The 144,179-nt window shown below is 42.9% G+C and overlaps 2 protein-coding genes across 2 annotated transcripts; both read left to right on the forward strand.

The window, feature by feature from the left end:
* Positions 1 to 10,632: 10,632 nt before the first annotated feature.
* Frmpd3 (FERM and PDZ domain containing 3) lies at positions 10,633 to 80,855 on the forward strand. The gene is made up of 14 exons (XM_046420837.2): positions 10,633 to 10,780; positions 14,551 to 14,653; positions 17,535 to 17,580; positions 31,424 to 31,528; positions 35,433 to 35,540; positions 38,334 to 38,465; positions 40,375 to 40,494; positions 46,507 to 46,643; positions 46,979 to 47,105; positions 49,873 to 49,962; positions 52,454 to 52,633; positions 63,988 to 64,132; positions 74,246 to 75,067; positions 76,897 to 80,855. Exons 1-14 carry the CDS (start codon positions 10,633 to 10,635, stop codon positions 79,968 to 79,970), a joined length of 5,337 nt encoding a protein of 1,778 aa, XP_046276793.2. The 3' UTR covers positions 79,971 to 80,855.
* Positions 80,856 to 98,560: 17,705 nt separating this feature from the next.
* Prps1 (phosphoribosyl pyrophosphate synthetase 1) lies at positions 98,561 to 120,082 on the forward strand. Its single transcript, XM_046420863.2, has 7 exons — positions 98,561 to 98,829; positions 109,885 to 110,068; positions 111,730 to 111,828; positions 112,889 to 113,013; positions 115,622 to 115,795; positions 117,788 to 117,947; positions 119,035 to 120,082. Exons 1-7 carry the CDS (start codon positions 98,708 to 98,710, stop codon positions 119,125 to 119,127), a joined length of 957 nt encoding a protein of 318 aa, XP_046276819.1. The 5' UTR covers positions 98,561 to 98,707; the 3' UTR covers positions 119,128 to 120,082.
* Positions 120,083 to 144,179: the final 24,097 nt, after the last annotated feature.

The following is a 144,179-nucleotide window of genomic DNA, read 5'->3' on the forward strand; positions in this document are numbered from 1 at the left end:
CTAAGTTTTATTACAAGAGGAATTTGCAGGGCCATAAAGACCTGTAAGGTAAAGAGGGAGGCAACCCTAGGAAAGTAACCAAATCATCTACCTAGAGACTTTCAGAAGTGAGAAGGACTATCCAATACCACTCTACCCATCCCACTGCCTCTTATTATTCTGAAAGGGTAGTTTTCTACCTTTAAAAAATTCTTTCCCTGTAACTGTTCAATTTTCCTACCCTCAGACCCTAAAAGGGATGAAGCTGACTATCTCCCATTTCTTCTTAGATTGTAGCCTTGGACTCTTCCTTTGACTCCATAATCTCTCTATTTTTGTCTTTAGCCAGAGATGTTGAGGGATTTCTCCTATGGGTCAGACTCCCCATCTGGAAACCTGACTTTCATGGGTTGAGCATAATATGTAGGCATTTGATACTGAGTTGCATGGAGTAACCAAAGGATTCTATTCTGGATGCCTCAAAATCATTCCTATCCACCTATATATTGGTCCACTTATAAAATGTGCCAGGTGTCATAGTAGGTAGGGGAGGTATAGTACTGAACAAAAGATACACGGATCCTATTCTTAATGAGATTTACAACCAAATAAACACTTAAATACATAGTTACAAATTATGATGAGTTTCATGAAGGAAATGAACAGGTTGTAATCATAGAAAATAACCAGGCAGATTTTCCAGGAAAGGCCTCTGTAAGGAGGTGACATTTAAGCAGAGAGATAAAGGATAAAAGATCAGTCACATGGAAAATAGACAAAAGGTTTCCAGGAAAAAAAAGGGGCAGGGGATACCAAATGGGCTGGCCTTGGGGTGACAAAAAGCTTGGTTGTATCAAGAAACTCAAAGGGGCCAGACTAAAGCCAGCTAGGATAAAAATACTATTGGGGGAGGGTGTGGCAAGGAGGGCAGGAGATCACACTGGGCCGGTGAAACATGGAAAAGGAGTTTGGTAATTATTCACTTGCAGTGGGGGATGGATGAGGGGTTTTAAGTAGAGGAGTGTCAGGCTTTGACCTTACTTTTGTAACAGCTGTAGAGACCAAATTGAGAAGGGACAGAAGTCAGGGAGACCAGTAAGTAGGCTGCCTCAGCAATCCACAGGAGGAATGATGGTGGCTTAAATTGGTGACAGCCATGGAGATGGAGAAAGCAAGTCAGATTTTGCTTGTGTTTGAAGCCACAGCTGTTACAGGGAGATTGGACACAGAGGATGCAGGAAAAGGGAGAGACAGGCCTCAGGAATGATGCTCTGGTTTCTGGCTTGTGTTATTAAAGAGATGATGGTACCACACACTGAGATGAGGAGTTCCAAGAAAGGCCTAGGCTTGAACCTGTAATCATCAAGAATTCAATTTTGGCCATGTTAAATTTGAGATTCCCGTGAGACATAAAGGTAGTGTTGTCAATGTCTATGAGTTTGGGAGCTCCAAAATTGGTGTGGTTAGAATGCAAATTTAGGAGTTGTCTACATGTAGATTGTATTTAATAATAATCTTTTTTTTCCTTTTGGCATTACTGGGATGGAATCCAGGGCCTTGAACATGCTAGGCAAGTGTCCTACCACTGAGCTATATCCACAGCCCTTGTAGATTGTATTTAAGTCCAGGGAACTGGATGAGATCACCTTGGGAAAGAAAGAATAGAGAAAGAAGACCCTGGACTGAGTTTTAAAAATTCCAATATCCAGTGCTTAAATTGGGAAAGAAAAACCCACAAAGATGAAGGAAAAGTGGCAAGAGAGGTAGGGGGACAGTCAGGAGATAGTCACAAAATCTAAGATAGGAGAATATGTCAGAAAAGAGAGAGTGGTCAGCCGAGTCTACAGTTGGTGAGGAGTAGGATGGGGACTGAGCGATGACCTTGGAGGCCAGGGGGGACCTTAACAAGAGAAAATGTAGCATTATAGATGTGTAAGCCAGATAATAGTAGATCAAGGAGAAAAAGGAGATGCAGTAGAGATATTATGTGTAGAACACTCTGCAGTGTGTAGATTTGGTGGTGGTAAGATGAAGGTGCTCTCATCTGATGACTTGTTTTTGGAGATCTCAGATGTGACTTTTTAGAATCTCACATGGAATGGTGAGGAAGATTGAGGAGAGAAGGGGAGCTATGAAATAGGCACTTTAGAGGGAGAGAAGATGGTTGCCAGAAAGTATTGAGAGTTCATGCCAGGTTTGAGATCATGAATTTAAAAATGAAAACCAGCTACCCAGGTGCGTGGTTTCTCTCCAGCTACCTTGAGCCCACTGTAAGGCAGGCACGGAGAATACAAATGATTGAGTTCATCAAGGAATGGGGTTTTGCAACAAAACTATAGCAGAGGGAGAGGAAATAAGGGAGCTGAAGATGTTTGCAATGAATGGTCTATTGCTAGTTAGACTGTAATCTCCAATATGGACATGAAGGGAAGTGGATAAAAGAGAAGCTTGAAAGAGAGTTAAGAAAGTGAATAACTAGTCAGGCATGGTGACACATGCCTGTAATCCTAACTCAGGAGGCTGAGGCAGAAGGATGGCAAGTTGAGGCCAGCTTTGGCAACTTTTGAAGGCCCTTAGCAACTTCGAGGGATCCTATCTCAAAATAAAAAGGGTTGGGGATGTGGCTCAGTGGTTAAGCCTCTCTGGGTTTAATCCCTGGTATGAAATAAAAAAGAGAGAGGAAAGAAAATGAATAACTAAGGGAAAGTGCTTATAGAAGGCCTCCCTGAAAAGGTGACATTTAAGCTGAGACACAAAGATTGAAGAGTTGGTCAGATAAAGAATGGGTGAAGAGATTTCTAGGGAAAGGGATATCAAGTGGGAAGTGAATTGGTGACCATAATGTATTCAGGTGATTTTACAGTGGAAACCCTTGTGGAGGGAAACTGGCAGAATAGATGGTTTAGAAGAGAGTGAGATGTTGGCAATGGAAATCTGGGAGGTGGCATATGGCCCAAAGTCTAGTTGGCTGATAATGGAGTGAGTTCAGTGGAAGAAGCAGTTGTTAGATCCTTCCTCGTCACCATGTGGATGTTGAACTCTCCAATAATGATATCAAGAGTTGGAGTGGGCACAACTATTCAGATGGCTATTGTGCAAACAAAACCAAACAAAAAAGAGAAAATGGCAAGTGTTGGCCAGAATGTGGAGAAATTGGAATCTTTGTGCATTGCTGGTGGGAATTTCAAAGGTACAGCTGCTGTGGAAATCAGTATGGCTATTCTTCGAAAAATTAAACACCTATAATTACCAGAAAATCTGGCAATTCCACTTATAGGTGCAATTTCACTTTCAAAAGAAGTGAAAGCAGCGACTCTAACAGTTATTTGTACAGCCATATTCATAGCAGCAATAACCAAAAGGTAGAAACAACTCGAGTATTCATAGACTGATGAATAAAATGTGGCACATACATAGGTTACTATGGAGTCTTAAAAAGAAGGAGGTTCTGACACATTCTACAACACAGACAAACCCTGAAGACATTATGCTAACTGAAATAAGCCAGACACAAAAGAACAAATAGTGTATAATTCCTCTTATATGTTGTTCCTACAGTAGTCACATTCACAGAGACAGAAAGTTGAGTGGTGGTTACTTGGAGCTGGGAGTAAGGGGAATGGAGGGTTAGTATTCAATGGGGACAAAGTTTCTGTTTGGGAAGAAGAAAATGTTCCAGAAGTAGATGGTTATGATGGTTGCCTAAGTGTGAATGTAATTAATGCCACTGAACTGTATGCTTAAAATGATTAAAATGATAAATTTTATGTTATGTGTATCTGACAAAGATTTTTTTTAAAGAGATAGACTGGGTATGGTGGTACATATCCATAATCCTAGCAGCTAGGGAGGTTGAGGCAGAAGGATCATGATTTCAAAGCCAGCCTCAGCAACATAGTGAGGTCCTAAGAAACTCAGAGAGATGAGACCCTGTGTCTCTAAATAAGATATAAAAAAGAGCTAGGAAAAAAATTTAAAAAAAATAAATAAAAAAGAGCTGGGGATATGGCTCAGTGGTTAAGCACCCCTGGGTTCAATCCCCAGTACCAAAATAAATAAATAGATAGATAGATAGATACAAATTTAAAAAGAGATAGAGTCAAGGGGAAGATCAGATGTCACTAGGAACTAAGTAACCATGGGGCCTATCTAGGTAGTCCACAGGTAGCAATGAGGAGGAAGAAAGAATGGTAGAGATAGGTAGCAGGCAGGTTCCTCAAAGGAAAAGGATTTTTTTGCAGAAAGAAGGAGGAATAATGGCCTAGAGGCAGCATTAGCAAGCACAAAAGACACCTACCTCCCCTCCAGATCCTGGAGGACTTGACATTTGAGAGAGAAAAATAAAAACAAAATTTAAAAAGCCACTGTACAGGCTAGGGTTGTAGCTCAGTGGCAGAGCTGCTTGCCTAGCATGTGTGAGGCACTGAGTCCTCAGCACCACATAAAAATAAATAAATAAAATAAAGGTATCATGTCCATCTACAATAGCAACAACAACAAAAAGCCAGTGTACACTTGTTAGGGCTGGTGGGGAAGTAGTATCCTTAAGAAATAACCAGGTCTCAATTGGGAAAGAAAGTGATAGGTGCTTTCAGTGAATAAATTAAGACTATGGAACAGTTTGCTGTTGACTGAGAGTTCCAGAGGACATGATGGAAGAGTTGGAAAGGGAAGAAAAGGGTGAGATTGGAGTATGAATAGACCACTACAGTAATCTCCTCTTATCCATGGTTTCAGTTTCTGCAATTTCAGTTACCTGCATTCAACCATGGTTGGAAAGTATTAAACGGAAAATTTTAGAAATAAACAATTCACATGTTTGAAATAACTTTATTACAGTATATTGTTATATTTGTTCTTTTGTTATTGTTGTCAATCTCTTCCTGTGCCTAATTTTTAAATTTATTGATAGGCATGCATGTATAGGGAAAAAACAGATATATAGACTTTGGTATATCTACAGTTTATAGAGTTTGGTTTCAGGCATTGACTGCAGGGTGTTAAGAATAGATATAAGGGGCTGGGGATGTGGCTCAAGCGGTAGCGTGCTCGCCTGGCATGCATGTGGCCCGGGTTCGATCCTCAGCACCACATACAAACAAAGATGTTGTGTCCACCGAAAACTAAAAAATAAATAAATAAATAAATGTTAAAATTCTCTCTCTCTCTCTCTCTCTCTCTCTCTCTCTCTCTCTCTCTCTCTCTCTCTCTCTCTCTCTTTAAAAAATAGATATAAGGATGAGAATCTGGACTCTGAGGAATGGCCAGGACAAGGAAAGTTCTTTTTGTTGGTGACTGAAGTTAACAGGAATGTGAAGCCTGATGGGATGACTCTCCCATACAAGAGAGTAGACTTGCAGGCACATAAGAAGTCATTTGATGGCTAGCAGCCCTGATATCTCACTTGCTGCTGTGCTGGCTTTGAGGGAGTCTGCTCTTACAGATAGCACTGGAGCAGCTCTTAGTCCACATGGGCAGCAGTAGTCTACTGAATACTTCCACTGAGCCAACCTCATTGCCTTCTGGGAAACTGCTTGGTTCACAGGTTCTCAGCAAAAATTGCATACAATAGTTGACTCTAGAGTTAGCCATTGTCGTTCACATTGTCGTTACACTCAGTTTATATAGGTGTCTATATTTTAGCAAGTTACCTAATCTCTCTTCTCAAATCCTCAGTTTCTTTATCTATACAATGGCCAAATATACCACTTCACTCACGGGGTTGCTCGGAAAATGATGTGAGATCATATGTGGACAGCACCAGAAGCATAGTAAGTCCTCAGTAAATGGTAGTCGATACTATTGTTTTCTGCACTGTCCTCTCTTTCGGCATCTTCCTCACCTTATTCCAGATGCCTCTAGTCCTCAGTGTATTCTTTAACCAAATTCTCCATCAGAGCTAAACAGTGCCCCATCTTCCAAATCTTTGATTTTCCCTAATGCACCCTTCCCTATGTTACTTCTTATGGTTCAGAACCCTCCATAGTCTCCCCTGGGGTGAATCTGATTCAGCCAGCTAGTCCTTTGTTTGCATGAACTTATGTGTCCTCAGAAGATAACAATTGTGCTTTAACTGAGGCCTTTGATGATATAATCCAATGGAATAAAAGCACATCAACTTCCCCTCTCACCTGGCTGTGGTTTAGCCATTGTCTGAGAATAGCATTCTAGATAGATCCTTGCTTCTCAGAGTCTGTGGACCAACAGCATGGCCACTACCCTGGAATTTGCCAGAATCTCAGCCCTTGTTCCAGACCTACTATTTGGGAATTATTTCAGCAACACCTCAGGTGATTCCTGTACCCATAAAAGTGTGAGTAGCACTTCTATAGTAAGGAACAGCTAAGTGAAGTAACAGGTGAAGATTCCTTTACAGGAAGAAAAGCTGTGTCCAAGCTTTTTACAAAAAGGGGACCTAGAGCAGTTACTTCAGAGCCCTGGGGATGGAGCTCTCATTGCTGCCACTTGGAGAACGTGGCATCTCATGAGGACCCAGCTGCTAATCTGCCATGCCGGATCTCTGGAGCTTCTAGGACAGTCAGGCTCCAGTTACTGGAATCAGAGGGCTAATTGGCCCCACGTGGCTCCAAATCCTGCCACTCGCAAGGGGAGCGACAAGACTCCCCAAGGAGCCAACCAAATGTAAAGAAAAGGGAGCCAAAAGCAAGGAGGGATGGAGAAATAAAAACAGACACCTTTAAATGTAACTCTTACAAATCTATCTCCCTGCCTAGAAGTGCAAGGAGGAAGAGCATTAGCTCAGAACCATTTTGTTGTCTTCTCTGTTCTTCTGTCCTTTTGTTGCATCCTACCTAGCAACAGTAGTTAGTATGAGCTCCAGCTACCAGTCCCTTTTTGGACAGTGATGGGGGCAAGGTTCAGTTTAGCCCACAGAGGAGTCAGGGCATCCAGATGGAGTCAGGTCGACTGAGAGTTGGGTCAGGGAAAGGGCTACCTGGGAAACAAGGGGATGGAGTGCATTGTGGGGCTGTCTCTTAGAAGTAAGGAGTTGATGGAGGAAGGGCCAGGACTGTATGAGACTGGTAAGGTTTATCTTCGGCTCCCTTTCTCTGCTCCTCTGACCACCCTGAATAATGCTACCAGTAATATTGACACCTCTACATTTGTGTGATATGTTTAACCTCCCTAAGTGCTTCTGTAGCCATGATCTCATTTCATTTTCCCAACAACACAGAGTGAATGGGATCAGAGACAGGTTAATTATGATGTAGGCTGAGCATCCAAGCCGGGCCAGAACATAGAGTGCTGCTGGCCATAGGATCAAAGCAGCCCTGCAGTGGAGACTCTAGATACTGAGAGGGTCTAGGACCGTAAGAAGATGCAGGTGGGGGTACTGGGCTTTTGAGCTGTGTCCAAGAGATTTGGTTCCAGCTAGACTGCTAATGTGCTCAGCCTTTCCTTCTTCATCTACCTTGGAGCCTGGGGTGGAGGAGGAGGAGTCACCTAGTCTATTTGGCAGGACAGTGAGAGGGGATAATGGATGTGAAAGTACCTTTTCTCAAATGAGGTAATGGGTGTAGAAATGCAAAGGACCACATGGATCTAAAGTGTTGTTATCATTAGGCAGAAGAGAAAGGCTAGACCCTTACCTGGGTCACTGAATGAAAAGGACGAGCCTGGCACAGGGTGATGGGAGACCTTTAGGGAATCTCAAGTAGGAAGGAGACAGAATTAAAGCATTGCACGCTTTGGTGCAAAAGAAGAGAAGAAAATAGCAGGTCCTAGAAATAAAGCAGGAGCAGGGAGCACAAGTTTGGCTGCTTCCCAATTTTGTCCAGGGTCGCCCTGTTTGAGGGGACTAGAAGCTAAACATCTTGCAAAGTCAAATTGCCTGTTTCCCCCAGGAGGGAAGTCATGTGACTCATGGACAGCTGAGCTCCTGTCATCCATCACTGCTTGCCTTCAGTGTCTCCCAAGTCTCTAGGCATTTAGCAAATTTCAGAGGGACTGAGCCACAGACACTGAAAGATGCAAACCCCAGGAGGGAAGGAACAGCCTCCATCTGAATTGTAAAATGGCCTTCTGGTCTGTGAATGGAGGCATTCCCCCACCCGTCTACCCACCCTAGATGCCCAAGAAGGCCCAGACAGTGTGAGGAAGGGGCTGCTTTCAGAATTGAGGGAGGATGCAGTTATGGATGAACCCAGGGGAACTCAACCACTGAACCACATCCCCAGCCCTAGTTTGTATTTCATTTAGAGACAGGGTCTCACTGACTTGTTAAGCACCTTGCTGTTTTGTTGCTGAGGCTGGCTCTGAACTCGTGATCCTGCTGCCTCAGCCTCCTGAGCTGGTAGGATTACAGGTGTGCACCACTGCGCCTTGCCTAGAAGCTCTTTGTAGATAGGGATCTGTGACTTCTCTTGTATCCCACAGACCTCAGGACTGAGTAGGCACTGAATAAATACTTGCTGATTGACTAACATGAGTTGAAAACTAATGCAAAATATTCATGTCACAAAAGGCTCATCAGTTGCTCTGGCTTTAGGAAGGCCCATTTTTATTAGTGCTGGTGCTACCTCAAGGCCCACTAGAGACTGAAGTGTTCCCAACTTCAGAAAAAGGGGCAAAGCTGAGGCTTTAGTGGCCAGTGAGTGGGGGTACTGAGTATAGGACAATGTACCCAGTGCTTCCACAGCATGTGGGCATCTCCCTTGCCAGTGTTCTGCTTCTACACCAGGGGCTCTGCAGCCTCACAGGCACTTGTCCACCAACCTGCCCCACCTGGTGCCCACATGAGAAATGAGCTAGTGTCATCTCAGGAAGAGGCCCTTTAGCACTGATGAGGTTGGCTGGCAGGAGTCAAAAGTCTCATTTGAGAAGCAGTCCCCAGGATGAGGCAAGATGGCAGCTGCTGGAAGATGTTCTTTGGCTCCCTTCAAAACTGAGCTCCTGACTGCCACCAGCAGCAAAAATGAGAGAGGTGCCAGTCTGAAGCCACCTTTGCAAAGTCCCTGTCCCAGGAGGGTGCCTATCAAGGACACTGGCCAGCCACATTCCAACTTCTGAGTGTTTTCAGTTATAAAGTGATAATTTATCTCATCAGGGTGGGACAGAGAGAGCCAGCTTCTGAATTCACTTTCTGGAGGCTTGACCTCATCCTAGCATCCCCCACTGTTCTCCTCTATGGGGTGAGAGACAGTCTCCAAGCCAGCTTGGGTACAGCCTGAGTGGATGTGGCCTGATGCAAGTCAGACACGGTCTGTTTTCCTTCCCAAGTTCTGGTATGATGGCAACAACTCCAGGCTTCTTTGCTGGCCTATGAATTTCTCTTTCATACAGTTACTCTAAGTCTTGTACACTTCCCCCACAAGTAAACCTAATGCTCCACTATAATTATTTAATTTGTGTCCTGATAAACAACCTAACTGCTTGAAACTGTTTGCCACTGATGAATTTAGTATTTTTAGCTAGTCAACAGTTACCTCACTCTCATAATGTCAAAACCTCCTACTTCTTTTACAAACCTTGTATTAGTTTGATTAATTAACTTCTGGCCCTCTGTATCTTATTCTGAAGGGCCCTGCCTGAGATCTTAAATTCAGAGAATATACATACTCATGCAGGGGAACCTAAGCCCATTTGGTAGGCCTAAAAGTCTAGGGGTGAAGTGGTGCCAAGTTGGGGAGCCAAGGCTCTGGGTCACTTGGCTCTGGACCCCTCTATTCCACCTCCACCTGCCCTACTCTTTTCCTGGGCCATCATTCCCCTTTTACAGTCCCTCCTTGCCCCTGGCGCCCCATGCTCTCACAGTGCCCCAGTGCCCTCACCCTCAGGGCTTTCCATATGAACACGACATTCAGGCCTATCTCACCCTGGCCCTTGATGTAGAAGCTTTATAAAGTTCTTGTGTAATTCCTAAGCTTCAGTAACTTTTAAGTTGTGGGCATCTGGAGAACAATCTGTAATCTCTCCCAGGTGTTAGGGGAGCACTTTCTCTTCTGCCAGTTTCTCTGGGTTTCAGGTCTGTGAGCAGCCCCAGAATACAGCTCCCCATATAGCCCACAGGAGCCATTTTCCAGCTGTCCCATTAGGTGAAGTAAGTTGGCATAAGGTACCATTACGTAAAGTAGTGGTCCTAAACATGAGCATACATGTTTATATATGCCACCCCGATAGTTCCTTTTTAGATACCACCTAAGAGATATTAAAGTTTCAAATGACACAAGGACTTCATGAAGATGCTTCACATTCTGGAATGACTTCACATTCTTTTCCCACTTATCTGTCTGTTTTCATTACCCATTCCCTCAAAGTTTTGATTTCCCTTAGGGAATTAATAGCCAATTAAAATGGGTGATGCCAGTGGACTTCAGAATGACCCATTTGCACTTAGGGTTCTTCTGGCATCCCAATGCCTTGAAGTTTAATCTCAGACTTCATGGCACCAGTTTCTTCTACTGGCTCCAGGCCTGAAGACAAGTGACTTCTCCTTCCTAGCTTCCTCTTTCTCCAATCTGAAATATGAGGCTGTCATCACTTCTGTTGATTCCAGAGGATGTAGGAAATTAAGCTGTGACCTCCCAGGTGCCATGGCCAGAACCCTAACCAGTGTCTCACCCAGCTGGTTCTGAGGTTTAGTTCCCTTTGCATCTTCTTTTGCTCCCATCTTCCCCTTCCCCCAGTCATGTGATGCAGGAAGAGAGCGCAAATGATATGGAATGTGAGCAACTGCCAGCAGGGACGCTGCGACAAGTGACCATTCACCGAGACCCTATATATGGCTTTGGCTTCGTGGCCGGCAGTGAGAGGCCTGTGGTGGTTCGATCTGTGAGGCCAGGTAGGTGTCCCTCGTAGTGTCCCTCTAGCCCTAGCTCCTATCCCCCCACACCTAACTGTCTGCCCAGAGAGCACAGTGCCCAAGTACACTGTGTTCCTAAAGAATTCATGAAGAGTAGGTAAAGACTTGCCTACCAATAACAGTGTTTAAGACTGATTAGCCCAAACCATTGAGGTAGCTTGGAGCCTTAGAGGCTGTAGTTGATTGTTTCATAGGACATGGGTCTTAATAAAGCTTCCCTTTGCATAGTACATTCAAAGAAGAGCCACAATGCCTTGGATGACAAAGTGCCATTTATTCAATTCAACAAGTATTTATAGATCACCTACTCTAAGCCCAGAAATGTGGTAAGGAAGTACAAGACACAGTTCCTGTCCACAAGAATCTAATCATCAGGCTGTGGAGACTGGTAAAAACTCATGAAATAAGCTAGGCACGATGGTACACATCTGTAATCCCAGTGACTGTGGAGGCTGAGGCAGGAGGATTGCAAGTTTGAGGCCGACATTAGCAACTTAGTGAGACCCTGTCTCAAAACAGAAAATAAAAAGGGCTGGGAAATTATCTTGGTGGTAAAGCACCCCTGGCTTCAATATCCACTATCACAAAGGAAAAAAGAAAAATACGTCAGCCACTAAAGACTGGAATTAGGATAGAGACCACAGATGGGATAGGAGGAGGGAGGAGAATGAAATCTCTGAATGCCACAGTAGCAATAACAATAGCTACCATTGATTAAGCATCCGCTACTATGCACTTTACATCATCTTGTTTATTCCTCACAGCCAAGCCTACAAGATAAGTGATACGTTTCCCATTGTACAAATGAGGAAACTGAGGCACAAAGGAGGAGGAATGATGTGTCCAGGGCCACTGAGCTAGGAACCAGCAGAGCCAGTGTTTGCTCCAGGGTCTGTGTGATACCATGAGGGGGATACAGGGAATTGATAGGGACCATGTGGAAAGGAACACGCAAAAGCTCCCCTAAACTGTGAATGATACAGGAAAAGGCTGAAGTACTGTTTTGTTACTGTTTTGTTCCAAATCTGCTATCATTGACAGAAGATAGACAGAAAGGAGCTTTATTCCTGACTTGCTGGGCCTGAGGCTTTAGATGTTTACAACAGTTTCTCACTCAGTCAAGAGAAGCAGCCAGAGTACAAACTGGTCTTGCAGAAATTTGATGAATTTTGCAATCCTCAAAGGAAAAGAAAAAGATTGTGTAAACCCTCTTCAACTAGATGCCACAGAGAAAAAAAAATCAATTCAGGAGCTTGGGGCTGACCTAAGGCTCCCAAGTCAGTCCTGCTGTTTGACAGGAGAGTTTTGAATCTGATCAGAAATCAAATTTGTCCTCAGAAAGAAGGACCAGGTAAAACTTGGTAATGGACCACCAGGCACCCCTGCTTTAGCTTCAAAGGACACAGAATCATAATTTGTAGGGCCAAAGAAAGCTCCTAGGCCTAGAGAGGGTTAACTGCAAAAGGTATAAGATAAAGACGCAAGAGAAGCCAGGCATGATGACACACACCTGTAATTCCAGCAGCTTGGGAGGCTGAGGCAAGAGAATTGTGAGTTCCAAGCCAGCCTCAGCAACAGTGAGGCACTAAGCAACTCAGTGAGACTCTGTCTCTAAATAAAATACAAAAGAGGGCTGGGGATGTGGCTCAGTGGTCGAGTGCCCCTGAGTTCAATCCCTGGTAAACCCCCCAATCCCCAAAAAAAGATGAAGGAGGAGTTGGAGGGGTGAAGAGAAGACCCCAGGAGAGAGCCACAAAAAGCCGTGCAGTAAATGGCACAGCCCTATTAGAGATTCAGGCTGAACCATGTTGCAGCATCTGCTCAGGCAGCTGCCAAGTGGTTCAGTGTTTGAGGACATAAGAAAAGACAAAGAAGGATTCTACACAGGAGCAATTGCAATTGAATAATCCAACAAACCATTCATGAAAGGATAGTAGATTGAATGTTACCAGTGCCATCACGGGCCCAGGCCTGCAGAGGAGGAAAAATTCCATGAGGACCTCTTCTGTAGTAAGGGAGTGATGGAGAGATGGAGGAAGGAGGGAGGGGAGGAAGGAGGGAGGGAAGGAAGGAATGCAATAAGTAGAGTGGCCTTCACCTAAAAGCCTCAAATTTTTGACAGAAATAGATAAAAAGAATGAAATGAGTTGAAGAAATTGTCCCTTGAAAGGATATGATAACTGCCATTCATCAAATTCTAACCAACATCAATTAACTGTTTGAAGGACTATACATTCATCATCTCATTTATCCTCCCAACATGCCTATGATGTGTAGGTACTGTTATTTTTCCATTTAGCAGAGAAGATAAGAGAAACTCAGAGACATTCACTGTCTCACCCAAGGTCATATAACTGGTGAATTAATTGCAGGTTCAGGATTCGAGGCCAGGTCTGTCTGGCAGCAAAGAATTTGCTCTTCACCACCATGCTCTCCACTCCTGTTCTGGCAGGAGACTGTATTGGCCTAGAAAGTTCAGGGCAATTGCTGTCAGAGTTGTGACTCCTGCTGGCCATGATGGCTCAGCCTTCCTCACCACATAAGGCCCAGGCTCCAGAACCATTGAGCTGTCCTCAAGTGACATATTTGCTGTGTATGTTCATGTTTTCAGAATTTGGGCAGCACCCTTTTTTGTAGAGAAATAGGGAAGTTAGGATCTGGTGTTTTAAAGTAGACACAAATAAGAGTTGAAGCTGGTTTAAACATTAAACATTTCTTTCTGGTTTGAGTCAGGGAAGATCTGACCTCTCATTCTCTGAGGCTGAAAAGCTTTTGTCCAAAAAGGTCTTTGCTGAACAGCAGAAGCAGCACAGCCTCATAGCACCCCTCTATCCCTACCCTTTCCCCTAACCAAGAAGTATATCTGTTGGGTGCAGTGACACATGCCTGCAATCCCAGTGACTTGGGAGGCTGAGGTAGGAGGATGACAAGTTTGAGGCTAGTCTTAGCAAATTAACAAGACCCTATCTCAAAAATAAAAAAGGGATGGGACTGCAGCTCGCTGGTAAAGCATGCCTGGGTTAAATCCCCAGTACCATACAAAAAGTATAGCTCTCAGCTAGATCTACTTTCTTAAGCTCAGCAGTAGAGATGGGAAAGGGAGAAACCAAATAAAGTTTCAGCTGTCCAAGAGTCTGTGCATCAGACTCATTTATTGAACAGTAGCATCTTTCAATGTTAGAAAAGATTAAGCCTTTTAAGTCTTTCAGTCAACCCCTGTCTCCAAGCAAGTGAATACCTAAACCATTCCAAACCAGAAAGTATGAATAATATTCACGGGCTGGGGTTGTGGCTCAGTGGTAGAGCATTTGCCTAGCATGTGTGAGGCACTGGCACCATATAAAAATAAAAGAAATAAAATAAAGGTATTGTGTTCATCTACAACTAAAAAATAATTTTTAAAAAGATTCAAAGAAGAAGTTTCTTCCCCCTCCTCCTGTCACCTGTAACATTGCCAGCAGTCTGAAAGTCTGTGTTCCTCTTTAGAACCAAGCCAGTAAAACACTAACCTTGTCTGAGTATGAGGTCTGGGCTTGGGACCTTTTGCTACCACACCATGCCCAATCAAAGGAAGCCCACTGGATTCTCTTTCATTTTTACTCTGTCCCCTCATTTTCCATATGCAGCTGCCAAGAGCATCATTTCCTGCAGGCCTTGCAAGTATCCCTCAGGCACTGTGGCTCTTGCCCAGACTTGTGCTTTCCCAGCAGTAGCTCGAAGCTCTCACGCCTCTCTCCTCTCCTCTGCAGGAGGCCCCTCTGAGGACAAGCTCCTGGCTGGTGACCAGATTGTGGCTATTAATGAGGAGGACGTGAGTGAAGCCCCCAGGGAGAGGTTCATAGAACTCATCAGGTAACAGGGGCCTCTGGGGCCTTGGCAGGAGCTGAGTAATATTCCCCACCCCTGCCCCACCAGAGGCCTAGGTCTACCACTATCCTCCCTGGCCCTGAAAGACGAGAGTTTCCAGGCAGAGCAGCCCCAAGCCAGGGCTCCTGTCTACCTAGAACTTCAGGGCACAGCCAGTCAGGGTTACCATAAGCCTCACACACTCTGGCTTAAACTTGCTGTGATGATATGAATAGGCACAAAGAAGAATCTCCTGCTACAGCCTCACCTCTACCCTCCCCAACTAATCTCCTCACCTGAGCCCCTTTATGCTGGGGTTACTGTGCAGTGGGACAGACAAAGTGAGTGTTGAGAGTAAGCAAGTCATTAAAGACATTATTCCCACCTCCTCACCCATCCCACAATCACACACACACACACACACACACACACACACACACACAGAGAGAGAGAGAGAGAGAGAGAAAATCAGACCCCTTCCCAATGGATTGAGAAATGGAATCTACTCTTGTAGATTCTGCATTCATTGTTTGTAACACCTTAATGTCCATCCTCCCCAGATAGGAGCAGGTAAGAGAGGACGGGAACATTCAGGGGACCTCCACCATCTGTAAATGGAGAGTAATAACATTGTCTTTGCCTGTCCCTCACCACTATACACATTCCACCCACATACTGTGCAAAATCCCCTTCCCCTCACTCACACCACATGTTCATACACTTCCATAGTTTGTTGATAAGGAATGGGAGGATAGAGATGAAGACTCTAAAGTCCATGTGTTAACCTTGGCTTTGGGGATGCTGGCTATCCTCAAATGGAACCATGTCCTCAATGTATTTTTCCCCCTCCCCAACTTGTATAGTCTGGCTCCAGCCCTGCCTCCATCTCCCTCAATCCTCCATCCCTGTTAATTCAGACTATTTTCATTCTACTCATTTTTCTGAGAATTTCCAAAGCCCACTTGGTCCCAGAGCCCCTCCCTAGCTTTCAAAAGCAGACTTAGCATTCTGCATGTGGTATAGCACCCTCTTCTCAGCTCTAAAGGGGTTTGGAATGATCCATCCTGAAGTTCAGAACAGGTCTTCCTCAGCATTCTCCCTCCAGTTCAACATGTGTCTGGGCCCTGATGACCTTCAGTTTGCTTCTTCTCCAAGTTCAGTTGTCCATGCATTCTCCCACTCTTCACCCTCCACCCTCCACCACCACATTGAAATGGGGTGAATTCTTTTCACCCCTTCAGGATATACTGGAATTCTTTAAGCCTGATCTCCTGGAAGTAGACATCTCTGTACCTAGAACAAAGTAGCCTAATTTTTTTGAGGGATTCCAGGGCTCTTTCAGGATCAAAACAGAACTTACTCTTTTGATAACTTCAGGGACTGGTGGATCATTCATTCATTCCATGAATAATTATTCTTGAGCATCTTTTATGTGCAAGGCACCAGTCTAGGCACTAAAGAAATAGCAGCAAGTAAGAGACAAAAATCCCTGGCTCATTGGAATTTATATTCTGGTGGAGACACACAGTTAACAGTGAACCTGATAAATAATTGTATACTGTATTAGAATTCAATAAATGTTATTGAAGAATAGAAAGTAGATTGGGCTAAAGAGGGTTGAGAGTGCTGGACACAAATTTACAGATTGGAACTTTAAGCAGCATGGCCAGTTTGGGCTTCATTGACAAGGTGTCATTTGAAGAAAGACTTGAAGGAGGTGAAGGTGTTGGAGAAAGCAAAGAGCCAGTAGAAAAAAATAAGGCAGGAATGTGATTGAGGAAGAGGAGAGAGGCCAATGTGACTGGCATCAGCTAAGAAAGGGGAAGAGTTGTGGAAGATAAGTCCAGATTATAGAAAGTCTTATAAGCCATTGTAAATGAATGGGAAACACAACTTGCGTTATGCCCCTTCCCTATTCAAGATAGAGGATTTTCCTTGGTTTTTTCCTTGTAACACAACTCTTCCTGGAAACTTCAAGACCTTGAGGCTGATTCATGCCTGGACTTTGCATGATGGAATATGAGAACTGTTCAGAGTCCTTAGGCAAGGGGCATAGGCATTTCTCAAATACCCAGCATCAAGGCTGTCTTAACTCTACTTCTTGAATGCCTTTATTCCCACAAACATTTGAACAAAGCCAACAAGGAAAGGAGGAAAGGAGAAGCTCCTTCAGGCAAACTATTTCCATTTCTTTTAGTTCTTTTACAGGATTATGGATTTCTGGGAGAGAATTTTCATACCTCACAGGCTCTTTGATCGCTGGTATAATTCTTGTCGGAGGAGTTTCAAATTTTTCATCCTTTGAATATTTGCTATCTGGAGAGAGTCTTGGCTTCCATCTGTTGCTCCCTGGCTCTCATTTTTTTGCTCCCTCAATTAAAACAAATCTGCTGAATATGAGTCATGATGACCAAATGACCTCCTTTGGGTTTTTCCTTTGAGTTTCTCCTCCTGCTTAAATACCAAATTGCCAATAATCATTGTACATGGTTCCCAGGACCCAGTGGCTGGATGCCCTGTGCATTCCATAATTCAGGCCTTTAGTTTTCCTTGTGAATATTCTACTCTAAGATAAAATTGCTCCTAAAGTTTGGGGATTTCTACAGAGAGAATGTGAGAAGAAATATAAAAAGAAGACCTGAAAAATGTCAAGCCCAGAGGTAATGGTAATACCATCATCAGAGGCCTGCATGAACCAATGTGGATGGTTTGTGTAAGCCTTCACAAATGATGAGAGGCAAGGCATCCATGCAGACGCTCAGATTACCCCCTGTCCTAATCCATATCCTTGAATGCAACCCAGGGGAAAATTCTGGTGTTGCTTTCTGTACTAGATGAATACCTAGTGCATGATACACTGTTCTCCTGTTCCCTCTTTTCTCTGTAGGAGCGCTAAGGAATTCATCGTTCTTACAGTTCTGCACACTCATCAGGTGAGTGAGCCTCTTTGCCATCTGTCCTTCTTCCTGACTGACAAGAGATGACCCCATATTAGAAAGCAACTGCATGGGAAGAGGGGGGATCAGAGATTAAGACCAACAAGGATGGTCCTAGGAGGCAAGGATGTAGAGTAAATTTAAAGAATATTTTATAGAGATCATGTCTACTCTAATATTGAAGGCTAAAGATTTTAAAGGGCTGTACAGGACTGTGTTCTCTCCCTTGCCCCTGCTTTACCCATTTAAACTGCCTACTTCCTCCATTCCAAATCTACTTCTACTTCTTTTTTGCTGTGTATCATACAAATGTATCTATCCAGTGTCCAACTCTCATAAAGTCCTGGCAGATGGTGGGTGGTAGTCTTATTCATGCATATGAGTATTTACTAAGCAACCTATGACATCTAAGATACAGCACCATATGTAAGGAGTTTCATATAAAATCCTGAGAGGTACAGTTAGACAAAGAGGTTCATCTTTGTCCTGGGACAGTCACTAACTGGCTGTGTGAGCTTGGGTGGGTCAGTTCCCTTTTCTAAACCCATTTTTTCATCTATAAATTAAGAAGTTCATAGAACAGTATTTTTAATAAGAATACTTATTAAAAGTAAAAATCACCAGGTACAGTGGTGCACTTCTGTAATCCCAGCACCTTGGGAGGCTTGAGACAGGAGGCTCGCAAGTTCAGAGCCAGACTCAGCAACTGCAAGGTGCTAAGCAACTCAGTGAGACCCTGTCTCTAAATAAAATATAAAATAGGGGGACTAGAGATGTCAAGTGCCCCTGGATTCAATCCCTGGTACCCCAATAAAAGTAAAAATCTTTTGAGCAGGGCACAGTGGTATGTGTCTGCAGTCCCAGCTACTTGGGAAGCTGAAACAGGAGGATTTCTTGAGCCCAGGAATTCAAGGGCAACCTGGGCAGCATGGTGAGACTCCATCTCAAAAATTAAAAAAAAAAAAAAGAAATGAAGACAGAGCTGAGGACACTTGTGTAATATGTGTGAGGCCCTGGTTTCAATCCCCATCACCACCAAAAAAAAATAATAATTAATTACATTAAATATTAAAAGTAAATATATTTTTATTTCAGGTCTCTCTCCTCAAGTTGAATTCAGAAACCCCAGTGTCCATTACTAGGATCCGTCCTTATTGCAATCACACTTGAATGCACAAATCAAGTAGATGTAAAACTTCTACAAGCAAAACACATAGCCTTTATTCCACTTCCAGCCCATCTTTCCCCAGCACTAATAGCCCAACCCCTGGAGGAGGCTACACCTGAAGTGGACCTTGAGGGAGGGAAAGGAATTCCCTGACATGGAGTGAGGGGACAGTTTTTCAGAGAGACAATATATCTGTGCAAAGCCAGCCATGTAGCACAGGTGTGAGGCCTGAGCTTAAGAGTCAGGGAGTCAAGGCTCAAATCAAGCCCAAAAGTAAATGACTCACCCTGAGGCTCCCAGCCCTCTTCTGAGTCTGTGTGAACTTCACACACACACACACACACACACACACACACATATACACTCATGTATGTGATCATATATACATATATATGCTTACATATACTCTTATATACATGCAATAGACTCACATACACACACGTGCTTACATATACTTTCACTTACACACTTATACATTCACATTGTTGGACACATGCCCCTCACATATATACACCCACACATACAATGCTCCCAGGCAGGCAGGCCTCACTCAATTACATTCTCTGACTCTGACCAGAAGACCCCACCCTTCCTGGGTGTTATGAATAGTTCCCTTCTCACTCCATTGCATATGTGCAGTTGCCAAATGGTCAATAGGGAATCAGTTCCCACTCCCCACAACCTCCTGTCTTGAAAATGGCCACCAAGAGCTGGGAGCAGTGGCGCACACCTGTAATCCTAGTGGCTTGGGAGGCTGAAGCAAGAGTATCTCAAGTTCAAAGCCAGGCTCAGCACTGAGCAAGGCCCTAAACAACTCAGTGAGACCCTGTCTCTAAATAAAATATTAAAAAGGGCTAGGGCTGTGGCTCTCAGTGCCAAGTGCCCCTGGGTTCAATCTCTGGTACACCCCCCTAAAGAAACAGAAAATACCCATCAATGGTCCCCCAAAACATGCTTTTTGTATGGTTAGAATATATTAGACTGATCAGAGACACATTATAGGGTACTCTGTAGGTTAGTCAGGTTTTCTCAAATGTCACCTCTTTGCAGAAGCCTTCTTTGACTACCTTTTTTCTTTGGTATCAGGGATTGAACCCAGAGGCATTTAACCATTGAGCAATGTCCCCAGCCCTTTTTGTATTGTATTTAGAGACAGGGTCTTGCTGAACTGCTTAGAGCTTCTCTAAGTTGCTGAGACTTACTTTGAGCTTGTGATCCTCCTGCCTCAGCCTCCCAAGCTACTGGGCAATTTGCCACAGTGCCCAGATTTGACTACTCTTTCTCTAAGAGAGTATCTACCATCATTATCTCCTGATACTGCTTAACTTTTAATCATTGGTAAAATATTATAGTTTTAATTTTTTATTTGAAATAATTGTAGATTCATAGAAAGTTGCAAATCTAGTACAGACATACAATGTATCCTTTAGCCTGTTGCTCCCAGTGGTTACATCTTCTATAACTATAGTGCAATATCAACATCAGGAAAATGACATTTTTTTCAATGTGCATATATAGTTCAATGTGAATTATACACATGCATACACAATGTGTTTCAGATGTGTAGGTTTATGAATCCACCAACACAATCAAGATATTGGGCCAGCAACAAATACATGAAAAAATACTCATCATTAGGAATTAGGGAAATGCAAATCAAAACTACACTGGAATTTCATCTCACACCAGCCAGAATGGCAGTCATCAAGAATACAAGAAATACTAAGTGTTAGAGGAAAAGGAACGATTTTACACTGTTGGCAGAACTGAAATTAGTACAAACACTATGGAAATAACTATGGTGGTTCCTCTAAAGACTAGGCATGAAAGCACCATATGACCCAGCTATACCACTCCTTGGAATTCATCCTAAAGAATTAAAGTCAGCATACTATAACGATACATGCATACCCATGTTTATAGCAGCACAGTTCACAGCCAAATTATGGAACCAGCCTAGATGTCCATCAACGGATGAATGAATAAAGAAAATGTGGTACTGGGCATTGTGGTGTACACCTGTAATCCTAGCAACTGGGGAAGCTGAGGCAGGAGGATTGCAAGTTTGAGGCCAGCCTCAGCCATTTAGTAAGACCCTGTCTAAAAAATCAAAAAGATAAAAAAGCTGGGGGTATAGCCCAGTGGTAGAGCACCCCTGTATTCAATCTCCAATACCAAAAAAAAAATGATACTGAAAAAGTTTGTCACCAAAAAGGTCCCTTATGTCATTCTTTTACTGCAATATCCATTTCCCCTACTCCCTCTGGAAATCCTTGTCAACCACTTCTGCAATGTTATCATTTCAAGACTATTGCACAAATGGAATAATGTAGTATAATATCCTGTTGATGTTTGGGGATTGGCTTTTTTCACTCAGCATAATGCCCTTAAGAGTCATCCAACTTGTCAATATTTTGTTCCTTTTATTGCAGTGTAGTATTCCATGGTGTGACTGTACCACAGTTTGCTTATCATCCACCCTTTGAAGGGCATCTAGACTATTTCTCTCTCTCTCTCTCTCTCTCTCTCTCTCTCTCTCTCTCTCTCTCTCTCCTATTATGAATGAAGCTTCTAGAAACATTTGTGTGGGGGATGTTTTGGGGGGAGTGGTGTACTAGGGATTGAACTCAGGGGCACTCAACCACTGGGCTGCACACCTAGCCCTATTTTGTATTTTTATTAGAGACAGGGTCTTGCTGAGGCTGGCTCTGAACTTGAGATCCTCCTGCCTTACCTCCTGAGCCGCTGGGATTACAGGTGTGCACCACCACGCCCAGCCCTGTGTATGGGATTTTTGTGAGCATAATTTTTCTTTTCTCAAGAGCACAATTTCTGGTTCATATAGTAAGTGTATGTTTAGTCTATCAAGGAACTTTAAGACTAATTTACATTCCCATGAAATGTTATATTTATATGTGTATTATCTATATCCGTCATTAGAATGTGAGCTCCACAAAGGACAGGGAATTTTTTTTTTAATTATTATTGCTGTATCTCCTAGCACCTGAAACAGCACCTGGAACAGAGTAGCACTAATAAATATAAGTTGAAGGAATGAAGGAAAACCAGCTTCCTAAAAAAAGCAACATAAACCCAAATGCCCAAACTTAGGTACAGAATAAAGAACCTAACACCCCCCATTTCCATCCAACTTTCCTATCCCAGTGCCTCCAACACTCCCTTGCACCTAGTTCTAATACTTCCACTTGTCCCATCTCATGGCCCCTTTGCCATGACCAGACTACTTTTCTTCTCTTCCTTGTACACTTTTTAGGTCTTCTGCCCTGCAGAGTTTTGTCCTTGCACTCTTCCACATTTCTTCTAATAACATCTGTTTCCTTTAAAATCTGGCTGGATACTCAAGTTTTCCAAATGGCTTTACCTGACTAACACCAATGAGAGTTTCTCATTCATTCATTCATTCATTCATTCATCATGAAATTGTTGAATACCTGCTATTCTGGATAGTCTTTTATTTCTTTTCGGGGTGGGGGGGCACCAGAGACTGACACCAAGGGTGCTAAACTCCCACCACTTTTTGTTTTGAGACAGAGTCTCACTAAGTTGCTTAGGGCTTCACCTTAGTTGCTGAGGCTGGCTTTGAACTTGTGATCCTCCTGCCTCAACCTCTGTTCTGGGCAATCTTATAGGCTGGGAATGTAGCAGTACTTGGGGCAGAGATGGTTGCTGCCCTATCAAAGTTTTCATTCTATTTCTTAGCCTTATGCTTAGCCCGGGAGTATAGAAGTGATCAAACACACACACACACACACACACACACACACGCATGCATACACATACAGGTGATAGTCAAACCTTTAACAACCTGAGCTGGATTATGGTGGCACACACTCATAATCCCATTAACTCAGGAGGTTGGGGCAGGAGGATTACAAGATTGAGGCCAGCCTGGACGACTTAGTGATAACCTATCTCAAAGAAAAATTTTTTGAAAAAGGACTGGGGGTGTCACTCACCACCTTCATTTGATCATCATTATCAACAGATTCTGTGTTTGCAAATTTGCCTACTTGCTAAAATTTATATGTAACCTGCAAAATCAATAATCACAGCACCTTCCTTGTCCTTTGCAGACATGCACAGAGCATGAAAAATTTGAGTTGCCCAGTGCACACAGTTCCCAGCTAAAGTCAAACAAGACAACACCCAGCCTTCTTGAGTCAGCTTTCATATGGAGATGCCCAGAGGATGGAAACTGTAGGGGGCAGTGCAGGGTAGTGAGAAGCTCCCATTCTGGGGCCAGTTGGACGGGGTTTGAATCCCCGCTCTGGTACCTGTGTGTGAGACAGCCACAGACAACTCACTTAATATTTGTGATCCTCATTTTCTCTTGTGAAACAAAGAAAAAAGAATCTACCAGGATAAGTTACCAGGCATGCCTGTAACACCAGCAATTCCAGAGGCTAAAATAGGAGGATTGCCAGTTTGAGGCTAGCCTGGACAATTTAGTGAAACCTTGTCTCAAAAAAAAAAAAAAAATAATAAAGACTAAGGTTGTGACTCAGTAGTAGAGCACTTGCTTAGCATGTGCAAGACCCTGAGTTCCATTCCCAGTACCACATACATACACACAGAATACCAGGGTGAGTTGTTTGGGGATGGGGTAAGATTATACCCTATATGAAATCTGGAACAACAGTTCAGTATTTACTAATTCAGTGTACACAGTCACTGTATGGAACTATTGTGACTAACAAGACTTGACTGAGAATCTTGAATCTTCTCTCTAAAGGTTAGTGAAATTTTCTTGACAGCCCCCAACATGTTCATATTCCTGCATCACAGAAAATAGTACTGTGTCCACCACAGGCATTTTGCTCCTCATGGGTTTAAGGAGACTATTGCCTCTTACTGAACTCTTGCCATAAATAAGCTTGATTACCATTTCTTCCAGAAAACAGCCTCCTGATGTATCTAGGATGTGACCTAGGAATCAATGTTTGTAATAAGATCCACAGATGATTCTGATGACCAGTAGAATTTAATAAACACTGGACTAGATAATCTCTAAGGCTTCTTCCTGCTCCTATATTCCATAACTGATAATGGTCTAATACCTACTGCTGCATACAGTTGTAATGGTTCTTGGTCCTGGCTATTCATTAGAACCACCTGAGCAGCTCTTAAAACTATGGATACTCAGGCTCTAACCCTTACTAATTGAATGAGAATCTGAAAATGGGGCTTTTTTTTTTTTTTTTTTTTTTTTTTTTTTTTTTTTTTTTTTTTTAAATCTTTCATTTGACATTTTCCTTTTAACAGAGTGATTTGTACCATGGAAGATCACTGTGGGGCTATTTTCAGTGTCCTTTCCCAGGACTCCTCAACTCATACTACATAGGCACTTACTAAGCCTCTGTGTATCTACAAGTGTTCCTTAATCTTTGAGTGACCAACTGTTTCCTGTGAGCGACTGAATATTTACAAGTCTTGGTACACTTAGGCCTTGGCCCATAGTAGGTCCTCAATAAATATTTTAAAATAGATAAACAAAATACTGGGTTGTCACCTAGAATGGCTCTGGTAAAGCAGGTCCAGACAGTCCCTTCAAAGGAAATCCTAGTTTTCTGATACTGAAAACTTAGCCTCTACCAAAAGAGCCTGAATCTCCAGTGCTTGGAGCCACTTGCCCAGGGGGAAATACAAAATAATGGAAACCACTACAGAAGAACTGGTTGTGCACAGAGCTTCTTGAGGTATAGTGTTTTTCACAGATGGTAGGTACTCAAACCATATTTGCTGAATTAATGAACTAATTTATTATTAATCTTAGCTATCAATTAATATATTTTATGTTGTGCTTACTGTGTGCTTAGTACTAGGGGGAGAAATGCTAATATAAAATATAATCTCTTCTTGTACAATCTGATGGGGGAGATAAGCTATATCAGTGTGGATTAATAGGGATACTGCAGGAAATCCAGGGAGGAGAATGGAGGGATTGGGGAAGGATTTAAGACCAAGGTAGAACCTGAACTAAGTTTTTAAAGAGAAATGGCATTTAGCTGGTCAAAAGGGACACTGGGAGCCAAGTGTGGTGATGCACATCTGTAATCCCAGAGACTTGGAGCCTCAGCAATTTAGTAAAATTTTGCCTCAAAAATAATAATAATAAAAAAATAAAAGTACTGGCCCAGCGTTCAATCCCCAGTACTGCAAAGGGTGGGGGTGGGAGGCTGTGAAAGATAAGGAGGGGAGGGGAACAGCATGAAGTGAATCCAGAAATGGGAATAAACCCACTGTGTGCACAAAACTGTAGGCAGAACCACCAAATGCAACAGAAGGTGATATTGGAGATAGGTGAAGGAGGAGGTTAGAGTGAAGTGTGGCTTATGGGAGGCCTTGGAAGTCGGGTTCATCTCCAGACAGTCCTGAGTAAAGGAAGAAAGGCTGCCTGGTACCCTCATCAATGGCCTGGTGAAACCATGACCGCCCTCCATTATCCTAGATGCCCACAATGGTTGCTATGGGAATTGATTGTAAGTAGGCTCAGGTGTCAAAGACAATGAGCCAGCAAAAAGGCAAAATCAAAAAACCATCAAAGCTTCAGGCAGGAACCTGAGTGCCAGCCATTTATAGTAATCAAAGTGGGGCTCTGGACCAACCTCTCCCAATCCCCCCTACCTTCCCTATCCTCTGGTAACCACCATTTAGCTCTCTACTCCTTGAGATTAACTTTTTTAAATTTCACAGTTAGATAAGAGGAATATATTCTGCTGTTCTGTTCCACAGTAGGATGACTGTAGTTAATAATAATGTATAGTTCAAAAGAGCTAGAAGAGATTATCTTAAATGCTCTCATCACAAAGAAACGATAAAAGTTTGAGGTGGATTTGCTGATTCCCCTGATTTAATCATTATACAATGTATATATTATGGTTAGGATGTGAGGTATCCCCCAAAAGCTCATGCATGAAACAATGCAAGAAGGCTCAGAGGAGAAAGATTGGGTTGTGTGAGTCTTAACCCAATCACTGAATTAATCCTCTGATGGGGATTAACTGAAGTGGTAGGGTGTGGCTGGAGGAGGTAGGAATTAGGGCATGGCTTTGGGGTATATATTTGTATCTTGCAAGTGGAGACTCTCTGCTTCTTGATCACCATGCTGTGAGCTGCTTCCCTCTGCCACACTCTCTCACCATGATGCTTAGCCTCACCTCGAGCCCCAAGGAATGGAGACTGCTGTCTATGGATTGAGACCTCTGAAACTGTGAGCCCCTAAATAAACCTGTGCTGGTTGGATCCTTCAGTCACAGCAGTAAATAGCTGACTAAAACAAAACATGTTAAAACATCAAATTGTACCCCATAAATATGTACAATTATTATGTATTAATAAAAATAAAACTTTAAGAAAGTGGGTTCCTATCTTGCACAAAAAGGTTTGACCATATACCTGACTTTGGCCAAGATATGAATGATCACAGCTCTGAAATCTGTACTAATAGAGCCACCAAATTAAAAAAAATGGTCAAAGAATCACCAGCTGCTAAATTCATCCCTGAGGGAGAGGCAGGCTCTCTCTCCAATTCCTTATTCCACCTAGCTGCTGGCTTCATATTTGCTTCAAGGGGCTTGCAGTGGCCCCAGAGGTACTTAGCAATTCTACTCCTGTGTTTCAAGCCAAAATTCATTTTAGCCAGAAAGGGTGCCTGTTGCAAAATGAGACTCCCAGCTGCTTGGAGGAAAATAGGGTCAGTGAAGAGCTCAGATGTCCCAGCTTTAAGGCACTCAATTAACCTGTGCTTAATGGGTTAGGACATCTTCACCAATATAGATTCCTGGGCCCCACTCTCCCAGGGATTCTGCCTTTTTAAGTCTGATTTGGGCCTAGGCTTCTGTATTTTAACAAACACTCCCCAGTGATTCGATTCTTTGGGCAAGTTTTAGAAGCAGTGGATTAGCACATTACTAATAAGTTAGTGCAGGGGTCAGCAAACTTTTCATAAAGGGACATATGGTAAATATTTTTGACTTTTCAGACCAGTGGAGGTAACCCCAAAGCAACCTCAGTCAATATATAAGTGAAGGTCACAGCCTGCCATGTTCCAACTACAGCTTTCTTTACAAAAACAGATAGTTGGGCAAGTTTTGGCCCATGCAGTCCAGCCATTTGCTGGGACCTGAAGTGTTTGTCACCCTTCCCTGTTATCTCATTTGCATTTTGACCTGGGCTTTCCCGATTCTCAATATTTTAATTCAAAGGAGTGATCCTAGTATTAAGAATTTCAGGCTGCACAGCTGAGCTCTGACGATGCTTCAGGACAGGGAGACCTTTGGGAGCTGCCTTATGTCCCCCAGTAAGACAGGCCCCACCTGTGTGTCTAAGCATAAGGCTAGACATGACTCCGTGACATCTAGCAGAGACCGGCTGGCAATGTGTGAGTCACCATTAGCAATCGAGGCTGAAGACTGAGAATATGATGGTGTCTTAGAGACCAACAAGACAAGGGTCAATGAGGAATGAGGCATAAACAAGCTAAAAATAGCTCTGAAACAGACACCAGAAATGATTATAATCCCTGAAAATATTGGCAATTCCACTTCCTCCTTTGTGGTTTTGCTCCTGTAAATATCTGAATCTATCGTTTTATAGTGATTGAAACAAAACATCTCCAGGACAGAATTTAATTTAGGGTTTGGGGGAGGAAGAACAAAAATGCTGTTCCCCTCCACTGTGGGGGAATACATAAAAGGATACCAGTTGGGGTTCTTCATCTGTTCGAAATCATTAAATCAGACCAAGGTGCAACCAGAATCAGTGGATGAAAGATAAGGAATAGACTTCCAGCTTCAGCCTGCTGTGGGGAGACAAACACTAATCCAAGATTCAAGAACTCTGGGTTCTAGTTTCAGCTTTGCTCTTCAATTATTCTGGTACTTTGGATGAACCATACCTTCTTCCTAGGCCTCTGTTTCACATATAAAAATGAAGGGTAGGGTGCTGGGGCTGTAGCTCAGTAGTACAGTGCTTTTCCTCTACCACTGAAGATGAGGCCCTGGGTTTGATCCTCAGCACCACATAAAAATAAATAAATAAAATAAAGCCATTGTGTCCATCTACAACTAAAAAAAAAAAAATTAGATGAAGAGTGTACTGTACGACCCATTCAGGTCTCTAGAGATGCCTTGCTCCACACTATGCCATGGAGCCATCTGATGGCAGATGATCACAGAGAAGCGAGAGGGTGGCTGTCAGGTACAACAAAGATTCCACCCACCAATTGTCTGTGGCACCTTGGTGGGAAGTCAGGTGACTGTGGAGATGATGGAGTCAAACAGCACTGGCTAAGCAGAACTATAGATATTTCTGTCTTGCCCCTTCCCTTTACTTCTGCATCAGCCTGCAGCCCCCACCCCGGATTTGAGCACCCAGCTGTGCAACACACAAAGGCATTTATTGACTCCATGAACAATCGATACTGTAATCACTCTCTACAACCATCTCCAGCCCTGGATTTCATTGCGCTATATCATCAGCTGCCAACAAATTGCCTCCATGGCTCAGGATAAGTCTAAGACTCCTTTAGCTCAGCAGTTCTCAGTCTTAGCTGCACCTTGACATCATCAGAAGCTTTAAAAAATAATACTGATGCTTTGGCCTCAACCCCAGCTGTTTGTTTGTTTGTTTTGGTACTGGCGATTGAACCCAACAGTGTTTAACCACTGAGTGAGATCCCTAGCCCCTTTTTATTTTTTATTTTGACACAGGGCCTCACTAAGTTGCTGAGCTGCCTTTGACCTTGCAATCCTCCTGCCTGAGCCTCTTGAGTCACTGGGATTACAGGCATACACAACCAAGCAGCTCCCAGCCCTTTTTATTTTGAGACAGGGTATCACTAAGTTGCTTAGGGCCTTGCTCAATTTCTGAGGCTGGCCTCAAACTTGCAAACCTCCTGCCTCAGCCTCAGGGGTTGCTGGGATTACAGGTATGCGTTACTGTGCCTGGCCAACACCAGGACTTCTGATATAATTGGTCTGGGGTGGGACCTGGACCCTGGAAATTTTAAAAGTTCTAAGCATTTCTACTGTGCAGCCAGGACCAAGACTCACTGCTCAAGTTCCTGCTGGACTCAGGTAGAACAAGTGGCTTTTTGTAATCTGCCCTCTGTATGGAATGAGATTGCTGGTTTCGACCAGAGCTGGGCCAGAGGCCCATGACCAGATAAGGACCTTTGTTTCTGGTGTGTCTTTATCTTATGGCCCTGCCCTCCTATGGCAGATTTGGCAAATGAATCCCAACCACAGTGTAAATGGCATATAATAGCTTAATATATTGTCTTTCCAGCTGTCAGAGACCCTTGCAAGGGCCATAACAAAGAAATTCCTAATTGTAGGACTCACAGTGTCTCCATGGCAAGGCCCTTGGGGGAAGGGGTTTGAAGTGGCTCCAAACCTGATTTGCCCCTAGTCTTCATCACAGTAAATGGAAACCCCATTCTTCTATCCACCCCATGTCCACCCCATCAACATATGATCTTGGCTTAGTGTTCAAACTATATCCTGAAATAGCCCACTTTTCATCATCTCCATTATTAACCATCCCAGCCAAGCCGCCATCATATTTTAATTGTATTACAAATACAGTTACAGTATTGCAGTTTGACATGCCTAACTGGTCTTCCTACACTGTCACTGCCCACCCTTCCAAATACACACACTGTTTTCCACATGGAAGCCAGAGACATCTTTTAAAATGCACATCAGACACTGTCTGCTCAAAACTGGCCATTGGAGTGAAATCTGAAGTTCTCACCCGGGCTTACAAGACCCTATATGACCCAGCTCCCAGCTGCTTGTCTGAGCATGATCTCACTTATATGTGAGATCTGAAAACATCTCACTCATAGAAGCAGAGCAGACAGTGCTTACCAGATGCTGGGGCAAAAGGAGGCAACAGAGATGCTGTTCAAATACGAAGTATCAGGAGCTCTCTTCACATTGAAGATCTATTTGAGATCTATTGCACAGCAGGGTGACTAGTTAATAATAATGTATTATAGGCTTCAAAATTGCTAAAGTAACACCCCTACCACTCCCATCCTCTCTTACACATTCTCTTGTGTAGTTCATTACCGTGCTTTAGTTTTCTTCATATAGTAGCACCCCCCATCTGCAGGGAATATGTTCCAAGACTCTCCTCAGTGGATACCCAGAACAGTGAATAGTACTGAACTATAAATATACTATTTTCCTATACATCTATGATAAGCTAAATTTATAAATTAGGCATTGTACAAGGTTAACAACAATAACTAATTATAGAACAAGTGTAACAATATATTTATAACATGTGAATTATTCCTGGAATTTTCCATTTAGTATTTTCAAATTGAGTTTGACCATGGGGAACTGAAGTGGCAGAAATTGAAACTATGGATAAGGGGAGACTACTATAGTCCTTATTTGCTACCTTCAAGACACTGTTCTTCATCTGTCTGGCCCTGATGGAATGGACACTCCATAAGGCCAGGAAGTTTTTGTTGTTGTTGTTCAGCAGTGTCTGGGATACATACATAGTAGGACCTTCCTAAATTTGTCAAATGAATAAATGTCCATAAAGACATGAGGATGCCCTTCCACATGTGTCTCCTGGCTGCTAGATTGTCTGGGATCTAAAAATCACCTTGGTATTCATGGTGCATTGGTTCCTAGACCCCCCCACACCTCCCCACATGGATACCCAATCCTTGTGTGCTCAATTCCCTTATATAAAATTGCACAGTATTTTTATATAATCTACCCACATCCTCCTGTATACTTTAAATCATCTTTAGATTACTTATAATACCAAACACAATGTAAGTGTTTTATAAGTAGTTGTTATACTGTATTATTTAGGGAGTAAAGACAAGAAAAAGATCTGTAAATGTTCAGTATAAATGCATTTTTTTCAAATATTTTTGATCTGTGGTTGGTTGAATCCAAGGATGCAGAACCTGTGGATATGGAGGTCTGGCTGTAATTTCAAGTGTTTCTTGATCATACTTCCTGCTGAATTTTTGGGAGAGTTTTCTAGAACTACAGAACTTAGCTGATTCTTTGAGCATTTCTTACAAAATTGGATAAACAAAATGGTAGAACCCAGAAGTAGAAATCCAGGAGACCTGGGTTAAATCTCTCATATCTCTATTCCTGAGTAGTGTGGAAACTAGATGAGTCATTTTGGAGTGCTGAATCTCCTTTCTCCCATATCTAAAAAATATTTGTTATGCGCCTCCTTCCTAGGGGCAGGGCATAGCTGTGAAATGAATATGATCATTTCTGTAACTCCTTTGGGAAGTTTGTATTCAGATGTAATAAAATCCACCATTTAGGCATATCCCATATTAAGGAAACCAAATATATAAAAATTCAATATATGTTATTACTAAAGAATTTTTGCAAACTCCCCTAGGCTTAGAGCATTAATAATGGGATTCAATTTACCCAAATTTGGATTCATGCTCAGCTTTTGCACCACGCACCAATCACATAGAGAGATGATCCTGAGCAGATTCCTTGCACCTAGTAGGTAATCAATACTTATTTATTGATTTCATGATCAGTAAGGCAAAGTGCAACTGTACTAAAACATCTTAACTATGATGTGACAAAGTCAAGTTTCTCTCAGGGATGGAGAACTTACCAGCTCTCTGTGTTATTTTTCCAGTCCCCTAAATCTGCCTTCATCAGTGCTGCGAAGAAGGCCAAGCTGAGGTCCAATCCTGTGAAGGTCCGATTTTCTGAGCAGGTGGCAGTTGGAGAAATAGACGCAGTAAGTATAGTCTCAACTCCCTATTCTCAGCCCTTGGCCAGAATCATCTTGGCTGTCAAAGTCTCGCTCTGGGGCTCCTCTCAGTGGATGGCATTCAGAAGGATCCTGGTGCTGTGAGTGAGTGGATAGTGAGTGGAAAGAAGTGTGTAGCATCCAGAGAGGCCCTAGGCATTGGAGAAGAATCATATTGATTCACTCAGGATGCTCTTGGTGCTCAGAGAAATTTCTGTCCCTAGTACAATAGCTTTCACTCAGAGCAAGTGCTCCATAAACATCTTTTGGCTACTTGATAGAAGCAGGAAGGAAGTAATGATTTTCTGAAGATCCAGAGAACAAGCAGCTGGTGAAATTGAGCTCTCTTCACATTGAAGTGCTCCTGCAACTCCACATCTTAACTGGAGAAGACTGTGGTGATGGGCAAATCTGCCAAGGGGAAATAATTCAGGCTCTTCTTAAATCACGAGGTTTTTATTAGGCACTTGCTGTGTTCCCAGCCCCACAAGGGATGCAAAGTAAATAACTGTTCCCTGCCACTGGATACCTCTCAGTAGTGTTGCGGGACAAGCAACTCAGTTGAGACAATAGAGAACCCATTGCTGGGCAGTAGCATATTGAAAAGAGTAATATTTGACAGCCCATGCCATGCAGCTGCCGATCTGGGGGGTACTGGCCAGCCCACAGTGTTTCTCACTGCATTGTGATGTTTACAGGCAGTCAGCTGTCTGCTTCAGATGAGAAGAGGTGAATGGAGAGCAAAAAGATGTGTGTCCAGCCATCATGGATCCCGGCCAAAGTCCCCTAGGAATCTGTGGAAGTTGGTGATATCCCAGTGGATAGGGATAACTGGAGCTAGCAGGCTCTTGTATGCTTTTGTAGGCAGTGACAGGCTGAGCTGTCAGGGGCCCTTAGCATTTATGTACTGAGGCACAGCTGCAATTGTTGAGAGAAGACAGCAAGCCCAGAACAAGCAGGAAAATAGGAGAATGCCAGGCGCTTCTATAAAGCCACTCAGAAGAAAGGATAGAGGACACAGTTGTCTTCCATCTCCATTTCCCTGATACTCATCTCCAAACCTAGCACGTGCCCTCCTCTATCCCTGTATGAAAAAGGCTGGAAAAAACAACAGACCCCACTGGCAAGCTATTTGAAAATTGGTAGATGAGATCCATCTCAATCTTGGAAGAAAAGATTGAAGAGTAACAGGAGTTGGTTCACAGAGAGAAGAGGGAGAAGGGGGAGCTCCTGCAGATAGGGTGAAGCAGATCCTGAGTTCCAAGTCACCAAGGGGACATGTGTGTCTTGAATCCTTGGATACCCCAAGGACATATGACTTGAATCTGGAAAGTATGGACTATCCCTTGTCAACATTACAGAGGAATCAACTGAGGCCAGGACACCTAGTACAGAACTCCCTCAAAGATCTCCCTTCTCCTCCTTTTCTCTTCCTTCTCTCTTTTCCCTTCCTCTTTCCCTTCTCCACTGTCTTTCCTCCACTATGACTCCCTTCTCCATACCTCCCAGGTAGGCCACAGGCAGAATCAAGACCTCACTCCAGCGCAACCTGAATGCACAGTAGTAGCTACAACCAATCCAGAGTTAATTCTCTTTCTCCTGGACAGGCCACCAAGTGTGGTTTGAGACTCCTATCTGGAGAGGGACACACATCAGTCTTCTAGTTCTCTCTATGTTCAGGAAATCATGTAAAGTCATAACAATGCCCACTGCACCACTGCCACTGGTGTGGACCATAGCAGCCTGTTGGGACCTGGGTGAGTCCAAGTCCAGGTGACTCCGGGCTGTCCTATCATCCCTTTCCCCTTGTGTTCCAAGGCTTTATTAAGCAGCCAGAGCAAAAATAAATCCTGTGGGCGTTTCTTGTCAACTCTATTTTTAAGCAAAATCAATTAAGTAATTATCTGAGTCCAACCCAGTGTGCTAAATAAAACCTGCCACCGCTGAGCGTCTTCAGCCTGGGGCTCCGGGGCCTCTGGGCTTGGCAGGAGAGAGTCATCTCAGGATCTGGGAGTCACACTTTTCCAACTTTATATCCCATCACTGCCCACCTTGGCTTGACCCCAGACACACTTGACTCTTTGACTCCCACCACTGCCAGCCAGTACTCCAAGTCCAGAGAACTTATTTATTTCTGTGGAAATGCTTTGTGACCAATCACTGTTCTCATCTGCTTTCTCTAATAATCCACATCTACCATCTCCTTGAGAATCAAAACCCAATGCAGCTTATCTAGGAAACCTTAACCATATTATGCTATTGGTTTGGTTTGGTTTCATAAGGTATATGAATGTTGGGTCACTATAACAATAGTGTAAGGCTGGACTCAAGTCTTCCATTTTTGCTGTCACCATCCTGGGGATTTAGCATAGGGATGATAGAGAGGAGAGGCTTAGTGAATGCCCTCTGAATCAAGAAGTCTGGCCATCTATTCAGCCTGTGAGTTTCTATAGAAAACTGATGATGCTGGCCCAGAGAAATGGTTGGATCCTCTTGATGAGTCTAATTATTCAAGTAAGCACCTACTGCTCATTCATTTAGCAGCCATTTGTTAAGAACCAAGTGTGTGTCAGGAACCCAGTTCAGTGTTGGAATTACAAAGATGAACAGACATGGTCATTGTACTCTGAGTTTACTGTTTGATTATGAAAGACAAATAGTCTTCAAAAATATGAGCACTTATTGGACTGGGGATGTGGCTCAGAGGTAAAGAATTTGCTTAGCATATGCAAGGCCATGGGTTCAATCCCTAGCACCACCACACACAAAAAATGAGCACTTATGGAATGATTGAATCAACTCCTAGCCTACTTCTAATTTCATATATATATATATATATTTGAATATACATACATATATTATGGTACATGTGGATTATTAGAGAAACCATGTGTGTGAGTGTGTGTGTGTGTGTGCAGACACTGAGAAAGGTGTGTATAGGTTGCTATAGGAACATATGGGGAGACAAGGTTCAAGTATATGATGATATTGGACCAAGTCTTTACAGAATACATATTTAAGGTGGGTTTTGAAGGATGAATAGGAGTTTGCCAAGAAGGAAAAGAGGAAAGCAGAATGAATAGCTTTTATTTAATGAATTTTTATTGAGAAATTAGCATGCACCACTCTATAAATAAAGAAAACACTGGACCAGGAAAACTGTCACTATTTAGTTATCAGGTGTTTGAAAAGGGGCCTTGCCAGTGGTTCTTATCAACATCAGTACTGCCCACCCTCCAAGAGCTTTGGAACCATATGGGGATGTTTTGTATCATCCCACTGACTTTTCATGCTATTGTCATTTCGTGTCTCAAGGTCAGAGTTGCTGAGTATCCTGTAGGAAGCAAGATAGTCCCTGAAGGACAAAGAATTATTAGAGATGAAGATATCAAGAATGGTAAGACATGACTCCAGAGAGGTAGGCAGGGGCCAGGTTAGAGAGGGATAAGGATGCCATACAAGGGCAGAAACAGTAGAGAAAAGGCACAGACTGAGAAGCGGTCTTGGCTTGTGAAGGACCTGGTGGAAATGGAGGTATAGGAGATAAGCTGAGGTGAGTGAGCTGGGCTCCAAAGGAAGCCTTCAGATTGTATACAGTGGTCTCAAATGGGCCAAGCACTGCCCAAAGCCGCCACACTTTGAATCACAGGAGAATGCAAGTGCACTGTGATGTCATATGAGAAATGGACTTTTGATATTTTCCAATGTCTTTAGGGAATTTGGCTCTGTCTCCACATAACATTATTGTTGATCTTTTTTCTCTGTCTCTGCCCTGCCGTCCCTTTGACTCTCTGTCTCCTTAACCTTCTGTCCCTTCCTTTCCATACCCTTCTCTGGCTTCCCCCTCATTGTAAATGAGCCTTCTCCTTGACTTTTCCTTGCCTGTTCATAGAAAATGATGAAGAAGGAAGCTCTCCTCCTCATCCCCAACGTCCTGAAGGTTTTCTTAGAGAACGGGCAGATCAAGTCATTCACATTTGATGGCCGGACCACTGTTAAGGTACCTTCAGAGTCTCCTCTCCTGGGTCAACATTGCCCTCTGCAGAGGACACACAGCTGTTTGTCTCGCATTCCTCTGAGACTGCACATGCTGCTACTGCTGGAGCAAGGTGGCCTTTGAGCTCCCGGTGCTTATGAACACAAAGCTGCAAAAATGCATAGTCTTCAGATATGGCTGATGGCAGAAATTTGCATGCTCAATTGTGGACTATAATTGTCAAAATGTGTGTGGGCACATGGGTACGCAACTGCTTGTCACCTGCTTTATGTTCATGTAACACAGGGTCATTCAGGACTCTTAGGAACTAAGGAATGTGAAGATCATTAAGCCATTTATAAAGCAAAAACAATTTATATTGATACAATAACACCTACACAAGTTTACACACAGAAATAAACAAATGAAGTCTCTTGGGAAATTAGCTGAGCCATGCTTTGCTTTTTAAATAACAACCACATCTTAAGCACCAAACCAAGATTTAAAAAGTCTGGCCACAACTGCTTTGGCTTTTTTTTTCCAGTTCTAGGGATCAAATCCAGGGCCTTGCATATGCTAGACAAGCACACTACCACTGAGCTACACCCTCAGTCCTGGCTGTTATTTACACAGGAAGAGCAATTAATAAAACTGTGATTGTTAACAGATCAGCCAGGTATCGGAAAGTCCTACTGATTCTCTTAGTGCCTAGGAGTATAAGCCATGATATGATTTGCCCCAAGGTTCACTCTACTATAGGACAGAAATATCTGTTCTGCTTCTTCCAGACTATTTCCAGAAAGAAAATATCATCCCCAGAATTAATATTTTAATGCAATCAATGCTGCCCAAACTGCTGGGTAGCTAATAGCACCTACCCAGAAAACCTGCTTTGACCCATAGGTAACCTATGGTTCCCACACTGGGGCCAAGACAACCCTATAAATATAAAAGCCCCTGGGCTAGTAAATGTTTGCAAAAAAGAGATAACAGATGCCTGGAATGGGCCTTGCCAGTAGTTTTCCAGCAGGGTAAGAACTATACATTCCTAGAAAGCTTTTGGAAATGTCCAAGGGAGTTTTGTATTATCCCAATGATTTGTCATGCCACTAGTGTTTAGTGTCTGAAGGTCAGAGACATTAAATGTTCTGCAGGGGGAGGGGATAGTCCATGAATGATCAAGAAGTGTGCTTCTCAAAGTTCCAGTAGCATCTTGGGTACAATTTATAGTACTTAATCCATGTTAATTGAATCAAAGCTTTCTTTGGAAGGCTTAGGCCTAGGCAGGTCCCCCAGAGAATTAGGATCAAAATGTACTCCTTAGGGAGTCATGGAATGGTCTCTTAGCTCTTGAAGGTCTCAGGATATGGGAGGGACCAGTGAAACAGAACTAATTAGGCCAACCCTGGGTATCTGAATGTCCACTCCTCCAGATGTGGATATCTTATTGTGTCAAAATATTCCCTGGTGTTTGTTCATAGGTTGCTATGCACATTGTAGCTTGTCTCCACAGTGGAGTGTTTACCCCCTCTCTTTTCCCTTGGAGGCTTCTCAGAGTATTCTTCCCCCAGCATGTCACTGCTACCATGGCTTCTCCATAGCCCCAGCCTTCCAGGACAGCAGTGTTCTCCTCACTTGCAGTCTCACTCTGACTTCAGTAAGGGTGCACTGGCTATTCATTGGAACTTTGACAGGCTGCCAAGCCACTTGTCCCAGAGAGGTACCTGGGTGAATTGACAGCCTGGCACAGGGACTATTACACTTGTAACACCAGTTGGCAATTGCTGGCTTGGCTGTCCACAATCCCAGTGCAGCTGAACTGCAAAGAAAACCTCATCTGTCCCTGCCAGAGCTCCAGCAACACTGGTGCCTCTGTGACTACTTGGATAATACAAAGAGATCCTCTCAAGTACCCACCAATTTCCAGCCTACTATTTAAATGGCTGAACGCCTTTCTGTGTTCATTGAAGGGCTTGTTTGGCAGTGCTGGCTGTCAGGTAGCTTTGCATTCCCAAGCCTGCTTCTTTCCAGCCTTTGGGGGCTGAGAGATGCTGAACACACACACTGGAACCCAGCGGATATGCTGAAGTCACAACAAATAGATGGCAGAAGTCTCCAAACTGACATTTGGACAGCCCCCACCAATATGTTTCCAGACGCCCTAGTATTAAAAGTAGGGCAGCAGAGCAGACGGAGCCCAGAAGTAGTCAGATTTATGACTGTAAACCAGACACATGACATAGTTCCTCTGCATGGACACGTTTTTCAAGTTGCTAAATTGATTGTCTCTAAAAGCCAGCAATGGTCAAAAATGAACATTTTGCCAGTAACTGAAGTCATTTGAATTAGATTATGAATCTGGAAATAGTATACTTTTTAATTATAGAAATGTAGCTTTTGCTAATTCCTAAAGGAAAGAGCTGACACACAAACTCGAGTGGGCATTCTGACTTATAAGAGATAAGGGGAGAACCAACACAGTGCCTGGCACTCAGGGAATAGTTTGTCAAATGTAAGGAGAAAGGGAGGAAGGAAGGGAGGGAGGGAGAGATGGACATGACCTTCTTTTGCCATATGCATCACCTGGGGAGTTTCTGGAATGCCTGCCTCCATCCCTTGTACCTGTGGTGTTCTCCAGGGCCCAGGCCACTGGGCAGCCTTCATGGAGCCCAGTACCTGGGCCACAATAAAGGCTAGTGTCTGTCTCAGCCTTCTACATGGGACTACTGTGCTTGGCTTTCAATCCCCTCCTCACATGATTGTGAGTCAATTAAAGCCAAAAAAGATCACCCTCTCAAGGCTCTTTTTCTTCCACAGGATGTGATGGTGACATTACAGGACCGCCTCTCTCTGAGGTACATTGAGCACTTTGCTCTTGTTCTTGAATATGCTGGGCCAGAACAGAATCACAAGTTCCTGCTTCTTCAAGACAAGCAGCCCCTGGCTTATGTAAGTAACTTCTTTATCTTGGCCCAGTAGCTTTGTATGTGGCCTGTACTAGAGAAGAGGACCCAAGGCACTCCCTCCCTAGAAGATTTGTAATGATATGCTCAGCCAGCTCCCAGAAGACAATTTCATACCTAAGTTTGTTACTACCCATCACAGAGGGCCTTTGGGCAATGCCCTTTGTGACCTAAGGAAAGCTCATTAGTCTTGGTCTCCAGGGAGAAGAGTGATTCTCTGCATGGCACCCAGAATGCTGAACTGACAAATAGTTTTTTGTCTCCCAGAAAGCCCACCTGTTAAATTTTTCTCCTTCCTGAAGAGAAATTGGCCTTTCAGATGAGGCTGTGATATAGAAAAGTCAGGAAATGGAATCAAGTGAGAGTTGGGAATTGGCTGAGTAGAGCCAAGAATGGACACCCTGACATCTATATTATCTTCCAAGATAGAGTAGGAAAAAGTGATCTTCCTGGCCCACACCATTTGGAAAAAAAGGCTGAAGAAATCTAGGACTCTGGGTGGGATTTTACCAATATGAAGCACCAAGAATTATCAGAGTAGCAAACAGATTTCCCAAGTAGGATAAGAAAGAATTGGAGAAGGACAATTGGGAAAAAATTCTACTCCATGGCTAAGAGCCTACATGGAAGCCAAACGGAAACCAAAATCACACACACACACACACACACACACACACACAAATGAGTTCTTGGAAAGAAAAATTCTTCAAGCTCAGCTGTCAGCCAGATACAAACAAGAGCCTCAGCAGTAGGAAAGACAAGGCCATGGGTAAGTGCTTGGAGGAGGTTTAAGAGCCCCTCCCCAAGCAGCCCTTTGAATACAACGAGACTTTAAAAGAAGTTTCAAACTTTTTATTATGAAAAATTTCAAACACAAAAGTAGAAGGAATATAGTATTGTGAACTCTATTAGCCATCCCCAGCTTCAACCATTAACAGTATATTTGGAGGTATAGTGTTTCATCTATACCTCCAAATAGGTATAGATGTATTCAATTTGATTTGGCCTCTAATTGGCAACTGTTACTGTGCTTGAAGCTGAGACCCTGTGCAAGAAAAGAGTCTGAGAAGTTCTCAAGAGCCCTCTCTTCCTACCTAGTGTTTAAGCACTTAGACCTGATTGTTGATAAAGTCCATGTCTTAAATAAATGATTTTACACGCGATCTTAGCCCAAAGGCTGAGAAGCAATAGATAAGTGATTTTAAAATAGCAGTCACTTTGGGTCAGAAGGGCAGAAAAGACCTTGCTCTACTTTCCTCTAAGGGTACAATAGTACTGCTTTATCCACAGGGGATATATTCCAAGACCCCCCCAAGTGGATGCCATAGATAGTACTGAACCATACATGTACTGTTTTTTTTCCTATACATAGAGACCTATGATAAAGTTTAATTTATAAACTAAGTACAGTAAGATATTAAAAACAATAATAAGCTGGGTACAGTGGCACATGCCTATAATCCCAGCAATTGGGGAGGCTGAAGCAGGAGAATCGCAAGTTCAAAACTAGCCTCAACAACTTAGGCCCTAAGCAACTTAGTGAGATCCTGACTCAAACAAGGAAAAGGGCTGGGGATTTGGCTCAATGGTTAAATTGCATAGGGCTCAATTCCTACTGCCCCAAATAAATAAATAAATAAATAATATACATGAATTGTTTATTTCTGGAAATTCCCATTTAATATTCTCAGACTACAGTTGACCATGTCTAACTGAATATGGGGAAAGCAAAACCTTGGACAAGGTTTACTGAATGTGAATCTGCCAGGTAGGAGACAGAGTGGGAACAACAGCCTAACTCTGCCCTAAGCCGCACTTGAAGGAGCCACCAAACTGACTGACCACTACTCGAGCATTGTAGATCCTTACTTTCACCTCTCACCCCTGGGATTTAGGTGGTACAGAGGACACACTATCATGGAATGAAATGCCTGTTCCGAATAAGCTTCTTTCCCAAAGACCCCGTGGAGCTGCTGCGTCGGGATCCTGCTGCTTTCGAGTACCTTTACATCCAGGTAGAATCTGGCTTGGGGATACAGACAAACAGCTAGTAGACAAACAAGCAGGCAGGCTGTTCTGCCATCACAGTGAAATCACTATGTAAGTTTTTTCAACCTCCATGTAGTTCTGAGGGCCCTTTTCTTTCCTGCTACCATTGTATTCCATTGCTAAGTTGACTGGCCTGGTGACCTGAGCTGCCTGTGACTCAATGTCCTGTCTTTTTGACCATGCAACTCATTGGTTTTCAGGAACAATCAACCCAAATAACTCTGGCTCCTTCACAGGATCCCAAGGTCTAACAAGCACATTGGGTTGCAGGGGTCCTCAGCCTCCAATACCATGCTCTGATAAGGAGATGATTCCCAACTCACTTCACCCGAAAACATTCAGTGCTTACTCTATTCCAGGCCCTACCCTAGGTATTGGCGATCAAAGATGACAAAAGAACTATCTTGGCTCCTTTAAGCTAGTCTGTGTGTAAATAAATATGACAGTGGTGGGGTTTACTGTCAATGAGGGCACCCAGGAAGCAGTTTGCCAACTGCACATGGGAGAGATAGTGAAGGCTTCACAAGGAAGTGACAAACACATGCTCCTTGCAATGAGATAAATGGAAGTTTGCTGTGTAGAGATACAGAGTAGAGGGAACATATTCTAAGCAAAGGACTTTGCTTTTACAAGAGCATGGGGGCACTAAATAGCATGGTACAATGAGAGAACTGAGTGATTTTATTATAGCTGCAATACAGGATGTAATGTACGGAGCAGTAGGAAATGAAGTGGGAGAGAGAGGAAGCAGACAGTGAAGGGCTTGGCAGGCCATGGCAAGCGTAGGCTTTATGATGGAGGCTTGGCAGTGATTCTCAAAGTGTGGTCCCAAAGGCAGCAGCGTCAGCATCAACTGGGACCTTGTTAGAGATGGAAATTCTTGGGGCCCAGACCAATCCTATTGAGCCAGAAACTTGGAGTTAGAAATAAGTGATCTGCTTTAACAAGCCCTCCATGGAATTCTGATATCCAAAGGAGTTTGGGAATTACTGCTTAAGGACAGTGGTTCTTAACCCTAACTGCACATTAGAATTATCTGGAAAGTTTTGGAAAAAAATGCTCTCTGCCCCACAGTGTCAAAGCAGGAAATATATAGGTGCTCTCAAAGTTAATATTCTCCTTTCCTATCAGACAAGAGACCCACTCTCCCTGCTTTTTTTCTGCCTTTGGCTGATTGTTCATTTTCTTATTAAAATTCACACATTTCAAGACCATAAAAATGTCCTGTGCCACCCTCAAGACTGATTAAATCAAGACCTATGAGCTGACTCCCAGACATTGCTATTTTTAAAATTCTTCAGGTGATTCTAATATGCAATCTAGATAAAGAAATTCTGTGGAGGCACAGAAATGGTGAAAGGAGAATAGCTTGGTCAGATGAGCAATTTCAAAAAGATCACACAGTGCCAAGGAAATTCACCAGCTAGAGAACCATGGCAGTTATCCAGAGAAGAAATGATGAGGGCCAGAATCAGAACTATGATAGAGTAGGTGGGAATCAAGAGAGATTGAAGGGCTGCAGTTGTAGCTCAGTGGTAGAGTGCTTGCCTAGCACATGTGAGGCACTGGGTTCAATTCTCAGCACCATATAAATAAATAAATAAAGGTATTAAAAATATTAAAATGAGGATTCAATACACTTTGACTTGATGAGTGACTGGCAGAGGTGATATCATTCCTCAAATTAAGAAACAAAGGCAGTGAAATGAGTTTGGGGACAAGAGGAGATCTTTTGGGGACGTGTGGAGTTTTAGATGCCCACAGGATGTACACAGCACTTGATGAGAGGAAAAAATAAACCCAGACTTTATCTGTCTCTGATAGTGACAACTGGGAATATGCTATGAGACATCATCATTGTCCTTTCTGCCCTTTTTGACAACTTAAAATGTTAGGAACATTTCTCTGCCTTAAGTTCCTTTACCAACCCTCCAGGGGGAAATGAGTTGTGTGGTTGCTCTATGAATTTTAGAAGTTTAATTCTCATTTTGTTTTACCCTGAATTTCTTTGTTCAAGCCTCCTTTTTCCCATTTTTATTGGTGCACTATACTTGTAAATAGTGATGAGATTTATTGTTACATATTTGTACATGCATATGATATAACATCTTCATTTAAGCTTCTGGGGACCACCTTGGATCTAATATTTCCAAATTTGATGACAAGACCATATCTACCCAAATTCTCCCCTTTATGATGATATGGATATCAGATTTATTCCCTCTTTTTTCATATTTCAGTTTTACTGATGTATAATTGACACATAACAAACTGCACATTTGAAGTACACATTGTGTGGGTCATGGTGGTGCATGTCTATAATCTCAGTAGCTTGGGAGGCTGAGGCAGGAGGATTACAGTTTCAATCCTCCTGAGATGTGTGTGCGCATGTTTACACACACACATACAGCCTCAGTAACTTAGGAAGGCCCTAGGCAACTTAGCAAAACCATGTGTCAAAATAAAAAAAATGGACTGGGGATGTAGCTCAGTGATAAAGTGCCCCCAGTTTCAATACCTGGCACCAAAAAATAAATAAATAAATGAAACAATAAAGTACATACTGTGACAAATTTTGACACATATATGTATACACCCATATGTGTATATCAACACATTCAAAATATTGAACATATTTATTTTGGGGGAGCCTCTCGGGAAATACACGCCCTTAAGTCCTGAGCAAGAGATACTGAACAATTATTGTACCCGGCAATAACTTTGGCTCTCTCTCTTTCCACGGACCCCTAAGGTCAGAGAGCTGTCCTGGATTTTGAAAAGGTACTTCTGTGTGTTTGCAGGCTTTCTTTGCAGTTTTCTTAAGTTATTGGAATAGTGAGATTTCGTGAACCCAGCATTATGTCACCAGCTAGGATAGATGGCAATATCTATTATTCTTAAAAGTTTCCCCAGGTTCCTTTGTAATTCATTCCCTCTAATCACCAGGCAACCACTGACCTGCTTTCTATCACTGTAGATCAGTTTTCATTTACTAAAATTTATATATATATATATATATATATATATATATATATATATATATATATATATAGTATCATACAGTATGTATACTTATTTTAGACTAGCTTCTTTCGCTGAGCATGATTATTTTTTTAAATGTTGTCAATGGATTTTTTTGAGAGAGAGAGAATTTTTTAATATTTATTTTTTTAGTTCTCGGTGAACACAACATCTTTGTTTGTATGCGGTGCTGAGGATCGAACCCGGGCTGCACGCATTGCCAGGCAAGCGCGCTACCGCTTGAGCCACATCCCCAGCCCTATGGATTTTTTTAAATTTTATTTATTTTTATGTGGTGCTGACTATCGAACCCAGGGCCTCACACATGTCAGGCAAGTGCTCTACCACTGAGCCACTACTCCAGCCCCATGAGCATGATGATTTTGAGAGTTCCAGTTTCTCCACATCATTTTCAACACTTGAGATGTGTGTGCGCGTGTATACAGACACACACATGTAATTTTTTATTTTAGTCATTCTATTAGTGTAAAATAGCATCTCATTGTGGTTCCCATTTGCATTTCCCTAATGACTAATGAGGTTGAACCATGTTTCATGTGTTTATTTGCTATCTTGAATCTTCTTTGGTGAAATGTCTGTTCAAATCATTTGCCTCCTTTTCTATTGGACTATTTGTTTTCTTGTTATTGATATTTGAGTCCTTTATGTATTCTGGAAACAAGTTGTTTGTTGGATATGTTATTTGCAATTATTTTCTCCCAGTCTGTGACTTGTATTTTCAATCTCTCAGCAGTGTCTTTCCTAAGAACAAATGTTGAATTTTTATGAAGTCCAGTTTGTTAATTTGTTCTTTTATGTACAGTACTTTCAGTGTCACATAGAAGAAATCTTTGTCAACTCAAGATCACAAAGCTCTTCTATATTTTTTCCAGAAGTTTTATCATTTTAGGTTTTGTATTTAGATCTATGATATATTTTGAGTTGACTTTCATATAAGATGCAAGGTATCCATCAAAGTTTTTTTGTGTGTTTTGGCATATGGGTATACATATTCCAACTCCATTTGTTGAAAAGATTGTCCTTTCTCCACTGAATTTCCCTTGTCAAAAATCAGTTGTCCAGCTGAGCATAGTGATGCATAACTATACTCTCAGAGACTCAGGAAGCTGAGACAGGAAGTTGCAAGTTAGAGGCTAGCCTTAGCAACTTAGTGAAACCCTGTTTCAAACTAATAAAAAGACTGAGATGTAGCTCAGTAGTAGAGGGCCCCTGGGTTCAATCCCCAGTACTGCCAAAGAACAAAAGAAAACAAAACAGTCATTTAACCTGGCACACTGTAGTTGGGAAGCTGAGCCAGGATCCAAAGTTTGAGGCTAATATGGCAACCTAGTGATACCCTGTCCCAAAATAAAATTTAAGAACTGGAATATAGCTCAGTGGTAGAACTATTTGCCCCATATGCTTGGACCTCTGGGTTCAACCCCCAGTAATGCAAAAAAAAAATCAAAAACAATTCAGTTGTCTATATATTTGTGGAGGTATTCTTGAACTCTATTCTGTTCCATTGATCTACTTATATATCCTTATGCCAACATTATATTACTTTGTTTTTGTAGCTTTATAATAAGTATTGAAATGAAATAGTATTTGTCCTCCATTTTTTTTTCTAAATATTTTTTTAGTGTTGATGGACTTTTATTTTATTCATTTATTTATATGTAGTGCTGAGAATTGAACCCAGTGCCTCACACATGTGAAGCAAGCACTCTACCACGGAGCCACAACCCAAGCCCCAACTTTGTTCTTTTTCAAAGTCATTTTGGCTATTCTAGATCCTTTGTGTTTTCATGTGAATTTTAGAACCAACACATCAATTTCTGCTAAAAACTTGATGTGGTTTGGATTGAGATTGTGTTAAATCTATAGATCAATTTGAGTAGAATTGACATCTTAAAAAATATTAAATCTTCTAACCCATGAACACAGTATTTCTACATTGATTTATGTCTTTAATTTTTATCAGCAGTGTTTCATAGTTTTTTGTGTACAAGTCTTTCACATGTTTTGTTAGATTTATTCCTAATTGTTTTATATTTTTGATGCTATTATCAATGATTTGGATTTTTAATTTCAATTTCCAATTGTTTGTTGCTATCAGAAATACAATTAGCTGTCATATATTAACCTTATGTCTTACAACATTACTAAACTCACTTATCTGTTCTAGTAGTTTTTTATAGATTCCATTGGATTTTCTACATAGACGATCATTGATGAAGTATTCCTTTTCTACCTTCTCCCATGCTATAATTATACTACTGTGACTCCCTAGTCCCTTAACTGGGTCCACCTCAACCAAATGGACAACTGTTCTAACCAAGCTAGATTCATTGATAGCTGGGGTCCTGGTCCTTAGAGTTTGAGGGTTACCATAATGCTTGGCCAGCAGTTCCAGGAGACCAACATGAAAACAGCCTAGGAATGATTGGCCCATCAATGTTTTGTCCTTTACACCCCAAGGAACAGAATGTCTACCTCATCCCTGCAAACCATCTCTCACCCTGAGTTTCTGGGCCAGAACACTATACAGAGTCCTTCCCCACGTCTCTGTTTCTTTGTTCCCATCTGCTCTTGTGGAAGAGTTTTATATGATTAGGGGGTGAGTATTGCTACCCCAAATGTGGGAGGGTCTTTTTTAACAGGAGGAAAGAAAGGGAGTGGTATGCTGTGAACTACTTTATGCCCATTTGCACCCTACCATTGTGCACACCTGTCACTGAGAAAACTGTCCACTATCTGCTGAATAAAGCTAATAGTGTCTCTGTGACCTGAGACTTCTCTGTTGTCTCTTCCCCAAGGGCAGCATCTTCCTCTTTCCTTTGATCTACCATGTCTTACCGACACTGTGGTTCTTTTTTGAAATATAAAGGAGTAGATAGGGAGTGGGGAGGGAACATTGCCTTTAACTAACAGGTTTGGACTGCCTTCTCTCACAGAGTCGGAATGATGTTATCCGAGAACGCTTTGGAATGGACCCCAAACCAGAGATGCTTCTGGGCCTTGCTGCCCTCCACATCTATATCACTGTCTCAGCCACTCGGCCTAGTCAGAAGATCTCACTCAAGAATGTGGAGTGAGTTGGGCTGGGACCCTTCGGGTTGGGGGCAAATAGCTGTGTAGGAAGAAGGTAAAATGGTTGAGCTGTATTGCCCTTTATCAGGAATGCAAGAAGTGGAATGGGAGTGAGAATTGGAGTTCCTCACACCTTGCTCTAGCCCATGATGCCCTAGAGCTACCACTTCTATTAGGGAAGTGTGGCCAATGTTCTCTTGTTCCAGTCCCTCTTTTTCTTTCTCCCAGTCTCTGTTCCTCCATCTGTACTTTTCAGATTCAGTTTCTGACTTACCATCTTCTATTCTCTGTCACATTTTGTCTCTCACTAATCTTTTACTTTTCTTCTGCTCTTAGGAAGGAGTGGGGCCTGGAACCCTTTCTCCCCCCCTCCCTCCTACAAGGCATCAAAGAGAAGAACCTTCGGAAATCTCTCTCACAGCAACTGAAGGCTCACCAAATGCATCCTTCTAGTGGCACCAAGGTACCCAGAGGAGGCCATGGGGTACCATGTTCAGGCACTAGAGGTCTTGGGGCCGGGGGCAGGGGGCGTTTTCTCTGGTGATCTTCACCACATTTTTTGACTCAGGTGCACATCCAGCATGTCTGGGAATGGGGACAGTTATGGAAAGGATTTTCCCCAAGCCTGAGCCTGTCCCAGAAACAGCTCAGTGGCACTGACAGACCTCTGGGTCCTGAAAGCAAAGAGACCAATGCCAGAGATCATCCTCAGGTTCTTTTACCAATTAGCTAGTGTGGATTGAGCACCTGTCATGTGGACAGCACTAGACCCTGGGGAGGCACATATTTTCCATGAGAATGATCACTCTGTCCCAGACTAGCTTTCTAATTCATCAGTTCTGGTATATGGAATTCTGGAGGTAAAAGCCCCCCCCCTCTGGGGGGGGTATGGCAAAGCCTGACCTGGAGAATGGGTCACTGGGCAAGCATAGGAGGAGGGCTTAGGCCACTGCTACACTAAGACACAACCCTTTGCCTCTGAGAAACTCCCTCTCCCTGCCTCTCCTAGCCATGCAAGCCCTTCTTAGGCTTCTAAGGCTCTTTCTGCTTTAGCTTCCTGCCCAAGAGGCAGGAAGATGGTGAGAGGTACTAGCATCAGCATGCAGATGTAGACACAGGACACAGTCACCCCCATGTATTCCACCCATTCCAGATTTCTTGTATTATCAACTAGCTTCTCTTTTAAGATACAAATTTCCCTGGAGAGTTAAGCCATTCCCACCTTGCTGTGCATATTTAATCGGATTGTTTTTTTCTCAGCTGAGAGCACCAGTGCTCGCTGGCTCCTCAGCTACCTTTTTTTTTTTTTTTCTGGAGGCACTCCAATGCTCCTCCTGGAGATATAAAGATGAAGAAGGCCTGATTCTGGCCCTGGAAGCAAGCACAGTCTAGTGGGGAAACACAATCAGCAGACTCAACAGTGCTGTAGGCACTGTGCTCTAGCATGGAGGAGGGATCCCAAGCCTAGGTTGAGAATGGAGAATAAGGCCAGGAATTGGTACATTTGAAGCCAGAGCTGGGTCTTGGAGGACAGGCAGAGAGGAGTTTTTCTAGATGTGATGGTGGGGGTGGTCAGTAGGAAGAAGACCTTCCCAGGTAGGAGATCCATCTATACAAATGCCCAGGGATAGGAGATGCCACAGTCTGGCTGGGCACAAAATCACGAGCCACCACACAGCTTGTAGATTCAAACAGCAACTCTTTATTCCCGAACTCACACCAGCCGTCTACAATCACGTTCTCTCCCAAATCCGCGTTCTCTCCCAAATCCACCTCCACTGGGCTTCTATCTCCAAAATATACTGTCTGAATCCCGTGAGAACTCAAGGGGAACTCAGGCAGCAGGATACGCCCTATTCCCAGCAGGAATAATCTTAAACCTTAAACCTGGAACCTAAACTGGGAACGCCCTAAACAAGATTATCTTAAAACCGGGAACACCCTAATCTGCCTTGGTCCTTGAGCAAGGTCACTTACATTCAATGTCACTGCAACATGTCAGCAACATGGGGTACGCTGGCAAGGAAATTGTCATACCTACTTGGCTAATGGCTCCCAGCAAGGAGAGACCTTGGTGCAAGGAAAGAAATGCAAATAGCTGGACCCAAGCAAGTACACAGAATGCAAGGGATGTGGTAAGGGGGTGGGGAACAAGAGAGGAGGCTGGGTAGGGGAGAGGTGGGCAGGAGCCAGTTCCTGGAGGGCTTTGTGTGCTATGAAAAGGGGTTGTATTTCACCCTGTAGGCAGCAGGGAGCCATCTAAGGGTTTAATCAGAAAGCCAATATGATTAAATTACTATGTTTTAGGATGTCCCTTCTAACAGTGTGTGGAAGTGTTTGAGGGGAAAAATATTAGTACTAAAGGTAACCTGGCTGCCACCCTGACACAGATAGAAATGCCAGGCAGTGACTGTGGAGCAAAAGAAGAGGGATGGGTAGATTGGAGAGGGAGTTAGGGGAAAGAATCAAGATAATTTGATGACTAGTGGCCCTCAGATCAAAGGATGGAGGAGGAGTCCAGTGTCACTCTCAGGTTTGTGATTCAGTTGCCCCAGAGATGCTGATGGAGACCTGGAATGGATGGATATCACCCTTGGGAAGTAGGGGTGCTCAGTATTAAAGCATTAACTGAGACACCCCCACCTGGAGATAGCCAGTATCTAGGTGGTTCTGAGGATTTGAAGAATCTTAGGAGAGATACATAGATTGGGCAGGGTGTCAAAAGTTGGGGAAGAGTTGGGCACAGTGGTGCACACCTGTAATCCAGTGGCTTGGGAGGGTGAGGCAAGATCATGAGTTCAAAGCCAGCCTCAGCAACTTAGCAAGACCCTAAGCAACTCAGTGAGGACTTGTCTCTAAATAGAAATATAAAAAAGGATGTGGCTCAGTGGTTTAGTGCCCCTGGGTTTCAATTCCTGGTACAAAAACAAACAAAGAGTTGGGAAAGTGTTGGAATGAATCCAAGAAGAAAAATGTAGTCAGCTGGATGCTTTAGAAATGAGGATCAGGGCGTCAGAGGAGGGTTTAGAAAGTGAGATGGGATGCTAGATGTGAAAGCTCCCTGAACTGGAACCTTCCTGTTATTTTACTCAGGCCTCCTCACATTCCAAGTGTAGTAGCTTAATGCCTTCAGCCTGTCCTAGTATGTCAAGACTCCTGTTTGAGAAGATGATTTGTTTTTTTCTGTGCTCCTTGTGTTTCTCATATTTTGAGATGGGCTGTTTCCACAGGGCTCTGCAATTCAGGCAAAGCTCCAGTACCTTCGAATTCTGAATGAACTTCCCACCTTCACGGGCGTTTTGTTCAACACTGTGGGACTGGTCAGTGGGGTAAAGGGGGGAGGGGAAGGGGTGTTATCCTTTTGTTGACGTTTGTCCATGGTGGGAACAAGAGAGGAAAATACAGTCCGCCCTCCATATCCTTAGGTCCTGTATCTATTGATTCTACCAACTATGGATCACAGCTATTCAAAAAAAAAATTGTGTCTGTACTGAATGTGTACAGAATGTTTCTTGACACTATTCCCTAAACAACATAGCATAACCATTGTTTATGTTTATATTGGATTAGGTATTATAAGTAATCTAGAGAAGATTCAAAGTATACAGGAGGATAGGTGATAGGCAAATACTATGCCATTTTCTCTACTGGACTGGAGCATCCATGCATTTTGGTATCTGCAAGGTGTTGGGGAAAGTATAAACGGCAGCCATACCCCAGAGAAAAAACCCCAACATGGCGCCTAAGCACCTCTTCTTCCTACCTTCTTCTTTTCTGCAGTGGCGCGAAAAGTTCCCGCCCGTGTGAACTCTCCCGCCGGCGCCAATTTCAAATCTCGCTGGCGGGGAACCTTAGCCCCAATGAGAACTAATTCCTGGGCTCCGGAGCTGATATCTGAAAGAACTTGCCAATAAACGGGTTGCCTGCCATTTATCTAAACCCTACTATCTCCCCCTTAGTGCTATATAAGCACACTGCTTTTTGCAATAAAATTGGAATTCTCCCGGCGAAGTGTCTTTGCGTGGGGAATTCTTTCACAAGGGAGTACTGAAACAAATTCCCCATGCATACTGAGGGCTGACTATATTTGTTTTCAGCATCCCTTCATCGCCCCTTTGTGTTCCCCTTCCTCTATTTCAGGAGTTGGCACACTTTTTCTGTAAAAGACCAGATAGTAAATATTTTAGGCTTTTACAGGTAGACCAAATGGGTCTTTGTGGCAGCAACTTAGCCCTGCTGTCTTAGCATAAAAGCACTCACAGAAGCCTGGCGTGGTGGCCCATGCCTGTAATCCGAGCAGCTGGTGGGGGATAGGGAGCTGAGGCAGGAAGATCCTGATTTCAAAGCCAGCTTCATCAATGGTGAGGAGCTAAGCAACTCAGCGAGACCCTGTCTCTAAATAAAATACAAAATAGGGGTGGGGATGAGGCTCAGTGGTGGAGTGCTCCTGAGTTCAATTCCCGGATCCCAAAAGAAAAAAAAAAAAAAGCACCCATAGACAATGTATTAACAAATGGGGTTTGCTGCATGCCAATAATTATTTAGGGACACAGAAAGTTGAATTTCGTATAATTTTCCAGCGTCACAAAATATGGTACTTTTGATTTATTTACAACCATTTAAAAATGTAAAAAGCATTCTTAACTCTTTGGCCATACCAAAACAGGTGGTGGGAATGATTTGGCCCTTAGGCCATAGGTTGCCAGAACCATTGCCCTTACAGATACTCCCAATGGCCTCTACCCCAGGTTTCCTGAGTCCTTATTACTGCCCCCCCTCCCCCTGTCCCAGCACCTCCACTGCCACAGCAATATCCTAGGGCTGGCACAGCTTGCTCCACCCACAAGATGGGCCCCAGGCTAGTTGACCCCTGTAAAAGGAAATTCAAATCATCCTGCTGATTGGATCCAGGTGCTTGGCAAGCTCTGGAGGGAGCACACAGGAGGAAAGCAGCTTATCAAAGTGCCTATAACCAGACACAAGAGGTTCCTGGGGTGATGCTAATGGCAGGGAATGGGCCAGCCAAGGGCTCAGGCTTGATGGCTCCAAGGAGCTTGTCAGAACCATTAAAGAGAATCAAGTCCATCAGGCATAGAGGTAGCCATTTTACATACTGGAATTTGCAGAACACTGAAAGCCCACTGACCTGCCCCACCCCCTGCACACACCATCAAATCTCTCTGCCCTCCACCACTGCTGAAATTCCCATTGGCCATTCTTTTGAATAAAGATTGCTAGAATGCCTATTAAAAGGCACATATCCTCAGGGAAGGAGGCCTCCATTAAGCACTCAATCGACCCTTAACACCTTAGGCAGTTACTTGGTCAGTTCAGCTTTTGGCTTTGGATGAAAAGTTCAGGTTTGAGTAGCTGTTGGAGGGGGGAGGGTAAAGTCCAGGCACAATGCTGCCTGCTTAGGCAGAGCACTGGATGGGGACACTGAATGACCCATAGTAACCTTGGAAGGTTTAGCAGGGCTTAGTTAAGGGAAGGTTCTCCAAGGGCCCCAAAACAAACTTCACTTATTCTCACCATTTTGCTAGAGCCAGCTCTGCTGCTACCCACTTAGCCTGCTGTTGAGGCTAAGGTATTGATTTAGACAATGGTTTGGGTTCCTATGTTGGAATAGAGAGGTTCCAGACCATTTCCCCTCAAGGTTGTCCTCTGGCCCTGGAACTGAACCCCAGAAATTTCCAGCCCCACCAGCAGAACCAGCCCAATGCATATTTTGTGTTTTCTCCTTTTACTTCTTCTTCCTCACATCCTACCCCATTCTTTATGTTAATGCTGCCTGCCACACTTGGGCACCAGGACGAGAAGCAGTCAGCCACCACTCTCCTAGTGGGACCCCGTCACGGCATCAGCCATGTTATTGACCTCAAAACCAACCTCACCACTGTGCTGTCCGAGTTCAGCAAGATCAGTAAGATCCAGCTGTTCCGGGAGAACCAGGGCGTGGCCCGTGTGGAGACCAGCATCATGGATGCCAAGGTAAGCCCTACTTTGACAGATTACTTCTCTCCAGGAACAGGCTTTGGGACCAGAGGAAGAACTAAACTTCTGAAGAGAGTTTGAGCCTCTGAAGTTGTCACTAGAGGAGTTTCTGGAGAGGGGGACCTCAACTCAGGACAAGTGAGGTCCTTGGCATATGTGAATTTCAGCATGTGCCAGTCAGAGGCACAGACAGATTTATTTAGGAAAGCAAAGACACATTCAAGAGGAAATGTGGGCTATCTTAGGGGAAAGACATCTTTTTGGGTAAGTCAAAGAATACATGTTCAGCCGGGCATAGTGGCGCACACCTGTAATCCCAGAGCCTCGGGAGGCTGAGGCAGGAGGATCTGAGTTCAAAGCCAGCCTCAGCAAAAGAGAGGCACTAAGCAACTCAGTGAAACCCTGTCTCTAAATAAAATACACAAAATACAAAATAGAGCTGGGGATGTGGCTCAGTGGTTGAGTGCCCCTGAGTTCAATCCCAGTACCAAAAAAAATAATAATACATGTTCAAGGGAGAATGGGGCCCATCTCCAAACAGAGAGACAGCAACCCTTTGTTCTGGGTTGTCAATATTTTACAGAAGAACAGTAGCTAGGGGTGGACTAGAGGAGTAGTCAGGGGAAAATTACCAGTGGGCCAGTGTTACCGCTGTTGACAGGTGACGAGTCCTTGCTTCCCCAATGTTGAAGAATAACACCAAAGAAGCACGCCAAGGCAAGGTCAGAGTAGAAATTAGAAGTTTATTAAAGGACAGCAGAAAAGACTTCTCCCGGAGGAAGAAGGGGACCCAAGAGGTGGAATCCGTGGAAGTGCGGTTGTTTCCCCTTTTTTTAGTTTTGGTGATGGAATGTAGGTTGGAAGGCCCGAGGGGTGGGACACAGGTGGGCCAAAGAAGTAATATGGTCAGGAAGGACTTCTGAGTCAGCACCTTTTTGCTGGGGGCTGTTCATTAACATTTCTTTGAGGTGGACTTTGGCCTAGGGCCTTTTAGGGACTTCATTAACATTCCATGAGTTGTCCTGTGTTTTCCCTGAGTCATTCTCCGCATGGTCTCCATTTTAGATTTCACTCAATATTAGACCCGATTTACCTAACTACACTGACTACCTAACTTTAAATCTGGCTTCACCAGGGGTGCAGTTTAGGGGAAGAGCCTGAGGCAGGCATGAGGCCCTGGGGTCCATCCTCAGCATCACAAAAGATAAAGTAAAAAATAAAATAAAAGACGTATCTCAATCTTGCGCCAGTTTTCCCTGCACTTTCATACTGCCTGCTACGGGTTACATCTTGCAGGCAAAGATGTGGGCCCAGGGTGTGGGCCAAAAATGAGGGCTAAAGATTTGGGTTGGTTTGCTCTTGAGTTGCCTGTTTTGCATTTCAAAGGTTCATTCCATCATTCTTATTGTTCAAGGGCACTACCTTTAGAGACTCAGGATATTTTTCTCTCTCTTAATTACTATCTCAAAATTAAGTTCATTGATTCTAAAATGGTTCAGGCCCTGGGCCCCTTTGGGCTGCTCTATCTTTCCCTTCTCATCCCTCTGGGACATGCGCTTTAACCTTATAAGGTGAGCCAGCAGGAAGGAAGGACAGGGAATGTCAACTCAGCAGGATTCCATTCTTCACAGGACAAGGGACCTGGAGAACTTGGAGCTAACCCAGGCCATTATTTCCCATTCATTCTCATGGCATAGCACACATAGAAAATTATATTCACATGGAGCTTTGGGGTCAATGGAGCAGCCCCATAGACTAGCCATCCCAGGCCCCACCTGGCTGCCTCAAAGGCCTAAGGAGTGGATGTTTTGGCTCATTTCTACCACATACACTGGTTGGGGAACACCCACTTGTAGTACTGAGGGCTGAACCCCAAGGGCTTTCTACCACTGAGCCATATCCCAACCCCTTTTAATTTTTAAGACGAGGTCTTGCTCATTTGACGCTGCTGGCCTGGAGCTTGCAGTCTTCCTGCCTCACCCTCCCCAATTTGCTGGGATTACAGGCATGTGCCAGGGAGCACTCACTTTGAATCAGGGGGGAGGGGCCATATGAGCATGTGGACAGAACCAACAGGGCCTGGGGAGGGGGAAACAGGTAGAGCTTCATCCCCATTTCACTTCATTTCTCTTCCAGAACCTCAGAACTTTTCCCACAGAACAGCACCTTCAGGCAGGAAAGCAGCTGTCTCACCTGGGCAAAGCCTGGCAGCTTTGGTCAGCCGCCTCCTCCACAGCTCCTGTTTGAATACAGTGACCAGCGTGGGCTGGGGGCAGGCCTGCCTGCCAGCTGTCGGAAGCCAGTTTAGAGGAGGTGCAGCTTTCTTTTCTTAAAGGATTTCCCAGGAGGCCATGTTGTTAGCAGATTAAGAGGTGGAGTGTTTGCTGTTTCTAAAAGAGCAAATTATTTACTTTATTTTTGTATTTGTGAAACCCAGAAAGCTTGCTTTAGTATGCTAATTTCTCCACCTGTGATTCATAGGCTTCCCATTGGTTTAGGAACCCTCCTGGTGCTTAGGTTTAATTGGCTTGTAGCCACTTCCTCAACCAATGATCGCTGCCCTCCTCAGATGTTGTTAGGTAAAAAGCCAAGTGAACTGGTAGGGAAGGGGGAGGAAAGACGGGACCTGCAGGGGAGGTGTGGCTTCCTGAGAAAGCAAAAGGGTTTAAAACTGAGAATCAGCTTTCTAACTGAGTCTCCTTCTGTGTTCTATGGGTAGTTTTCCACATTTAGTTGCACAACAGAATTTTCTTGAGAGCTTTCACAAAATACAAATGTCTGGGTCTACTCCTAGAAGGGATGATTTCATTGGTTGGAGGTGCAGCCCCTAGGTTGTTTGTTTGTTTTGTTTTGTTTTTCAGTTTCCCAAGTGATTTTGTAGTACAACCAGTTTGAGAGCACACAGGTTTAAAACCTGTGTCACCAGAGGTCTGCAAGGAAACAGACCAATTCTACAAGTGAGACAGCCAACTGTTGCCAAAAGCTTGGTTCTTGTCCCCAATGTCAATCCAATAATGAGGACGTGGTTTTGAGAAAATGGAAAAAGAAGTTTTATTGCTTTGCTAGCAAAGGAGAAACACAGGGGACTCCTATCCCAAAGGCTGTGATTCTGACATTCAGTGGGAACTTGGGGCTTTTAAAGAAATGATTTAAAGGCTACATTTCATGTGTTCTCTGTTGGAGTTGTAGTTCATTTGTTAATTTGGGAGACAGTAATTTTTGAGATCTCTAGTACCATCCCCAAAGAGTGGATTACTTCGTTCCTACAGTGGGTGTGTACTCAGGGACAGATAACTCTGCTTAGGATGGGGAAGAAAGGTAATCCTGTTTCCCCTGAGGTTAGGGATGGGGAGATATTAGGGAGGAGCACAGAGAAATGTAGATTTCTGAATCAGACCAGTGTGGTTCAAGTTCCAGGCCTACCATTTCCTAGCTCTGTGATCTTGAGAAAGTGTCTTAACTTCTAAATTCTAATTCCCTCAACTGCAAAATGGAGCACCTATCTCAAAAAGTTGTTATCAAGATTGAGAGGGGGCTGCGGTTATGGCTTTGTGGCAGAGTGCTTGCCTAGCATATGAGAGGCACTGGGTTCAATCCTTAGCACCACATAAAAATAAATAAAATGAAGGTATAAAAAATACAATAACAATTTAAAAAAGATTAAGTGAGAACAGATGGACATGCTGGCACATGTTTGTAATCCCAGCGGCTCAGGAAGCTGAGGCAGGAGGATTGTGAGTTCAAAGCTAGCCTCAGCAACTTTAGGAGGCCCTAAGCAACTTAGTGAGACCCTGTCTGTAAATAAAATACAAAAATGGCTAGGGATGTGACTCAGTGAGTAAGTACACCTAGGTTCAATCCCCAGTACATACATACATATATATATATATATATATATATATATATATATATATATATATATATATATATGTATATATATAAAGTGAGAGGGCTGGGGATGTAGCTCTATGGTAGATCACATGTCTAGCATGTTTAAGGCCCTGTGTTCAATCCCCAGTACCACCAAAGGAAGAAAAAGACCATTAAGTGATAAAATACACATAAAATGGCTTAGTATACTGCCTGGCACATAGTAGGTGCCCAACAAATGAGACCTATTGTTTTTTTTCAAAAGAAAAACATCAATAATAGGAAATAAATATTATAGATCAGTGTGCAATGGAACATAGAACACAAAAACAGGAAGGAGTTAACCAGAACTGGATTCCCACAAGAGGATGTTTTAAGCTGGATCTTGAAGTGATAGGCATGAATTAGCAGAGAGAAGTGAGATGTGTTCAAAGGCAAGGAGCAAGCATGGAAATAAGCAAGCCATATGTGCAGGTCGATAAGCATAGTTGCTTGGCTGGAGAGGAAAATAACAAGAAAGGAGATCAAACAGATTGCGGGTAGGCAGAATAAGTTGGCCTCAAGGGTCAGTCCAAGGAATTTACATTGAATTAGGTAGGATAGTAGGAATAGTAGGTTGTTGAACAGAAGGGTGTTGGTATGCAAGCTGATTTGAACTAGAGTGCAAGATGGGTGGGAACAAGGCTAGTGTGAAGCCAGGGAGGTGAGGAAGGGATTGTGGTACCAGTCCATGGGCAAAGTAATAAGGGCCTGAGCTGGAAGAATAGCAGCGGTTAAAGATAAAAAGTAGGTGTGAAGCACGTAGACTCATTAAGATGCACGTGTAACCAGGTACAGTAGTGCACACTTGTAATGTCAGGCTGAGGCGGGAGGATGGCAAGTTCAAGGCCAGCCTTGGCAATGTAGTGAGATCCTGTTTCAAAAATAAAAAATAAAAGGGCTGGGGATGTGGCTTAGTGGTAAAACACCCTGGGTTCAGTCCCCAGTACCCCACCTGCAAATGTACCTTTGTGTCCTCCCGCATACACCTCTGAACCACATACAATGCACATGTTTTGATATATGTAACCCCATTGCTGGCAGCTGGAAGTTTGCTGGAGCCACAGCCAAATGGCCCCAGCAAACTTCCAGCTGCCAGCACCCCATTGCCTGCTACATGCAGCCCAAATGCACTGAAGAACAGTACTGCATGCACAGTACTCCCTCAAGAGTATTGTGGGTGTCATGAGTGGGTGTTGAGGAGATACTACATTATGGGATAAGCAGGAGATGATATTAGTGAATGGATGGGGCTAGAAGGTTGCACTTTGCAAGTGGGAAATAGCTAATGGTTAGGTAGATGATATGAATGCTTAAAGACACAACTGTCAGGTGGTAGATGGTTCAGGTATACTCCACTTTAAGCAACTGATAACATGCCTGTGGAAAATTAGCCACTTTATGTCAAAATTTCTCTACTTTGTAATGAGATTTACCCTATGTAGTAGTCAGAATAATGCCTCCCCTTAAAATGTCCATGCCCTAATCGTCAGAACCTATGATGTGGTATGCATATGGCAAGAGGAGGATTAAGGTTGCAGATGGAATTAAGATTGCTAATCTACTGACCGTAAACTAGGGAGGGTGGCCTAGATTATCCAGGAGGACCAATGTGATCACAAGATTTCTTGGATATGAAAAACAAAGACTGAAGTTCAGAGAGATTTTTGTGGATGTGTTGTTTCTTGGATTGAACCCAGGGCCTAGATACCTGTTAATGCTTTACCACTGAGCTACATCTCCAGCCCTAGAGAGATGTGGTATAAGGACTCAGCCCAACTTTTCCGGCCTTGACGATAGAGGAAGGGGCCCTGAGCCAAAGAGTGTGGGAGGCCTCCAGAAAGCCAGAAAAGGCAAGGCAACAGATTGTGCCCTACAGCTCCCAAAAGGGACACAGACAGGCCTACACTTGATTTTAGTTCAGACTTCTGACCTCCAGAACTGAAAGAGAGTAGATGTGTATTATTTAAGCCACTATTTTTTTCATATTTTTATTGGTACATTATAATTACATAGAATAGTGGGATTCATTGTTACATATTCAGATATATTTATGATATATCAATATAACTTGGTCAATATCATTCCCCAGTATTTCCAATTTTCCTCTGCTCCCTCCTCCAGGTCCCTTTCGTATAGTCTACTGGTCGCCCTTTGATGTTCATGAGATTTTCCCCACCCCCACCTTTCTTTTCCTTTTTCCTCTCTAGCTTCCACATATGAAAGAAAACATATGACTCTTGAATTTCGGAGTTTGACTTATTTTGCTAAGCATAATGTTAAACCACTGAATTCATAGCCATTTGTTATAGCAGCAACAGGAAATTAATAGACTCTGAGATTCCTTCAAATAGCAAGTATCAATATAATTTCATTGATAAACATGCTGTTCACACCCAACCTCTGTTACGTAAAATCAGACACACCTGTAATCAGAGATGTCTTCTGTATTCATCACTGGTTATAAATGTGTGCTCTGTGAGATGGGCAACACACTTTTTAACCCTTTTTCAGATAAATCAACAGGCAAAATAGACGGATGACATCATATTGTTAGCTTGAAAGCTGCCATGGTGGGAATATGCACACCAGAGAACATGACAAATACTACAAATCAAGATTTGGAAGAACTGATTACAAAACATTTGCCAGTGCACCACTGTGTAGGGAGCACTCTGTTTCAGAGATCTAAATTTTCTTAACAGAGGCATGTAAGTTAAAGACCAAATTTGGCCCATTTTCCCCTAGATATGCCATTCTGGTTTGGGAATATTCTGGAAGGGCCTGATGAAATTAAGATTATTCACTGATTGCTGTTTCAATTTCATTACTTGATATTGGTCTGCTTAAGTTTTCTGTATCTTCTTGGTTCAACTTGGGCAGGTCAAATTTTTTTTTTTAAAAAAAGATTATTATTGAAAACAGTTCTCAGCCCTGACTGCACGTAAGAATCACATATGAAGATTTTTTAAAACACTGGATGTTCCAGCTCTTCCTCTCAGACCATTTAAATAAGAATTTTTGGGGGTAGGACACAGGGATATATAGGTCTTTGTGGCTTCCCAGGTGATTCTAATGTACACTGGGCCCAAGAACTCTTGCCTTAAGTGATATTCTGCCTTGTCCCCAAATTGACTGACTGTACCCAATTAGCCTTTCCCAGCACTGTGGATCTGAAAGCAAGAACTGAAAGACACTAGTCCCCTGGGACTCAAGGACCTCCATCTTGTGCTTTTGCCTCTCCAGACCCCTGGATTTCCATCCTTTCTCTGTTGTCAGAGATGCTAGAGTGAACTGAGGCTTCTCCACGGCACCCCAGGAAGGAGATGTGGCTGGAGCATGTCAAATTAATCCTGCTGTACCTTTTCCTGGCTGACTCATGCCTCAGACTCCATTCTCCTTATCTTATTTTCCACTTGAAGATAGCCTGAGCATATTTAGCTACAGTTTTCACTCAGCTGATTTGCTTGTCGTGGAGTGAACATGAGGTAGTGTTCAGATATCTTTCTTTAATAGATAGCAGTCTGGGACTGACACACCACTGGGCCATTACCATACCCTATTACCACAGAAGCACATAAGGGGAAGAAAGAAACTGTCAAACAAATGTCCCAAGGGATCTCTTGTGGCCCTGTGTGTCTGCCATTGTCATGTTTGAACTGTATTGCTCTAGTACTTTCTGTAGGGACAAGCATTACATTAGATGTCCTGATCATTAAAATCTTACTTAAAGTAAAATGTTGTTTTTGAAGGTTTCTAAGAAACCTACCCAACCTTTTTGCTAGCCTGCCTTTGCTTTGATTTTTACCCCTGTTGGCAAAAAAAGCACATCTGTGTTTCTTTTACAAGCCACAATTGGCCTGTGCTGGGGCCCAGTTGGCCATCTGGGATATGTCAAGGAGAGGTTTCTGATGTGCTGTGCTGAGCCAGCTGGAGATGTGCTTGGCCTTCTCTGTGCACAGGATTTCACCTTCATGCTGTTATAGTGCCGACATCATGCTGTATTGGGGGTAAATGGAAACGAATTGAAGTCAGACAGTTAAGTCAATTGACCAGTGAGTCACCAGCCTCCAGTCAGTAATTCTGTTCATTAGACAAACAACCGGCCAGCCAGGTAACTAAGCAGGCAGAATGGGAGGCTGTTCAGCATTCTGCCTTCCTGCAGCCATCTTGGCACCTAATGCCAGAGTGAGTCAGACTGCCCAGCAGTCAGTCAGCCTGTCTGTCCATCAGTCAGCCAGCCACTCAGTCTGTACACTGGTCAAGTGTTTCCCTCATTCTATTTGTCAGTGCCATTTCCTCAAAGAAGCTTCCTCCAGCTTCCAAAATCAAATGTCACACACACACACACATCTTCACACCCACCCACTCACTGCTCTAGGACATTCTATGTACTGATAGCTCTCTGTACTTTTCCTTCGTAATGCTTATCACACCTTGCAGTCATATTCATTTGTGTGAGTATTTGATTTGTCTTATTTCCTGCCAGATTATAAGGTCCATGTGATAGAGACTGGGACAGCCTGTTCTGGAATGAATGGATATAGCCATCCATTGGTCATGTTCTCCAGGAGGCAACTGGCCCATTTGTAGCATCTGGTCAGGTGGACAAAACAGCACAGGAGCATTTCAGCCAGAGGGACAGCATGGGTTAATGTTTGGAGGTGTGAAAGAGCATGGTGAACTGTAAATGATGTGTCATTGCTGGAGCATAGGGTGAGGGACAGCGATGGGTTGAGAAAGGCACAGGCAGAAAGGTAAGGAAGATGTGGTTGGAGACATAGGTTGAGTCCAGGTTCCAAAGGGCTTTGTATGCCATTGTAAGGCAGTCAGATTTTACCCTGTAGGTGATGAACTATGGAATATTTTAAGTGACAATTAGAGTTGTACTTTAGAAATACCCCCTGGGCAGCATTATGAAGGTGAAGCGGAAGGAAGTGGGAAGAGACTGGAGGCAGAAGGGCCAATCAGGAGGCTATTATAAGGAGGTCCCTAGGTTTATGTGTCCTAACCTTCTCCTTATCATGAGCAAATGTCACAATCTATATAGCAATACATACCCACAGATGAGGCAGCTTTTCACCATAGCCTGAGAGGCTTGGTATCAGCACACTTGTCAACCATTTACATATCCTTTGAGAAGTTTGGGCCTGGGAGGAAAATGATTAGGGCCTTATGAAGTGGTGACAGCAGAGATGGCCGTGGTGTTTATGAATGCTTCTGAGGCAGAGCTAGTGAGTCTTGGTCCCTCAGAGTAACGGTAGTAGCAGCCATCCACACCCACACCTCTGTGTGTCCTGCTATTGGTGACAGGGTATAAAACAGGGATATCTAACTCACCCTGCCCAGTTCCATACCCAATGTCTTTTTTCTTATATGTAAGATTGACCATTCTGCTGTGACTGAAAAGTATCCATTAACTAAAGAAACAAACCTCCCCAAGCCCCCCCACACACACACACTTTTTGGTACTAGAGATTGAACCCGGGGCCCTTAACCACTGAGCCACATCCCCAGCCCTTTTTATATTTTATTTAGAGACAGGGTCTCACTAAGTTGCTTAGAGTCTTATTAAATTGCTAAGGCTGGCTTTGAACCTGTGATCCTCCTGCCTCAAGCCTTCCGAGTCACTGGAATTACAGGTGTGTACCATGACACCCAGCCTACTTCTTTTGTTAATGCCTGGTCTGGGAATTCCAAAATGCTGTGGCCACCCACATCCCCATGGCTCCCTCTTTAGACAGTCTTCGGTAGTCATTATATGAAGACCAGGGAGATTGCAACCCTCAATGACTTCAGTGTGATCCATAGGTAATCAAGTCATACTTTTAAAATTATAGTAGAGATATTAGAAAGTTTTCTTGAAAGGGTACTGTTTTTTTGTATATAATTGCTAGATATCTGTTAGCCAGCTTACCATCACTGTGACAAAATTACTGAGAAAGTCAATTTAAAAGAGGAAAGATTTATTTTGGCTCATGATTTCAGAGGTCCATGGTTTCCAGGCCTGTGGCGAGGCAGAACATCATGGCAGGGAGCACATGGTACAGAAAAGCTGTCACATTACAACAGCGAGGAAGCAAGGAGAGAGCTCACTTTTAAAACAAATCCACTCCTCCAAAATGCTTGAAGCTATGAATCCATAAATGAATTAATCCACTGATGAAGTCAGAGCCCTCATGATCCAATCACCTCTCCAAGGCCCTGCCTCTGAACACTGCTGCACTGAGGACCAAGCCTTCAACAACCGAATCTTTGGCAATCATTTTTCATCCAAACCATAGCTGCATACAGTGGTGCACATCTATAATTTCAGCTAGCCAGGCACCGTGGCACACACCTGTAATCCCAGTGGCTGGGGAGGCTGAGGCAAGAGGATTGCGAGTTTAAAGCCCATCTCAGCAATTTGGGGAGACACTTAGCAACTCAGCAAGACCCTGTCTCTAAATAAAATACAAAAAAGGGCTGGGGATCCATGGTCCAGTGGTTAAGTGCCCCTGGGTTCAATCCTGTGTGTGTGTGTGTGTGTGTGTGTGTGTGTATTTTTCCCCAGCTACTTGGAAGTCTGAGGCAAGAGGATCACAAGTGTGAGGCCAGCCTCAGCAACCTACTAAGACCCTATCTGGAAATGAAATAAAAAGGGTTGGGGATGTAGTTCAGTGGTAGGGCCCTCATGTACAAGGCCCTGGGTTCAATCCCCAGTACCAACATAAAAAGCAGCACCAATGCAAATTTCAAGGCCACTTTGGGAAAGAGAGGGCATTCAAGAAGATCCGAGCAGGACTGCAGGCCAGAAAGTATTTGCCCCTAAAAGGACAGTTAGGACTTGATTCCATAGAGTGTCCCCTATGTTCAGGAAACTGCTCTGGGTATTATAGGGGCCTATGTAGATGAGTATGAGATGATTCTCGCATGCAAGTTGCTTACAGTTAAAGATGTCCCAGGTTGGGCTGGGGATATAGCTCAGTTGGTAGAGTACTTGCCTTGCATGCACAAGGCCCTGGATTTTATCCCCAGCACCACACACACACAAAAATAAATAAATAAATAAAGATGTTCCAGGTCATTCCTCAGCCTAGCCTAGACCCCCAGCTCTCTCAATTGGCCTGCACATCTGCTGAGCTGTGAAAAGCACAAATACAACCAGCCACAATAGTTATGTGATGTTATATAATTCTGGTCTTTCTCAGTAAAGGTGCTTCATCAAATGTGTGAGTAAAGGTTGATTGGATTTTGATATGTGGGTAAGAAAATACTACACAGAAATTCTCAAATCAGAAGAAACTGTTTGTCAGGTTATTTGCCTCAATTTTTGGTTCAGAAAACATGGTTCTTATAACTATAGAAGCCATCTTGTTTCTTGTTGTTGTTACAATCCTCCTGGAAATGTACTTGCCTTCCACTTTCTCACAACTTTATGTTTCTTTGCATCTTTTCTGCAGCCTCTGGTGCTGTTGATGGAATGGCCTGAAGCCACCAACTTTGCCTGCCTGATTGCGGGGTACTGCCGCCTCTTGCTGGATTCCAGGAAGATGGTCTTCTCTAGGCCTGCCAGCCAGCCTCTTCCACCTCCAATGATCAAGGCAGGTAGGGCTCAGCCTCAGTTTTCCATGTGCCAGAGGCCCTTTGGACCCTAGAGATGTGGAGAGAGGAGCTCTGCTGCCATAGCACTTACTCCTTGCAAAAAAAAAAAAAAAAACCAGCACCAGGTTTCCCACTAGTGAGCACTGTAGCATGCATCTTAACTGGCACACCCTGACCCCATGGGAAAGGCAGCAGGACTTTGCATGTGCCTATTCTACAAAGGATGCCTGTGGCAACACATTCTGATTAAGTTGGTGAATAAGATAAAAATAGCACACACACAGGAGAGCCAATTAAAGAATTGCTTTGGCAAGGCATAGTGGTGCACACCTGTAATCCCAGCTACTCCTGAGACTGAGGTTGAAGGATTGCAAGTTCAAGACAAGAATGGAAAACACAGTGAGATCCTGTCTCAAAATAACAGTTGCAATGGGTCTAAGACAAAGCTTTAGAGGTATAGTAAGCCAGGGGGAGATTCCTGCATGTTCTGGCTTAGTTGAAGTGGGATTGATAATGAGGAGAGACCTCCTTTTTTGATCATCATAGTGGGGCTTGACAAACTTGTCTGAAATACAAGGCCATTGAAGGCTGGGGTGGGGTAGGTGGCAGGGAGTCTGGGCAGGCCAAGAAGAAGGTTTTGGGATAGGAAAGGATTATGATGAAGAACAAGTGCAGCCTCTGGACAGAAGACTTCCCAGTTAGGCAACTCAGTGTAGATACTTCTCAAAGCTCTCCAGGGGCCTTGGGAAAAATTAGCCTAGTCCAGACACTGCTGCCCAGAACTGAAGCTAGAGAAAAAGGTGACCCTAAGAGCAAGTATTCCACATATTAGACCTCAGGCTCATATACATGCAGGAAGTACTCCCCCACCCCAGCTCCCAAGTATCATGGGCAAAGCTGAAACTTAACACCTAGTAGTCACCCTTTCCACATGCTTAAAACTTTTGATCCACTTGCCTTTGCCTGTTGACTATTTCTTCTCTCTTCATGACTTTCTTGTGGGCTGGGGATGTGGCTCAGTGATAGAGCACTTCTATAGCATGCACTAGGCACCAGGTTCAATCCCTAGCACTGAAAACAAAATAATTAACTAATTAAAAAGAATACTTTCTTGGTTTTTAGAATTTTTCACTTCTGATCTAGACTGAGGTGTTTTTTAAAAAATATATTCTTGGGGCTGGGGATGTGGCTCAAGCGGTAATGCACTCACCTGGCAGGCGCAGGGCACTGGGTTCAATCCCCACCACCACATAAAAATAAAATAAAGATGTTGTGTCCACTGAAAAATAAATATTAAAAAATTCTCTCTCTCTCTCTTCTCTCCCTCTCTCTCTCTTTAAAAAATATATTCTTAGTTGTAGATGTACAAAATACCTGTATTTTATTTATTTTTGAGTATTGAACCCAGTACCTCATACATGCTAGGCAAGTACTCTTCCACTGAGCCACAACCCCAGCCCCCTGAGGTGTTTTTGAGAATAGAAACACAGTCCTGATGGATATCCTGCCTGTGTGTCATTTCCCTACATACATGTCTTCTTCCCTCTCTTTATCACAAACAAGTCCATCACAAATCTCATGACAAGCCCAAAATATTGTCCATAAGAATTAAAAGAAAATCTGCTAAACATATTTGGGAAATGATAGGTGGCCCCAAAGCACATGAAGGGGGCTTCACAGAGAGATGCAAAAGAGCTGAGTTGGAATATGAAGAAACCAGAGGAGGGTGGTGCTACACGTCTTCAGGTGAATAGCTCTGAAGAGGCAGGTGCATACTTGCAAACCTACAGATGGCCAAAAATTAGAAAAGCCAGCATTAGCATTATCAGTGTCACCTGTGTTCCTCTTCTGTTTAATCACATCCGAGTAAACTGTACCTCTTACTGAGCAGGATGGAGAGAGAAAAAGGGAAATGGGAAGGCAGAAGAAAGAACCTGAAACCCAGCCAAAGACCAGATGTGACAGAGTTGTTCAGGGGGATCCACTTTTAGCAGGTGCTAGTGATAGCTTGTAGTCCCAATCTGTCTGAGAAAAAGTTTGACATCCCATCAACACCCTAACCAATGCTGGCTCCAAGTGTTCCCCTTGCTCTGGGATAGTAGCACCAAGTGAAGGACATGGTATCACGAGTCCCTGCAGCCTTACTGAGCAAACACCTCCCATGTTGCTTCCCTGTCACTTTTCCAAAGGAAAATCTGCTTCATGGGATTCTCTTACAGCTAGGCATAGCTTTAGAGCCCTCTTCCCTGATTCCTGACAAACCCTTGTATCTGCAAACTGACAGAGGCTCAGGGTATTTATGAACATTCAGGAACCAAACAGACCACCGTGGTGTCTCTGTTGTTTATAGGGCTTTTTCTTCTTAGTGTAAAAATAGCTCAGGGACAGATGCAAATAGCCTCTGATCTTCCTTTCCCATCTCTTCTGGCTAAATAAACAAGAGCCACAACTTGAGCTTGGTAGCACCTCACCAGGGCCTTGGTTTCTTATCCTTCTGAACTGTTAGATACTGGTTTGATAGATACTGGTTTGATAGCAGGTACCCAGAACTCTTGCTACTAGGTGCTGTGGGGTGATCTTCCTGTCTCTTCATGAGTTCACAGAACAGTGGCTATCCCGGCAAAGCAGGAGGGATGGGGTGCACTTCTTATTTCATGGTCCCAGGGAAAAAAGGATGCTATTGAGAAGACCTCAGCCCAGGTTATATTGCAGAGATTATCAGTTCTGCTCTTGTAGAATTCTAGGACCAAGATCCAAAGCTGAGATCCATTTCCTCTCAACATTCATTCCAGAACAGATGCCCCAGTGCTGACTGTTGTTCTTTAGCAAAAGCCTTTAGGGTTTAGGCCTCCACCCAACCTCAGCTGGGCCTTTTCCTGAGGAGCCAAAGCCTTAGCCTACTCAGGACCTTGTCTCTCTCAAAAGGAGGAAGATGTATGGCTAGCTCTGTATTCTTATCCCACAGGAGTTTCTGGGTGCCAGCTTGTCTAACATGGTGTTTAGCCTACCTGACCTTTAAACTAAAAACTGGGAAAGAGAAGCCATCACCACTCCCATACCCAGGAAAAAGGGAGAATGGGACGTTGTAAGGAAGGAATTCCCTCTCAGTAATTTCACCAAAGTTGGTATTTTACTTGTTCATTATGCACACATTTCTCAAATATTCTTTGTACCAGGCATTGGGGGGGCACAGCTAGGAATAATAGACATGATCCTTGCCTTTACATAGCTTAGAGTCCAGTGGGGGTAAATATACACAGACAGATGATTAAGGGGAGAATGCTAATATAGTTAGTATCTTTATATTTATAGAGGGGAAATTCAATAGTCACAACAAAACAACACCTGTGTTTGAAGGCCCAGAAAGGCTGTAAACTTAGAGAATGGCTCACATGAATGCCAATTCTCCATCTAGTCTGAGGGGTCAGAAAATCCAGAGGCAGCCCTGGATTTTCTCTAGCCCTGAGCTCCCTATATCCTGAGGGAATCCCAGAAAATAAAGCCTTGGGGACCCCTGTTAGAACCTCAGTTGGAGGAATTCACTCTACATTTTCTATCATGGCTGGAAACAGTTTATTGTGGTAAATTGAATATTCTAGTTAATGGCTACTGAATATTCTACACATGACTTATCACTTTTCATGTAGATAAAACCCAGCAACATGCATGGAATATTAAAATTAGACTGAATATAATAGACATTTGTTTTGGTGGTACTGGGGATGGAACCCAGGGCCTCACCAATGCTAGACAAGTACTCTGCCACTGAATAGACCTTTTGATTTTGATTTTTTATATTTTTGGTGATTCAGAAAGAACATGAGTTTCTTGCAAGGCCCTAGGTCCTCATTATGACCAGTGATTATTGGACTGAAGAATACAGAATAACCGAGTACTAGAAAGCTGGATGAGTCAATGTTATTCAGACTGTATATATATGCGTGTGCATCTACATATACTGTTTAGTAACTCCTGTCAGTTTACTGTCCTGTTCTTTGTAAGCATTTTAAGTCAATCTTCTGAGTGGCTGAATATAGAAGAATAAACTAGGGCACCCCCCCCCCCCAGGGAAAGCTCATGAGCAATTTACAAAGATTTGAAATCTAGGAGGCATGGTGTCCCAGCCATCCGCCAAACACACCTGGTTTCACTGGCTTTTCTAACCTTCTGCATGGAGGAGCTTTGAGCTTCTCCAGGCATACTCTCTTCTCTGACCTAAAAGTCACAGTACTAAGTGGTAGGTGGGGCATGACCTGGCCTTGACAGTCTACTATTGGGAGATGCTTCCAGCTTATAGGGAGAATTCCAGCCTTGGGCTGGGAGCAGTGGCTCAGATCTGTAATCCCAGTGACTCAGGAGGCTAAGGCAGGAAGACCACAGATTTGATTCCAGCCTCAGAGTCTTAGTGAGACCCTAGGCAAATTAGCAAGACCCTGTTTCAAGATAAAATAAATAAATAAAATGGCTGGAGGTGTAGTTCATTGGTAAAGCAGGTCTGAATTCAATCAGCAGTACCAAAACAAACAAAAAAACTCCAACCTTTGCCTAAGAGGAGTTATCACCTGGTACATACCCAAAAACCTGCAGACAATACCTTGAGGTGGATAGACATCATTTATAGATAGTTCGTTCTTCTGGCTCAATGTTTCCCTTCTTCCATAAGCCTCAGAGGCCTGGTATGAGGGTCATTAAATACTATCTCCCCAAGAGATCCAGAGGTCCATAGATACAACCAGTAAGGCCAGATATGAACCCATTCAATCTAATTATTGAATTTCTATTTGGAAGGGCACCATGAGCTTTAGAAAACCAGAAGAACTTGGCATCTGAAGACAGAGACTTGGATTCCAGTCCCCGCTCTGCCATATCTTGGTTGTTTAAATGGAATCTTAGCATCCTCATCTGTAAAATGAGGATAATAATATTATCTACTTCACAGGGAATTTGACAGGATTACATGAGATAAACTGCACAAAGTGGTTTCACAGTGCAGTGCACTTTTTTTTTTCTTCTCATAAGGATTGAGGGTCTATCATGTGCCCAGCACTTTTTATTTTTAAATAGTTAAATTTTATTTAGATATAATTTCCAAATCATGCAATTTACCCATTTAAAGTACATAAACCAGTGTTTTTAAATATATTTAGTATAATCACTGGGTTGTATAACTATCTCCAAATTTTAATTTTAGAACATTTTCATCTCTCCTCTAAAAAAGCACGCCTGTAATCCCAGTGGCTTGGGAAGCTGAGGCAGGAAGATCACGAGTTCAAAACCAGCCTCAGCAAAAGTGAGGCACTCAGCCACTCAGAGAGACCCTGTCTCTAAATAAAATACAAAATAGGGCTGGGGATGTGGCTCAGTGGTCATGTGCCCTGAGTTCAATCCCCAGTAACAAAAATACACACACACACACACACACTAGTAGTAGTCACTCCTCTTTTCCCTCTAATTGCCACACAGCCCTAAGCAATCACTGATGTATTTTTTATCTCCATAGCTTAGCCTACTCTGAATGTTTCATATAAATGAAATCATGCAATATATGGTCTTTTGTGACATGCTTTTTTCAGTTAGCTTAATATTTTCAGAGGTCATCCAAGTTGTAGCATATATCAATACTTCATTCCTTTTATGACTGTGTAATATTTCATTGAATGGATATATTCTTTATCCATTCATCAGTTGATGGACACTTGGGTTGTTTCTTCTTTTTGGCTATTATAAATAATAATTTTATAAACATTCATGTCCAGCTTTTTATAAGCTGGTACCAAAAATATTTTTTAAATATTTTTTTTAGTTGAAGATGGACATAATACTTCATTTTATTTATTTATTTTTATATGGTGCTGAGAATCTAACCCAGTGCCTCAAACATGCTAGGCAAGTGCTCTACAAGTGAGCCACACCCCCAGCCCCAAGGACATGTATTTTCATTATCTACTTAGGAACAGAATAGCTGATCAACTGATAACCCTGTGTTTAACCTTTAGAGGAACAACCAGAGTGACCATACCGCTTTACATTCCACAAGCAATGGATTACAGTTACAATTTCACCATAGCCTAACACTTGTTATTGTCTGTCTTTTTTTTTTTTTATTTTTTATTGTTACTGTCCATCATATTGGGTGTGAAATGATGATATGCAAACTCTCAGTTCTTATTTGCGGTTCCCTAGTGGCTAATCATGTTGAACATCTTTCGTGCTTTTATTGTCTATTTATATATCTTCTTTGATGAAACATTTTTTCAAATAATTTGTCCCTTTTTTATGTAATACTGGGGATGAACCTTGAACCCAGGGGTACTCTACCATTGAGCTACATCCCCAGCCCTTTTTATTTTATTTTTGAGACAGGGTCTTTCTATATTGCCAAGGCTGGCCTTAAACTTGCAATTCTCCTGCCTCAGCCTGCAGAGTCACTGTGATTACAGGTGTGTGTCATTATGCCTGACTATGTCCATTTTTAAATTGGGCTATTTAACCATAAATATGAGGGTTTATTTCAGGACTCTCAATTCTATTGCATTGATCTGCCAGCATAGCAGATCAATGTATCAATAGTATAGCTATTTTGATTATTATTGCTTTGTTTTATATTTTGAAATCAAGAAGCATGAGTCTTCCTCCTTTGTTCTTTTTCAAGATAATTTTGGTTATTCTGGGTCCCTTGCAATTCTGTATGAGTTTTTGAATTAGCTTGTAAATTTCTACAAATTCAGCTTGGATTCTGATAAGGACTTCGTTGAATCTGTAGATTAATTTGGGAAAGTATTTCCATCTTAATATTAAGTCTGTCAATCCATGAACATAGAAAATCTTTTCCCTTTATTTACATCTTCATTACTGTCTTTGACAAATATTTTGTAGTTTTCAAGATACAAGTGTTCTTTTGTTAAATTCATATTTATTTTATTCTTTTGGTACTATCATAAATAGAATTGTTTTCTGATTTTATTTTTCAGATTGATGGTTGCAAAAAGATAAATTTGATTCATCTTCTCAAAGAAACAAGTTTTAGTTTTGTTAATTTTCTCTACTTTCCAATCCTCTATCCTCCAGTATTTCCTTATGCTTGCCTTATATTTAGATAGCTCTTTTTCTGGTTTTTTAAGGTGGAAGTTTAGGTTATTGATTTGAAATCTTTCTTCTTTTTACGTGTAGGCATTTATAGCTACATTTCCTCTTTAAGAACTGCTTTAGCTAGATCCCAAAAGTTTTGGCATATCGTATATTCATTTTCATTGATCTCAAAGTATTTTATAATTTTTCTGGTGATTTCTTCTTTGATCTATTGGTTATTTAAGAGTATTTTGTTAAATTTCCACTTATTTGTGAATTTCCCAAATTTCTATTATTGATTTTTAATTGAATTCTGTTCTGTGCAGGAAAAATGCTTTATATAATTTCATTTCTTTTAAATTTATTGAGACTTATTTTATGGCCAACACATAGTCTATCTGGGACAACATTCCAAGTGCAATTAAGAAGAATGTATATTCTGCTGGTGTTAGGGAGAGTGCTCTATAAGATGTGTTAGATCTAGTTGGTTTATAATATTGTTCAGGTCCTCTATTTCCTTGTTTATCTGCTTTTGTTTTAACTATTATAAAAAGTAGAATATTGAATTCTTCAACTACAACCAGGCATTGTGGTGCTTGCCTGTAATTCCAGCAGCTCAGGAGGCTGAAGCAGGAGGATCATAAGTTTGAGGCCAATCTCAGCAACTTAGCAAGACCCTCAGCAACTTAGTAAGACTCTGTCTCAAAATTTAAAATATAAAGGGCTGGGGATGTGGCTCAGCAGTTAAATGTCCCTGGGTTCAATCCATGGTACCAAAAAAAAAAAAAAGATAAATTCTCCAATTACAGTTGTATTGTGTATTTCTTCCTTAAATTCAGTTTTTCCTTCATGTGTTTTGGGGCTCTGTTGTTAATTCCAGTGCTGTGCATTTGTCAAAGCTATAAACTCTAACAAGAGTTAACACTGACATACTAACCCTGCCAAACTAAAGTTTGTTTGTTGTTCTTTTTTTTTTTTTTTTTTTTTTTTTTTTTTTTTTTTTAAAGAGAGAGTGGAGGGAGAGAGAGAGAGAATTTTTTTAATATTTATTTTTTAGCTTTTCGGCAGACACAACATCTTTGTTTGTATGTGGTGCTGAGGATCGAACCCGGGCCGCACGCATGCCAGGCGAGCGCGCTACCGCTTGAGCCACATCCTCAGCCCCTGTTTGTTGTTCTTGTTTTTGTACTGGGATTAAACACAGAAGCACATTACCACTGAATCCTAGCCCTTTATATTTTATTTAAATTGCCAAGGCTGGCCTCATACTTGCCATCCTCCTGCCACAGCCTCCAGAGTCTCTGGGATTATAGACATGAGCCACCACGCCCTATTCAACTGGAGATGGAAAGGCATTTTTTGTGATTTGTTTGTATTTATAGTACTGGGTATTGAACCCAGGGCCTTGTGTATGCTAGGCAAGTGCTCTATCAGTGAGCTACATCCCCAGCCGGAAAGCATTTTGAAGTCTTGTTTTATAGATTCTTGACCACAATGATAAACTGTAGAGTAATGGTTGAAAACATGGGTTTTGAAGCCCCTCATATCTGGGATCAAATTCAAATTGTCATTTATGACTCATGTGACTTTAGATAAGTCATGTGACCATCTGGGTCAGTTTCTTCCTCTCATTGGATTGTGAAGATTAAATGAGATCATGTTTAATAAATTGACCTGTTAATGCTTGCTGTTTACCTGCTGATAGCAGAAAGAGCTGTTGCTGTCTGAGTGCATCCTCACAGATAACATGCAGAAGGGCTCCCAAAACAGCATGAGAGAGAAGCCATTCAGAAATAAAGCATTTGCTACTGGGTACAGTGGCACATTCCTGTAATCCCAGCAACTTGGGAGGCTGAGGTAGGAGGATAATGAATTCAAGCCAGCTTCTGAAACAGTGAGGCACTAAGCAACTCAGTGAGACCCTATTTCTAAATAAAATACAAAACAGGGCTGGGGATGTGGCTCAGTGGTCGAGTGCCCCTGAGTTCAATCCCCAGTACCTACCCCGCCAAAAGAAATAAAGCATTTGCTGCAGATAGTTCTCAGATGTAAGCACCTACCATCAAGAGCTATTAATGCCAGTGGGGTGGTACATGCCTATAATCTTAGTTATTTGGAAGGCTAGGGCAAGAGGATTGCAAGTTCAAGGCCAGCCTCAGGTACTTAGGTCCTAAGCACCTGAGACCCTGTCTCAAAAAATAGAAGTAAAATTGAAAAGGCCTGGGTGTGTAGCTCAGTGGTAAAGCACCCCTAAGTTCAATGCCCAGTACCAAAAATAAAGAACAAACTATTGATAAGAGCATTTTACCACATGTATGTGTAGCAGGTGGGGCTGGCCCTGCATGAACACAGGAAAGTAATAAGCTTTGAAGAATTATGAGAATTCAACCCCACCCTTCTTCCACATAGCACATCCTGTCATATTTGCCATACCCTTTACACGTTCAGATACCCAGAATTCTACTAAGTAGATAGCTATTATTTTAGGGCCCCTCTGTCAACAGTCCACTTTGAACCACAAATTCTTGGGCATTACACTAGTTGGATTAACACTTTCTCAGTAAAGTATTAGTAGCTTGTCAGATGCATTTCCTTGGGCTAGGAGAGAACCAAGATAACAGGAGCAATAGAGCACTGGAGGTTGAGATAGCTCTGGAAAAGTGCAGGTCCTGAAGTGACAGTTCTCAAAAGAGTAAAGTAAACATCACCTCTTTAAATGTTTATAGCTGACTGCATACCAGAGGTAGCAGTCCAGCAGTGCTCAGCTGTCAGGTATTTCCCCACCCCCACCTCACCCCATGCTTTTTCCCATTTCAAAGGTGATGGGATTATTAGCAGTTCAGGCCTTGAGATTCACTCACTTCACTTTCAGGGTCAGCAGGGACATGGCCCATCAACTCCCCTCCCTGTGATCTCTAGCCAGATAATGCTTTCTCTTGGTATCTGCTTGCCATCTGTGCAACAGGGACATGATCCAGACATGTCAAGGGAGCTCAGCCACTGTCCTCAGCATTAGGGCTCATCTGTTGATTCTCTTTCTGGGTTTAGATTACATGCACAGTGCCCACCGCCCTGTCACTGGGGGCCACCTGGGGAAAAAGGAGAGTAGTTATGTGGGCAGCGTGGGCGCCAGCCCCAGGAAGTCGAGCCTCTGCACGCCCCCACCTACCGACTCTGAGCTTGTCAGCTTCTGCTACCTCCACATGCGGGAACAAAGGAAGGAGCAGGAAAGCCGGACAGATGTCAACGAGAACCTAATCTTCTTTGAGGAGACCAGGCCCCGGACCAAGTCTGACCCCACGTCCAAAAGCTCTGGCCAAGGTTACGACGTGGTCCCTGATGACTTTGATGCAGCCAGCCTAGACCACGAGCCTTGTGCCAGCAGGGCCCGGTCCTACACCTTGGACAATTCCCTAGGGGCTGAAGCCCTGAATTTCTACTGTGACTCATGCAAAGCCAAATTCCAGGAGCAGCAGGGCCCTCGCAAAGGCGGGAGGCCTGGCTCCTCTCGTGACAATATGGTAGACTTGATGTCCCTCCCACCACCTGGGAGTGAGGAGGAGGAGGAAGAGGAAGATGAAACAACTTCTCTGTTGCCTGCCATTGCCGCCCCACCCCCTGGTTTCCGAGACAACAGCTCTGATGAGGATGACCCCAAGCGCCGAGCCGTCCAAAGCCAGGAGCAAGGACGCCACCTTCGTGGGCTCTTGTATGATGAGATTCCAGTGACGCTGATTGACAGTGTGCAGACCCGGACAGTTCGAGATCATGCCCAGGAGCTAGATGATGCTCTAGTGTCCACCCTGCAGGCTCTGGAAGCTCTGGCTGCTTCAGAAGATGGACCGCACCCCCCACCCCCACAGACTGCAGGTAATGGCCTGTTCCTTCTCCCTTTTTCCTCCTCTTCCTTCTCCCAGCCAGGAAGAGCCAACAGATAATGTTGTTTCTTCTCAAATAGACATTAAAGTCACTGTGGTGTGTCAGAGCAGTAGCAGTAGATGCCACAGAGGTCATCCAGTTAGTGTTTGCAGAGCAACAATGCTGTGACCAGGATGGGCTGCTCAGCTCTAGCCAGAGGTCCGGCCCTTACCATTCCATCTCTAGTCCATCTCTCTGGACATGTCTTACAGATAGAACCCAGGGATTAGAGCCATGACAGCTACAGAGCCAGGCTAGGAGGAAGGATGAGAGAAAAAAATTGTGAGAGATACAGAAGCTAGGCAAATGATATCAGCATGTACATGACTGGAAGAAAAACAACAGGACTAAGTAACCACCTTGTGACCTGGGATTGGGGATGCCAACACTGCTAAGGGCTAAGGTCTTTATCCTACCTGAGAACATGCCTCTAAATCAGGGGCATCAGAGTCCTGGTTTCCTCATTCACAGTCAGTGTGACCCGATGCAAGGCACTTTTTGTTTCAGAGCCTCTCTGTTATCTCAAATTGGTTTGAGAACAGTAGTCACATCATGTTGGGTTATTGTGAGGATTAAATGCGATCATTTAGTCAAAGCACTTAAACACTATTTTGCATAACAGTAAGGACTCAGTAAGTGGGAGCTACTGCTATTAACTATTAGTGGATAGGAGAGTCATCAAACATGGCTGAAATAGTCACATGTATGTCCATTCTAGACAAACACATCAGACATGTACCCATAGTTACAAATACATACCTCCATATATATATATATATATATATATATATATATATATATATATATTTTTTTTTTTTTTTTTTTTTTAAAGAGGTAGCTGTGCACAGTAGTGCATACCTGAATCCCAGCAACTCAGGAAACAGACAGGAGAATCACAAATTCAAGGCTAGGCTCAGCAACTTAGTGAGGCCCTAAGCAACTTAGTGAGACCCTGTTTCAAGATAAAAATTTAAAGGGGCTGGGAATGTAACTCAGTTGTAAAGTACCCCTGGAATCAATCCCCAGTGCAAAAGAGAGAGGAGAGAGAGAGAGAGAGGTAAATGACATAGTAACAGAAAAGAAATAGGGAGCAATAAGGAACCTGAATAAACACTTGAGGCCAGGAAGACTGTGGACAGAGAGGGTGATAGGATGCTGCATCAGAGGAAGCCTGCCATTTCTGTACATGAGGGTCCCCTTGACGTGGGCAGCCCCTACATGTTTGTTACCACCTCCCCCCACCCTGGGGCCAGTATTTCTCTTTGCTTAGACTCTGGAGCTCCAAGAGCTAGCTACTCCCAGGCCTGAGGCCCATGTGACTGCCAGAGAGGGGACATGCTCAGCTAAATGGCCTCAGCTGCAAAGACTGTGGGCAGCCTGGCCAGATGAGGAGGGATAGAGAGGGTTCTCTCATTGCCAGCCCTCTTTAGGACAATTAACAGAAATTTCCTAGCTGTTGAATCTAAAAATAATGTTGATTAGCATGGTTGTTTTTTGCATGTGATTTGCATGTTAATTTGCCACCAAACTGCCCAGATCTTCTCTTCGCCTCTTTTGTTATTTTTTTGGATTCCATCCTTTCATACCCCTTCTTACAACTTGCTCCTCTCTGGCCCCTCCCCACCTCTCCTCCCATCCTTAGCCCTGAATTCCTCTCAGGCCTTAGTTTTCCCCAGTTTTAAACACTGTTGGCTAACCTTGGCCTCCACCAACTCTCTATATCTGATTGGAAAAGAACTTGATATCAGTAAGTATAACAAATCCCATCCCTGTTCATTCAGGTCTGATTGTGCTGGCCACAATCACTCCCGAATCATCGCTGGACTCGGGCCATGAAACTAACTCTTCAGAGCTCACAGACATGTCTGAGATGATGTCGGCCATGAAGCAGCACCAGAATACCACCTACTTCCTGGCCCAACACCTCAACAAGGACAGCCTCCTTGCCCGCAAGGACCTGCCCTTCCGGATCCAGAGTTGTGCAGCCCAGGCCGTTCTCACGGCCCCTTACTCTCTTGGGCGCCCGGATCCAAACCCATCCCTCCAGCCAGCTGTCACAGGCCAGAGTCCTGGCCCCCCAGGGGCTCGGAGAAAGCTGCCCCACTCAGAGACCCAAACACAGGGAGAGCGATCATACTCCCTGGCAGTGCACCCAGCGCTGTCTCCACAGCTTAGTGAGCAGAAGAATCTGAGCCTGCTGCCCCCAGTTCCTGAGGACAAAGGGCCTGGCCACACTAGGGCAGGCCTGGAGATGTCACTGAGAGCAGCCACACCATCCATTAGTGAAGAACAGGTCTCAGAGATGAGAGAGAATCTGCCCAAGGAGGTCAGGTTGAGCCCCAAGCTTATCCTGGACCCAAAAGGTAGTGTGACCCCAGCCATCATCTCGGCTGCCATACAACAGGTGGTTCACAGTAAGAGTCTAGCCACTCCTGGCGGGGCTTTGGTGAACCCCCCAAGCAGAGGGGAGAGACAGTTGGAGGCCAGTGGGGGAAGGCCAGAGGTCAGCATGGGCAGACCAGAAGTTAGCATGGTGAGCAGCAGCGCCAATAAGAATCTGAAGTTTAAAATGAGCCCCGGTGCTCCAGAGACCTCACGGAATTCCCAGCAGCAGCTGGGCACAGAGGTCTCTTCCAGCCCCAGAGCACCCCCAGGCAGCCGGGCTGACAGCCTACACCTCTCCCCACAAGAGGATAGGCTTCCTGTTCCAAGTTTCCCTCCCAAAAGCTATCATCTTTCACGAGCAAGTCGAGAGTCAGTGGGCAAGCAAGCTCCAGGGGAGGTGGCAGGCAAGGGTGGAGCAGAGGGTGCAAAGCCTCCACCACACAAGCAGGGCACTGTCTCCAGCCAGGGAGAGAAGGGGCAACTGGAGAGTACTTCCAAGAGCAGCAAACTTGAGGAGACAAGCCTGGCCCCCCGAGCTGGGTACCCGATGGCTCTGCAGAGCCCCAGCTGCCAGCCTCGAAGCCACAGCCCTAGCTGCCAGCCCCGTGGTCACAGCCCCAGCAGCCAGTCGCGAGGCCAGAGCCCCAGCTGCCAACCTCAAGGCCAGAGTCCACTAAGGCCACAGGCTAGCAGCCGGCAGGTGAGCACCATGCCCTCTAGGAAGCTTGAGATGACACTGGATGGAGCCCACTTATCCTCTGAAGGTCCCACAAAGCCCAAGTCATCCCGTGGTCCTTTCCGGCTACGCAATTTATTCTCTGCCACCTTCCCCACCCGCCAGAAGAAGGAGACTGACGAGCGACAGGCACAGCTGCAGAAGGTAAAGCAGTATGAGCTGGAGTTCCTCGAGGAACTTCTAAAGCCACCAAGCCAGGGGGAGCTACCAGGCACTGAGTACCTGCAACCTCCCGCACCTGGCCGCTGCAGCTGCCAGCTACGCAGCAGCCCCGTGCAGCAGGGGCCTGGCATGTCCCGCGAGCAAAGGCGTAGCTGTGATTGCAAGCGCATCTGCCGAGGGGGCCGACCACAGGCGGCCCAGACACCGGTGCCTGGCCTCCAGGGGAGGGAGAGGGACAGGGTCCCCCCTACTCAGAGACAGCCAGAGGCTGGCCCAGGCTTGAGCCTTGGTAGCCCCATCAATATCCGACGCATCCGTTCCACCAGCCTGGAATCTCGAGAGTGCCGATCGGACCCAGAAAGTGGTGTTTCGTGCCTGACCACGTGTGCCTCGGGGGGTGAGTGTCTGGGAGCTCCCAACTACAGGAAGCTGATGCGCCGTTACAGCATCAGTGAGCTGGACCAAGGTGACAGGGCTTCGCTGACCTCAGATGTCTACCCACACCCACCCCTGGGCATGCTGCCCAGGGAGGCCAAGGAGGTAGAGGCAGGCCTCCCCCTAGGCTTGGGTCCCAAAAGCAAGTCTGTGGAATCACCAACCCTGGGAGACCCCTCATACGTCCAGGTTACCCCTGAGACCAAAGGCCCCAGGCCAATGGCCGTGTTCTCACTGCCAGAGGAGGTATACCGGAAGCCTGCCGATCTAGATGAGGACAGTGAGACTAGCAAGTGCTGCTCCATTCGCTATTGCTTCTACTACCGCAAGTGTGATATGGCAGATGATGCCAGTGATGGCAAGGATGAGCTCTCCTACTCCATCCCCATGAAGATTCTGCCTGGCATGAAGTTGGATGAGCAGGTGGTGCCTGTAGTAAGCAGGACCCTGCAGGTGCTGGATGCTGCCACCTGCAGCAGCAGCCCCGAGGCCTCCCGCACCCAGGAGATTGACCTTCGGGTGTCCACCTTCGAGGGGAGCCTGGCCAAGATCAATGCCCTGCGTGCCCATGCCTATGGCCTCCCTGATGGCTTCCTGGCTGCCCGGCTAGATACCAATGAACTGCTGACAGTCTTGAGGCAGTGTGTGGCCAGCCCCGAGGCTCGTGCCCCTAAGCCCTATGTCTCTCAGATCTCTGAGTACAAGCTTGAGCTAGCTCTCAAGTTCAAGGAGCTCCGGGCCTCCTGCCGCCGGGTGGCCAATGTGGACAAGAGCCCGACTCACATGTTGGCAGCCATCACAGGCAGTTTCCAGGTGCTGAGCAGCCTCATTGAGACCTTCGTGCGGCTGGTATTCATTGTGCGCTCCGAGGCCCAGCGCCAAGAGCTTCTGGCCAAGGTGGAAGAGGTGGTGAGGAATTACACCTTCCTGCTGCGTGCAGCTGAGGAGTCCACAGCCCGGAACCTTAACCAGCAGCAGCAGCAGCAACAGCAGCAGCAGCAGCAGCAGCAGCAGCAGCAGCAGGCAGCTGCAGCAGCAGCAGCTACAGGGGCAGCCACAGGGCCCCCACCAGGCTCCCCAACTTCAGCGACTGTTATGAGCACATTCACCCGCTCCTTAAAAACCATTATTAAGTAGGGCATCTGCCCAGGCCTGCCCCCCTCCCCACCCACAGCCCCAGGTTTGAGCTTTGTGGTCCTTGCATCTTGTGGTGAGTGTGTGTGTGTGTGTATGTGTGTGCGTGTGTGTGTGTGCGCGCTGGGCCAATCAGGGTCCAAGAGCCCATCAGTCTCCAGGGAGTGAAAAATTCCCTTGACTGAGGCTCTCTCTTAAGGGCTGCAGGCCTAGCTGCCGCCCTGGGTGTCTTCACCCCTTCCCTGGCCTCTGGGTGTCACTGTGAGAGCAGAGGCCCCTCGCCACTACGCTCACCACAGAGCTGTATTTTATCTCTTCTCTGGGGCTGAGAGGTGACATCAGGCTCACTTCCTGCTCCGAGTTGGGCAGCAGGGGAGCCAAGGTCTCGAGCTCCTCCTGGCATCTGCTCCCTTCCCGGGAACAGTGGTAGTAGCAGTAGGCCACAGCGCCAAGTTGAGGAGAGAGGCGCTCTGTCTAGATATGCCCGCCCACCCTTGGGCTCCCGCTCACCAGGCAGGAGCCACCCCAAGGGCCTATGCCCAGGTGGGTTGTGTGCGGAAAACAGCTGTGCCTGGCTGTCAGCGGCCAGCCCAACAGGCTGGTAGCCTTGGGAGCCCTTGCCCCCAGGTCCAGCAGCTCCACACCAGCCATCTCCAAAGCACCCTGCCCCTTACTGATGGGCAGGGCAGCTCAGTCCACTAGGGAGCAAGCCTCTGGGATCACCCCACTCGTTGGGTAAGGTACCTGGTGAAAACGTCTGCCCTGGGGAGACCCAGCGCAGGCCTGGGAGTCCGCACGGTGCAGCCCAGCCCCACGAAGGGGCTGTTGCCAAAGGTGTGTGGCTCCTCTTTCGACATCTCTACCAGACAGACTGTCCTTAGGAGTTGACTTAGCTATGGTTGGGGTGGGGGGTGGGGGGAGGGGGGAAGGGGATGGGGTGGGGGGGCATCGATGACTATATCTTAAATTTCTGGAAGCTAGCGTGATATGTTAATCCTGAGTATATGCTTTTGGCTGTGTATTGACCCTGTGGATTTGTCTCTCTAAGAAAAGAAGCTGAGCGCCTTACCCGGTGCAGCCCTGCACCTCTCTCTCCCTTTCCAGAGCCATCTGGAAGGGAATTCACACTGTTTAGCATCCTCCTCAACACACATCTCCTATTGCCGCTGCCACCACCCGCCGCCGCTGCCGCCACCACCACCACCTCCGCCACTGCCATCGCTGCCACCACCAGTGCTTTCCCCGACCCCCACCCCCTGCAACCTTCCTAGGAGTGAAGACACGGAGTCCCTACCAATCCTCTCATTGTAGGGAACAAGGAAAGCCAATGTTTCTTCTGTATAGATTGATTCTCTTCCACCTCTCCATCCCTCCCTGTTCCTGCGCCCTCAGGCTCTGTGTCTGCCTCTCTTTCATCACTGTGCGAGAGGCCCATGTGAAATCTCTCGTTATTCTGTGAGTTTTATAAAGATGTACACTGTGCTGAACCCCTGCCCATCCTTGGTAACCCCTAGCGCAATAACCCCCCTGAGTGGTGAGTTCTCCCTCCCTGCAAGGAGGGGGGTGCTCCTTCTGAAGAAGCCAGCCCCCCTCCTTGCCCCTGCTCCCACAGGACCAAGTTGTTTAATGGGCCACAGATGCAGCCAGTGGGGAACCCTGTCCCCCACGACCACTGCCAGCCAGAGCGCTTGCGTGGTCTTCCTCTTCTCCCAACTTCTTGATCCTATACCTTCACCACTCAGGCCCTGCCTGTGTCATTCCACTGCCATCATTCACCTCTCCCTCAGCCTCATAGAGAGGGAACATTTTCTAATGTCTGTATATAGTATATATACTACATAAATATATAAATTATATATATATATATATACACTAATTTATGTCTTGTTTTTCAGACAAGAATGATTAAATCGATTCATCTTATTATCCCAATAAGTCTTTGCAGTGCCTCTGTGTGGGTGTCCTTGTGTCCTTGAATTATTGTTCAGTGGCAGCCCTGTGAATGCTCCACTGTGTCTTTACTCCCAGGTACTGGGGCCCCAGTGGGTAATGAGAGCTAAGGATCCTCCTCCTCCCATGTCCTTACCAACATGCAAGGGATCCTCTGTGATTCTTTTAGAAGCTAAAGCCGCTTGTCACAAGTATTGGATATTGTCTACCCTTTTCTGTCAACCAACCATCGTGGCTGTGAATTTGGAGCTGAAAAGTTAGGGGCAGACAAAAACATTGCTCCATGCCTAGTGTGCCAGATGATCTGGGAGTTAGGACACAGGTTTTTTGGCTAGCATTTGGGTTGGGATTGGGAAATTAAAGGGGCTGGCCCCCTGAAGTTGAAGCCAGCAAATCCCCTCCAATAGCCTCTGATTTAGATAGGATAGAAACATCAGGACCCTAAGCAGGGCCAACCTCTCTGGCTTTTCTGAATTACTTAATGATGAGAAATTATTTTGTTTATCCTGTTCTCTTCACTGTTTCTGGGAATCACAGGTCCCCACTAGTCTATAATGTGCCTTTGTGCAAATTAGAAAAAAAAAAAAAAGGTTCTGCCTGCTGCTTTCACCCATGATGAATTGGAAAAGAAAAGAAAATCTCTAACCATGGCACACACCTGTAATTCCAGGGACTCTGGAGACTGAGGCAGGAGGATGGCAAGTTTGAGGCCAGCCTCAGCAACTTAGCTAGGCCCGGTCTCAAAATAAAAAATAAAATAAAAAGGACTGGGGATGTAACGCTGTGATAGAATATCCCTGGTTTCAATCTCCAATGCCAAAAAAAGAAAAAAGGAAAGAATGTAAAAAGTAAAGAAAGAAAGGCCTTTAAGGTAATGATAGCCCTGAAGGCACACGGCTTGGTAGTTTCAGCTCTGTCTAGCCCCACTTGCCTCATTGGCTGGGTACACAAACCACAGAATCATGTACAGTGGCCATGATGAGTCATTTCCTCCCAAAGATTGACTTCTTTTTATGTCTGCAAAGGTACTGGTTAAGCCACGTAAGGTGGTGTATGCCTGTAGTTCCAGCGGCTGAGAAGGTTGAAGCAGGAGGATCATGAGTTCAAAGCCAGCCTCAGAAGCTTACCAAGCCACTGAGCAACTCCATGAGACCTTATCTTGAAATAAAATATATAACAAAAGGACTGAGGATGTGGCTCAGTGGTTAAGTGCCCCTGGGTTCAATCCTGGATACCAAAAAAAAAAAAAAAAAAGTCCTAGCTAAAGAGGTTTGGAAGCAAAGTATTGAGGAAAGAGGAGCCAGAGGCAGCCCCAGCAGCCTGGGCTACTCTGTGGGTTCCCCAATGCCAAAGGTGATGTGCATTCAGCACATTAGAAGGAACCACAGGTGACTGTCTAGGACTATGGGCAGTGCTCTTCTTATGATGGCCTGCCGGAAATACTGGCCCACAACACCAGGGTTGGGGTTCAGTGGAAGTCAATGCCAGTATAAAGTGAATCCTACTGACTGACATTTAAAATGGCCTAAGAACAGTCTAAAAACTTGAGCCCCTATGGCCCTGCACTAACTACACTGATAGCCCCTTGAGATTAAAAAGTTGTTTTTTGTTGTGTTTTGTTTTGTTTTTGGTACTATGGATTGAACCCAGGGATGCTTTGCCACTGAACTACTGTTTTAGTCAACTTCTTTGCTGCTGTGACTAAAAGATCTGACCAGAAAAATTATAAAAGAGGAAAAGTTTATTTGAGGGTTCACAGTTTCAGAGGTCTCAGTCCATAGAAGGCAGGCTCCATTCCTCAAGACTCGAGGTGAAGCTGAACATCATGGTGGAAGAGTGTGGCAGAGGGAAGCAGCTCACATGGTGATCAGAAAGCAGAGAGACTCCACTTGCCAGATACAAATATACAGCTCAAAGCCACGCTCCAGTTCCCACCTCCTCCAGCCACACCCCACCACTTCAGTTACCACTCAGTTAATACCTATCAGGGGATTAAATCACTAATTGGGTTGAGACTCTCACAACCCAATCGTTTCTCCTCTGAACATTCTTACATTGTATCACACATGAGCTTTTGGGGGACACTTCACATCCAAACCATAACAGCTACATTACCAGCTCTTTTTATTCTTTTCTTTTTATTTTGAGACAGGGTCTAACTAAGTTGCTGAGGGTCTCTCTAAATTGCTGAGGCTGGCCTCACACTTGCAATTCTTCTACTTCACCCTCCCGAGTCACTGGGATTGTAGACATGTGGTGTGCCACTGCACCCAGCTTGAAAGCATTTTTATAGCCAGATACAATGGCACATGCCTGTAATCCCCATGACTCAGGAGGTTGTGGCAGGAGAATTATAAGTTTGAGGCCAGCCTTAGCAACTTAGCAAGATCCTGTCTCAATTAAAAAAAATGAAAAGGACTAGGGATGTAACTCAGTGGTCAAATGCCTCTGAGTTCAATCCAAATTACAGAAAAAGAGAATTTTTATTTGATTCTATATTCTGGGTACCTACCTATATAGTACTGGGCACATAGTATGTCTTCAAACAAATGTGTGTTGAGTGAATGAGTGTTGAATGCCTCATGAGAGAACCCTCTCAGGCCCCAGTACCATGTGAAAAGGTCCCTTTGCTCTGGGAATGGTTAATCTAGAGCAGTGTAGTTGACTGTGGCTGAGCAGCCTAGCATCCTTCTATTGAAGGAAGACTCAGGGCCATTGTCCAGTGTTCCACCAACTATTTCCCAAGTCACCCTGAGGTGACTGTTGGTCTCCCTTTCTGTGGATCCAGAGCCACTCTCTTAAATGGCTAGGAGCACTGGGCGGGGAACTATATTCCCACCAGCATCTTCTTCACCATCTTCAGTCTGAGCCAAAGCCTGGAGCTAATGCTCTCCAGCTGCCCCATGCCAGCCCCCTGGAGCCTGAGCCTGCCTTTCTGACTTCAGCCAATTAAAGGAAAATGGGTTTTGACTGTTGGTATGGGTCCAAAATGCCAGTGGTGCTGGTACAGTCATATTTTTAAAGCTGTTGTCAAGGCACTGTGAATAATAGGCAATTTCATCAGCAATGAATTGAAAGGACCTGCTTCAGCCAGAATTTTTACTGCCAAAGGGACAGGGACAGATCAATTGCTGACACTGGAAAGGGGCATAAATGTAGGTCTTAGAATCAAATTCCTCCAAGCAGCCAACTGGATGGGAGAAATAACCGCATCCTATTCCTCATTCCGCAGCCTGCAAGCCAGACTGTGGGTGTGCATCTAGAGCAAAGAGGAGGTCCTCCTCCATGGATCAGGAGGAAGTGACCCTTGGGGATTCAGTCTTGGGCCCTGGAGAAATGTCTTGGACTCCAGGCAGGACCTGCTACAAACCACCATTAGAAGGAAATAATGAAGGTCTGCTTTCTCACAAGATACAGGACAGCTTGTTTCTGGTGACTGCCTCTCACACATGCCCACACACCCACACACTAGGTCCTTGGGTGGCATCCATGTGCCAGCATCACAGGGACATATTCCAGTGCTGGTGCTGATGTTTTCGGCTGCAGGTGATGGACCTACCACTTAGGAATGAGCTCAGTTGGAGCTTCCTTGCTCTCCCGTCTGGGAAGGCCTTCCCTCAGGGTAATCATTCCTCATTCTTATTTTCTAGCCTTTGTCTGAAAGGAACATGTGTCTGTATTATGTTGGGATCCTCTGTAACACAGAAAAATTAATCTCTGCCCTTAAGTAGGCAAAACCAACTGTGTATGAACACTTGCCATATGCCAGGCACTCTGCTAAGTACTTTACACACAGAAGCTCATTTAATCTTCACAAAAATCCTTTCAGAGAAGCACTGTTATTATGCCCATTTCTCAGAGAAGTAAACTGAAGCCCAAAGAGGTTAAGTCACTAGCCCAAGGTCACACAACATTAAGTGATAAACCAGTCAGTTGGCAAATCCAGCCATACTTCCAACTGCTACTCTCCAGTACTCAGCCCAGCCCCACCTTTAAAGCACTTCCCTGGAAACAGGCAGAGATACAACCACATTGATCAGAAGATGGATTGGAATTGTTGCTCAGGGTCCAGGCAGCCTGTAGGTAACAAGTGGTAGGTAATGTTGGAGCATGAAATGTACGATACAGGGAAACTCACCTCCCCCAACTTCTCTTTACTATTCTACCCATGTACTGTATGCCTCTTGTGGAGCCAGAAATGACACAGTTTATGTGGATGGAAATTTGTGGAAAGAGCAGTGATGCTTCCAAAAGCCACCCTCAAAATAGACACGTGATTCCAGTGGCTCGGGAGGCTGAGGCAGGAAGATCTTGAACTCAAAACCAGCCTCAGCAACTATGAGACACTAAGCAACTCAGAGAGACCCTGTCTCTAAATAAAATACAAAATAGGGTTGGGGATGTGGCTCAGTGGTTGAGTACCCCTGGGTACAATCCCCATTAACCCCCTCAAAAAATACACATGTGAGTTCTCACGTAGGCCCTTACACTCTCCTATCTACCCATTTTTATGGGACCCCCATGTGCTCCTCTACTGGGGTCTGAATCTCTCAGGGTATGTGGAAATTTGCTGGCAGACATTAAAAGCCACAGTTACAGTGTGATCCATACTCCTGACAACATGAGTTTTTCTCAAAGATTTTGAAGGAAAATACCATTTGAATGACATGTTAAATATTTTTATGTAAAAATACCATGGTGAGGAATGCAAGAGTTGCATGCCTTTTAAAGAATATGTATAATTTCAAAGACACTTGAGACTTTCTGGTGCTTCTAGCTACATTCCCGTGCCCACCCACATGGCTTGCAGTTCACTCTCCTCTACTATGAGATATGCTTTCATGAAAACATTGGACACACTTAAGGTCTATCAGCTCTAGCTAGTGGCATAAGCCCTAAGGGAAGGACATCTAAGACTGGTCTGTTTCCATGGATCTGGGCACAGGTAAGGGTGAGGCACTTCTTCAGGGATAAGGGACCTGGAAGGAAGGAAGACCAGGAGAAAGAGACCAGGAGAAGTGCCACAGAAGGAGACCAAGAGAAGGGACAGTGTTAGCCTGGTGCGGTGGTACACATCTGTAATCCCAGCAGCTCAGGAGGCTGAGGGAGGATGATTGCGAGTTCAAAACCAGCCTCAGCAACTTAGTGAGGCCCTAAGCAACTCAGCTAGTCAGGGAGACCCTGTCTCTAAAATTTAAAAAAAAAAATGCTGGGGACATGGCTTAGTGGTTAAACACCCCAGGGTTCAATTCCTGGTACCAAAAAACAAACCAAACCAAACCAAACAAACAAACAAAAAGACTCCCTCTCCTCCTCCATCCCCACCCCATATTGCCTATTACATGCTTAAATAGAGGGTCAGCCCTGAACACAGACTCAGGGGGAACCAGGCTCCCTGCAAGTTGGAGGTTTCTGCACATACAATGAGCAAGCAGAGCAGGAAGGTTCTGTGGACTAAATTGAGCCATTCATTTCAGAATTGGACTTGGTTCTATTTTGAAATCAGCCAACGACTGGCTATATGAGGGTACAAGTCATTTATTCTATTTGGGCCTCTTCCCTAAAATGAAGAAGACTGAGCCTTCAGCCTTCCCCTGCAGCTGTGAAGATTAATAGGTGATGCTGAAAAGGCAGCTATAAAAACTCCTGACTCCTAGCTATACAAGCTTAACAAGTGCAAATCCAGCCATTTCATTTGCAGTCGGTCCACAGAAACTAATTAAGCTTACATCAAGGTCCTAGAACTGGCAACTTGGCCCAAGCAGGTTTGGGGGTCTGTTTCTTCCAAATAGTTATTCAAGGCAAAACCATCTTCTGTCAGTTCCCTTCAAAAGCAACATGCAAGGGGGCTGGGATTGTGGCTCAGCGGTAGAGCACTCCTCTAGCACAGGCAGGACTTGGGTTCAATCCTCAGCACCACATAAAAATAAAGGCATTGTCCATCTACACCTAAAAAATAAATATTTTTTAAAAAAAGAAATAGAGGGTCCTTCCTCTCTACCTATCTATGAGTAAGTCTTAAAGAAATGGAGTATTAACAAAAGCAACATGCAAGATCTTGCCCCGCCCCTCATTTTAAAATCACAAAGCTCCTGGCTAGCTCTGCGGAGAATCCTTATTCTAAGTGAAAAGCCAGGCAGAACGGAGGCTCTTCTTGGCCTTTGGCCAATACCTAGCTTGTGGCTTGTTTCTCTGACATCCTCCTCCTGCCCTTTCTTTTTTTCCCCCACGTACTAGGGATTAAACCCAAGGGCGCTCTACCACTAGACCACATCCCCAGCCCTTTTTTTATTTTTGATTTTGAGACAAATTCTCAATAGGTTGCCCAGGCTGGCCTCAAACCTGCAATCCTCCTGCCTCAGCCTGGAGTAGTAATTAAGTAATTAAGCTTGCACCACCATGCCTGGCCCTCTTACCCTTTAGTCATCCTTATCCTCCTTGCTAGAAGTAGCTATCATTAAAGGAGATTTGGATTTCTAATTATTCTTCAACATTTAGACTTACCTTGCTGGAAAAAGTGGGGGTGGGAGCCTTGGCTACCATACACAAGGCCCCAGGTTTGATCCCTTGCACTGAAAAAGAAAGAAAGAAAGAAAGAAAAAGAAAGGAAGGAAGGAAGGAAGGAAGGAAGGAAGGAAGGAAGGAAGGAAGGAATTGTCTATTTTTTCTTTTCTTTTTTTTTTTCTGGGGATTGAACCCAGGGGCAGTTTACCACTGACCTACACCCCCAGCCCTTTTTATTTTTTATTTTGAGACAGATTCTTACTAAGTTGTTCCGGGCCTGGATATGTTGTTGAAACCACCCTCAAATTTGTAATCCTCCTGCCTCAGACTCCCAAGATGCTGGGATTACAGGCAGGTGTTATCATACCCAAATGTTTGTCTTTTAAAAGAACAGTCACTTAATTTTTTTTTTTTTTTTTTTTGCTGGGCCTGGCTTCAAACTAATGTCCTCCTCTACTTTCTCTCCAAAAGCAAAAAACTGGCATTAAGGACATATGTTAGGTTTTGAATCATGTGATTAACTGAATAAAGTACTTTGTGCTGAGCCTAAGGGTTTCCTACAAAGTCACGTACACTGTACTCACACTGAATGCAAGATGTGATGAATATGATCTTTTAATTGATATGCATGCTGTATGATCCTGGTAATGTGGCTGTCAGAAATTCCTTCTCTCAATTATAGGATATGACAGCGAGGAATACCCAAGCCACTGAGGTAACATCTGTTCTCTTTGCCTTCTCTAGAACCCTAATCACTCAGTCCTACACCTGCCCCCTTATAAATCAAAGGCCTCAGCCAGATGCAGTAGCACACACCTGTAATCCCAGTGACTCAGGAGGCTGAGGCAGGAAGATCACAAATTCAAAGCCAGCCTGAGCAATTTAGTGAGACCCTAAGCAATATAGAGAGACCCTGTCTCAAAATAATAAATAAAAAGGGATGGGGGCTTTAGCTGTAGCTGAGTGGCAGAACACTTGTCTAGCATGTGTGAGGCTGTGGGTTTAGTCCTTAGCATTGCATAAAAATAAATAAATAAAATAAAGGCATGATGTCCATCTACAACTACAAAATTTTTTTAATTAAAAAAAGGGCTAAAGATGTGGTTCAGTGGTTAAGCATCCCTGGGTTCAATCCCCAGTACCTCAATAAATAAATAAACAAGAAAACAAGGGTCTCATCTGTCTCTCTGCAGTATGGACAAGTTGTTTGCAATTCCTGCCAAAAAAAGTGCTATATGGCCTTGGCCACACAGAACGCAGGAATTTGTAGGAAAGCAAGAGGGTACTGACAAACATTCCTGCCCCTTCCCTAATCTGGCACAGTGGGAATGTACCATGCCTCCAGGGACCTGAATAATGGATAGTTTTTCCCCCTGTGGAACAATTGGAGACACTTTAATTTGATTTGTGGTTCCTGCAACTTTGAGCCCATTCTCACTTGGCTCTACAAGCAAGAGCCCAATACCACAAGCCAGAAGATATTGGTTCTTCTTGAAGCTCTTCTAAGAACTAGCAGTGAGACCTTGGGCATTTACTCCCCCTCTCTGGTTATCAATTTCTTGCTATATAAAATGAATCAGTTGAACTAGCGGGTCTATTAGCTTTAAAGGAGCTCTTTTTCTCTCTATTCTTTCACTTGAGCATTTTTAAATAAAGGCAAATTCTTCTAGCATCACCCAAACAGTAATTAAACTGGAAGAATTCCCCAGTTCATAAAAGTTAAGCATCAGAACAACCACAAAGCCCACTTGGGCCTTCAGCTTTCATCTAATTACCATGGGGGTGGGGGCTGAAGCCTCCCATCTTTTAATTCCTGAGATGATTCTAACTCCCAGTGATAATGACCTTGTACAATGACACCAACATGCATAAGAAACAAACTCACAAGAGCCATAGGAGATTGAAATACACCTAAAGGTTTCACCAAATTCTACCTAAGGTGAAACAAACTTTGCTTTATGAGATAAATATTCCAGAACAGAAATCATTTTAAAATAGAGATATGTAAATCATGGTGCTTTGTTAATAAAACCATGATTAACATATATAATAATTTGCTCTTTTTGTTTAACTGAACTGGGGATATAGCTCAGTGTTAGAGCACTTATGTAGCATAGGAGGCCCTGAGTTCCAGCCCCAACCCTATTTGCTTTTTTTTTGGGGGGGGGTACTAGAGATTGAACCCAGGAGCACTTAACCACTGAGCCACATCCCTAGCCCTTTTTATTTTTTATTTTGAGACAGGGTCTCACTAAGTTGCTTAGGGCCTCAATAAATTGTCGAGCTTGACTTTGAACTTTTGATCCTCCTGCTTCAGCCCCCAGAGCCTCTGAGATTACCACCATGCCTGGCCTCCTTTGCTCTTCCAAAGGACTCCACATTGAATCCTTTGGAAAAATCATTAATAGCTGGGCACAACAGCACACTCTTATAATCCCAGCCACTCAGAAGGATAAGGCTGAAGGAGTGCAAGTTTGAGGCTAGTCTGGGCAACTTAATAAGACCCTGTCTCAAAATAAATTTTAGAAAGGGCTGAGGGGGCTGGAAGTGGTGGCACATGCCTGTAATCCTAGCGACTCAGGAGACTGAGGCAGGAAGATTGCAAGTTCAAGACCAGCCTCAGCAATTTAGTGAGACCCTAAGCAATTTAACAAGGCCCTGTCTCAAAATAAAAAAGAACACAGGCTGGGGATGTAAATCAGTGGTTAAGTGCCTCTGGGTTCCATTCCTGGTACAAAAAGAAAAAAAGAAATTAAAGAAGGTCTGAGGGTGTAGTTATTGTAGCTCAGAGCTCAGTGGTAGTAAACTTGCCTAGTATGTGTGAGGCCCTGGGTTCAATCTCTCAAACTGCAAAAGAGAGGCAGGGGGTGCAGGGTAGGCCCATCTTTCATTACTTAGGCATTGAGTTGGCTGAGAAGGCCAAGGTGGGGATATGAAAAATGGGCAGGCTCCACTGGCTATCCTCAAAAGGGGAAAAGTAAAGTGGGCATTATGGCACAAGCCTGTAACCCCAGTAACTCGGGAGGCTAAGGCAGGAGGATCACAAGTTCGAGCCCAGCCTCAGCAACTTAGTGAGGCCCTAAGCAACTTAGTGAGACCCTGTTTCAAAATAAAAAGGGCTGAGGATGTCTCTCAGAATTAGAGCACCCCTGGGTTCAATCCCCAATCCCCAGTACCAAAAAATAAAATAAAGAGGGAAAACTCAGAAGAGACATAGGCAAATTTAAAAGAGAAAACATCTTAAAAGGAATGCCAATAACTACAAGGAACAGGAAAGATTGCTGGAAGATGACTAGGAAGCCCAGCAAGGCAGAGCTAATGCTAGAAGCAGCCCAGCATAATGGGATGGAAGTGACAGGCCCAGAAAGGGAGGACTTTGTGGCAACTACCTCCTTTTATTCCTGTAAAGATGGGGGGGGGTTTCTTTTCCTCTGTTTATATTAAAGTTAGTCATTCGCAAGTCTGTTTGGAAAACATCTTGGGGACAAGGGCCCTGTCTTATTCATGTCTATAATCCAGAGGCTGAGCACTATACTTTGTGCAAGCTACCAAAGAGATGCCTGCAGAAGAAATAACTAATTGCACAAAAGGGTGTAATTAGACTCTTCTGTAATGTCTGGGATCTTAGAGGAAGGCTAAACCAGACAGGCAGAAACACCCCATGGGGAAGGGGGAGGGAGAAAGACTTTTCAATGAGAAGTGTGTTTACAAAATTCTCTCAGTAGCCCTGGGCTTTGGAGTTTGTTAGAAATATGGGCAAGAGGGCATCCCTCTACATTTTCTAGAACAAAATGATGTTCTCTTCCCCTTCCCTTTCCCTCCAGGTCAAGGATCAGATCACCCCTCATCAGGGCTCTAACTCTTACCCTCAGCACCTTCAAACTGACATTCAAACTCCTCCACAATATGGTTTTACATTGATCAAAGTCAACCAGAGAAACCAAACCAATAGGAGATGTATATGAAGGGATTTTTTTTTTTTTTTGGGGGTACTAGAGATCGAACTCAGGGGCACTCTGCCACTTGAGCCACATCCCCAGCCCTAGTTTGTATTTTATTCAGAGACAGGGTCTCACTGAGATGCTTAGGGCCTTGCTTTTGCTGAGGCTGGCTTTGAATTCATGATCTTCCTGCCTCAGCCTTTCCAGCTGCTGGGATTTCAGGTGTGCCCAACTGAAGGGATTTATTTTAAGGAATTGGCTTATACTATTTCGGAGGCTGTCTAAGCTAGTCTGAAATCCATGGCTCAGGCCATCAGGAAGGACAACAGCTGAAGGAATTTCTTTTTCTTCAGGAAAATCTCAGGCTCCTAAAGCCTTTCAACAGATTGAATCAGGCACTCTATCCAGATTAACTAGGGAAATCTCTTTTAGGGGCTGGGGTTTTAGCTTAGTGATAGAGTATTTGCCTAGCACATTTAAGACACTGAGCTCAATCCTTAGCACCACATAAAAAATAAAGAATTAAAATAAAGGTATTGAGACCATCTACAACTAAAATTATTAAAACAAAATTCTCTTTTACCTAAAAATCAACCCAATAAACTGGTGGAGAATACACACCTGTAATCCCAGTTATTTGGGAGGCTGAGGCAGGAGGATTGCAAGTTCAAGGTCAGCCTCAGCAATTTAGCAAGGCCCTCAGCAACTTAATGAGATCCTGTCTCAAAAAAAAATTAAAAATATGCTGGATAAGTAGCTCAGTGGTAAAGCCCTACCTGCCTGGGTTCAATCCCTAGTACCAAAAAAACCCCAAAAAACCCAAACAATAATGAACATTAATCACATCTACAAAGTATCTCTACTGCAATACCTAGATCTGTGTTTCATTCAGTTACAGGAACTACAGCCTAAGCCAAGCTGATTCCTAAAAACTGACCCTTGTTAACTTATAGTTTTGTTTTGTTTTGTTTTGTTTTTTTGGTGGTGGTGTTGTTGTTTTCAGTACTGGATATTGAACCCAGGGCCTTGCACAGGCTAGGCAAGCATTTCACCACTGAGCTACATCTGCAGCCCTTTAAAAAGATTGTTTTATTTTGGGCTGGGGTTGTAGCTCAATGGTAGAGTGCTTGCCTAACCCATGTGAGGCACTAGGTTTATATAAGGTCCTTGCTTAGCATCTGAATGGCCATCTTAAGTGATAGCCACCATTTTAAGGAAAAAGTTTCGCTTTCCGCCCAAATGTGTTTCTGAGAAAGGCTCACCACTCCCTCATACCAACCCAACCCTTAACCCAATGGACCCAATGGCTCTGATTCCTGAGCCTCTCCCATAAAAGTCCCAGAACTCAAGCCTGTTTTGCCTCTCTCCTACGGAGAGATGGCCTTTATTTGTCAGCTCTGACAAATAAATTCTCATGTATGTCTCTACCTGGTCTCTGCTTTAATTTCTCACTTACCTGTGTCTCGTTCCTCGTTTTCCCTTTAGTTTGATCCTCAGCACCACATACAAATAAATAAATAGTTTTATTTCGTTATTTTGTTTTTAGAGTCTTACTAAATTACCCAGTTTGGCCTCAAAATTGCAATGCTCCTGCCTCAGCCTCCAAAGTAGTTGGGATTATAGTTGTGTGCTAGTTATCCTTCTCACCTGATCTGTCAACACACCCCCCTTCACCTCATCTCACCCCACACGTGCATTCACCTGCTCTGGCCTTTGTTAAAGCTCTTCTCTCTGCTCTGTTTCAGGTTGTGATCCTTGTCTTATGGAGCCTCTTTCCTGAAAGACCATTTCCAGATCCTCCCTATTTGATTGCATTTCTCATGCCCCTATATCAACCTTAGTTCTGTATCTCCTGCCTGCTAGAAAGGATTATGGATTGTTCATTCTCTGTATGACCACTCTCAAGAGGCCCTGATATAAAGGAGCTTAGCTCATGTCTTCTGAATTATATTAAATTCATAGAACCCACCACAATATACATATAACTCAGTCATAGTTTCTTTTCCTTTTCTATTTTATTTTATTTTATTTGCAGTACTGGGGAATGAACCCTGGGGCACTCTACTGAGCTTCAATCTCCAGCCTTTTTATTTTGAGATTGGGTCTCCCTAAATTCCCCTGGCTGGCTTTGAATTTGCAAGAGCCTCCTGCCTCAGCCTTCTGAGTCCCTGGGTTTAGAGGTTTGTGCCATCACACCTAGTCAGAGGTGACTTCTTTTAGCCCTGGACCTGCATAATATTTTGAGCCTTGTGAGAGACTTCTAGCTGCCTCTACAAAATCCACTCACCTTCCTGGGAACAGGGCCATCCAATAAAACATTTCCTAATCTTTCTTTCAGTCATGTGAATAAGCTCTTGTCAAAGGGATGTGAGAGAAAGTGAGATAGACAAATATCATCTCACTTGCTTAAAAGGGAAATCCCTTGCACTAACCTTTTCACTTTCCTTCTTCCCATGATCTGGAAAGTGGATGTGCCTATGACCTAGCATGCAACAGAATTGTCCCATTGGCCTAGCTGAGCAGCCTGTTATGCAAGAGAGAAATAATATGTCTTACTTGATCAGCTGTATTTTAGAGGCTCATTGCTACAGCAGCTCACCTACCCTTTATCCAAATGCAGGTTTTTTGATGGCACTATGTTAAATTGTACTGCACCTTAAAATTATTCATATAAATGTATCATCTCTTCTACTAGGAAACCAACTCCTAATTGGTCCCTCTGGTTCCTATCTTGCCTCCTGCATTTATTCTCAGAAGCTGGGACGAACATTTTAAAAGGGAGATCAGGTCATGTCATTCCTTGCTGAAAACCCTTACTCAGTAAAAGCAAAGTTCCTAAAATAGCCTACAATAGCCTACAAGGTCCTACATGACCCACCCCTTCTTCCCAATCACTCTTATCTCACTGACCTTACTTTCCTTTCTCTCTCTCTCTCTCTCTCTCTCTCTCTCTCTCTCTCTCTCTCTCTCTCTCTCAGGATTGAACCCAGGGGTGCTTAACCACTGAGCCACATAGCCAGCCATTTTTTTTGAGACAGGGTCTCACTAAGATTTTTTGAGCCTTACTAAATGGCTAAGGCTGGCTTTGAAGCTACCATCCTCCTGTGTCACTGGGATTAGAGGTATGAACCACCACGCCCGGCTGATATTTTCTTTATTTCCATGATTATTGCTTTTGTGTGTGTTTGTGCTATTGGAGATTGAACCCAGTGGTTCTCTACCACGGAGCTGAATATCCAGCTCTTCTTATTTATTTTATTTTATTTTGAGATAGGATCTCACTAAGGTACCTAGGCTGGTCTGAAACTTTTTTAAAAAATGTACTTGGTACTGTGGATTGAACCCAGAGGTACTTTACTGCTGAGCTACATCTCAAGATCTTTTTTTTTTTTAAATTGAAACTGGATCTCAATAAATTGCCTAGGGCCTTGCTAAATTGCTGAGGCTGGCTTTGAACTTGTGATCCTCCTGCCTCAGCCTCTTGAGGTGCTGGGATTATAGCCATGCACCACCATGCCTTGTGCTTTAGTTAGCTTTTTTACTGCTCTGACTAAATGGCCTGATCAGCACAACTGTAGAGGAGGAAGAGTTTATTTGAGAGCCCATGGTTATGGTTTCTGAGGTCTCAATCCATAGACAGCTGGCTCCATTCCTCAGGGCTCCAGGTAAGGCAGAACAACATGGCATAAGAGTATGGCAGAAGGAAGTGGCTTATGTGGTGATCAGGAAGGAATCAGACAGTCTACTAGCCACATACAAATACATACCCAAAGCAACGCTCCAATTCCCACCCCCTTCAGCCACACCCCACCACTTCAATTACCACTCAGTTAATCCCTATTAGGGGATTAAATCACTGATTGGTTTAAGACTTTATAACCCAATCATTTCTCCTCTGAACCTTCTTGCACTGTTTCACACATGACCTTTTGGGGGACACCTAACATCCAAACTATAACACCTGGCTTACAAAATCACTTTAATTTTTTTTAGTTGTAGATGAGCACAATATTTTATTTATTTTTATGTGGTGCTGAGGATTGAATCCAGTGCCTCAAACACGCTATGCAAACACTCTACCACTGAGCTACAACTGCAGCACCACAACTTCACTTTTGATTCTAAAATTGCATGAGAATTTTCTCTTACTTTTCCTAATTTATGGACAGATGAATGTGCTTAATGAAAATGTGATATGATAATAAAGGCTGAAGCCAAGCATGGTAGTGTAGAGTTGTAATCCCAACAACTCAGGAGGCTAAGGCAGGAGGATTGCAAGTTCAAAGACAGCCTCAGCCACTTAGTGAGGCTCTAAGTAACTTAGTGAGACCCCGTCTCAAAATAAATAAAAAAGGGCTGGGGATGTGGCTTGGTGGTTAAGCATTCCTAGGTTCAATCCCTGGTTCCAAAATAAATAAATAATAAAGGCTGAAACACGGCTGTGATCCCAGCTGCTCAGGAGGTTAAGGCAGAAGGATGGCAAGTTCCAGGCAAGCCTGGACAATGGAGAAGATCCTGTTTCAAAATAATGAATTAAAAATTCTGGGAAGGGGCTGGAGTGGTAGCTCAGTGGTAGAGTGCTTGTCTAGAATGTGTGAGGCAATGGGTTTGAATCTCAACCCTACAAATAAATAAATTAATTAAATAAAGATCTATCAATGACTAAAAAATATTTTTTTTTAAAAAAGTTCTGGGGATGTAGCTCATTAGAAGAGCATCCTTGGGTTCAATTAATTCCCAGTACTGAGAGAGAGAGAGAGAGAGAGAGAGAGAGAGAGAGAGAGAGAAAGAAAAGCTCACATTGGTACAATTAGCAAGTATCACTATAAAAATAGGGTTAAATATCACATTGGCAACACAAACTGAACATGATGCCATTGAAGGTCATATGAGGTGGACATGACGGAAAACCATGTTTTCTGATTCCTTCAAGGTTTTTTTTTTTTTTTTGTCAGTACTGTGAATTGAACCAGTGGTATTCTACCACTAAGCTATATCCCTCAGCCCTTTTTGAAGCAGGGTTTTGCTAAATTTCCCAGGCTGCCCTGGAATTTGAAATCCCCTGTCTCAGCCTCCAAAGTAGCTGGGATTGCAAGCATGTGCCACCATGCCAGATAAGAAGGTAATAATGTAAGAACCTTCCCTCTCTAGGGCTTTTTTCCTATTTTCATGCTGTACTGGGGATGGAACTCAGGGCCTCAAGCATGCTAGGCAAATTTTCTGCCACTAAGTTACATTCTCAGCCTCCTTTGGGCTTCTTTATCTGCAGTCTCATATAACACTTTTTTTTTTTTTTTTTTGGTACTGGGGATTGAACTCAGGGGCATTCGACCCCTGAACCATATCCCCAGCCCTTTTATGTAATTTGTTTAGAGACAGGATCTCACTGAATTGCTTAGCGCTTGGCTTTGATCCTCCTGTCTCAGCCTCCCAAGCCGTTGGGATTCCAGGCGTGCGCCACCACGCCCAGCCACTAATTTTCCTTTCCATTCCAAGGGTTAGATAAAATCAGACTTTAACTTTCGTATATTTTGGGAAATCCACGCTCCTTCAGTTCTTTAAATATAGTCAGTTCCAAGTTAGAAATGAAATGCCTCTTCCTCTTGGATTGTCTGTATGACTCAGGTGCCATGCTTTTGGTCACTATCCCCATGGGACTTATCTTCCATGCAAAGATGACACTTCACAATTACAAAGGGTAAACAAGCCCTTCGGACCGCTTGTGTTTGGGGTGTCTCTGTTTTATAAAAGTGCTTTAATCCAGTCCCACCCTCATAAAGAGATAAAAATCGAGTTCAGAAACCTACACATGCATGCGGCTGCTATCTAATTAAAATATTTTCTTAAAGGAAACTATAAACTAGAGCCAGACTTAAATGTCTTTAGCTGAACAAGAAAGCATGCGTGATCTCTGCTTGCGGGAAAGATCTGGTTCTACGCGTCACCAGTATACCTCCACCCATATCCTTTCACCCCCAGTCAGATGTCTCCACGCTCTGTAGCCAGCTCTCCCCCCACCGCAAAGCTACCAAGGGGTGGGGCTATTAGCCTCACCCCGGTTTTTGCCCTCCAGCCAATACTCGAGAGAATAGAAGAGAGGTGAAGCTGCAGCGAGGTCTCCGCCCCTCGATCCCGCTCAGCCAATCGGAAATGAGTGGGTGTGGACTTCCCCCGCTGATCCCGCCTCCCCAGCTCGGTAATTTAGAGCCGCGCGCCGGGCGGGAATGTAAGATGGCGGAGTAGCAGCGCAAAGCGGTCAGTATTAAGTATTTGGGCAGACTTCGGTTCTGGTCTCCGCAGCAGCAGTGATCGCTGAGCGACGAGCGCCTAGGATAATTGTTCAAGATGCCGAATATCAAAATCTTCAGCGGCAGCTCTCATCAGGACTTATCCCAGAAAATTGCTGACCGCCTGGGCCTGGAGCTAGGCAAGGTGGTGACTAAGAAATTCAGCAACCAGGAGACCTGGTAAGGGCGAAGTTGGGACCCCAACAGACCTCACCTGTTTAGCAGGCAGGAGCTGTGGGGGATGGGGCCTCCGCGTGAGTTCCGGGGAACTGGGGGAAGGGGGAAAAGGGGCTGCTTTGGCGAGGGTGCTGTTTCCGTTATTTTACCTCTTGCGCGGGAGGGTCACGTTCATTCTCACCGTGTGGTGGGGTGGAGTCAAGATGGATCGTGAGGCGAAGCTGCTGGGTTTGAAGGCAGGGATGGAAGACCCAATGCAGTGATAGTGGCTGCCTAGAGCGAAGGGAGGGGATGGACGCTTAGCCTCGGCTGTGGGGACACGTGGCTTTGTCGCTTCACTGTTGAGCCGCCCAGGCTGGACTGGATTCGCTTCAGCTCTTGGACTGGTGTACGTTGGATAATGTACCGCGTTCGGAGCCCCCCGGTCTGTATTTTAGAATCTAAGAAGCAGCATTTTAATTTGAAATGGTGTCAGTCTGGTTTGGTGTTGAGGAAATTGGCATTATGTACTGAGGGCGCGAAAATTATTACTACTGACTTCCCTTAGATTGACAAGCGTTGACTTTCACATCTTTAAAATCATTAATCTCCCAACTAATCGGAACCATCCTTAAGTTAAATCTAGTTGATCGAATAAAGTGATGACATTAATTCTGCACCCTTGATCATTGGCATCTCGGCTTGAGTCATCCCGAAAGTCTTAGGGAACCTTAGTTCTGAATTGGATCTTTGACCTTTTACCCAATGCAGCTACTGGTACATTAGCATATTTTTCAGTAATTGTCTATCCTGGAATTACCCATTTCTTATCGCTATGTGCGAGAATTTAGGGTAAAATTTATACTTGAGTGTTAAATAATTAAAGACAGGTAATGCAGTGGAACCTCTGGATCTAACAGTGCATTAACATTTGACTTTCTTTCATTGTCTTGTTCCTTTCCCCTACTTGCAACTTTCACATGTACCATTGTACTATTTTGGGGATAACTTAATTACCTGCTTCTTTCAGTGCCGCTGCCAGCTAAATGTAGAATATTCTGGCTTTGATAGGTTATCCCATCAGTTGTTATCCCATCAGTCAAATCATAGCACTGCCCACAGCATTATTGATACATGTGTTAAGGGTAAAGTTTTCATCTAATGATCAGTTAAATAAGATTACATTGAACACTTTTCCTTTTTTTTTTTTTTTTTTTTTTGTACTGGGGATTGAACACAGGGGAGCTTTTTATCACTGAGCTACATCCCCAATTCTTTTTTTTTTTAAAGTCAGGATCTCACCAAATTGCTGAGATTGGCCTCCAACTTGCCTTACAAATTGCTGAGAGTTACTGGAATTACAGGTGTGCATCATCATGCCTGGGATTTTGGCTTTCTTCTTGAAAGTGATTTCCAACTGTAATTCTCCCTATCTTTTTAGACCCAGTTGATATAAAACTTTTCATCTGTAGTTGATAGCTTCTTCCTGGATTAGTGTGCTGCTGATTGTAATGCAAATGATAGCGCAAACACTTCCATCTGTAACCCGGCAATACCTTAGTCAAAAGAGGTTTGCAAGCTGCTATCTGTGGCTTTCAACACACCATTATGGCTCAGGGGCCTTACTAAAGAAGACAAAACCAGACCAGACTCAGAGTAGCAGCATAGCTAGGGGACAAGAATGTTATTCATTTGGAGGTTTTCTTTGGGCCCTCTGGTTATTAAATCCATTTCCTGTGCTTTCTGGAAAAATATGAAGGCTATTTTCTCCTTGTGTTAATCTCTTCTGCCCTCTGCATAATGTACCATAGCAGAACAGGAGGCTGTATTGGTGTGGTGGTGGGGGAACAATTTAGCTTCCTCCTGACTGATTTAGATTAAGCCTAATGTAGATAATTGCTGATTGGTTACTTTCCTTCTTTCTGGCTTAATCATTATTAGCGTGTGGTTCTGTAGATATTCTGAAATTGGCCCTGAACATAAAAATGTTTACTTTGGAGATCCCTTCCAACAATCTTTTTTTTTTCCTAAGCTGCAGAAATTGTATCTTCTGCTCAATGAATCTTGGAATCTATAGGTATTGGATAGGCCAGTTCACTGCTGTGGGTCATCAGATGTGAGCCTGTGCTCAAATAAAATAATTTTTGCTATTTGCTAGAATTTGGCAAAATCTCTGCTCCACCTTTTTGGTACCTAGGATAGAACCTAGGGGTGCTCAACCACTGAGCCACATCCCCAGGTCCTTTTGTAATTTTTATTTTGAGACGGTCTCACTAAGTTGCTGAGGCTGGCTTTGAACTTGCAATCCTCCTGTCTCAGCCTCCCAAGCCATTAGAAGTACAGACACATGCCACCAGGCTCAGCTAGAATCTTTGCCTTTGTGAGCAGAGTATTTTTCTTCCCAAATCAAGATAATCCTTAGTTATTTAGGAAACATACATTTACATAGGAAACATACATTTACACAGGAAACATACGTATATTTATAGTTTATGAGTGCATGTGTATATACCCACACATAAACATAAACGGGTTAAAAGTTAAGGTGCTAGAATTAGAGAACCTGAATTGAATCTTTCTTTGTCTTGGTAATCTCTTCTATAAAACATTGTCCACCTATAGTTAACTGTGAGGATTAAATGAGATAGGAGTAAAGTTCTTAGGACATTGTTCAACACATAATAAAACAATAAATGCAACAATAAATGTTGGCAAGGAGGAGTGGCAATGGTATTGTGCAAAATGTAGGATATATAGCAGGTAAAAAAGAATATATCCTTCACAATTCCACTACCTGAGATAAACTGTTCATATCTTGATTTATGACCACCAACTACTGAGCCATATCCTGGCCCTTTTTATTTTTATTTCAAGACAAGGTCTCATTGCTGAGGGTCTTGTTGCTGGCCTTGAAGTTGTGATCCTCCTGCCTCAGCCTCAAGTTGCTGGGATTATAGGCGTGTGCCACGATACCCAGCTACATTTTCAAAAATTGAAGTCATTGTTTAAAGCTTTCTTTATTTAGTGACATTATGAATGGATTATTCCTTTAAATTTTCATATTATTAGCTTAGAATAAATCCCAAGAGGAGAATTACTAATTTAAAGGGTATGTACCAATTTTCAGGCTTTGGATACCTATTGTCAAATTGTCCCCCAGAAAAGTTGAGCCAAACTTTTCTATTTGCAGTCTCATCAGCAATAATAGCAACATTAATATTGAATGTATAGCTAAATGCTTAAGAAGTGCTAGTTTCTGTTGGGTTTATTTGCTCGTGCCTGTAATCCCAGTGATTTGGGAGATTGAGGCAAGAGGATCACAAATTCAAGTACAGCCTTGGAAAAATCTCAGCAATTTAGCCAAACCCTGACTTAAATGAAGAGTACTGGATGTGTAATCCAGTGGTAAAAGCACTCCTGGGTTCAACCCCCAGTACCACAAATAAATGTTAATTTCTATAATAAAGCACCTGAATGCTATGAGGAACTATTTTCTTTCTTTGTTACTGGGTATTAAACCCAAGGGTGCTTAACCACTGAGCCACATCCCCAGCCCTTTTTATTTTTAATTTTGAGATATGGTCTCACTGAGTTACTGAGGCTGGCTTTGAACCTGCCATCCTCTTCCTCAGCCTCTCCAGCTACTGGGATTTTAGGCATGTGTCACCGTGACCAGCAAGGGGAAGGTTTTAACTATGTTTGCCTAAGACTTGTATTCCCAAGTATTTTGTACATGTCAACACCTCCATATTCCAAATTCTTGAGATTTTCTTAATAGCATCTACTTCTAAGATTCACTGTATTTCCTTTTTGTGCTGTTTCACATTCAATGCCAGTTGGAAGCACTTATACCAGATACTAAATGAAAGGAGGGAAAAGGGTAGTTTTCTCACTTGTTAGCTAGACATAGTCTTCTGGCCTCCTTGAAAACCACTGGGAGAATGATTGGCCCAAGGCCTTTTGAAGTTTTTGCCTGTTAACTAGAGGGAAAGTATAAGGAGTTTTACCCTCTTGCTTACCGAACTAGATCTTACCACCTAGTAGATTTTATTAGAACCAAATAGGTTTTAGGCATAACTGCTATTTATTTACTGTCACAATTTACTTGATGAGATTTAGAAGAAACCATCAGAATAGTGTTGAGCCAGTGTGGTGGCCCACACCTATAATCCCAGCAATTTGGGAGATAGAGGCAGGAGAATCACAAGTTCAAGGCAAGTCTTAGCAATTTAATGAGACCCAATCTCAAAATAAAAATAAAAAAGGGCTGGGGGTGTAGTTCAGTGGTAGAGTACTCCTGGGTTCAATGCCCAGTAGTACATACAAAGAAAGAGAAATGTTGATTTGGAGGGTTACTTAGGATTGAAACCAGGGGTGCTGTACCACTACACTACACCCTCAGCTCCTTTTTTTTTTTTTTGTATTTTGAGACAGTGTCCCATTAAGTTGCTGAGGATCTCACTGAATTTCCAAGGTTGGCCCCCAACTTGCCATCCTCTTGCCTCAGCCTCAAGTCACTAGGATTGCAGGTGTGCACCACCATGCAAAGCTTAGTGTTGAGATTTTTAGTTTTTATTTCTGGTATGAGGGATTGAGCCTTGGGTCACCTTACCACTGAGCTACATATCCAGGCCTTACTGTCAGTACGTTAATTTTTACATAATGAAATACTTTTTCAAGTTGCTAAATTTGTGCCTTGCTCTAACAAACATCTTTTGCTGTGGGTAAGTTTTTAGTTTTAAGTTTGGCTTTGGGAAATGGCTGAACTGTGGGTTGCTTGTTAAGTGATATAATTATAAAAAATGGTTCTTGTGACTGTTGGATGGTGAGCTGATAAGTGAATTTTAAATTTTTCAAGCCTTTAATGTGATGTTAGAATATGTAATTATTAAATAACCATATTAAGATTATTTATCAAAGTTATGTTTAGCAGATGTTTAAATTGGCAGTGATAATTTTATAACTAAATACCCCACCTGCTTTCAAGAAAGGATTTGAAGTGTTTTTCATCATAGTCAAAAGTACAATTTTTTTTAGATATCAGAAACCTTATAGAACAAAGGGCTATAGTAATGGTGTCAAGAACTTGGCATGGCATCAGGGCTGGAGTTGTAGCTCAATGATAGAGCACTTGCCTAGCTTTGTGAGGCACTGGGTTTGATTCTCAGCACCACATAAATAAATAAAATAAAGGTCCATCAACAACTAAAAAAAATTTTAAAAAAAGAACTTGGCATAGAATGATTATTGAAGTTTAATGTTACTTTAACTATATGTTTTGGCTTCCTGGCAGCTAGGGATAAAGGTATATGCAGTGGATTATATAGTTTTATTTTTATAAAACTCTAGAGACTTATAGGTACAAAATCCTAGGAATTTCATGGGTAGAATCTTTTTTTTTAAAAAAAGCAAAAACACTATGGATTGTATCCAGGGGCACATAACCACTGAGCTACATCCCTAGTCCTTTTTATTTTTTTATTTTTTAAATTTTGAGACTGGATCTTGCTGAGTTGCTGAGGCTGACCTTTAACTTGTGATCCTCATGCCTTAGTTTCCTCAGTCACTGGTATTATAGGTGTGTGCCACCATGCCCAGTTTAGTTGAGGCATTTGTATAGCAAGATAAGCCACCATGGTCTGAGAATGTTCTTTTCTGCTCTTACTTGACAATAATAAAGCTTTAAAAGCCTACAGAAATAGTTAAGCGGGGGCGGGGCGGGGGTGCTGGGGATATAGTATAGTTGGTAGAGTGCTTGCCTCACATGCGTAAAGCCCTGGGTTCAATCCCCAGCCCCACCAAAAAAAAAAAAAAAGAACCATAGTTCTCTGATACCAGATAGAGGACAAATTGACTTTGTTGGGAATCAGTGTGCCCAACTGTCATTCTGTCCCAGGAAAATGGGGATCTTTGTCAAGGAGGTTAGGGGTAGAAGAGGAATGAGCAGGTTTAGCATTTTCTGAGCTTTGAAGTCCCTCAATTATTGAAAGTACTTGTGTTGCCAAAAGCTCAGTCCTTGTCCCCATTCCAATCCAATAACAAGGGCATGGTTTTGAGAAAAAGGAAAAAGAAGGTTTATTGCTTTGCTAACAAAGGAGAAACACAGGAAACTCCTGTCCCAGAGGCTGTGATTCTGCCCATCAGCAGGAACAGGGTTTTTTGTTTTTTGGTTTTTTTTAAGAGGTGATTCAGAGAAAATGAGTTTAGGAAGGAGAGATGAGGATGAAGAAGTTTAGGGAAAAAGAATATCAGGGAGGAGAAGTTTAGGGAAAAGAAGATTGGGAAAAAGAAAAAAATATGTAAGTTTCAAGGCCACAAGGGAAAGAGTCAAAACATCAAGTTACACTTGATTTTTTGTAACAGGTTTTAACCTGTTACACTTGGTTAAAACCACAGTTGTGTACCATAAAACAGAAATGCCACTTTTAGCCTGGAGAGCTCTCAAAGGGATGTGTTAATAGTAAAGAAGATCTGAGAAGTCCCTTACATGAATACTGCCTCTTACTTGGACCTGCCACAGTGAGAAATGTACAGAACAGGAGGTATTATTTAGTCATATCCACTTGAGTTCTTTTTGTTTTATTTTTACTTATTTTTTAGTCCTGAGGATTGAACACAGGGATACTTTACCTCTGAGCTACATCTCCACCCCCATTTTTTATTTTTTTATGATCTATTTGGATTTTGAAGAATGTTTTCAGAAAGCAATTTTGGTATTGGCATAGTTGATGTTGCCAAAATATTAGAGGATATGTATCCTTTTTTTTAATTAATTACTGAAAGTCACACAAGGTTCATATACAAGTTTCAAACATAAAGAACAGAAAATGGTATAATGACCCTACGCATATCCTTCACCCATTTCAATAGTTATGAATCAAATTAAGTATCCATAAGTTAAAAAAAAAATACACTACTATGTCAAGTCAGCCACATGGAGGTCCACAAAATTACTATTGTTGTTTGTCTTAATATCACTAGTTAAGGACCCGTCATCAAATTCTTTGTTACTATATCATCCTGGTGGTACCATCAGATTGTAATTCTACCCCCAAATTATATAAATATGAGTATCTGAAGAAGGGCATGGGTGGACTTGTCAAAACCTTTTAAGGAAACATGATCCCATATGCCACGGTGGTATATGCCTGTAATCCTAGCAACTCAAAAGTAAATGGAGGGGGGCTGGGGTTATGGCTCAGCGGTAGAGCGCTCGACTCGCATGTGCAAGGCCCTGGGTTCGATCCTCAGCACCCACGTAAAAATAAATAAATAAATAAAGTTTTTAAAAAGCCAGTCATTAAAAAAAAAAAGTAAATGGAGGCATTCACTTCACTTTTATTCAAAAGTGAATAAGAGGCAGCCTAATCCTGAAGGGTTTTTGTTCATTCTTTTTTTAAAAAAATTTTTTTTTACCATACGATTCATTTTTATTTTTTTTTAGTCATACATGACAGCAGAATGTATTTTGACATATAATACATACATGGAATGTACATACATCAATTATATTGTCTATTCTATTCTGCTGCCCTTCCTATCCTCCCTACTCCTCCCCTCCTTTCCCATCCTTTTCATTCATTCTTCATGTCCTACTGGCACTGACTGGCTGATGACACTGGTAAGTAGTTACTTACCTTCATGGAATTTACATTCTAGTGGAGGAGACAGATGATAAACAGATCCACAAATAATAAGATGTAACAAATTGTGATGAGTATTCTGAAGGGAATAACTAGAATGATAAATAAAGTAATCCTCCCCAGTTATTTTCTTAACTTTATTATGGAACATTTCAAACATAAAGAAGAGAAAATGGTATAATGACCCTACGCACTCCTTCACCCATTTCAATAGTTATCAATTTATGGCTGTTTTTTTTTTTTTTTTTTTTTTGGTACTGGGGATTGAGCTCAGTGGCACTCAACCACTGAGCCACATCCCCAGCCCTATTTTGTATTTTAGGGTCTCACTGAGTTGCTTAGCATCTCACCGATGCTGAGGCTGGCTTTGAACTCATGATTCTCCTGCCTCAGCCTCCCAAGCCACTGGGATTATAGGCATGCACCACTGCGCCCAGCTATGGCTAATTTTGCTTCCTCTTATTAGTCTTCCCTCACCACGCTCTCATGATTGAATTTTTGAAGCAAATAGATATTGTCATCCATATATATTTCAGTAAACAAAATAGTATTATCATGCCTAAAGAAATTGATAGTAATCCCTTACTGTCAAATAAGTAGCCAGAGTTCAATTTTTTTTCTCATAAAAATGTTCTTTTGTTTTAGTTTGAATTGGCATGCAAATAAGGTGTATATATTGCAATTGATTGATAATTTTATTATTAGTTGTTGATGGACTTTTATTTTATTTGTTTATATGCGGTGCTATCAACCAACCCAGTGCCTCACACATGCTAGGGAAGTGTTCTACCACTGAGTTAAGTCACATTTAATGTTTTTTTTTTTCCCTGGTACTGGGGATTGAACCAGGGACACTCTACTACTGAGCTACATTATTCCCCAGCCCGTTTTATTTTGAGACAGGTTCTAAGTCACCAAGGGTGGTTTTGAATTTGCATCCTCCAGCCTCTGTCTCCCACATTGTGGCAATTACAGGTGTGTTTCACTGTACTCAGTTCCAGTCACTATTTAAAATCTTACTGTTTCTATTGATATCATACTTGACAAGAAGGTCAAGTAGGCTATTTTGATTGGAGACCTGAAAAATGAGTGAAGTGGTTTTGAGAAGAGCATTCAGATAGTGGAAAGAAGTGCAGTCTGTGAAGTAGTAAAGGGTGTCTTCATGGAATATAAAGGAAGAGAATGTGACTGATCCCTGATAAGCTTGGAAGAAAATACTTTGAGATGAGTTATTTCTCAAATTAACTGTTTAAATTGGATTTCGCCAGGTTTTCTCACAGTATTATAGCTTTTCAGAAAATAATACAACTGGACCTGGTTCTTTTGGCTAACCACAGAAGTGTGTTTGTTTTTTTACACTTCTGTGACCTCAGTTTTCATTGAGGGCTGCAGTAATGGTTTACTCAACTATGCACAAGGTACAATCACTTTTTTTTTTTTAAAGAGAGAGAGAAGAGAGGGGGGGAGAGAGAAAATTTTAATATTTATTTTTTAGTTTTCGGCGGACACAACATCTTTGTTTGTATGTGGTGCTGAGGAGCGAACCCGGGCTGCACGCATGCCAGGCGAGCGCTCTACCGCACGAGCCACATCCCCAGCCCACAATCACTTTTTTTAAAAAATGAGTTTTGAGAAGGGGAGGTGGTGTAGCTCAGTCCTAGAGCACTTGCCTAGCACACATGAAGCCCTGGGTTCAATCCCTAGCACTGCAAAATAATTGAATTTTGAGGTAATTGTACACTTACATTCACCTCTAAGAAAAAAAAAAAAAACAGATAAAAGTATACCCTTTACCCAGTTTTCCCAAACTTGTTTTTGTTTTTGTTTGTTTGTTTTGAGACAGGGTCTCTCTCAGTTGTCCAGGCTGGTCTTGAACTTGCAATCTTCTGCCTCAGCCTTCACAGTAGCTGGGATTACAGGTGTTCACCCCTGAACCCAGCACCTCTGTTTATTTTGATAGAGGTTTCTTTCGGGATGCCCTTTAAAGTTTTATTTGGGGAGTAAACATGAGATAAACATCATCCTGATGGGCATAATAATAGTGGTCAGTTTCTGAAACCACACAAAAGATAGTGGTGAGAGTGCCATAAAAATATAAAAGTATGCATGTTGTATTTAATAATAACTACATTGCCTTTTAATTTGAACAGGATTGAACTCAGGAGCATTCGACCACTGAGCCACATCCCCAGCTTTATTTTGTCTTTTATTTAGAGACAGGGTGTCACTGAGTTGCTTTAGCATTCACTTTTGCTGAGGCTAGCTTTGAACTTGTGATCTTACTGCCTCAGCCTCCTGAGCTGCTGGAATTAAAGGCATGTGCCACCACACCTGGAGTGAACTGAAGTTCTATTGTTCAGTAGGGGTTTTTAACAATTCTGATCTATCCCTTCTTTATACATATACACATATCCCTACCTTACCTTGAGGATTGATTGAGGTGGTGTGTGTGTCACTGGGGATGGAACCCAGGGCTTTGCATGTGCTAGCCAAGTGTTCTAACATTGAGCTACGCCCCTAGCTCCAGATTTTTTTCTTTGAGATCATAATTTTTTTTTCTTGGCAGGGACCCAAGTATGGGTATTAATTTTTGTTATGATAAAATATAGTTGTACTCCACTATTAGACTTACTTCCTATGGCATTGTTATTAAATAAGACTTACTGATTGGACAAAAATACAGTTGTTACAGAATGAGATCAAGGACCACATCTGCTTTATTCATCTTTGTATCCCTAGCTCCTAGCACAGTGACCAGCATATGAGCATTTAATATTTATTGAGCAAATTGCCAATATGGTAGAGGCAGTACTGTCTTCACTAGAAAGCATCATTATAGAAAGAACAGTGGTGATTCATCCCTTATGATATTTCTACTTTCATTTTGTATGGATTATATAACAGTCACGGGTTCTATGTCAAATCTGTCTTTACATTGCATGACCACCTCCTGAAATTACTTTTCCAATTATTTGTGAATACTATAAAGTTAGCTAGTGTTTTTCATGCTATGTCACACATACAAACTTGTAATATTTGTGTAGTACATGGCAGTTCTAGTGTAAGAGCTCCTTCTTGGGATCTTCCAGAGTCTGAGGGGATCAATATCCACATGGCTTTAACCACTGATAGCATGCTATCAGGGAAGCTGTTTTTTGTTTTTTTTTTAAGACCTTACTATCTATCCAAATACAGTATCGTGCTTAAAAGTCTTGGGGAGGGGTACTGGTGATAGAACCCAGGGTCACTCTCCCATTAAGCTACATCCTCAGCCCTTTTTATTTTTCATTTTGAGACAGGCTCTCCTTAAGCTGCTGAGGCTAGCCTTGAACTTACCATCCTCTTCAGCCTCCCAAGTCACTGAGATTATGGGCATGCACCACCATGCCCAACTAAAAATCTATTGTTTTATCTTGCCTATCTTTCTCTAATTTAGTGTGGAAATTGGTGAAAGTGTACGTGGAGAAGATGTCTACATCGTTCAAAGTGGTTGTGGTGAAATCAACGACAATCTAATGGAGCTTTTGATCATGATTAATGCCTGCAAGATTGCTTCAGCCAGCCGGGTTACTGCAGTCATCCCATGTTTCCCTTATGCCCGGCAGGATAAGAAGGATAAGGTATGTTCAGAATCTATTTGTGTGTGTGGTGCTATGGATAGAACCAGAGCCTTTGTACATGCTAGGTATACACGCTACTATTAAGCCACACCCCCAACCCAGAGTCATTTTTTTAAAGCAGGGGAAGCAGGAGTATAGCCTAAAATTTAAAAAAAATTCCTTAACTATCAGATATATATATTTCGAGGTATTTTAAAGTCACATTTCCTTAGGTATTGCCCTGTCTTCACAATAGGTATATAGTGGTTTTGTGTAAACCAACACATTTGTATTCTGTATTTCATTCAAATTATGCATATGTAACTTTTCCATTAGCTTGCTGTATTTTTAATTCTATTAATCAGACTAATTACCAATCCTGTGGAATAGAATATACACACACACAAATACATACATACTCGGACTTTAATCTAAGGGCACTTTACCAGTGAGCCACATCCCCAGCCCAGGTTTTTAATTTTTTTTTTTAAATTTTGAGACAGGATCTCAGTAAGTTGCTTAAGTCCTCACTACATTGCTGAGGTTGCCCTGTAACTTGTGATTCCCCTTGTCTCAGCCTCCCAGGTCCCTGGGATTACAGGTGTGCACCACTGTACCCAGCTGGAGTGGAATAATTTTTAAACTATATATGGTGTGTATTTGTGTCCCAGCTACTCAGGAAGCTGAAGCAGGAAGATTCTTTGAGCCCAGGAGTTCAAGGGCAGCCTGGACAACATAGTGAGAGCCTGTTTCGAAAAAACTATAGTAGATTTCTCTTAACTGTCATATAGTCAGGGTCTTGGTTGTTACATCTTCATAAAATATGAAGCCTATTTATATGAATACTTGGTCTCATATAGCTCTCTTATTTGATATTATTAGAGGATGAGGTATACACATAAAATTTTGCAAGGATGTTGTAATTAATGCCCAGCATTAACACACAGAACTTGGGAGAAAGGCCAGATATTTTTATTACAGCAGAGTGTAGAGTAAAGGGCAGGTGCTTTAGGGTGTAGCAGGTATACCTTTTACTTAATGGAGTTGAGGTTGCTGGAAAACTGATCCCCAGATGAATAAAGTGATGATGTAATTTACAAAGGAAACAATTTCCATTCTGTTATATATCTTTGAATTTTGATATTTTAGGTTTACACAGGCATGGGTATGTATGTAAGAAGATTTTTAAAAAATATATTTATTTTTAGTTGTAGTTGGACACAATACCTTTATTTTATTTATTTTTATGTGGTGCTGAGGATTGAATCCAGAGCCTCACAAATACTAGTCAAACACTCCACTGCTGAGCCATAACCCCAGCCCCAGTATTTAAAAAGATTTTAGTAAAGTTGTTTTTTAAAAGATGTTTTGAGTTTGCTGAGTTTGAAAATTGAACAGTAGAAGCTTTTGAATAGGCTGAAAATATGTATAACCAGTGAAATGATAATCCTGGAAGCAAGGAAGATATTTTATTTACTGAAATGTATATCCTCAGTTGGGAAGTGATGTTTCACTTAGCACATGTTCTTGACTATGATACACTCAAAGTCAATGGTAGCAAATTCCTGGTAGCACAGTGACTTAAACAAAGTAGATACACAATAAATAAATGTTTCTTGAAATGAATTGTATTTCAAATTGGCTTTTTTGGTTTTTCTTTTTCTTTATTCCCCTCCTTTTAGAGCCGGGCACCAATCTCGGCTAAGCTTGTTGCAAATATGCTGTCTGTAGCTGGTGCAGATCATATTATCACCATGGATCTACATGCTTCTCAAATTCAGGTATCAGTGGAAAATAATTATCAGGGATAATTATCTTGCCTTTCTAAGTAGAAGGAGTGGACTGATAATGCTCAACACTGCAGAGAGCCAAAAACTTCCCAAGTATAGCTCAAGTAAACTAGATGCTGAAAACATTTTAAATGCATTCACTGTAAGCACATCATCTTTACCATCTTTGCCATTTGAAGTGGATAGACAGGGAGGCAGTCTGATATTATAGGTATAGCCTACACTTTAGGATCAGACCTACTTTGAATACTGGCACTTATAATCACTAGCTCTGTACCCTGGGCAGTTTACTTCTGAACATACTTTTTCATTATTATAAAATATTAATTTCATAATATAATGCCTGGCCCATGACTGGTGCTCAATAAATGGAAGCTGTTGTTATTCTCCCTGAGGATTCAGTCTTAAATTTAGAGCCACAGATATTGGAACCTAACTTTTCATAGAAACTCAGAATGAAGGAAGTAGATTACTATATTTATTTTATACTATTTAAAGAGACTTCCAAATCATTGTCATTATCCCATGGCAACCAGCTGAGATTCATAGGTACCCATGTTACAGAAAAGGAACAATTTAATTGAGAAATACAACTAATTTTTATCAACTAGAATCAACATACATCTTCTGATTTCTAGTTATCCTGTAGGATCATTTATTATAGTTCCCACTAAATTTATGTATCACAACTTCTCTAAGTAGTTTACCAAGTGCCATGAAATAGTACATATTAAACTAATGAGTACACACCATGGCTGAACAGTTCTTATGGTCTTGGCTAAACTTGGCTGTTCTTCACAAGGGTTCATTTGTAGTTCTTGCATTCAGTTGTGGGTTGGCTGAGGGTTGGATTGGCTGATCTTGGTGGGACTCTCTCAGCCAAGATTTGAGGAGGCAATTTTTATAATCTACCACACTGAGAATGCCTTTCTATGTTTGAGTGTTGCAATAAGGCATTCTCTCTATGCAAGTTATTATTTTCTTTTTGTTATCCATTTGCAAATGGAAGAGAAGGAAAACGAAGCAAAACTGACCTGCCTTCTTTCTCCAGGGCTTTTTTGATATCCCAGTGGACAATTTGTATGCAGAGCCAGCTGTCCTGAAGTGGATTAGGGAGAATATCTCTGAGTGGAGGAACTGCACTATTGTGTCACCTGATGCTGGTGGAGCCAAGAGGTATGGTTGAAATTAGTATTCTTCCCCATGTACTGGGAAAATCTAAATGGCAGTTTTAAGTAATATCTAATGTTAGATATAGTTTTACTATCCTTTTATTGACCCAAATTACTACTTAGAAGACAAGTCAGAAAAGGAGACCTAAATAGTTACCATATTGCGGACTTGACTATAACATTAATAACTTGGCACTGCATGGCTAACAACACTGCAAAAAACCTATCTGAAAGGGTAGGAAATTTAGTTTTCTGTTGATTGGCAGCTGCTATTGAACTCCATATTAATGGATAAGTGAGCTTTTACACCCTTCTAATAATGCTGTTGGTTAGACCGTTTTGATCCTTGGGATTAAAATATTAAGCAGGGAGGAAAATAAAATATGACATTTTTATTTAAAGCCAGGACTTTAGAATTTTAAACTCATTGCCAGGGATTTCCATTTATGGTGCTTTACAGCTCACATGGTGCAGACTAAGAGCTCTTGCTTTTCTTAGTGGATTACTTATAGTAATGCATTCAGAATTATGGCACATGTTCTTCTTGATGGAGAAATAGAATGAAGAGCTCCAAAACACAGATGATTAGGAAAAGCTAATTCAGAACTTTTTAAAAGCCATTCAGATCTTTAGTGACATCAGGCATGGTGATACACACCTTTAATCCCAACAGCTCAGGTGGCCTAGGCAGGAGAATCTCAAATTTGAGACCAGCCTCAACAACTTAGTTAGGCCCTAAATATAGTGAGACCCTGTCTCAAAATAAAAAAGTAAAAAAGTGCTACAGATGTTTCTCAGTGGTTAAGCACCTCTGGGTTCAATCCCTGGTGAAAAATCTTCAATGACTATTTTTCAGCAGCTTCTTTATTTTGTTACTTCAGTGGAACTGATAAGCTGAGAACTTAAGTTCTGTTATCCATCTGGTGTGTGACTTGATAAGCTCCATTCAGTCATTAATTACCCTCTGCTATACTGGAGAGAGTGTATTAAAATCCCCCAACTGGCAGTTGTCATAGGCACTATGGTCACATCTTGCCAAGGGACTTAGAAAATAATCACATTTTAAAGAGTTAAGCAGGATTTTCTTGTCAAAGTTGGGTACAAGAAACTGCCTTAAGCAGATAATTTGTTGCTCTTGGTGATTATTTTCATCATAATCACATTGTAATAATGGAATGTTTTCGACGGGGCTAGCCCTTTTGCTTTGACAGGGTTTGGGAAGTAGATAGGGTCTACTCCCTATGTACTGTGCAATTGTTATCTGCACAGGAGTTCTTCTCTCAGGGATGAGAGATGTAGGATACATTTTCTAACTCTTTTTTCCTTTGTTGATTAATGAATATGTTGGCCAATGAGTATAGATGGTTTGGGACACTTAAAGTAATTGATTATGCATTTGCTTCAGATAATCAATCATTCCGAGTAAATTGGTTACCACCAATGTTATGTGCCTAAGCAGTAGTAATGGACAACTCAGGGTGTGGCTTGTTTAGGTCAAGGTACAAATGTTGCCTAGAGTTATGCTTCAAATCTTATTATACGGTCACAGGTTCCCCCTTTTCCAGTAGAAATCTAGATATGTAACCATAGTCACAAGGAAATAGGATATAATATTATAGGTTAATCAGTGCTACACTGAAAAGAATAAAATAACCCAAAGCACAGGCCTTTGCTTTGTGTATGAAAAGATGACAGTGTAGCATGAATGTACATGTCACCAGGGCAGCCCAATATTATTTACACCAAATGGCTTTGTATTTGAGTGACTTAGGAACTATATGGTTACCAGTCAGACTTATCTAATACCCCACTTTCTTGCTGTGGTTTGTGTTATATTGTAATAAGGAAAAAAATAATAATTGTATTTTTATTTAGAGATAGTTTAGCCTGTACAGTGAAACACCCAGTTTGTATGGTTAATTGATATAACTTTTTTTCTAGCATTCATAAAAGAAGTTCCCAAGCTTGGTGTCCAGGTACAGTTGACACTGACAATTGGTGGATGTTTTGCCACCATCACAAAGGGGGCCACGAGGGCACAGGCATTGGAACAGGCTGGGCACTGCTCCTTTCCTGCCAGCTTCAGGTTCACATCTCATATCCACAGGCACTGGTGTTCTATAATGGAAATGGGGACAATCTGTACACTCCTGCATTGGTTAATAAAGTCTTCTCTCATCCCTTTGTTACAAATCCATTAACTAAGTGTGCCTTAGCATTATACTACTTCCCAGGTCTCTCCCTTACCCAGAATGAATGGTTACCAAAGTGTGAGTAACATTCCTAAATTGCCATTGGGATAAAGGCATTAGTCCATACAACCCAGTTTGTGTTGAGAGGTCATCAATGATAGTTGTTTTCTTTTAGCCCTAGAAACTGTTTAGTTTCAGTGATTATTCTCCCCTAGAAAATCAGCCCATTCTCTTTTTGTATGTGTGGTGATGGGGATTGAATCCAGGGTTTCTCTTGGTCTAGACAAGTGCCCTACCACTGAGCCATACCTCCAGTCCTTCCAGCTCATTCTTTAGTCTATTTCTTTTTCTTTTTCTCTTTTTTTTGTCTTAGAAATCTTATACACTTGTGTTTAACATTGAATATCTCTTATTTTGCAGAGTGACCTCCATTGCAGACCGGTTGAACGTGGACTTTGCCTTGATTCACAAAGAACGGAAGAAGGCCAATGAAGTGGACCGCATGGTGCTAGTGGGAGATGTGAAGGATCGAGTCGCTATCCTTGTGGATGACATGGCTGACACATGTGGCACAATTTGTCATGCCGCTGACAAGTGAGTACAGAGTTGGGAAGCTGGTGGTTAGAAGTAAAAAAGCTAAGCTGGGCATGGTGGTGTACTTCTGTAATCCCAGCAACTCAGAAGGCTGAGGCAGGAGAATTGTGAACTCAAAGCCAGCCTTGGCCACTTAGTGAGACCCTATCTCAAACCAAAAAATAAAAAGGGATGGGGATGTAGCTCAGTGGAAAGGCATCCCTGGGTTTTTAATCCCCAGTACCAAAAATGTAAAAAATAAAATAAAAAGCTAATAACTGATATCTGAATGCCTTCAGCCTGCCAATACTTTTTGGAACTGAATCAAAAAAGATAAGTAGCTTTGGAAGGTTTTCATAAGCCTAGGCTTGAATTATAATAAAAATTGAGTACTCTTTTTTTCCAAATTTTCTTAGTTGTAGCATTGTCTGTATAACAGTACACAGTTTCATCTGGTGTTTTTAAGTCTACAATTCAGTTGCATTAATTATAGTCACAATGTTGTACAGCCATTATAGCTATTTGTTTCCAATGTGCTTTTCATTTCCCTGAGTACTCTACTTTTGGTGCTAGGGATTGAACCCAGGGGTGCATTAATACTGAGCTACATCCCTAGCCCTTTTTATGGTGGGTTTTTTTGGGGGTTTTTTGGTTGTTGTTGTTTGTTTTTTTGTTTTTTTAAGGCGAGGTCTTGCTTAGTTGCCAAGGCTGGCTTTGAACTTGATCCTCCTTCCTCAGCCTCCTGATTCACTGGAATTAACAGGTGTGCACTACTGTACCCGGCTGCCAGTCACTAATTTCTCACTTCCCCTGTCTGTTTTATACAGTACCTCTACACTTGATAATCTTTCTAAAACTATGGCCAGGGTCAATCGCTTCTCTCCTGCAGAATCATAAGTGGCTTTCCACTGTTTACAATCCAAACCACTATGAACAGCATTGTTTCTTATTTGGTACTAGGGATTGAACCCAGGGATACTTTACCACTGAGCCACATCCTCAGCCCTTTGTATGTTTTATTTGAGACAGGGTCTCACAAAGTTGTTTAAGGCCTCCCTAAGTTGCTAAGGTTGGCTTTGAACTTGCAAACCTCCTGCCTCAGCCTTCCAAGTAGCAGGGATTACAGGTATGTGCCACTGTGCCTGGCTATTTTACTTCTTAGAATGGTTTTTTAAATTCCTAAATGTCTGTACCTGGCACATAATAGGTATGAAAAAGATTCCTGGCTTGGCTCCTTGAGTTTACATTTATAAAACCCACTTTATCCTTGTATTTATAAGATACTAATTTGTGTAACAGATCAACTCCCTGAAATGTCAATGGCTTAATATGGTAGTTTCTTTCTTGTCTGTGGCACTCTCCAATACAAGTATTCCTGATTGGACTCATTTTCTGGGACCCAGACTCTTTCAAACTTGTGACTATTTCTTTTAACATGTGGCTTCCAAGATTTTGCTGGGAAATATTTCCATTTTGGCTAGCTAGAAAAGAAAAGGAGCACAGGGGATTACCCTTGAGTGATTTATTAAGTCCAGCCAAGAAGTGACTTAGTGCAGATTTCTCTTCTTGATATGGACAGAATTGTGTCCTCCTAAAATTCACATGTTAAACCATAACCCCAAATGTGATGGTATTTGAAGATTACTTTTGGGTGGTATTTCAGGTTTAGCTGAGGTCTCAAGTGCAGAGCCCTCATGATGGTATTAGTGTTCTTACAAGAAGAGAACACTGGAAAGCTTTCTGGCACTCTGTGCATGCGCTCAGAAGAGATCCTGTGTACACACAGCAGGGTGGCAGCCTCTTACAAGAGAAGAGATTTTAGAACGAAACGTACCCTATCTGTACCTTGGTCTTGCATTTGCCAGCCTCTAGAACTATAAGAATTACGTTTCTGCTTAAGCCACCCAGTCTATGAAGTTTTGCTATGGTAGACTAATACACCTTTTCTCCCTAACTCAGATTCTATAATAGTGAATAAGATTAATCCAAGTCATCTCTCTTTTTTTCCACTAGACTTCTCTCAGCTGGAGCGACCAGAGTTTATGCTATCTTGACTCATGGAATCTTTTCTGGCCCAGCCATTTCTCGAATCAATAATGCATGTTTTGAAGCAGTAGTGGTCACCAATACCATACCTCAGGAGGACAAGATGAAGCATTGCTCTAAAATACAGGTGAGAATAAGATTCTTGCAAAACAAGATTTCATCTGAGTGTTTAGGGGTGGTTATATATGTTAAATTAGGTCTCTGGATTCGGAAGATCTCCTTTGATCTTGAAGTTTGTCCATTATCAGGATCTGTGATCAAAAAACACCCGTTTCAAATTCAAATTGCTAGACCTCAGAACCTAGAGGATAGAGCCTAGGATTCTACATTTTAACAGGCTATTCCAGTGATTTTTTTTTCTTTTTTTTAGTACTGTGGATTGAACCTAGGTATACTCTACCAGTGAACTAATGTAAGCCCTTGGCCCTTTTATTTTTGAAACAAGGTGTCACTGAGTTGCTGAAGCTAGCCTGGAACTTGTGATCCTCCTACCTCAGCCTCCTGAGTTTCTGGGATTATAGGTGTGTGCCACTGTACCTGGCACTCCCAGTGATTTTTTTTTTATTTTTGGTACTGGAGATTAAACCAGGGGTACTTAACCACTGAGCAACATCTTCAGCCCTTTTATTTTTTATTTTGACACAGGGTCTTGCTAAGGCTGGCCTCAAATTTGTGATCATCCTGCCTTAGCCACCAGAGTTGCTGGGGATTACAGGCATGGACTGCCACACTCAGCACTCCCAGTGGTTTTGATGCACATGAAAGTGTACAAGTTCATGCTTTACACAAACCCTATTTATCTTACTCTTAACTATTGTGTTTTGTTTTTGCAAGACCACATGTTTTATTACTAGATGTAAAAGACATAAAATTGTTCTATCAAATTACTGTCAAATTTTTTCAAACTTGTACTCATTTTTGTACATCTTTTTAGGGATTTGGACTAAATTAAGACTGGCACTGGTCTGTAGTTCACCATTTTGGATTTCAAAATGGCATCCCACCATCATTTTGAGCCCCAGTGAGAGTTTTTCCTCCATTACTAACATTTGACTGTTTCCTAAATGGGTATAGTAAAAATATTGTTCTGAATAGTAGCTGAGTATGGGCTTATGAGGAGGGGTGCTCACTAGATTACTCAACAGTGGAGGCTTCAAACTGGCCAATCAGCTCTGTCCATGTCTACTAACCTGGTGCCTTTCTTGCCTTTCTAGGTGATTGACATCTCTATGATCCTTGCAGAAGCCATCAGGAGAACTCATAATGGGGAATCTGTTTCCTACCTATTCAGTCATGTTCCTTTATAATAGAATAACTTGAGGCTTTTTTAAAAATAAAATCAGCCCTACTCCTTGTTTCCCTTAGTATTTGATGACAAATTCAGCAGAAGACCCAGCTTGCTCCAGTATAGCTTTCTACATCCCACATCATGTAAATGAGGGTTTATTGTAAATTGGGGGAAGACAGATTGAGATTAACTGCTGGGATTTCTTAACTGCATTGTCTTCCTTAATGATTTTGTGAACCTTGCAGCTTTAACTAGAGTTCAGCTGCTTCAAGATCTCAGACTTTGAGGGTGTTGAATAAGGCTGTTTAGATGGTTGGGGAAGCTCAGACTTTGCATGTGAATACTTTGGGGATTTTTCTTTGTCAGAACAACTAGCCACAAAGCAGCCCATGTGTGACAAGTTTCTCCAAGATCTGTGCTAAATCAAGAACAAGAGCCCTCAAACCTATTCTCCTGAGCAAGCACCCTGTTAAGGCAGGAGCAGGCAACTCAGCCTGAAAAAACTGTTGGGTGGGATCCTGAGAGGGGAGGGGGTAGCACAGTGCAGCAAATGTTTCTTGGGAGGAAGAAGCCTGATTCATTGTCATCTGCTTGACCATGTAGCTTGTATTCCCTTTGTACCTATTCCTTTCTATGGCTTTACAACTTCAGCCATTTTGACCTTTTCCTGGCCAGATATCCTCTTGGGCCCAAACAATCATTGTATCATAGTCTTCTAGAACACAGACTTGCTTCTTGCTGTGTAATTGCTAACATTCACATTAGATATTTTGCTGTAGCTTAACCTTCCTTAGCCTACTTCCACCGTGGTTGTGGGTTTTAGGTGGTATACTAGTGCCTTTTAATTTAAGTATTTAATTTTCATCTTTCTTCCTGGAATCTGTTTGGCCTCTCCAATGACCTGACATTTCTGTTAAAAGTTTGATATTAATTGTCTCTTGTAGAAGAAACTAATAAAGTGTCTATGTGTGTGATTTTTTTGGGGTCTTTATCTTCCGTCATGATTCTCTGCTGATGGTTTGATTTAGATGTCTTGCATCCAGTGATAGCTCCTGTTTCTTTGTTTCCCAACTATTTTTGCTACCTTGTTTTAAGCCAAGAGAAAACAAGGCAACAGCTTTATTCAACTGTAAGACTTTTTAAGATATTCAGAGCTTACTGAGAACTAGAGTCTAATTTTGTGTAGTGAACCTGAATTACACTGCTGGATCTCTGGTTCTTATTCTGGGGACCCAAATTAGGTATTTGCTTATAGGAGGAGTGTTTTATGATTTATTCATTTTGAACCAATTTTGCCAAATGTGGTAATTTCCCTCTATTCATCAGTGGTGACAGATGTTTGGCATTTAATTTCAGCCCTTTTAAATAAAAACTGTTTTGAGAAGGTAAGTGTGCAAAATTTAAGAATGCATTATGCATTCCAGAATTTTAAGTTCATTTCCTTGTGTATCATCAATTAAGGGTGCTCTTTTCCTTTGTGAAGCACTATGATTCTGGAGCTTGGTGGAAGCCTTGATTTTTGAAGCTTGGGCCTGCTTTTATTTATTATGTTTATCCTTTTGTTGAATATCTACATTACAACTAGCTTCTCTTTCTACAATTTGAGGGACTGAAGGGACTATGATTCCCTTGCCCACTTCAATCTCAAATGTTTGCTCTGGAAGAAGCTGAGATGAAGCATTGATGGCTTCAATTGCTGGTGATGTTATTTCTTGAAGTATTGGATGAATTGGTCTGGGTTTACCATCTTAGAATATAGTAGTTCCCTACCTCTCCACAGATAATGATCCAACCTCCCCACCCCCACTCCCCGAGGGTACCTAAAACCATGCCTAGTACTGAAATAAATTTATATATATATATATATATATATATATATATATATATATATATATATATATATATATATATATATATATATATATATACACACACACACACACACACACACACAGTTTTTTCCTATGCATGCATACCTGTGATAAAGTTTCATCTACAAATTAGGAATTGTAAGAACATCAACTGGTAATAAATAGAAAATTATAAATATTCTGTAATAAAATTGCCAGCATCACTACTGTTTTGCTTTGCAGATATGTGTGTGTGTGTGTGTGTGTATATATATATATATATATAATATATAATTTTTTTTTTTTATTTAGAGACCCTGTCACTAAATAAAATACAAAAAATAGGGCTGGGGATGTGGCTCTGTGGTCAAGTGCCCTTGAGTTCAATCCCTGGTATCCCCTGCCCCTAAAAAAAAAAAAATCAGTTTGGAGGCTCTGCTGATTAATGTTCTTTTTCCACATTGGTGGGCAGGGCCAGCCTTACACAGATGGAACCCTTGTACTCAACAGAGGGCCTGAAAGAAGGGCCCTAAGGACAAATAACCAACACCCCTATTTTGTGATATTGGGGCTTGAACCCAGGGGTGCTTTCATCCCAGCCCTCTCCCCTTTTTTTTTTTGGAGACGGTCTCATCAAGTTACTGAGGTTGACCTTGAACATGTGATCCTGTGTCACCAAGATTACATGTGTGTGCCACCATGTCTGGCCTTTGGGGCCATTAAGTAAAACTTGAACACAAGTACTGTGTGATACTGGATACCGATTTGATGACCAAAATGACTAACAAACAGGCTGGCAGCATATACAGGATGGATATGCTGAACAAAGTGATTTATGTCCCACACAGGACAGAGTGAAACAACATGAGATTTCATCATGCTATTCAGAATAGCATACATACAATTTATGAATTGTTTTATTTCTGCAATTTTCCATTTAATATTTTTAGCCTGCAGTTGACTGAGCAGCAAGCCATGAAAAGTAGAACTGCAGATAAGGGGTAACTTTTGATATAAGACTTCTGTGAACCCCTTTGATTAATTCATTTCCTGTGTTGAGATTTTGAAGTCATTTAAGAAAGGCCCTAGGGCTGGGGATATAGCTCAGTTGGTAGAGTGCTTGCCTCACATGCACAAGGCTCTGGCCCTGGGTTCAATCCCCAGCACCACCACCACCAAAACAAAAAAAGCCCTAGGTGGGCACATTGGTGCATGCCTATAATCCCAGCAGCTCCGGAGGCTGGAGCTGGAGGATCGTGAGTTCAAAGCCAGTTTCAGCAATTTAGAAGGCCCTAAGCAATTTAGAGAGATCCTGACTCAAAAAGTCTGGGGTTGTTGCTCAATGGTTAAGTGCCCCTGGATTTGATCCCTGGTACCCCTCTCCCCCCAGAAATAAAGCCCTCGGCAGAGTAGTGTGTTTTCACAGGTTTGTAATCCCAGCTACTTCCAGTTGAGAAAGGGTCACAAGTTCAAGGTCAGCCTCTGCAATTGAGTGAGACTCTTTCTCAATAAAGTGCTAGGAATGTACCTCAGTGGTAAGAGTGTCCCTGGGTTCAAACTCCAGTGCTGCAAAAAAGCCCTCAAGGACCTCCAACATTGATCCTTATGCCTGGGGGAAGGCCAGTATTCAGTTCCCTGTGACACTCAACAAAGTGCCATAATCATCCATTTTCTACAGTGGGAGAAACCAAAGTGTGTTGCATAGTGAGTTTTTTTTTTTTTTTGGGGGGGGGGAGTACCTGGGATTGAACCCAGAGAGGCTTAGCTACTGAGCCATATTCCCAGCCTTTTTTTTATATTTTTGAGACAGGTCTTTAGAGACAGTTGCTTAGGACCTTACTTAGTTGCTGAGGCTGGCTTTGAACTCTAAATTCTACTGCCTCTGTCTCCCGAGCCATGCCCAGCAGTGATGGGTTCCTGACTGCAAAACAGTGGCAGGAGCAGACTGTGGGGCATGAGGAGGTGACAGCACCAAAGCTGAACTCTGATGCAGGCAAGTACAGTTCACAGGAAATTACCTGGATGACATATGATTGCCTCTGAGCAGAAGGCACCACTAGGTTCTGTTTCACACCCCCTTTACCTCCCCCATCTCCAGAACCAGAGAATAGGAGATTTCCTGGACCAAGGCTAAACTTAACAACTCCCAAAACTGATGCTTCTATGGAAGATCTGTTTCATCTCAAAAGGGGACTGCTAAATTTAAGTCTTCTTCCCAGATTAGGATACCAAGTGTTTTCTGCTACAAATGTTAATTTGTCTATTAATAGCATGTTAGACCTGAGAGTTATTAGAATTATAAAAGCCTGAAATGCCAAAAAAGAAATATTTGTCTCTCCTATTGCCCTGATTTTTTTTTCCTGGTACTGGGCTTTGACCCAGGACAGGAGGAGGGGGGCAAGGAGTTCTACCTGTGAGCTACATCCCCAACCCTTTTTACTTTTTAAATTTTTATTAGTGCATTATAATTACACATAATAGTGGGATTGATTGTTACATAATTATACACACATTTTATTGAGACAGGGTCTTTTTAACTTGTCCATGTTGGCCTCAAACTTTCAATCTCCCGGCCTCAACCAGTGAGGTTGGCTCCTCCCCAATAGAAAAAAAAAAAAGCTTTTTAAAATTGAGACTGAGAGAAGATAAGTTTTGTACTTCTGACCTAGCACCCACCACTCAAACCACTGCTTCTTATGTGGAGGTGTGGTTTCACCAGAGAATAATGGGACACTAGATGTTCTGTGTGGAAAAATAGCCATTACATCAGGTCAGGAAATGGAGTCAGCCTCCGACTGTGGCTTTCATCTATTCCTCCAGTCATTAAAAGCTTCTGTTGATTGTCTTCCTGGAGCCTCAAACACCTTCTCTTTGTCTTTACAGAACATCCATTTTAATTGCCCATGAGAAAGCCTTTTGAAACCTGTGCATAACATGACCAAAGAGGTTTGAGGACAGCATGTGTCTTCAGAATTCTCTTTAGGGACGTCAGAGTACCTCATCCCCCCATCACCTGATAACATGTTACCAGGGGCATCTAGGATATCCTATAGTATCTTTAAATAAGAGAAGGAAGGGATAGAATTAGCAGCAATAGGGCAGGTGGACATTGTGAAGTTTATTTGTGTCTCATTTCCAGGCCAAGGATAGATCAGTCAGGTTTTTGCCACCTACTCTCAACTTCTGGCTCTGCTCCTTGCAGCAGATTGCCCCAAAATGCACTTGGTGGTATCCCTGTGTACTCCCTGACTACCAGACTTTGCTACTTGAAACAAGTGGCTCAAGACAAGCCAAGATAGCTTAAAAGCAAGGGGCTGCTGTGACTAAAAGACCTGACCAGAACAATTTTAGAGGAAGAAAAGTTTATTTGGTGTCTCATGGTTTCAGAGGTCTCAGTCCATAGAGAGCAGGCTCCATTCCTTGTGGCTCAAGATAAGGCTGAACATCATGGCAGAAGAGTGTGGCAAAGGCAAGCAGCTTACATGATGATCAGGAAGCAGAGAGAGAAAAAAAGAGTCTCCACTTGCCAAATACAAATATATACCCAGAGCCAGGCCCCCAATGTCCCACCTCCTCCAGCCACACTCCACCTTCCTCCAATTTCTACTCAATTAATCTCATCAGGGGATCAATTCACTGCTTGGGTTAAGGCTCTCATAACCCAAATCATTTCCCCTATGAACTCTCTCATTGTCTCGCATGGGAGCTTTTGGGGTCACTTCATATCCAAACCATAACAGGGCCTACAGCTTTACTTTTATCTTTACTTCCATGCTTGAGACCTATTTTTCTCTCAGATCTTTTTTGCTGGTCTGAGACTCCTGAGGCAGAAACATCACAAGTTTGAGTCCAGCCTCAGCAACTTAGCAAGACCCTGTCTGAAAATCAAAGGGGGCAGTGGAGATGTAGCTCTGGTACATCACTTGCCTAGCATCAATCCCCAGTAGTGGAAAAAAAAAAAGACTTAGGGTCCATGAGAAAGTAGACCATCAACATTCCTTCCTAAATGCTATTTTCCATTCTGCTCTCCATTCCTGTGGAATACCTGACTCTCTTCCCCTCTGGAAGCCTCACTGGACTTGGCCTTTGAGAAACCTAAAGAGACCTTGCTATGAAGTTTCTTATGCCTTCATTCTTGCTGAGGAGGACTTTGTTTTGTTTTACTTGCAGAGTGAAAGGGAAGTAGAGAGAAAGGGGCAGGGTAGCTTTCTCCATCACAGTCCTTGGTAACCTTACCAGAACTAGAGATTCAGAAACCTATCCATGTTGGTGATGTTGGTGCGATTCTCCTTACCTAGTCCTTTCAGCTGATGGAATATTGTATGCTTGTTATGGTTTAGATGTAGTTTGCCCTCCAGGTTTTCATGTGTGACAAGCTTGGTCCCCAACATGGTGATGTGGGCGGTGATAGAACCTTTAAGATGTAGAGACACCTGGGGAACAAGGAAGGTTCCAGCTCTAAGGGTTGGTTGCACAGCCCCTTGAGAGATAGGTCACTGGGGACCTGCCCTTGGAAGAAAATGCTGGTCTCCTGAAATGAGTTCTTCTAAGAGTAAGTTGTTATAAAAGCCTCAACCTGGGGCTGAGGCTCAGTGGTAGAGTGCTCACCTGGCATGTGTGAGCCACTGGGTTCGATCCTCAGCACCACATAAAAATAAAATAAAGATAATTGTGTCCACCTACAACTAACAGGATACCAAAGAACAGTTTAGGGGTCAGGCTGACCCCTAAACTGTTCTTTGGTTTTCTGTCAGTTCACATGATCTCTCAGGGGAGATCTCACATGCTCTATCACTGTGGTTCCATCCACCATGAAGTGATGCAGACAAGGGGGCCCTCACCAGATGCTGTGTGAACTTTCAGCCTTAAAAACTGTGAACTAAATAAACCCCTTTTCTTCATAAGTACCTGGCTGGGTATTGTGTTATAGTCATGAAAAATATATTACTACAATGTCCCTCCATAATGTCTTACTGTCACCCACCCATGCCCTAGAGGAGATAAGAAATTCTCCAGTGGCCAACAGTCAGACTTTTCTCTCTCCACTTTTTTTTCTTTCCAGAGCTCTTTCCCCCAGTATATTCTTCCAAAATTTCAGCAGCCAATGGTAAAACTGAGAAGGGGAAGCTCATTTTGAAGTGAAAATAGCTGAAACCATGCAGAGTGACAATGACCCTACTCTCATTCCTCTCAGCACCATTTATTTTTCCAACTGGCTCCAGTTCTTATTTTTTTCTCCAAGCACCAACCCCGATACTTGGCATGTCTGTTAACTACTGCATTTGAGTTCTCATTGCTTTACCCATATAGTTGCCATGAACTCACTCACATCTTGCAGTTTTGATTCCAGGTCTGAATATAAAACAAAACAGGCCAACCAGGCGTGACCAATTCATTTCATCTGAGAACAACACACTGAACAGAAGTTTTCTAATCCTAGCATGGAAGCATCCAAGAGTTACACTGCCCAGCTTTAATCATAACCCTCAAAGATCGTGGAGTAGGACCTCTGAATATAACCTGTTGGGACTTTATTCTGGGAGAGGGGCGGCAGCAAGGCAGGAAGAACACAAGGCATGAGGGGAGGGCTACCAAATACTTGAAGCCTGGTCCTAGCTTTCCCCAGGACTATGGCTGCTGAGCTGCGTCCTCAGCGTCCTACCTGAGGGTAGCGCCCCAACTCAAACAGGACTCCCAGAGTTCCTTTCCTGCAGCCACTATCTGGAGCACGAGATCTGTTACTGGTGCCCAGCTGCCACTAGGGGGAGCCCAACAGTTGCCCAAGGGAAGGAACACCTGGGGAATAAAGAAGGTTCCAGCTCTAAGGATTGGCTGCACAGTCCCTTGAGACCCTGTCAGTCTTTCAGGTCCCCTCTTCTCCTGTGTGCCCTAGAAGCCAGGGCGATGACACAGTAGCCAGTTCACACTCACTTAGCAGATAGGCAAGTGCACAAACCCAAGTGTATCATCAGTGCATTTCCATAAGCCAAGCTCTGCCAGTCCCTAGAGTTATACACACCAATATGACATAGTCGCCAGTCGTGACAGCACCAGCCTGTAATCCTAGCAACTTGAGAGGCTGAGGCAGGAAGATGGCAAGTTCAAATCCAGCCTCAGTAACTTAGCAGGCCCCAGGCAACTTAGTGAGACTCTGTCTCAAAATTTAAAAAAATAAATAAATAAATGAAGAGGGCTAGGGATGTGGGTCAGTGGTAAAGAACCCCTAAATTCAATCCCTGGTACCAAAAACAAACAAACAAACAAACAAACAAAAAACCAAGATCCTCAACCCTGAGGTGCACTCAATTAGAGGAGGAATTGGGTAAGAAATCAGATAGGATCTGGTGTGATAAGTGCTGTGAAGAGGGAAGAACAAGGTGCTATGGGAGCACAGGAGAGGGCACCTAAGCCAGTATTGGGCATCAGGAAGGACTTGTTGGAGGTTATCATTCTATTTATTTATCTCTGCAGTATTGGGGGTTGAACCCAGGTAGCACTCCACCACTAAGCTCCATCCCCAACCCTTTTTATTTTGAGACAGGGTCTTGCTAAATTATAAGAGGTTGGGCTGGGGATGTGGCTCAAGCAGTAGCGTGCTTGCCTGGCATGCGTGCGGCCCGGCCGGGTTCAATCCTCAGCACCACAAACAAAGATGTTGTGTCCACCGAAAACTAAAAAATAAATATTAAAAAAAATTCATTCTCTCTGTCTCTCTCTCTCTCTCTCTCTTTAAAAAAAAAAGAAAAAATAATAAATTGTAAGAGGTTGGCCTCAAACCCTGTGATACTCCTGCCTCAGCCTCACCAAGAAAATAAGAATCGTGTAATTTTTTTTTGTTTTGTTTCAGAGGTGCTAGGAATCAAACTCAGGGCCTCACACATAGCCAGACAAGGGCTCTACCGCTGAGCTATATTCTTAGCACTGTTATTTTGACTCTTGAAGTAGGGGGTTAGATTGAAGGAGTTGATAAGAAGTTGACCAAATAGAGTGAGGAGAATGGTGTTTCAGCAGACAGAATACCATATGTTTATCTGGACCCAGGAAACAAAGTGGCTGTGTATGTATGCACACGCGCACGTGTGTGTGCTTGGGCATTTGCATATGTGTGTGTGTGAGAGAGTTTTTGTATTGGAGTGCACTGGGGAGCTGTGACAAGGGGTGGAGCTGGTGAGACTAGATCACGAAGGATTGCATAAGTACAGGGACCATATGCTTGTGGGCCCAGTGTATATGCCTAACCACACACCATTTCATTCTCAAAAGTAAATGGGTGAGCTGGATGTGGTGGCATATGCCTGAAATCCCAGAGGCTCCAGAGGCTGGAGCAGGAGGATCACGAATTCAAAGCTAGCCTCAGCAACAGTGATGTGCTCAGCAATTTAGTGAGACTCTGCCTCTAAATAAAAAATACAGAATAGGGCTGGGGATTTGGCTCATGGTTGAGTGCTCATGACTTCAATCTGTAGTACCCTCCCCCCAAAAAGTAAATGGTGATCAATTATATGTGAACCTTATCTGTAAGATGTCCTAAGGAATTTGAACTTTATCCTGGGATTAAAGGGGAGCCACTGAGCCTGCATGGTCGCACATGCCTGTAATCCCAGTGACTCAGGAGGCCGAGGCAGAAAGATCAAGTGCTCAAGGCCAGACTTAGCAATTTAGTGAAAACTTGCTTCTAAATAAAAAATAGAAAGGGGGGCTGAGGCTGTAGCTCAGTGGTAAAGCGCTTGCCTCACATGTGCGAGGCACTGGGTTCGATCCTCAGCCCCACATAAAAATAAATAAAGATACTGTGTGTTCATCTACAACTAAATAAATATTTTTTTTTAAAAGAAAATCTAGAGACTAGGATCAACATTATTTTAAAAATAAATAAAATAAATAAAAAGGGCTGGGGATATCTCAATTGATTCCATATTTTGGCTAATGTGAATAGCGGTGCAATAAATATGGGATGCAGGTATGTCTTGAACATACTGATTTCATTTTTTTTGTATGTATACCCAGGATTGGGATTGATGGTTTACAGTAAGTAGTTTTGTTTCTAGATTTCTGAGGAAACTCCATACTGTTTTCCATAATGGCTGCACTAATTTACATTCCCTCTCTTATGGTTTGGACATAAGGTGTCCTCCAAAAGCTCCTGTGTTAATGCAGGAATATTCCTGGATGAAATGATTGGGTTGTGAGAGCTGTAAGCTAATCAGTCCATCCTAATTTAAACTGACTGGCTGGGTGTTAACTGGACAGGTGGGGGGTGACTGGAGAAGGTGGTCCCTGGGAGTGCCCCGGAAGGGTGCATCTTCCCTGTGGTTCCTTCCCCTCCTTTCTCTGCTTCTTGGCTTCCATAAATGTAGCAATGCTCCTCAACCACACTCTTCCACCATGATGTTCTGCCTCACCTTGTGCCCAGACAATGGAGTTGGTATACATCCAAAATAATGGGGTTCTATCTACAATAAGATATAATCCATGCTTGTATTAATTATATCAAAATGGATTTGACTGTCATGTGTAAGTAAAAAGACCCAAGAAAAAATAAACCCACAAAACTTCTGAAATCATGAACCAAAATAAACTTTGCCTTTTTTTTAATACCAGGGATTGGACCCAGATGTGCTTAACCACTGAACCACAACTCCAGCCCTTTTTTTACATTTTATTAGAGACAGGGTCTCACTGAGTTGCTTAGGGCCTCCCTAAATTGCTGAGGCTGGGTTAGAACTCATGTAACCACCCAAGTCGCTGGAATTACAGGCATGGTCTACAGCACCTGGCTAAATTTTTCGTTTTCTAAATTGGTCTTGTTATGTATTTTGATCACAGCAATTAAAAGCCAACTAATATATCTACCAAAAAATTTATGAATTTCCCTTTCTCCATGTCCTCACCAGTACTTATTTATCTTTGTTTTTGCAGTAATGGGATTAACACAGATCCTTGCACGTGCTAGGCAAGCAGTGTACCACTGAGCTACATACCCAACTCAACCAGTATTTACTTATTTATTTATTGGTCTATTTGATAAAATCCATACTAATGGGCGTGAGATGACATTTCATTGTGGTTTTGATTTCTTATGCATTTTTTTCTTTCCTTTTTCTTTTGATACCAGGGATTGAACCCAGGGGGGTTTACCTAATGAACCACATCCCCATCCTTTTTTAAAAAGAACTTTAATCCATTTCTTTTATTTTTAAATTTATTTATTAATTCTAATTTGTTATGCATGACAGCAGAATGCATTTCAGTTCATAGTACACATACAGAGTACAATTTTTCATGTCTCTGGTTGTACTCAAAGTAGAGTCACACTATTTGTGTCTTCATACATGTACTTAGGGTAATGATGTCCATTTCATTCTACTGTCTTTCCTACCCACATGCCCCCTCCCTTACCCTCCCTCCCTTTTGCCCTATTTAGAGTTCGTCTATTCCTCCCATGCTCCCCCCACATCCCCATTATGAATCAGCATCCTCATATCAGAGAAAAAATTCAGCATTTGGTTTTTGGAGATTGGCTAACTTCACTTAGCATAATATTCTCCAACTCCATCCATTTACCTGCAAATGCCATGATTTTATTCTCTTTTAATGCTGAGTATTATTCCATTGTGTATATATACCACAGTTTCTTTATCCATTCTTCTACTGAAGGACATCTAGGTTGGTCCCACAGTTTAGCTATTGTGAATTGTGTTGCTATAAACATTGATGTGGCTGCATCACTGTACTATGCTGTTTTTAAGTCCTTTGGGTATAAACCAAGAAGTGGAACAGCTGGGTCACAAATGGTGATTCCATTCCCAGTTTTCCAAGGAATATCCATACTATTTTCCAGATTAGTTGCAACAATTTTCAGTTCCACCAGCAATGTATGAGTGTACCTTTTCCCCACATTCTTGCCAACACTTATTGTTTGTGTTCTTAATAGCTGCCATTCTGACTGGAGTGAGATGAAATCTTAGAGTAGTTTTGATTTGCATTTCTCTAATTGCTAGAGATGTTCAACATTCTTTTTTCATATATTTGTTGATTGATCATATATCATCTTCTGAGAAGCGTCTGTTCAGATGTAACATTAGTGCCGGGCACAAAATCACGAGCCACTCAAGCAGGAACAAACTTTATTTCTGAAACTCCCGCCAATGCCACGCACGCTCTCGGGAAATATGCCGAACCACACACGTGGTGCTCTCCCAGGACACACTACACCAACAGGAAAATCCCTCCTCCGGAAATCCCTCCTACCGCATTTCCCCAACCAATGGGAACTCTCCAGGAGTCCCGTTAGAGCTCCAAAGTAGCAGACCAAGGCGGACAGCAGGGGTCTAATATCCAATTGAATGCAGATCTTAACATAATCGTATCATCTCAATGGCTTGCTGGCGTCACCTTTCAACCAAAAATGCCATGCGTCATTCCTACTTGGCTATGGCTCTCAGCACATTAAGTCATTTATTTGTTGATTTTTTCTTCTTTTAAGGAATGAACTCCATGCAATGAACTTTCCTCTTAGTACTGCCTTCATAGTGTCCCAGAGATTTTTGATATGTTGTATCAGTGTTCTCATTTACCTCTACAATTTTTTAATCTCCCTTTAATGTCTTCTGTAATTCATTGTTCATTCAGTAGCATATGGTGTTGGAGTAATTTCTATTTTTTATTTTATCATTGATTTCTAATTTCATTCCATTATGATCTGATAGAATGCAGGGTAGTATCTCTACATTTTTTACATTTGCTAAGAGTTGTTTTGTGGCATAATATATGGTCTATTTTAGAGAAGGATCCATATGCTGCTGAGAAGAAAGTGTATTCGCTTGTTGAAGGATGCAATATTCTATATATGTCTGTTAAGACTAAATTATTGATTGTATTATTGAGTTCTATAGTTTCTTTTTTTCGCTTTTGTTTGGAAGATCTAGCCAGTCGTGAAAGGAGTGTGTTAAAGTCACCCAGAATTATTGTGTTATGGTCTATTTGAGTCTTGAACTTGAGAAGAGTTTGTTTGATGAACGTAGATGCAGTTCAGCTTTGTGAGCTACCCACCGGCCACGTAGCCGAAAGCACTGTGTCAGGTTAGTGACTCTGGGGGAGAGGGAGGAGTTGGGGACTATAGGTACCTTGATATTGCTTCTAGGCCACAGCCAGCATCCCAGGATTGGAATTGCCCCAACTAAAGATGGCAACAAAGGTGTCCCAAGATGGAGGTGGCTGCTTTCAGAAATGGGGTGCCCGGTCAGGGTTTGGCCAGGTGGTGGTGTTGGGCGGTGTGTTCAGAGATGCAGCCCTGTAGCATGCAGTGTTGTGGCTGCGGCTGTCTCCAGACCCTGTCCTGTGTCCCCATGTGCAGCTACCATGTGTAGGAGACTATGGCAGTGGTTGCACTGTCCCAAGATAGAAGCGACTGGGGGAGCACCACATTGGTAGATGGGGGTACACACAGGAGTGGCGGCCAGAGGTCTGTCTTGCATATGGGCAGTGGCTGGGTGTCCTGTGTGGGAGCAGCAGCTGGGATTCCTGTGCAGGTGGTGGCCTGGGGTTCGGCACGGGTGCTGATGCTGATGGTCCTGCTTGGGCACCTGGAGGTCCTGCATGGGCGAGTGGCTGGGAGTTCTGTGCTGATGCTGAGGTCTGGATACCTGCCCAGGCACAGCACCCAGGATTCCTGCATGGCAGCCACTGTCAGGGGTCCTCTAATAACTTGCAGAGAAACAGTATTCCCACTATTTGAATCCCAGGTCACAGAGTGACACAGAATGCAGCCTTCCTCTAGCCTGCCATCTTGGATCCCCTCATCCCCATTCCTTTTTATTTTCTTATTTTGAGACAGGGTCTTGCCAAGTTTCTTAGGGCCTTGCTAAATTGCTGAGGCTGGTTTTGAACTTACAATCCTCCTGCCTCAACCTCCTGAGCTGCTGGAATTAGAAGTGTGCGCCACCACATCCAGCTTCATATGCACTTTTTGACTAAACCTTTTACTTTGAGATAATTATAAATTCGCATGTAGTTTGAAAAATAATACAGAGAGATTCCATATACTCTTTATCCAGTTTCTCCTAATAGTAACTTCTTGGAAAACTGTGGTGCAGTATGCAACCAGAATTGATAAACTGATATAGGAAAGATACAAGATACAGAGCAAGGATCCCTATCTTGCCCTTTTATAGCCACCCCATTACCTTCCTAACCTTATCCCTTGGCAACAGCAAATCTATTCTCCATTTCCATAATATTATCCCATACATTGAATCATACAATACGTAACTGTTGGGTGAAAGGAAAGTGACCACAACACTCGGAGCAATCAAAAGATCTTTATTGCAGCAGTGCAACAAAGAGAAAGGAAAGAAGGAAAGAGAGAGAGAGAAAAGAGAAGAGATGAACAGGGAGAGAGCAAGAGCAAAAGAGAGAGACAGAGAGCGCGCGTAAGAAAGATAAAGAGCAAGAGAGAGAGCAAGAGAGAAAGAGCAAGAGAGAGGGGGGCCTGGCAGGAGGGAGTTTTTATAGCCCAAATCTAATGGGGCCTCTGGGTCTGCAAGCTGCCTTGTTGGCCCAAGGGGGGGTTAAGTGTTCAGCCTTAAGCAGGGTTGAATGCTCAGACTTGAGGCAAACAGGTGATAAAGGACCAGATAGAGGGGGGTTTGAGTGCGTGGGCTATCTTGCAGCCAACATCTGTTCAGCCTGCTCTGCAGACAACACAGTTCAGCCTGCTCTGCACCCAACATTGGGGATTGGCTTTTTTAACCCTATCTAATTCTCTGGAGCTTCATTCAAGCTGTTGCATGTATTAGTAGTTTATTCCTTTTTAGTCCTGAGTAGAATTCCATAGTATGGATGTGACATAGTCTGTTTAACCATTCACCCATTGTGCTAGTCAGCTTTTCACCACTGTGACAAAAATACCTGACACAGACAACTTAGAGGAGGAAAGATTTATATGGGCTCACAGTTTCAGAGGTTTCAGAAAATGGTTAGCTGGTTCCATTACTTTGGGTCTAAGGTGAGTCAGAATATCATGGTGGAAGGACATGGCAGAGGAATGCTGCCATGCTGCTCAGCTGCTCAGCTCATGGAACTTGGGAAGGGGAGGGACAAGATATGGCCCCAAGTTTATGCCCCCAGTAATCTACTTCCTTCAACCATGCCCCACCTACCTACAGTTTCCACCAACTCCCATATATTCAAATTATTAATCCACCAAATGGATTAACCCACTGAAGAGTTTAGAGCTCTTTGATCTAATCATTTCCTGAAAGCCGCACCTCTGATCATTGCTGCATTGGGGACCAAACCTTCAATATATGAGACTTTGGGGAATATTACAGTTCCAAATCAAAACACATGTTAATGAACATGTGTTTCCAGTTTGGGGCTATTAAGAATAAAACTGCTAGGAACATTCATTGACACATTTTTGTGTGAATTTCCCTGGGACTAATGTTCAATAATGCAGTTGGCAAACCATGTGGTAGTTACATATCTAGTTTTCTAAAAAAAACAAACAAACAAAAAACAAAACAAACAAACAAACAAACAAAAAAAAAACCACTGCAGGACTGTTTTCCAGAGCAGCTGTGCCATTTTACATTCATACCAGTGATGTATGAGTGATCCAGTTTCTCCATATCTTCACCAGCATTTGATGTTATCACTCTTTTATTTCATTACTTCTGATAGGTTTGTGGTGATGTTTCATTGTGGTTTTAATTTGCATTTCCTTAATGACTAATGATGTTTAACATCTTTTCATGTGTTTATTTGCCATTCTTATGCTCTCTGCTGAAGTGCCTAGTCAAATCATTTTGGATCTTCTGTCAGTTTTCAGTTTTAGCTGATTTCCTTTGATATTGGTTCAGCCTGGGAAGTGGGGGTGGAGTAACACCCCATTATTGCCAGCTGGTGGTAGAAGTACAGATCCCCACTCAGACTCCATTGAAAACCATGTAGGGAGCCTCCTTGTTACTGTTGGGGTTGGGAGTTTCAGAACTAGGCCTCCATTGATGCCTCCTGGCTAGGAAGGGTAGGATCTACATGGCCTCAATGACATCACAGGGTAGTGGGTGGAAGTCTTGATACAGCTGCATGATAGTGAAAGTTTTGACTCTCTACTAGAACTTCTGACACTACCCCAGCAAGGAAGAGAGGGGCCACATTTTACTGACTAATGGAGGTGGAAATCTGGGCTGCCAATGTGGTGCCCATAATTACTGTTGGAGAGAGGGTACCTCATTACCAGTCTGTGGAGATGAAAGTTTCAGCTCTCTCCTGTGCCTTGTCAGACACCTACCTTGGTAGGGACTATCCTCATGGGTTTGGAGTGCTTGGTTGCAGCCTGGCAAGTGTTGAAGTCTCTGCTTTCCATTCAGGTTTTGCTGGTAGAGTAGAACCATGATTTATCCTGTGGTATTTAGCTAATGGAGTGATCAACATCTAAAATTTTCTTTCTTCCTAGGCTGCCCCTTTCCTGGTTCTTTGCCTAGAGAGAGAAGGCTTTTTGGTCTGCATCCATTGCCATTTCCATGCTGTCAGCTGCTTCAGCTCCAAATCTGGGATGTAAGAGGCAAAAAAAAAAAAAAAAAAAAAAAAACAGGGAAATTACCATCATATCTTTTCCTGAGTTCTGAAATCCCCAGCTTCTTCCTTTTTTTTTTTTAATATTTATTTTTTTAGTTTTCGACGGACACAACATCTTTGTTTGTATGTGGTGCTGAGGATCGAACCCGGGCCGCACGCATGCCAGGCGAGCACGCTACCGCTTGAGCCACATCCCCAGCCCCCAGCTTCTTCCTTTTAATTTTTTTTTCTTTTGGTATTAGGGATTGAACCCAGGGATGTTTAACCCTTGTTATGGTGTCCCCCACATGAGACAATGCAAAAAGGTTTGGAGGAAAAATGATTGGGTCACTAAAGCCTTAACCTACTCAGTGAATTAATCCCTGAAGGGATTAACTGAATGGTAACTGAAGTGGTAGGGTGTGGCTGGAGGAGGTGGGAATTGGGGACATGGCTTTGGGGTATGTATTTGTATCCGGAGAGTGGAGTCTGTCTGCTTTTTGATAAGCATGATGTGAGCTGCTTCCCTCTGTCATACTATTCTGCCATGATGTCCTGTCTCACCTCAAGCCCCAAGGAATGGAGCCTGCTATATATGGATTGAGACCTCTGAAACTGTGAGCCCCCAAATATACCTTTCCTCCTCTACAATTATTCTGCTCAGATCTTTCAGTCACAGCCAAAAAAAAAAAAAAGAAAAAAAGCTGACTAAAACAGAAATTGGTACCAAGAAGTGGGGTCGTTGCTGTGACTAACCTTCAGAACATTTTGGAGCATTTTGGAATTGGTGGGAGGAATTAAGAGGCTTAGTAGTGCATGCTGGAAATGCTTTATGTTGTTGTAAGAGGAACTTAATGGCTGATTGTTGTGGGGCTCAGAAGAGCAGAATGCCAATAGGACTCTGGACAGTGAAGACAGGACTCAAGAGGGTTTAGAGGAAACGGAGGACTCTATTAGTAATTGGACTAGAGGTCATTCATGTTATGTTCTCGCTGAGAAGTTGTCTGCATTTTGCTGGTGTCCTGAGACTTTCTGTGAGGCTGATTTTAAAAGTGATGGATTTATTAACCTGGCAGAAGAAATGTCTAGGCAGCATAGCATTCAGGTGGTGACATGGATATTGCTGGCAGCTTTTAGCCAAATTTGTTCTGCTAATGAGAGCAGAAAGATTTTAAAAACTTGGACTTAAAATTTGCAAGTAAAACTGGGGCTAAGGAAATTGCAATTGTTAAAGACATTACCACCACTAAAGAAATGCTAAAAATTTTGCCCAGAGACCCTAAGAAAGATGGCTTGAGGGCATTTCAGGAGCTATGCAAGTCTTTTGGAGAGAAACTCATGGCCCCAGATGCTAGAGGAGGAGCTACAGGACTTGTTTGCCCAGCTGGATTTTGGTCTTCCTTTGGTCCTATCCCTTATTTCTATGCCCCTAATTTTATGAATGGAAATGTTTACTGCGTGCCATTACATATTGAATGCTTGTAAATTGCTTTTAATTTTACAGAAGCTCATAGTGCGAGATTGCCTTGATTCTCAGAGAAGTCTTTGGACTTGAACTTTGAGCAATCTTGGAACTGTTGAGAATATGTGGACTTTTGAAAATGGACTAAATGTATTTTGCATTGTCAGATGAGTGAGAGATTTGCAGGGACCAAGGGTGGAATATTATAGTTTAGATGTGTTGTCCCCAAAAGTTCACACGTGAGATAATGCAAGAAGGTTTGGAGGAGAAATAATTGTATTATAGCCTTAACGCAATCAGCAAATTAATCCCCAGTGGATTAACCAAGTGGTGATTGGAGGCAGGTGGGGTATGGCTGGAGGAAGTGGTTCATTGGGGGTGTGGCTATGGAGTATATATTTTGTATCTGGAGAGGGGAGTCTCTTTCTCACTGCTATTTGATCTTCATATGAGCTGTTTCTCTCTACCACACTCTTCCGCCACAATGTCCTACCTCACCTGCAGCCCTGAGGAATGGAGCCTACTGTCTATGGATTGAGACCTCTGAAATTTGAGCCCCCAAATAAATTTTTCTCTGTAATTGTTCTGGTTGGGTATTTCAGTCACAGCAGTGAAAAAACTAACTAAAACAACTGATTCAAAACCCCAGCCATTTTTTATTTTATTTTGTTTTATAGTTTTGGGGGGAGGGTACCAGGAAGTGAACTCAGGGGCCACATCCCCAGTCCTATTTTGTATTTTATTTAGAGACAGAGTCTCACTGAATTGCTTAGCACTTTGCTTTTTCTGAGGCTGGCTTTGAACTCACGATCCTCCTGCCTCAACCCCACTGGGATTACAGGCGTGAGCCACTGCGCCCGGCCCTATTTTTTATTAATTAATTATTTTTTACATAAATGGAGCACAACTTTTCAATTGGCTGGTTGTATATGATTAGAATCACACTATTTGTTCAATCTTACCCATACATAGGGTAATAATGTCTGTCTCATTCCACCATCTCCCCCACAACACCCTTCCCTCCCCTCCCTCCCCTAATCCAAAGTTCCTCCATTCTTCCCTTGCCCCCATTATGGATCAGCATCCACATATCAGAGAAAATATTCAGCCTTTGGTTTGGCTTACTTTGCTTAGCATGATATTCTCCAACGTCATCCATTTATCTGCAAATGCTATAATTTCATTCTTCTTTAAAACTGAGTAGTATTTCATTGTGTATATACACCACAGTTTCTTTATCCATTCATCTACTGAAGGGCATCTAGGTTGGCTGCACAGTCTGGCTATTGCGAATTGAGCTGCTCTAAACATTGAAGTGGCTGTGTCCTTGTAGTATGCTTTTTTCAAGTCATTTGGGTATAGACCAAGGAGTGGGATAACTTGTTAAAATGATGGCTCCATTCCCAGTTTTCCAAGGAATCTCCATGGTTGCACCATTTTGCAATCCCACCAGGAACTGGCCCTTTTTATTTTTTTTATTTTGAGACAGGGTCTTGTGAAATTGCTCAGGGTTCCTTTCTTCCTTTGTAGATGAGGAAAGGATTATTTTGGGTTCACATTTTCAGAGGTTCAGTCCCTGGTTAGCTGACTCCATTGCTCTGGCAGAAGGATATGGTGAAAGAAAGCTGGTCAGCTCATGGAAGCCAGGAAGGAGGGGATATAGGAGGGAGAGAGGGAGAGAGAGAGGGGAGATATCTCTCTCTCTCTCTCTCTCTCTCTTTCTCTGTATATATATATAGATATACAGAGAGAGAGAGAGAGAGAGAGAGAGAGAGAGAGAGAGGAAAGTGAGCGCTAGCTGCCTCTTTTCACCTTTGAGCTTTCTTATGGTTATTTTATGGATAATGTCCAAAGTTTTTAAGTGTATATAAGTACAGAATTATGTCTACTCCATCTTGCCAAAACTCTCGATGCCTTAACAAAATTAGAAAGTACACAATTGTATAAATTTATATCTCAATGAGTTTTCCACATACTTGACATATCTACCATTCATATCAAAACCCAAAACATTGCTGGGCATGGTGGCATACACCTGTAATCCCAGCATCTTGGGGGCTGAGAGAGGAGGATCACAAGTTCAAGGCCAGCCACAGCAACTTGGTGAGACCCTGTCTCAAAATAATAAAAATTAAAATTAAAAGGGCTGGGGGTGTAGTTAAGTGGTAAAGCATCCCTGGGTTAGTTTCCCAGTACCCAAAAAACCGAAACAAACAAACAAAAAACCCAAAACATTGATAGCAGTGGGAAGTCCTTTCTTGCCTTCTGTAAGCCACTGTGCCCCTCACAAAGAATAACCACTGCACCTGGTGGGCTTACCAGAAAATACCAACAGCTTCAAGAGCCACTCTGACCAGCTCAGAGTTCTCTCCAGACTGAGTGTGGGCGAGTGAATTCTTGCATACATTCCTCCATCTGACTCCTTCACCTTGGCCCCTGAGATTTGAAAGTTCTTCACAGACCCCAGTTCAAATTCCTTATTTCCCAAAAGTTCAGGGTAGTGGTTCAGAGCCTGAGCTGTGGCATCAAACCTGAATTCAAATCCCAGCTATTCAACTTCTTGGCTGTGTGATCTATAAAATAGTAACAGCAGTAATGACTTTGTGGTGGTGGTATTGTGAAGATTAAGTGAAACAACTTACATGAAGTACTTGGAACATTGCTGGTCACTTCTGTGTCAACTCTCAGTCAATATAGATTTATTATCAGGGCTGTTGTGACTATTAAATGATATAACTAAATAGAGTGCCTGATGGCAGTAATAATAACTGTAAGTTTCCTTCCTTTCTGGAACAACACAGAATCAGTACCAATTGTAACTTTGTTTCCTTCAGGGGGAGAGTAGCTGTACCTATGGTGTTAGTGTGTGTCCTTTTCAGTGCCTTCCAGGAGTCTGTAGTATGCCATCTGCCGCTGCTTTCCTCCCTGCCCCTACTCAAGATTCTCAGTGAATTGGTAGATGGAGCAGAAACCAATGCTAATTAGAAAGCCAGCCACTTTCCATAAATTGGGGTCTGTTTGGTCCCTGGGCCGGAACACTATTCTACTTTCCTTATTGGTTTGGTTGAGTAAAGGCCATAACACAACTCTATGTCCTAGCTTGGCCTGTGTGAATTTTTCCCTCTCTTTGTCAGATATTACTAACTGTCATGCCCAGGCCTGCCTCAATGAGGCCCCAAGTGGCTCCCAGTACCCCAACTAGGGGGATATGGGAAGAGCTTATCACTAAAATGTCCAAAATGAGATAACTTTCCTTTTCAAACTATGTTACTACATATCTATGTGAGGAGAGAAGGAAAGAATATCTTGAAACTAAACAGGGCTATGGCATTACAGATCCCCATAGTATGAGGATCAGGTACTGTAATAATTGAAAGTTGGGGCTGGGGATGTGGCTCAAGCGGTAGCGCACTCGCCTGGCATGCGTGTGGCCTGGGTTCGATCCTCAGCACCACATACAAAGATGTTGTGCCCGCCAATAACTAAAAAATAAATATTAAAAAATTCTCTCTCTCTCTCTCTCTCTCTCTCTCTCAAAAAAAAAAAAAAAAGAAAGTAATTTATAATCTCCTGATCACCTTGTTCTACTGCAGAGAAATTTGCTACAGCCTGTAGATTTATGGAATTGCCCTTCTCTCTGCAGACAGCAGAGGGCCTCATTAGCACAAATTCAATGTCACTGGCAAATACTTGGGAAGGGAAGTTAGCCAAGATTGTAGAAACATAGTAAAACTCTGATTACCAGAAATGGGAAAGAAAATTGGCGGATCACCTTAATTCTTTTTAAAAAAATGATTTTTTTGAGATAATAAGGATTTAACAGAACCTTCTTATTGTTGCACTCTTTAGGGTTGAAAATTCCTCTAAAATTCCCAGTAGTCATTATTGCCTCAGCTGGTAATAGGGATCCTGGGCCAGATTTAGAAAATAAAAATACGGGATGTCAGATAACAACCAGAGGCATCATATATTTTTCAAAAACCTTAATAAGACTTTTTAGGATGGAGGGGGAAATGGGCCAACTAGGGACTTCAGAACCAGAGAAACAAGATGGTATTGGATTCCCCAGGTTTCTTTTTGCCTCATATATCCTGGGCCTGGGTGCTAGAGAATCTGCCAACCCAAAAATGTCTATAGGCAGAGATATTTTTAAAGCTTTATAAAAATCCAAACTCTCTCTAGGCAAAGGACCAGGAAAGAGGCAACCTAGCAAGACATAAAACTTTTAGACAATACTGCTCTAGTACAGCCAAACATCACAAAGAAAACTGGCTCCACCCCATCCACATCAGCGGGGATGGAGCGGGAAAGCTAGATTTCCTCTCCAGCCAGGCTGTAAGGAGGTGTCCCCATACAACCCCCACTAGTTTTCAGAAAAGGCCTAGTAGAAACCTGAGATTTTCACTGCCACCAGGCAGTAATGAAGCCATGCAACATTTGGGGCATAATTATGCTAATTATTTTTTCTGAGATTAAAATTTAACTTGGCATCATTGTTTTTATTGGGCTACCTTAATTTTGAGTGAATCTTGATTTTCTGACTGAAGCCTGGCAAACCATCAGGGTTTGCATGCTGAAAACCTGTGGTCAAGCCCAGGCAAGGAGAAGGTAGAATGTTCTAGAGGCTAAGTTAAATGAATAGTTCATGGGGAGGTTCCCTTTTTCTTAAATTCCCTATAGCTGCTTATTTTCCTCCCAGTTGCTCATTTCTCCCAAAAGTCAATCATAGAATAAAACAAAACAGTGTCTTCTCTAAGGAAAAGGAGTTGATTGTTTATAAGGTAGATTTCTCTTGCAGGATTGTTGTGTGGATTAAGTCAGATAATACAAACAAAAGCCCCTTAGCATCCAGGAGTTGCTCAATAATTGTTACTTTTCTTCTTTTCTTAAACATCAAGGATAACTTTTGGACATCCCCAGCCTGGCTGTGGCTTGGAGGTCAAACCCTACTGATCCTCTAAAACTCTAATGCCATTATTATTTCTGTAACCAATGCTCTTATTTTAAGAAATAAGCCATGGTTAACAAAAATCCATGCAGAATAAAAATGGTATATGATGAAAGGAAGTCTCTCTGTCTGCTCTCCCAGGCCACACTCCTCCACTTCCTCTCCCTAGGGGCAACCACTATTACCAATTTATTCTTCCAGAGAGGTTCTATGCATATGCATGCCTATATATAATCTTCTTTTTCCCACCCATGTGAACATACTAGACACAGTGTTCTGCACCTTCACACGCTATTTTTAGCTTCTAATTGCTTGGCTGTGGTGGGATAACAGGCAGTTGATCCTGAGGGTCCTTATGAAAAACAGCCCTTTGAAACTTGTTGCTACCGTTATTGTAAGGATGTTGTCAAGGATGTTGTTCATTGTATCCCACAGCATCCTCTCCGAGGACCCTGAAAGGAATTCCTGTCTGATCTTAGTACTGAAAACAGTTGCCCTTCTGAGCAATTAGTTTGTTTTTATCTCTTGGACATTGTAAAAGGTTTCCCCTTTCCTGTTGGCTGCTAGAAAGCTTAGAGACAACTTTTGGGCCCACCCTTTGTGGCAGCTGAGGTTTTTATGGTATGCATTGGTAGCCTTATTATTGGCTGAACTTTGCACCCACCTCCTTTGTTTTTCTATCTTTAATTTGTGCCATTTTGACAGAGTTTTCATGCCCCCGTAAAGTACCTGAAATCCTTTCAGACGGAGAGGTGAAGTTGGAATAATGAAATAACCACCTGACTCTGTTCAACCACTCTCTCCAGTCTCCACCTACCCCTCTTTAACCCCATCATATCCTTCCAGAAGTTTTCCCATTTTCTCCTCTCAAGCTTGGTAATTACTCCCCCCCCCAAAATTTTAACTAAGCAGCCCCTCAGCTCTTGGGCCTTGAGGGTGCCTCTCTTGCTTTTCATTGTCCCCTATCTTGTCCTTACCTCCATATTCGTTGTGTGTAGTCTTCACATGTTTGCTTTGATTATTCTAAGACTGAAGAAACAGATGCTTAGAGCAGGATGTAGTGAAGTATGCCTGTAATCCCAGCAGTTTGGGAGGCTGAGGCAGGAGGATCATGAGTTCAAAGCCAACCTCAGCAAGTTAGGGAGGCCCTACGCAACTTAGTGAGACCCTGTCTCTAAATAAAAAATAAAAAGGACTAAGGATGTGGCTCAGTGGTTAAGTGCCCCTGGGTTCAATCCCCAGTACCAAAAACAAAACAAAACAGATGCTTGGATATATATTAGGACCATTTCCCATCTACCCAAGGTTTTAGTTCTCAGCTGGGCTACAATGGATAAAGTGAGCAGTGTGTGTTGTAAGAACAGAGCCATCAGGCTGGGTACCACGGCCCACACCTTTAATCCCAGTGTCTTTGGAGCCTGAGGCAGGAGGATCACAAGTTCAAGGCCAGCCTCAGCACCTTAGCAAGACCCTGTCTCAAAATTAAAAAAAAAATAAAAAGGGCTGAGGATGTGGCTCAGTGGTAGAGAACCCCTGAGTTTATTTCTCCCAGTACCACAAGAAAAGAAATGTTGGGGAGTATATAACCATTAAGAGTCAAAGCTGGTGAGGTGGGGCTGGGGCTCAATGGTAGAACACTTGCCTTAGCATGTGTGAGGCCCTGGGTTTGATCCTCGGCACCACATATAAATAAAGGTATTGTGTGCAACTACAACTAAAAAATAATAAAAAAAAAAACCATTTAAAAAAGAGTCAAAGCTGGAGGGCCCTTTAGGAATCATCTAACTTTCTATCCTTATGGAAAATGGAGGGGAAGGAGGGAGGAAGGGAAAAGCAGGCAGGCTGGCAAGTGAGCAAACGAGATGACTGGTCTGACATCTCCTAGCCCCTTAGTGGCAGGTTTGGGAATAAACAGAACTCAGGTCTCCTAGTTTTCTGTAGGGTCTTCATGCTCTTTTCCAAAGGTTACTGTGTCTTCCTGGTCCTTCTGATTCTAAGCCCTCACCTGGGAAGCAAGGGTGGCTGCCCTGGGATGCAGTTATTTTCAAAGAATCGCTTCTCCTCTATGGAGTATGTCATTGTTTCACCAATGTCCTCTGAAGCTTTGCCGGACTTAGTCCAAAGAGGTAGCTTGACTTTCCAATGGCTTGTTTTATTTAGGACTGCTGAAGCTGGCCTCGAACTTTTGACCCTCCTGGCTCAGTTTCCACAGCTGCTGGATTACTTGCATGTGCAACTGCCCCTGGGTGCTT

Source organism: Marmota monax, unplaced genomic scaffold (assembly GCF_021218885.2).
Source record: "Marmota monax isolate L192 unplaced genomic scaffold, Marmota_monax_Labrador192_F-V1.1 WCK01_AAM20220418_F8-fsc00050, whole genome shotgun sequence".
Taxonomy (NCBI): Eukaryota; Metazoa; Chordata; class Mammalia; order Rodentia; family Sciuridae; genus Marmota; species Marmota monax.

What these genes read in the sequence shown, in the direction of transcription:
- Frmpd3 (XM_046420837.2), top strand. Translation starts at nt 10,633, where the DNA reads ATGCAGGAAGAGAGCGCAAATGATATGGAATGTGAGCAACTGCCAGCA. An exon ending in TCGAGTACCTTTACATCCAG is followed by an intron (nt 40,495 to 46,506) that starts GTAGAATCTGGC and finishes CTTCTCTCACAG; the next exon opens with AGTCGGAATGATGTTATCCG. An exon ending in CCAGCATCATGGATGCCAAG is followed by an intron (nt 52,634 to 63,987) that starts GTAAGCCCTACT and finishes TCTTTTCTGCAG; the next exon opens with CCTCTGGTGCTGTTGATGGA.
- Prps1 (XM_046420863.2), top strand. Translation starts at nt 98,708, where the DNA reads ATGCCGAATATCAAAATCTTCAGCGGCAGCTCTCATCAGGACTTATCC. An exon ending in GGCAGGATAAGAAGGATAAG is followed by an intron (nt 110,069 to 111,729) that starts GTATGTTCAGAA and finishes CCCTCCTTTTAG; the next exon opens with AGCCGGGCACCAATCTCGGC. An exon ending in ATTTGTCATGCCGCTGACAA is followed by an intron (nt 115,796 to 117,787) that starts GTGAGTACAGAG and finishes TTTTTCCACTAG; the next exon opens with ACTTCTCTCAGCTGGAGCGA.